At 38.7% G+C, this 121162-nt stretch overlaps 17 protein-coding genes and 2 long non-coding RNA genes across 22 annotated transcripts; 6 read left to right on the top strand and 13 right to left on the bottom strand.

Moving 5' to 3' along the window:
* Positions 1–5562: 5562 nt before the first annotated feature.
* On the top strand, positions 5563–9032 carry LOC116203849 (protein trichome birefringence-like 23). Of its 2 annotated transcripts, none has more exons than XM_031535801.1 (3): positions 5563–6466; positions 6860–7164; positions 8020–9032. In XM_031535801.1, the coding sequence occupies exons 1-3, from the start codon at positions 5986–5988 to the stop codon at positions 8791–8793; spliced, it is 1560 nt and encodes a 519-aa protein (XP_031391661.1). In that variant the 5' UTR covers positions 5563–5985; the 3' UTR covers positions 8794–9032. The 2 variants fall into 2 exon arrangements, with proteins under 2 accessions (XP_031391661.1, XP_031391662.1); XM_031535802.1 differs by having other exon boundaries at positions 5567–6466; positions 6869–7164.
* Positions 9033–9104: 72 nt separating this feature from the next.
* Positions 9105–15598, bottom strand: LOC116203851 (transcription factor CPC). Of its 2 annotated transcripts, XM_031535804.1 has the most exons (5): positions 15023–15598; positions 14297–14384; positions 11448–13537; positions 10847–11286; positions 9105–9478 (listed from the first exon to the last, which is right to left on the bottom strand). In XM_031535804.1, the coding sequence occupies exons 1-3, from the start codon at positions 15075–15077 to the stop codon at positions 13408–13410; spliced, it is 273 nt and encodes a 90-aa protein (XP_031391664.1). In that variant the 5' UTR covers positions 15078–15598; the 3' UTR covers positions 9105–9478; positions 10847–11286; positions 11448–13407. The 2 variants fall into 2 exon arrangements, with proteins under 2 accessions (XP_031391664.1, XP_031391663.1); XM_031535803.1 differs by having other exon boundaries at positions 10847–13537.
* A 5015-nt stretch (positions 15599–20613) lies between these two features.
* Positions 20614–23604, bottom strand: LOC116202384 (histone H3-like centromeric protein HTR12). Its single transcript, XM_031533927.1, has 5 exons — positions 23478–23604; positions 23244–23374; positions 22704–22778; positions 21973–22048; positions 20614–21036 (listed from the first exon to the last, which is right to left on the bottom strand). Exons 1-5 carry the CDS (start codon positions 23530–23532, stop codon positions 20981–20983), a joined length of 393 nt encoding a protein of 130 aa, XP_031389787.1. The 5' UTR covers positions 23533–23604; the 3' UTR covers positions 20614–20980.
* Positions 23605–31042: 7438 nt separating this feature from the next.
* On the top strand, positions 31043–35729 carry LOC116206170. Its single transcript, XR_004156643.1, has 3 exons — positions 31043–31057; positions 33083–33507; positions 35245–35729. It is a non-coding gene; the product is annotated as an uncharacterized LOC116206170 (long non-coding RNA).
* Positions 35730–35962: 233 nt separating this feature from the next.
* LOC116202726 lies at positions 35963–37785 on the bottom strand. Its single transcript, XM_031534335.1, has 5 exons — positions 37640–37785; positions 37507–37574; positions 37327–37415; positions 37039–37152; positions 35963–36363 (listed from the first exon to the last, which is right to left on the bottom strand). Exons 1-5 carry the CDS (start codon positions 37783–37785, stop codon positions 36310–36312), a joined length of 471 nt encoding a protein of 156 aa, XP_031390195.1. The 3' UTR covers positions 35963–36309.
* Positions 37786–38439: 654 nt separating this feature from the next.
* On the bottom strand, positions 38440–42144 carry LOC116203324 (rhodanese-like domain-containing protein 4, chloroplastic). The gene is made up of 8 exons (XM_031535015.1): positions 41197–42144; positions 40208–40310; positions 40028–40114; positions 39840–39914; positions 39626–39700; positions 39343–39423; positions 38999–39235; positions 38440–38861 (listed from the first exon to the last, which is right to left on the bottom strand). Exons 1-8 carry the CDS (start codon positions 41871–41873, stop codon positions 38802–38804), a joined length of 1395 nt encoding a protein of 464 aa, XP_031390875.1. The 5' UTR covers positions 41874–42144; the 3' UTR covers positions 38440–38801.
* Positions 42145–42660: 516 nt separating this feature from the next.
* Positions 42661–47209, bottom strand: LOC116203325 (chitinase domain-containing protein 1). The gene is made up of 8 exons (XM_031535017.1): positions 46026–47209; positions 45842–45915; positions 45263–45343; positions 44981–45065; positions 44665–44762; positions 44456–44543; positions 43688–44042; positions 42661–43365 (listed from the first exon to the last, which is right to left on the bottom strand). The coding sequence occupies exons 1-8, from the start codon at positions 46290–46292 to the stop codon at positions 43112–43114; spliced, it is 1302 nt and encodes a 433-aa protein (XP_031390877.1). The 5' UTR covers positions 46293–47209; the 3' UTR covers positions 42661–43111.
* Positions 47210–55078: 7869 nt separating this feature from the next.
* Positions 55079–58165, top strand: LOC116204494 (protein WHAT'S THIS FACTOR 1 homolog, chloroplastic). Its single transcript, XM_031536611.1, has one exon. It carries the CDS (start codon positions 56225–56227, stop codon positions 57815–57817), a length of 1593 nt encoding a protein of 530 aa, XP_031392471.1. The 5' UTR covers positions 55079–56224; the 3' UTR covers positions 57818–58165.
* Positions 58166–62515: 4350 nt separating this feature from the next.
* LOC116205791 (abscisic acid receptor PYL3) lies at positions 62516–64704 on the bottom strand. The gene is made up of 3 exons (XM_031538451.1): positions 64070–64704; positions 63308–63523; positions 62516–63056 (listed from the first exon to the last, which is right to left on the bottom strand). Exons 1-3 carry the CDS (start codon positions 64196–64198, stop codon positions 62838–62840), a joined length of 564 nt encoding a protein of 187 aa, XP_031394311.1. The 5' UTR covers positions 64199–64704; the 3' UTR covers positions 62516–62837.
* A 5732-nt stretch (positions 64705–70436) lies between these two features.
* On the bottom strand, positions 70437–73239 carry LOC116205445 (zinc finger CCCH domain-containing protein 1). Of its 2 annotated transcripts, XM_031538057.1 has the most exons (4): positions 73051–73239; positions 72653–72797; positions 71662–72488; positions 70437–70981 (listed from the first exon to the last, which is right to left on the bottom strand). In XM_031538057.1, exons 2-4 carry the CDS (start codon positions 72732–72734, stop codon positions 70871–70873), a joined length of 1020 nt encoding a protein of 339 aa, XP_031393917.1. In that variant the 5' UTR covers positions 72735–72797; positions 73051–73239; the 3' UTR covers positions 70437–70870. The 2 variants fall into 2 exon arrangements, with proteins under 2 accessions (XP_031393917.1, XP_031393918.1); XM_031538058.1 differs by lacking the exon at positions 73051–73239 and having other exon boundaries at positions 71662–72559; positions 72653–72792.
* Positions 73240–77503: 4264 nt separating this feature from the next.
* LOC116204071 (DEAD-box ATP-dependent RNA helicase 31-like) lies at positions 77504–84520 on the bottom strand. Its single transcript, XM_031536131.1, has 10 exons — positions 83422–84520; positions 83131–83237; positions 82722–82777; positions 82203–82427; positions 79491–79697; positions 79330–79416; positions 79149–79244; positions 78834–79049; positions 78523–78705; positions 77504–78052 (listed from the first exon to the last, which is right to left on the bottom strand). Exons 1-10 carry the CDS (start codon positions 84354–84356, stop codon positions 77825–77827), a joined length of 2340 nt encoding a protein of 779 aa, XP_031391991.1. The 5' UTR covers positions 84357–84520; the 3' UTR covers positions 77504–77824.
* Positions 84521–87173: 2653 nt separating this feature from the next.
* LOC116202661 (cyclic nucleotide-gated ion channel 1) lies at positions 87174–91542 on the top strand. Its single transcript, XM_031534256.1, has 8 exons — positions 87174–88103; positions 88278–88857; positions 88955–89167; positions 89446–89735; positions 89820–89931; positions 90074–90310; positions 90445–90839; positions 91076–91542. Exons 1-8 carry the CDS (start codon positions 88072–88074, stop codon positions 91380–91382), a joined length of 2166 nt encoding a protein of 721 aa, XP_031390116.1. The 5' UTR covers positions 87174–88071; the 3' UTR covers positions 91383–91542.
* A 612-nt stretch (positions 91543–92154) lies between these two features.
* LOC116205704 (mitochondrial inner membrane protein OXA1-like) lies at positions 92155–96916 on the bottom strand. Its single transcript, XM_031538349.1, has 10 exons — positions 96833–96916; positions 96061–96533; positions 95409–95499; positions 94899–94946; positions 94611–94669; positions 94025–94100; positions 93793–93924; positions 93248–93355; positions 92637–92691; positions 92155–92427 (listed from the first exon to the last, which is right to left on the bottom strand). Exons 2-10 carry the CDS (start codon positions 96516–96518, stop codon positions 92171–92173), a joined length of 1284 nt encoding a protein of 427 aa, XP_031394209.1. The 5' UTR covers positions 96519–96533; positions 96833–96916; the 3' UTR covers positions 92155–92170.
* Positions 96917–97685: 769 nt separating this feature from the next.
* Positions 97686–98676, bottom strand: LOC116205689 (non-specific lipid-transfer protein-like). Its single transcript, XM_031538335.1, has 2 exons — positions 98189–98676; positions 97686–98042 (listed from the first exon to the last, which is right to left on the bottom strand). The coding sequence occupies exons 1-2, from the start codon at positions 98566–98568 to the stop codon at positions 98036–98038; spliced, it is 387 nt and encodes a 128-aa protein (XP_031394195.1). The 5' UTR covers positions 98569–98676; the 3' UTR covers positions 97686–98035.
* A 552-nt stretch (positions 98677–99228) lies between these two features.
* Positions 99229–102018, top strand: LOC116204730 (replication stress response regulator SDE2). The gene is made up of 3 exons (XM_031536981.1): positions 99229–100055; positions 100520–101165; positions 101677–102018. The coding sequence occupies exons 1-3, from the start codon at positions 99403–99405 to the stop codon at positions 101821–101823; spliced, it is 1446 nt and encodes a 481-aa protein (XP_031392841.1). The 5' UTR covers positions 99229–99402; the 3' UTR covers positions 101824–102018.
* A 78-nt stretch (positions 102019–102096) lies between these two features.
* Positions 102097–103789, bottom strand: LOC116202719 (putative RING-H2 finger protein ATL21A). The gene is made up of 3 exons (XM_031534328.1): positions 103760–103789; positions 102879–103668; positions 102097–102727 (listed from the first exon to the last, which is right to left on the bottom strand). Exons 1-3 carry the CDS (start codon positions 103787–103789, stop codon positions 102318–102320), a joined length of 1230 nt encoding a protein of 409 aa, XP_031390188.1. The 3' UTR covers positions 102097–102317.
* Positions 103790–109321: 5532 nt separating this feature from the next.
* Positions 109322–111221, top strand: LOC116204818. Its single transcript, XR_004156408.1, has 2 exons — positions 109322–110580; positions 110755–111221. It is a non-coding gene; the product is annotated as an uncharacterized LOC116204818 (long non-coding RNA).
* On the bottom strand, positions 110838–113131 carry LOC116204817 (cytochrome b561 and DOMON domain-containing protein At3g61750). Its single transcript, XM_031537132.1, has 5 exons — positions 112644–113131; positions 112159–112555; positions 111788–112074; positions 111199–111502; positions 110838–111129 (listed from the first exon to the last, which is right to left on the bottom strand). Exons 1-5 carry the CDS (start codon positions 112872–112874, stop codon positions 111125–111127), a joined length of 1224 nt encoding a protein of 407 aa, XP_031392992.1. The 5' UTR covers positions 112875–113131; the 3' UTR covers positions 110838–111124.
* Positions 113132–114601: 1470 nt separating this feature from the next.
* Positions 114602–120271, bottom strand: LOC116204816 (dynamin-related protein 5A-like). Its single transcript, XM_031537131.1, has 16 exons — positions 119982–120271; positions 119505–119568; positions 119271–119375; positions 119083–119184; positions 118580–118630; positions 118417–118478; positions 118031–118121; positions 117523–117587; positions 116957–117151; positions 116721–116840; positions 116444–116514; positions 116123–116348; positions 115810–115860; positions 115428–115656; positions 115052–115191; positions 114602–114874 (listed from the first exon to the last, which is right to left on the bottom strand). The coding sequence occupies exons 1-16, from the start codon at positions 120108–120110 to the stop codon at positions 114746–114748; spliced, it is 1830 nt and encodes a 609-aa protein (XP_031392991.1). The 5' UTR covers positions 120111–120271; the 3' UTR covers positions 114602–114745.
* Between the last annotated feature and the right edge of the window lie 891 nt (positions 120272–121162).

Genomic DNA, 121162 nt, shown 5'->3' with positions numbered 1-121162 from the left:
TTAGGTAGGGCCCTCAATTGTGGCTTTGTTGTCTGTTTGTGAGTTAAATTGAGTTGAGTTAAAGATTTTTATTTGCCAAACAGACCCTAATATTTCCCATTTTTCAAATTTGGCCCCATATTTGTGCGATCCGACATTTTTTTTTTCCAAACATGCATACATACACACTTACATGTGCTTATATATATATATATATATGTATTATATACAATATACGTTTATGTACTGGAGCATAGCATGGGCTCCACGTATTATTTCCTTCTTTGCTTTGTTTTGACTGGGGGAAGACGAAGAAGAAACAAAGCACTAGAGAGAGAGAGAGACAGGAAACAGAATAGAAGTGAAGAGGTGAGAGCTCAATCGAGAGTTTGGGCTGGATTACGGTAGAGGAGGAAGGAACGAAATCAAGAGGACGATAGGGGAGCGAGAGTACGAAGAACCGAAGGGATGACGGGCTATACCCGAGAGTATAGTGGATGGGAAATTCGAAATCATTCCTATGGTAGAGTTTATATTGCAATTGGTTAATTAATGGGCGTGTTAGGTATGTATTGTTGAGGGGGAGGTAGCAAAGAAACAAAGCAAGAACAGAAGGGGTGGTGGTCGAATATAAAAGCTTAAAGTTGGTTAGGGCTTACTATGGATTTTAGCTCATGCCTATTTTTGGAATAGAAACCGGAGGGAGAGTGGGAGAGCCCTCAACCGGGTCGGGCCCCTCCCCTCTCCCTCTGTTTTTCGATTCAAAAACAAAGGGAGAGGGAAGGGGGCTGCCCGGCTGTAGGTTCCCTCTGCCCCTCGACTCAGCCGCTAAGGTTATTTCCTTCTCCTTTCTCATTCCACAACTTGCTCCTCGACTCGGTTGTAAGTCCGCCGGCGGTGTGCTAAGTGAGAAAAGAGACGAGAATATGGGGTCAAATTTGAAAATTGAGAAATATTAGAGTCTTCTTAATAAAACGAGTGGGATCACAAGTTCAGATGTCATTTTATTAGAGGCTAAAAATCTTTAAGTCACGCTAGCAAGCATTACTTGTCAAGCTATAAAAATTGACGAAAGTGGGGACGGATGATAGATATGGACTAACGTTGGCAAGTTATTGCTAGATTTGAAAAAATTGAGAGTTGATATTATATTTAAAAAATTGAGTAAATTTATGATTTTTGGCGTGATTAAGTCCTTTCCTTTTTTTTTTAAGGATGGATGAGTTATAGTTGGGGGCTCTGACGGATGGAGTGGGATCAGGAGATATGCATGGGCCAGGATCCAAATGAATGAACGATGATCGATTGGGGCTGTCTGCCTGACCTGCCTGCCCTGTGCCCTGCCTTATAAACTAAACAGTAACACTGAGCCAGTTTGTTGTTTGTTGTTTTTATTATTATTATAATAATATACAAACAACAGAACAGAACAGGAAAGAAAAAGACAAAAAAGCATGCTTTCTTACTTGTGCTCGGACTAGGATTAGGATTAGAAGGGAACCCTTCTTCCTGTCCTTCTTCAAGACTTCGGACTCTGTTCACTTCAATCAAACAAAGTTCCATTCCTCGACCCAGACTGAATGAAAATAACGGTGGGGGGTCGGCTTCTTATACTTCAATTATACATACACCATCACTACTAGAAAACAGCACCAGTGCCCCCCTGTCCCAGCCCCAGGCCCCCCAAGTCCTAATAAAGTGAATGGACAAATTCAATTATTAAAAAAAAAAAACAGAGAGAGAAATACCCTAAAAAATTAATTATTTTCATGAAATTTCTCGATCAATTTTTTTTTTTAAAATTTTGATATGAAAAAATCATAACGTTTACCTTCGTTTCCCTAATCTACCAATCCATTAATTGAGCCGTCAAAACTGCTAACGTGGTCGTTAATGGTCTGATGTGGTAAATGATTGCCTACGTGAATGGCATGTCACAAACTTTTTAACCTAAAAAATCACATAGTTTTCTTTTTTCTCCCACCTACCAAAATATTAATAACTTTGAAAAATCACTTAGTTTGTATGTGTTCCCTCGTCTACCAAAATATGACTTCTTTGAATGATTATAACTTTGAATTGGGGATTTATATAGTATGTTGATTTGAATGTATCTAGTAAAAAAATATTGATTTGAATGTTAAAAGAATTTTTAACATAAAAGAAACATTAGAACAGTTATAAGTCTGTCATTTGCAAATCAAAAAAATATGAGTAGACTACCACTGTCGCCATCCACTTATTCATTTGCCACCGTTATTGCCCCTGACATATTTTTGCTACCAATTAGCTCCAAACGTTAGCATTCCGTCTACCATTTATACCCTTCCGTAACGGAACAGTGAGGGAAAAGATAACGCCGTCTATGAATTTTTCATCATGGAAGTTAACGGAAGGGTATAAATGGTAGACGAAATACCAACGTTTGGGGCTAATTGGTGGCAAAAATATGTTGAAGACAAAAACGGTAGCTAATGAATAAGTGGGTGGCGACAGTGGTATTCTACTCAAAGAATATTCACATATGTTATCACAATAAGTAATATAGGAATTTAGACACATTATACTGCAAAAGTAATAACCATTCCAACAGAACTTGTGCACACTAAAATTTATAAAATTTTATCACGGTTATTTAGCACGGTTGAACTTGTTGGATATTAGGATCGATAACTTTAGCGTGGTTCAACTTATTTTGGCATGGTTCTTTTGGCATAGTTCATATAGATATAGATTTTCGGGACCAATTGTCATTAAATTTTGATAATGCAGATATGATGAAAATGCTGAAAATAGAAATTCATCATATTTCCATTATCAAAATTTAACACCTAAACTACAAGCACAAAAAATTGAAAAATCCTAAAATTATAAAATATTTCATGTGCAAGAAAAAAATAAATAGTTGAATAACTCACATCCAAAAATCTAACTGTGAATGTACCTAAAATTGAACTACATACATGATAGAAAATAATAATCGGTCCTCGGTATCTATATCAATATGCTTTTTAAATAAAACTAAAATTCATGTTTTCTAAAAAATTGAAAAATCATAGAAAATAATGACCGGTTTCACAAATCTATATTATTTATTTAAAAATTAAAAAATTAACAAATAAATAAAACTCAAAAAATCGATAAAATAATGAACGGATCCACAAATCTATATATTTGTAAAATTCAAAATTTTATCATTTAGAAAAATCCCAAAAGATCGAGAAAATTCAATTCAGAAACGAAATGCTCTATAACAATCTGGCACAATCAACTTTTCGTCCTTCTTTCATATATATATATATATATATGTACACACCCAAATAGGAACTTAGACATGATAATATACAATTTCAACAGAACTTGTGTACAACAAGTTAACCATACTAAAATTTTATAGATGTTGGTGTAAATAGGCTTTATTGGAATAGTTATTTTGGCATAGTTATTGTCTCTGCAATATAATATATCTAAGTCCCTATATTACTTAATGTAATAACACATATGAATATTCATTTGATTTGAAAATGATAAACTTGTAAATGTTCTAATAGTTCTTCTGCGTCAAAAATTCTTTCAATCAACATACAAATATGTGTCCCTGATTCAAACTTATAATCATTCAAAAAAGTCATATTTTCGTAGAAGTGATTTCTAAAAGAAGTCATATTTTGGTAAATGAGGGACATAAGCAAACTATGTGATTTTTTAAAATTATTGATATTTTGGCGGATGATGAAAAAATTATTGATATTTTGGTGGATGATGAAAAAATTATTGATATTTTGGTGGATGAGGGGAAAAAATAATCTATGTTATTTTTAGGTTAAAAAGTTTGTGGTATGCCATCTACGTAAAAAACCGTCCGTCACATTAGCACCATTAGCTGCCACATCAACAGTTTTGACTACCAAATTAATGGATTGGTAGATCGGGAAAACATAGATAAACATTGTGATTTTTCATGTTAAAATTTTAAAAAATTGGTAAATTAAGGAATTTCATAAAAGTAATTGATTTTTAAGCTATCTCTCCTATTAAAAAAGGTTATCAAATGAATGGACGAATTTAATTCTAAATATATATATATATATTTAAAATATATGGCAATTAAATATTATTATTGATATATAGATATAAAAGATGATTGCATTTAATATATATAAATTATAAACAATTACTTGATTATGATATACTATACAAACACATCCGTACTACGCACGGAAAAAAGAAAAAATAAAGAGAGAGAGAAAATGAGAAGGGGGACTGATGAGAAAAATATAGAGACGGGGGAGGTGGAGAGGAAAGTTGGTGAGTGAAAGTGAAAGTTATTTGATAAAATTACTAAATTATCAAAAATTTAGTGGTTATAACTAATTTGAGAGAATATTTCATGGGCACTCTGAAAAATAAAAAGTAACACCAAAAATGAATTTTTTGACTTTATATAATAATATAGATATATAGTAACTTATGATTATAAATCACATTCCATTTAATAGCAAATATAAAGATAATGGTATTCATATAACTAAACATTTAACATATCATATATATATATATATATATATATTATCTCGTTGTATGTTAATATGTACTTTAAGAGTGACACATTGAGAGGAAGAAATAGGTCAGGTTGGGGCTGGGAAGGATCAACAATTTTTTCAAGGGGAAGACGGGGGTCAAAAAACTTGATTGTAATGTATTTAACTTGTGAATGATACCATATTTATAGGATTTTTAGCTTGTTAGACAGTTGAATCATATTTAAATATTTTTCATATCTTGAGATATCTTTTATAATTATCGAGTAAATTATTATTATTATTATATTTTAAAAAATATAAATAATTAAATAATTAAATATATATCAATAATGTGAGCTGGAAATGAATTATTGAATTTGATCAATAATAATAATAACAATAATAATAATACGTCACTTTTTATTAAAAGAAGAAAAGGAAAGAAAAGAAAAGAAATTAAAAAAAAGAGAGAAATAAATAGCACGTGGCGGAGTAGTGATAAACACTGAGCTCAGCTAAGTTTTCTTCAAATGAAAGAAACGAACCCGATTCCCTAAATTGTAGTATTATTAAAGATAAAATTCTTTCAGTGTGCTCATATAACGATAAAATCATAAAACTCTTTCTAGTCTCTTTTTAAAACAGCAAGTTATACCTCCCCAATGGAGATTTTTCATTATATTTATTTATTTTTCTCTGTTCTCTGTCGCGTTATTTTATTATATTTTAAAATTTTGGACAGACATTAGCGCAGAGGTTTATTACTGCCATGCCATGGCCAAGGGCAACAACTGGCAACTAAATCGATGTAAATATATTTCAACAGACCATTTAATATATATATATTAGACCGAATACATTTAATATGTTAGTTAGTAGTTGAGAGCAGAGAAGAGAGCTGAGCTGAAATTAGTTCTGGAATAATAATAATAATAATAATAAACGGAATTAGACAGATTTCACCATCATATGATCAATGATACATCACGAACAATACACACACATATATATATATATATATATATATCCACATCAAGCAAAGCATGGATCGATGGATGAACCCTTCGGCTTTGAATGGATTATTAATATGATGATAATATAATAAGTTGGCATGTCCTTTCTTGGAAGAAAAACACTCATCAGATCACAAAATCTCTGCTCCGTCTGTGTCTGTCTGTCTGTCTGTCTGTCTCTCCCCCCGCCAAGTGATTACCCCTTTTTTTTGCTTCAGAGCATCACAATTAAGGAGAGGACAGTAGCGAGCCCAGCGAAACTTCTGCTCCACTTCTCTCTCTGCTTCTCTCTCTCTCTATCCTTCTGCTGTGTCTGCGTCTGTCTGTGAGAGCTGAAGTGATCTTCCTTCTTCGTCTCTCGATCTCCCTCCCAGTGGCGGTCCCTCCCTCCCTCCCTCCGATATTTTAATATGGAAAAACGAACAAATTAAGGAAAAAAAAAAGTAAAAAGGAAAACAAAATAATTAAGGATGAAAGGAGGAGGAGGAGGAGGAGGAGGAGGGATGAGGTCGTCGTCTTCTGATCTCGGCCCACTCTGTCTCTGGCCGAAGCTAAACAAACACAACACTCACATCCTCCTGAAATTCGGGGTCTCATTCCTCCTGGTGGGTCTTGCTTTTCGCCTCCTTCTCTCTTCTTCTGATCCCATCACATTTCTTCCTCCCTCCTTTTCCTCATCATCATCCTCATCAGACGCGGTAGTGGCTGTGGCTGTGTCAACAAACCCTCATCCTGTTCCTCCTGTCCTCGAATCAACAACAGCCTCCTCCTCCTTCTCCTCTTACTCTCCTCCTCCTCCCCTGCCCATCATTGATGATCACGATCAAGATCATGCTAATGCTACTGCTGGTGGTGGTGGTGGTGGGAATACTATTTCATCTAATGCCACAACACCGCCTGCAAATGGAACCCAAGCTACTGCTTCTTCGCCTCCTCCTCCTTCTAGCAATGGTAATGGCAGTGGGTATAACTATTATTTTAACTCTCCCGGCACTCGCACTCTCTTCTTCTAATAATTCCATGCCATGCAAAACAAGAACCAGAACCAGAACCAGAAAGAAGGAATTTCTTTTATTTATTTATTTTTTTAAAAAAATTTCTCTCGTTTTATGGAATATTTATGGGACAACCTTATTACCTTCCTCTTGAAGAAGAATATCTATATCATGGAACCGCGCCGCCTAGGAATGGGATAGGGACTTATTAGCGGGTGGAAGAAACTAAAAGGAAGAATTTTCCTTTTTGGGCTTTTGAATTGCATTTTGGATGATTTCTGATCAGTTTGGTTTCCCTGCTTTTTTTTTTCTTTCATTTCATTTCATTCTAACTGATGATTTTAATAAGTTTCCGCAGAACAAGTGGGGGCGGCACCAAAGTGTGATATCTTCAGAGGGGATTGGGTTCCTGATGGATTAGGTCCTGTTTACACGAACAAGAGTTGCCCCGAGATCGAAGCCCACCAGAACTGCATGAGGAACGGTCGCCCGGATTCAGGATACCTTCACTGGAGGTGGAGTCCCCAGGACTGCGAGTTGCCGAGGTTCGATCCCAGGATATTCCTCGATATGATGAGGGATAAGTCATGGGCTTTCATCGGGGATTCCATTTCGCGTAACCACGTCCAGTCATTGCTTTGCATCCTCTATCAGGTTAGTTAGTTAAATTGTCGTCTCAAATTACTCAACTTCTGTGCTGTGCTAGTAGTGCTACATCACACAGCTTCTCTTCTAATTATTCCACTCCACGGCGGCACTAGACTCTCTCTCTCTCTCTCTCTGCCAAGGTAAGGACTTTAAGCTAATAATGTTCTTTACTGAATATGATGTTGTATCGTTCCCAATTTTATTAGTGGCAAGCAGTGACTGTTTTGCGGTTGTGGGACTCGCCTGGGATTATTTCTTTTGCAAAAAATGCTGAAACTTTGCTACCAATTAAGTGAGACCTTAGCAGCTTAATATATATGTATGCTATTTTAACATAACCCCGTGTCCCGGTGACATAGGGTTTCCCCACCATTAGATGCGTAGTGCACTATAGGGCCTAGCTACACGCATCCAACTCGTGGGATGCCGTAATATATAATATCAAATTGTTTGTTGGAGTTTCTTTTTCACGACATGCTCAAGTATATATTATCTCTGTCTGTGGAATTGGACCAGGGAGGACGGACAGCTGCTAAAATCCAACTTTTAGGTTGAGCCCCCCACCCACCCACCCCTTATTATATTTTTGAGGAGGTTACCCTGTCTTTTCACTAGCCAGTTCAAGTTCATCCACCATGCCATTCATGTGATGAGTGAATTTCCACAATTGCCTCTCTTTTTTTTTAATTTAAAAATAATAATTTTTTGCGGAAATCACTATGCACTTAACCAGAAAAAAAAAAAAAAAAAAAAAAAAAAGTCAATTTATGTTGCTCTAGGATTCAGTCTGAGGTTTTTGGATGTTACTTATCGGCCGCTTATGATATTGATCAATCTTTCTCACGTTCTGCATTTCGAAAGGTGGAAGAAGCTGTTGAGGTCTACCACGATGAGGCATACAGATCCAAGAGGTGGCATTTTGCCACTCACAACTTCACTCTCTCGGTCATATGGACTCCCTTCCTCATCGAGGCCGACGTTTTCGAAGATAGCAACGGAGTTTCCTCGTCAGAAATACAGCTCCATCTAGACAAGCTCGATGTGCTATGGATGGAACAATATAAGAGCTTCGACTATGCAGTCATTGCAGGTGGGAAGTGGTTTCTCAAAACTGCCATCTACCATGAGAATGGAACAGTTTTGGGCTGCCATTACTGCCCCGGCAGGAACTTGACTGAACTAGGCTTTGACTATGCATACAGAAAAGCTCTAAGGTTGATATTTAACTTTGTCACCGAATCCCAACACCGAGCAATGGTTATCTTTAGAACCATCACGCCTGATCACTTTGAGAACGGGCAATGGTTCAGCGGTGGGACGTGCAACAGAACGGTCCCATTCAAGGAAGGCGAGATTGAGATGAATGATGTCGATAGAATCATGAGAAACATCGAGTTGGAAGAGTTCGACAGGGGCAGAGGCACAGGGTCCAAGAATGGAGTGGTTCTGAAACTTTTGGATACGACGAGGCTAGCTTTGCTGAGGCCCGATGGGCATCCTGGGCCTTACAGGCAATTTCAACCTTCGGCAAAGGACAAGAACACCCCAGTTCAGAATGATTGTCTGCACTGGTGCTTACCCGGACCCATCGATTCGTGGAATGATTTGATGATGCAAATGTTGGCAGCCGCATGACAAGAGACAGAATGGTCATGGAGATTCAATCCAAGTGATCGGTGGAGTCCCAGTAATCTGACTCTTCGTTTCCTTTTTCCTTTCCCCACTTTTTGGCACGGAGTGGGATGGTTTCCAATCTCAATATCCTCTCATTAAGTGGAAAAAAAAAAATGCTTCCTTCCATCTCCTGCCATTCGAAATCTGTAACGTTGTAATGTAAAGCTTCAATCCAATTGTACAACTCTTACATTCTTCCTCCTACAGATTTCTTTCAGTGAGGTAATCTCAAAAGGACACTTCCTATTCCAATGACTCAAAGCGCTTAAATGCAATGATAAGATAAGAGGATTCACCAATAAAGCTAATTGTTCAGGCAGATGTCACATAATATGTCGGAAAAGAGAAGCTACAACGGCCCACAGTTGCAGTGCGGCTACATTAACCTTGCAATTTCATTCTCAAAAGGAAACCTGTTCCAACCTGTAACATTAGGTGACAAATCTGTATGCACTTAGTAAAATCCAATGAGGATCCATCCTCAAATTATTCCATGCCCCAGCTCAAAACTCGACGTTAGCAGCACATCTCAACAAACAAACAAGGAATCGAGGACTAGATGACAGGAAATCACGAGCTCCCCTTCCCATTACTTGCTTGATGATGGTCCATCATGCTTCTTATGCTCCTTCTTTGGGAATGGACTCTGCATATTTTCGGACAAGGAAGATATGTTAGTCATGATGAATGGTCTAGAATGTCCATTGAACTGCACACAGAGCCAATAGAAGCCAATCCATATGAGCCAGAGGAGAATAAAGGAGAGAGCATAACTCTTCTTTCCATTGCCAGATTTGCAATGAGAACGAGCCAAGCTCAATGTGACGTTGCAATGTGCACCATCTAAAGTATATACATGCCTCCCTTTGGGGATACACGCAACGTATACGCTATGAAATCCCACCCATCAGCCTGAAGGTAACTTGGGCTTTTGTAAATTTGTTTATCACAACATGCGATTCAAGAACAACTTCTTCACTCCAGAAGTCAAAAGGAAACCAGAATAGATCGACCAAAGATCCCAAACATCGGAACACCAATTTCACAGCATGTACATTAATTCATGAAAAATTGAAATCGCAAAAACTCCAAAAAACCAATGAATTAATAATGGTGATTCTTCGCGTAACACCCAAGAAACAAACCCAATGGATCACCGATTTCATTTCACCCTTTGAACAGCAAATGAAGAAAGAGAGCAGGGCTTCTTCGAGTAGCTCAACAGGGGAACCGCCTCACTAGCAGCCCTAATAGGGCTTCAGCACGGAAATTAGTTCGCTTCTTTTGTCCTTTCAGTAGCTAATACAGTAAGGAACCACCGCCCACGTCCATATAATAAGGATTTACAAAGAGCGATGCATTTCCTGAGAACCCTTCTGGAAATATGGATTGTTCTCACCCCATAAAACACAGGATGTGCACTATCTTCGTGGCTAGTCCATGAGGTTGTGGGTTTAAAATCCCCCTCAGACACAAAGAGGCCATCCCCCTCAGACACAAAGAGGCCATTCATCCCAATAAAGAAGAATTATGGACTGCTCTCCTTTCAATTACAATTTTTTATTTTTTATTTTCATTGAAAAAGTATAAGGATCACAGCTGTTAGAAGAAATGCTTAAGCTCATCACACACATAACTCTAGAGGCACCGAGATACAAGAAGAAATGACATGGTTTCCAATCAAGAACCTCGAAGACACCCACCATATTTGACCATATTATATAATGAACCTCAGCTCGAAACCACACAAGGTCAAGACTTTCAACGATTACGGTTCAGAAAATTCGATCTTTTCCATAACTGCAAGCTCAACCTAAACAGATCTAATCTTCAATAAATCGCCATCGGAACATTCCCAGCGCAAATTAAGCCTGCCCAGGAAAAAATGAAAGCTACTAACGACTAAGAGAAGCTGGAAAAAAAAAAGTGGGTCTCAATTGGGGGAAGAACAAGCAAACCAGAGAGGGGGGGGGGGGGGGAGGGGAGAGAGAGAGATGAATCATCAATTGATTACGTTTTCGACAAATACGAAGTTGGCAACGACCACAGCGGCCACAACACCACCCACAATGGCCGTTGGTCCAGTCAGCAAGCTCCACTTCCTGTGTATCATCTTCTCCTCTTCGTCTTCGTTATCGTCTTCTTCCCTTCTGCTCTCCTCTCTCGATCAATGGCGATCCACCTCCTCAGTGCGCTTGCCTTCTTAGTGGAGTGGAGAGGAGAGGAGAGGAGAGGAGGCTTTTACTCCCCCTCCCTCTCCCAAGTCCCAGACCAAACCCAAATTGAATGAGAAGACTTTTCGGGCTCGTATGAGGCCCACTTGGTGCTTCGATGCTCTGAGACTAGCAGTAATGGGCTTTCTCTTTAGTTTGAAAAGCCCGATGGACTCATTCAGCATAATTGTGGGCCCGCCCAATTGCTAAAGGTCTTCATCTTCCCTCAACATACATCGAGCTTAAATAATAATGAACACATTATAACTCGAACAAATATAAGTAAAGAGAAAAAGCATATACTGAGCAGATATATTAAACACTATAAATTATGAGAGAACAATAATAATAATAATAATAATAAACCTAACAAAAGTGTTAATTGAGTGGTAAGCAGCTCACCCCCGTAAGGAGGAGAACACAAGTTCGAACCCCGAGAAGCGCACTTATTGGGAGGGAGAATAACCTTTAATCCTCGATCTCCCGACTGGATTAATCAAATCCCATTGGGCTCTGGATACCAGGGTACACACCGAAAAATAATAATAATAATAATAAAGTGAGAATCATGACGGCGAACAAACACTTTCTAACCCTGCGAGAGTGCGAATAATGTGTGCGTGCGCGCGCGCGTGTGCATCCACATGTATTATATACAGTGATAGAGAGAGATCGATGTCAAACCTTTTTGTAAGCTACAAAAGTAACAGTGCAGCTCACGGAGCTGGAGGAAGAATTAAGATATTGAAGTTGAGGGAGCTTGTCGAACCTTTTGTAAGCTACAAAAGTGGGTGACTGGGATGATGGAACAGGCATATCATTCTGGTTCGATAAGTGGTTTGAAGCTGGGCCCCTGATTGATTTTTGAACAGTAGTTCTCAAATGCTTTCCCTCAATACACAAGAATAAGCCTATGAGCTGTGTTTGTAAAGAAAGACAACGGGTGTGGCCGCAAAGTCCCTATGAGCAAGCTTTGCAGGTCCAAACTTAAGCAGCCATAACAATTAAAATTGCAGCAAAAGACACTATTCTCTGGAATATATAGAAGAAAACATTTTAAGTTAGTTATATATATATATATATAGTCTTCTCGGCCTAGATATATAGTGGTTTGGCAGAAGCTCTGTTTGGTTCCCGGGCCATATCCCTAGCTGGAATGTCTTTTATTTGCTGGTTAGTGCTTTTAAACAGATTGCCAACTATTTATGGATCGATTATTGAAGAACTGGGGATATATACCTTGATGGCGATATCAGCTGCATGCAGCTAATTTTGTCGTGTGTTAAGGAGGAGTCCAGGAACCACCTATATATTTTTTCTCGCGTTCTTTAATTTGCTTGGCAAATTTGGGAGCGAATTATGAAGAATCTCGCAGGAGATTAATTGGGATAAGGAGTTCCATGAGGCTTTGTTATATATATGTTGAAAAGGCATAAGAGATTAGAAATTGTCATCAAGAGACTACCATGGTCTGCATACATTTGTAGCATTTGGAGGGAGAGAAACGTGAGAATTTTTCGAGGAGAGTAGCGATTAGAGCAGACCATGGCAAAGCATATTATAGATGTAGTGCGTGTGAAAGTAGCATCGATCCCTACCCAAAGTGAAGGAGCAGATTTTGCGTTGTTCTTTGATTTAAGTAATTTTTTTTAATCACTAATTTAAGTCATATTTTTTTTTATTTGAGACAATACGAGAAACATCCTTATTTTCTTGGTGAAATGTAAGGTTATGCTAGCATGTGAACTGAGACTAGTTCTCACTTAAATATCGACTTGATTATAATGACGATATGTATTTAATGAATATCGAACCCCTATTGCAAGGCCTATTTTACTGCAATAATGCTTTTTTAATTAGAAGTACTGAAAATTTTAATTAAGATTAGCAGGAGAAATGTTTGCTTTTATATGGAATGAAATATCAATTAGTACAATATTTTGAAAATTCTAGATCATTTACTATCAATTGCAAAAGTATTTTATCATTGTTAGTTATATATTATATTGTTAATATACACAAACTATTGTCATAAATCATAAAAATTGATGAAAGAATTTTTTCGATCCACGACATCGTGCGGCTGTCACAGCGTAGTACGTATAAAACCTACCTAGCTAGCAATACACATTGGAAGACAGAAATTAGGGACTGTAGAGGAGGGTGGAAACCAAAGCACGTATTTGAATGCCATTCCGTGCCACGCCCACCAAAAATGATTTTACTAATTAACTAACAAGTGATCTGGCGCACCACCACTGCCCTATCCATTAATTCATACAAATTTAAAGGGATTTTGTTTTTTTTATTTTTTTTTTATTTTGTATTTTTGGGGGGTGGGGGGAGCAGGATTTTTTTTTTCTCAGGAGTTATGCCTGATCCGACGTAATTCCTTCCGTCGACTAGCGAATGTTTCGCCGTGTCTCATTATCCAAAATCTCTCTATGTCCTCTGCCTTCCGACCAGGAATCCGACCCGCTATAAGCGCCCACCTGTATTTATAGATAGATAGATAGATAGATAGATAGATATGTATAAATATATATTTAGAGCAATTTTTAACAATTAATGGTTTCTGATTTGTTAGTTACCTACGCACCTTTTATGATAGTCTATAAATGTATAATAAGGTAAAAAGCATGCAATCATATATATATATATATATATACACGCCTAAAAAGGAGGGGGGAAAAAATCATGAAGTTATCTTCACTAGAGAAGATGGCCTAATTGCATCATATACGAGAGATTTCTGCCATTGGTGAAAGAATTGCTAGCTAGCTGGCTAACTATATAAAATTCCAAGTTCAATTTGGTGATCATGCATCTTTTTATATTTTCGGTAACTTGGTGATCATCATCTTTCTTTGTACGGGATTACAATCGATCCAGTGCCTAATAGCTTAGTGAAGTGTGCTAATTAATTAATTATTTAATTAGAATGCAAATATAATAGATATATACATATATAAATAGTCTATCTATCTAAGATAAGGAACTGTGATATCTATATGTGATCTCTATTCTGTTGTGATCGATTCATTCGATGTATGCATATATATGTATGTATTTAAAATATATATATATATATATGCACATGCGCGTGGAGTACTGTCTATATATTGTGGATCGAGTGAATGATGATGATTAAAAGTAATGTGTTTTGAGTCTCATTTATAATAATAATAAAAAAAAAGAAGTAATGCAAACAAAGGAGAGAGTGCGTAAATATTAATGGTATACGTACGTACCTGTCTCCGACAAGCTTGTACATCCTGTAAATGAGATCTTCTTCTTGCTCCGACATGTTTATGAGCTCCCACTCAATGCTGCTCACCTCTGCCCAGTTGGATTTCAACAATGCATGGACGCACGCACGCATGCATCATTTATACAGTGGGGACAAATTAATTAGACGTGATCGATCGTGAGTAGCAACCATATCACATATATATAGTCTCTACACATATCCATCTCAGCGGCCAGCTGCTAAGTAGGAAATACTGTATGTAAAAAGAAAGTCAACGTTGAGAGAGATTTGTCCGTTAGTGGACTGACTCTGCTCTATTAACTTAGTTGGGATCTATTAAGCATTCAGATATACACAAAGAGAGGGAAAAAAAAGTTCAACAACCAGAAGCTAGCTACTGGCTGATGACCGGGATCCCCAGTACCACATATAACATATATATATATATATATATATTGTATATATATATATATGTAATGGGCCGTGATTCAACAGGAAATAAAGAAAAGAGAGGGGGAAGAAAAACAATTTTTAGCTATGTGTATGTGTATAGGGGTGGGTGTGGTTGGTCGTTTCAAAGTTTCAAACAGATAAAAGAAATTTCATTCGTGCATGCATTATTATGTAATAGATAGATAGACAGAAAGGGATAAATCTATCAACCACCCGGCCGGCCAGAGGAGAAAACTTAAAAAAGGAAGAGTACTGTACTGAGAGAACAACACACCTTCAGAGCAGCAGCTGCTGGTCTTGGCTTGCTTGCGGCGGCGTCTATCGGCCATAGATAATGTAGAGGTCCAATCCGATTGACGAGGAATGATATTCCTTCGTTATATATATATATATATAACCAAGTAATATGGAAAGACAACAATAACAATAACAGAGAGAGCGAGAGAGAGCAACTAAAAGAGAAGAATAAGCTGGAGGAACTAATATATATATGAAACTAATTAGGTATTAATCAAGGAGATCAACCGTCGTCGTCAGGTAGCCTACTACCCTCTCTCTCTCTCTATATATATATGTGTGTGTGTGTGTGTGTATAGCTTTGGTTAGCTCGGGCTAGAAGTTGACGGAGGGGGGCGACGAGGGGATTTGGTTGCTCACAGTGTGAGTGTCATGAGAAGGAAATATGGTATTGAGGAAGAAGATGAAGAGGAATAATAATAATAATAACTGTGGATTGATCATAAGTTAAGGGTATTAATAGTAAGAGGGAAGGGGAAGACTAAGCAGAGGAGGAGGAGGAGGAGGAGGAGGAGGAGAGGAGGAGGTTCCCGTCCAATTTTTAATGACAATTATATAGAGATATATATATATATATATATATATCTGTTGTTTTTCAACGCGCTCTCTCTCTCTCTTTCTTTGGGTGTGGATAAGGAATGTATTGTATATAATGATGATATCACGTAAGATTATCTTACGAGACACATAAAATATATTATTTTTTATAATAATGTATTATTTTTATCAATAATTTTTTGTTTATATACTAAAATCAAAATAATAAACTCTTATTGATTTATAGTATTGTCAATTGTCACCATTGTTGTTTATACGAGGCTTTCTCGTGTGAGTGTGGTTGGGACGGGAAAGGAAAAGAGCAACTCCAAGAGGGAAAGCAGAGAGAATTTAGTAAAGCAAACCTCACCCCAAAAAAAAAAAAAAAAAAAAACGACAGGTCCAACCAAACAGACCGCCCCCTCTCCTCCATCCATCCATCCATCCCCTCCTAGTTGACTTGTAGTTGTTCCCTCTCTCTCTCTCACATGCGTAGTTCTGCGTCTTTGTTTTGACCTCTTCCTTATTATGATGCACGGGGCAGGGCAGGGTAGAGTCAAACATACCAATAATCTTCAAAATTAGCCATGGTTATTAGGGCAAAAATTAAAATAAACCCCCACCATGTTTATCCGGTGTAATTGCCATATATATGCCATTTTATGCGAATGGATTTTCCATACAGCTTCGTGCATAAATATGTCGATGTCCACTGAAAACGTCTTATAGTTATTGGTCAATTAATTGATTAATTGAAAACATCTAGATATCGTAATCTCATCGAGAAAATATTATTGCAATATTATATTAGAACCCCTCGCAACAACCCCTTAAAAATGCTTAACCTCATAAGAAAATTTATGTACTCTTCTTCAGATTTGAATGAAATTCCTTTCATACACTTTCCCCTTACTCGAAAAAAAAATATTTATGTTCGTCCTTCCAAGATATGTTGTCCTATAAAAAATAAAAATAAAAATAAAAGGGATATGCTCTTTTCCTTAATGCATACATTCATTTCACCATAAAACCGGCTAGCTCCAAACATCACATATTGCATTAATTATTGCTTGATGGAGAACAAATTAAGATTGATTAGTATGCCTAGATATCGAGAAAATCTTAAATGATATTACCTATGTAGTAAAAAAGAACAATTAATAAGATTGTAACTATTAATAATAATTAGGACAATCTCGAGTGATTAATTAACATCCATCCCCTTAATTAATATTCTATTTCTCTATTTGTGCGCGTCATTATGCACTTTCTATTTCGTTCATTAATCCCTAATAAAATATATTTCATTGGTCAAAGTCAAAGGAATTGAAATTTTCATCTTCCCAACTTGCATTCTGCCAACACCTAAAGATTTCCGCCAGGAAAGAAGACTGAAGCTATATCAGCTATAGTTTTCTTCTTCTTCTTTTTTCTTCTTTTTTTTCCTCCTTACTGAAAAAAAAATGAAAAAGGAAAAAAGGAAAACCTTCTTTAACTGAATAAATATATGAGTTTTGCATTATTTTTTTTTCAACAAAAATTCTCGTACTTTCTTTATCCTTAGGCCGGGGATCAGTATCAGTACCATGCATGATGATTTCATCATTTTCTTTCCTTTTTTTTTTAAATGTGATTGTGACAGTTATATTATAATTGTGCGTTGGAGTTCAATCCAAAATTAGCCGTGCATGCCTTGCCTTTTTTTTTTTTTTGGGGGGGGGGGTTTCTTTTATTGTGTGCACAAGCATCATTACTATTAGAAAAGCAAAATATAGTTGAATATGAGTTATGTAACGAACCCCTTGAGATTAAGACGTATAAGACATGTGCCTACCGAAAAAGAGAAAATAAAACGTATAAGGCATGCGAAGGCGGACTAGTTTTTACACTGAAATGAATTTTAATACATACAGAATTCCTGATTTGTCTACATTGAACGGGTAATTAATACTAATATATAGGGGATATATATGTATGTATAAATATTTTGATAATGATAATATTTGTTGTAAATTGATTTATCTAATGATTTTAATGTGATTACTGTATGATTTTGTACGGATGCTAGCTAGCTCGGTGCCGGTTGTGTTTTTGGACTGATTAACATTGGATTAGATCGTTATTTATCAGCTAATGAGAACCCTAATCAGGCATTAATTAATAAGGACAGGATATGATGACAGTCAGAGTCAGAGAGAGAAGCCAGACAGCCAGACGGCCAGCCAGCCAGCCCAAGGGAGAAGGTTTGGTAGGACAAAGAGGTACCGTTCAAAAGGAAAAGGACAACATCATGCCATGTCATGTCTCCTTCTCCCCCACCCCCTACCTCTTCATTCAAATCCTCCTCTTTTTTTTCTTTTTTCTTTTTCCTGTTAGAGTCTCAGCTCCTTAATTTTGCTTGGACACTAAATCCAATTCATTTTCAGTTTTCTTTGGGCAAATCCGACATTCGTTAGCAATTGCACCTACACGGATAGAAGTTGTTCCAATCCATTGGGCATGTATATGTGTGTATATAGAAGATTGATCCAAGTCCTTACTCATGTCATCCCTGTAATCTCTATATATTGGAAATGAAAGGCAGGAGAATTACTTTCAAAGCCCCAAACAGGAGAAAAAATAATAATTTGAAAGGCAGGACTACGTTGGATTGCAGTGTGGTCTGATCTGAAAATTAACAGGGAAATGGGGTAGGTTTTACTTGCTAATTAAGCTAAGCTAACAACAACAACAAACATCATGGGGGCATGAGGGGCATCATGGGCTGGGTTGGATAGTTGCCTCCCAACCAAAAGACAGAGAGAAGAGAGCCGAAGTCTGGTACCTATCTATCTATATCTCTTTCTCCCAGGCAATATTTTGGCAGCTTTCACGGGAAAGATTTAGCAGCAGGAGGCACTTCCGTTTTTGAGACCTGCTCGTGTGAAAAAAGATCAACTTTTTCTATGAATGAGTTCATCTATCTAAGGCATTCTGCCAGCCAGGCTGTAGGCCTCATCACAATTTTAATATATATCGCTTACACCAAGAGATAAATGCAATTTGCCTTTCAAACTAGGAGGTCTTTTCAGGTTCGCCTCCAACCTTAAAATTTCGCACGTCGCCTCCGACCTTAGTGAAAAATAAGCACCTTGCTCACTCTTATTAAATCAGAGACTTTTCTTCTTCCTATACAAATGACCAGCTTCGAGAAAACTTTCTCCTGCGTTAGACCTCAAATTGGGATCTTCTTGATGTCTTTGAAAACCTTTGCTGTGTATTACACATTTGAATCAATAATAAATTCGAAATAATAAGGAATGACATAAAAAAAAAACGAGATAAAAATTTGAATATCGTCACGAGATCAAAAATTTCACTGCGCAATAACTATTAAGTCACTCAACAAAATTGACTGCTATACAGACCTATAGCTTCATTAGGACCTCTAAAGCTAGAGCTTATAAAAGTTAATGCCAAAAATAACATATCGGAGAATCAACATTGCCATTGACCTAGAGGGAGAAAACTCGAAGTTGGATATTGATGGTAATTCTTTGACATTTTACTTCTGGAGGGAGAAAACTCGAAGTTGGATATTGATGGTAATTCTTTGACATTTTACTTCTGGCCTTAAAATTCCTATATGATTAGATTTAATGGACATGTGAAAGCTATAGGTCTTTACATCATTCAATTCCATTAAGCAGTTTAAGAATTATTGCATAGCAAACTTTTTCAATTTGTGACATAAAAATCTAACTTCAAACTTCCTATTGATTCTGAATTGCAGTGCTTGGCACAAGGTTTCCAAAGACACCAAGAACACCTCAATCGAAGGTCTAATAATATTCACGAATTTAGTGGATAGAAGGGGCGGGCGGGCGGGTGGGCGGGCGGGCGGGGGCGGGCGGGCGGGCGGCGGGCGGGGGGGGGGGGGGGGGGGGGGGGGGGGGGGGGGGGGGGGGGGGGGGGGGGGGTGGGGGGGGGGGGGGGGGGGTGGGGGGGGGGAGGGGAGTCTCGGTTCCTGTTGAAGGGATTTCGGGCATATTTTTCATTTATATCGAGGAGCATTGTGCAAAAATTTTTGAAGGTTGGAGGACAAATCTAAAAACGTCCCACAGTTCGAGGGATAAAACTGCTTATATCTCATATATATATATATATACATGGATACTGTCTTTATTATCATTCTCTTTGGCTAGGTCTATGCAGGCTGCAGGCCACAGTTGTAAATCATTAGATTCGAGATAACGTACATATTTGTTAGGGTTTTCTAATTAAGAAGCTAAGCAAGAGTGCAATGGCTTGCCGGGTAAGACCGAGCTCAATGACAAAAAAAAAAAAAAAAAAAGCACATGCAATCGATCTGATTCTGGTATAAGCGATGAACTAGAGGATATTACAGTAACCTTGGCTGAGCACATGCTCTAAGATCTTATAATCTGCGGAAAAAAAATGTGCAAACGGGGGACCGTACATACGTGTCAAGGGAACTGTTGGAAAAGATCACACATCATTGTGATCTTACTGAGCCAACCATAAATAGGCCCAAACAACAGGGCAGCAATTTGCAACATTAATATTGGAGAAAACTATCAAAATAATCATTGAAAGATTTCAAAACTAACAAATTACTACATGAAAGATATTTTTAAACAAAATAATCATTGAAAGATCAAAATCCATAACATTTTGGTACTTCCATCAAAATTCTGTTAATACCGTTACGGAAAAATGACATGAATGCTTATGTGGCATCTAGTAACCAAACGGCGCCGATTGACAGTGCACATTAGCACGTACGACGTCGTTTATGACCTGAAATTAAAAAAAAAAAAAAAAAAAAAAAACCTGGACAAAACGATGCCATCTTGTTACCTCTCCCTCCCCTAACCGAACGGCTTCGTTGCTACCTATCCCCTCCCTCCCGCCGTTTGCAATCAAAATTAAGTCAACCCGACAAACCTCCATAGGTATATAATAAGTTTGTTCTTTTTTATACATGTTAATTATGATCTCTCGCTCGCGACTGGTATATGTGGAGAATCATAAGTCTGCAACAGATGTTGTTAAGACTGAGAAAAATCGTAAGTGACAATAGCTTCAGTTAAATCGACGAGTTCTGGGTTGTCTACAAGAGCAATACCTCCGTCATCTTCGCAACTCTACCAATAACTAATCATCAATATTCTGATCTCTACAGTAGGCCTCTAGAATACAGCCATGTCACATCTACCCTACTCTTTTTTGGCGTGGTTTATCACCACACCAAGCTTGCCGAGAACAGTAATAATGATCGAAAGACTCGCCTTGCTTGAGGGCAGAGATGTTTCACTCCTCGCAGAAACTACGTTGCTACTTCCATCTCTTATGCTCACCGGTATGAAATATTTCCGTCAAGTTTCCCGCGCCTCAGTCACCAAAGCTGCCCCTTTCCTCCAAGCCGACGAGCCAATTCAAAATCCTTTTTCACTGAAACAAATGGGCATTGCAAACGACAGAAGACGTTAATTTAACAGAGTTCTAGTTCCGAAGGCCAAGCTGTCAAGAACATGTCTTAACTGTTGCACTGAAACTGGGTTATATGTAAGATTCAGAATCTGTGTGCTGCCATTCAAAAAGTTGAAGAAGAAGAATGGCAGCACACAGATTCTGAATCTTACATATAACCCAGTTTCAGTGGAACAGTTACACATGAAATGCAGTGTTCTGTTTTTGGCGTGATTTCTGCACCATAACTTTATGATACAATCCAAACTAGAGGAGGAAAAGTAACTCAGATTTCAAAACTACAACTACCTATGAGAAAATGAAAACCTGATCTCATCTTGCAAAGAACATTGAAATATCAATTCTTTGCTGACGGGCATACATGCAATGGATTGTTGATTTTGCAAGTTAGGATTTGAGACGAGGGATCACCTCTTAGTCCCATTGCGCGGTCATGAAAAAGGTTTGGGCTAGTAACGGTGAAAATTTTGGTATCTTTAAGGGAGTTAGGAACTTTGAACTATGATTTTTTAAGATGTTCTTTCCAACTGATGGGGGATGAAGGCTTCGACTGTTGTGAAATTTGCCTGGTTTCATTTGGATAACAAATGCAATGAGCTTTGCAGAATTGTTTCAAGTTGAGAGATGACAAATTTTGATTTTCTACAGCTTTCTAGTTGTTGTATGAGTTTTGCGACTTTGTTTGGCAGATTCAAATTCTGGGATGTTAGATATGTGTGGGTTGGGTCTTTTTTGCGGTCCTGCTCGAGTTTGGCCTTTTCTCGGCCTTCATGGATATCGCATATGTTCAAGAGATGCACAAAAACCAGTCAAATTTCTTTGCCAAATAGAAGGAATCTCTTCCAGCCCAACGCATATGACAATAAAACAACTTCAGCACATTGAAGAAAAACTCACTGAGAGTGACACGCTTTGCATGAATTGCACATAACATTGCATCTTCCATCAGCTGAACCAAAAAATCCTCTGCTGCCTACAAGAGAGATAATCACCATTAATCATGTATCACATTCATGGAACAGAACAGCGTAAGACATTTAATTCTGCCGTTTCAACCTAACAAGAGAAGAGGAAGAAAAAGAAGTTGAGAAGCAAAGGCTTCACATGTTTACTCAATTAAAACTCCAGATGCAACAAATAAACTCCATGCTGTAAATTATCCCAATGGTGCATCAGAACAAATTTTTAAGGAGTCAAAGATAAATAATGTCCTCTATTTGCATGTTCCTCTAAATGCAGTTTCCTTTGGATGTAGTTTTTGTGGAACCTTTTAAGTGTCCCTTCACAATGGAAAATTACTAAGTCTACCAGAAACCTTCAGCAAAGGTATGTGCACGTGATCTGAAAGCTGCAACTGGCACAGGAGCACTGGATCACCAGAAGTAACGCTGCCCGCCGTGCCAGAAGACAGACAGGATCCATTTCACATGAAATTGATCTCATCACAGCAGACCTCATATTCTCAGGCTCACCATAATACAATAATAGCAGGCCACATTCTAATTAAATACTTAAAAAACTTAGTCAGAAGATCATAAGTCAAAACGGAGGTGCCACAGGTAAATCATAGGCAACTATGTGCTGTCATAAACAATCACTCTACCCTGAAACAACACAAGTGGAAGTACCTCCTGTATTGCCATTAAAGCTTCGGGTGTCCAACGACCAATAGACGGGGCTAGAGCATAGCTTATCTCTCTTACCTACAATGGAAAGAGAGTTATAGAGCAGTTCAAACAGATATATGCATCAGATACATGCAAGAAATTTAAAAAGCTACTAGTTCCATCCATCTAGACAGGTATACCTTTTACTATACACATACGTTCTGGTATATGAGGGCAGTAGTCTATAGAACCCCTCGAGTATGAATCATGACATACAATTCTATAGACCTTTTTCTCTTTTTCCCCATTTCGAACAGATAATAAAGCTATTGATTGAACTGTAGCAACAATGCAACACCCAAAAATGCACAAAAGAGCTGGTCTCAACGACTAGTCAGGGAGACAACGATATCCACAAGGACCTGAATGTCCCACATATGCATTCAGCTATACAAAAATTTACATTCCAATTCATCATATTTCTTACTTATTTTCTGGTCATTTGTTTTAATATACGAGTGCAGTAGTCTATCAACCCCTTGGGTATGAATTAAGACTCACAAGTCTGATGAAAGGAGCGCCAGGAATGAGAAATCCAACAGACTTCTGGAAATGTCGAATCTCCCGCAGTGCGACTGCTCCAGGTTTGAAGCGTCGTTTCTTCTTCTGTCCCGGCGTTTGTGCTCGTGGAGCTGAGGGATTAGAAGAAAATAGCAAATCTGTAGATGTTGAATCCAATAATTGAAATGAAGCGTGCTAACATAACAGCAGTGATGACAAGGCGAGTAAACTAACATCGTGGAGCAGTGCCTTTCTTCTGGCGGCCACCAGATGTACTAGGTGCCTGCATTTTATAGGAAATGAGCCGAAAATCAAGGGTAGATGAAAAAACAAACGCAAATACCTCAACTGTTCCCCGCCCCCCCCCCCCCCCCCCCCCCCCCCCCCCCCCCCCCCCCCCCCCCCCCCTCTACTCCCATTCTAAAGAAACAAAACAGATCCACTCTAATTAAAGCATATGAACAAGAAGCTTCGTGCGAAGAGTCGGGCTGGCTGAAACACATGCATTGACTCTCTAATTGGAGATCCAAATCAGAGGAGACCGCGAGATCCCAAATTCTGTTCTACTTCTAGTTGTATAAAAAAAATAAAAAAAAATAAAAAAAAAAAGCAAAGCAACTAACGATCGAGCAGCAGCAAGAAGAGCACGAACTGGCTCGTAGCTAGGCGAGCACGGTCGCTGGCTGCAGCAGCAACTGCATGATGGCGATGCAATCATCACTGCATATGCGAGTGCAAACCTCCCATAAGATAAAGAATAATTAGGGTTTGGGAGACAGAGGAAGGGATAAAAAGAACACAGTTAAAATCCGGAGAAGAGTAGGACTGAAGGAAATATTGGAGATAGATTTATTTATCTGACCAGGTCGCCTGCCTCTCGTGGACTTGATAGCTTGATGTTTCACTCTCGCCATCGACAAAGTAGAGCTTCAGCGCCGGCGAGCATCCGCCGACTCCCCCCCCATGGCCAGAAATCGGAAACTATCTGACCTCACAGAAAAAGAAAAGAAGTCGGGGGGGAGAGAGGAGAGGGCCTACTAGCAGTAATCAGTATCAGTAAGACAGACAGTTCTTCTTCGCTAAGAGAGCAAAGGAAGGAAATCCCAAACCGCAATCCTCACTTGGAAGTTGAAGAAGAAGAAGAAGATAAGAAATAAAATTTGATTTTCCTTTTTCTTCTTTTTTTTCCCGCTCGCAATCTCAAAATGAAATAAAAAGAATTTACTTCGACAACTGAACTGCCTCTGTCCCTCCCGCCCGTAGCTCCTTATAATATATATGCCCATAAAGCTATTAACTAGCACATCCAGAAACTTTTTTTTTTTTTTTAAAGTTATATCGATCGCATAGATTAAGTTCTCTTATGTTATACGGGGTGAGAAAATATTCACACGACAACATAAAACTCAGTAACATGACTGTGTAAAATTCAATTATCAAACGACATATGTGAATGTAGATAGAGAAATTTTACAAATTATAATTGTATTTTTTATTAGTACTTTCTCGCAGTGTTATTAGAACTGAACCGACTAGTGAACCAGAGGGAGTATGGGTTCACGAGTTTATAAGTCCAACCGGGAGTTCGATGAGTCGGATCTCACATTTAATTAAAACAAAATAAATATTAATATTATTAAGAAAATTATGATAATTCAAATATAAGTATAATGATTTCAAAGAAATATAAGGGTGGTGTAAGTAAATATCTATATTTAATATTTCTTACTCCAAAATAAATATTGAATTTTAAGAAATACTTAAAAGTAGAGTTAAAAGAATAAGAAAGTAGTGGTAGCTTGGTTGGTAGCATGCTAGTACGGAAAGCACGAAGTCATGAGTTCAAATCCTTACACAACCTAACAATTCCTATACTAAATAGGAAACCCCATAAAATCTATAGAATCGACCGGTTCAAATCTGCAATTTGGGTTTTTAGGGAGATCGAACCGGACATAGTGTCGGTTCTCGATCCGACCGATCGGACCAGCAGATCTGGTCTGGTTCTGATAATTGGGCTTTCTCGTACTATAGTTATTATGTAATTTATGGATTGTCGTCTCAAGGCTGCGATTATTGGACATGACTTTCTAAATAAGTTTTTAGATAGACAAAATTAAAGGAAATTATGTATAATGTGTTTGGATTCAAATTTAATTAATAATAATATTGTTTACTTAGTAAGTTAATTAATATCTTACACGTATTAAAAAATTGGAAATGGTAACTTGGTGTAGCTACTATGATCATGATTGTTTATTGTTGTAAAAAAAAACGAATTTATGATTAAAAATCAATTAATTCAGAAAATTGAAATTAAATTTAAAGTAAAGGATATCATACAATAAGAAAAAGAAGACATAATAATTTTATGATATCTATCTCTCTTGTAACTGGAGAGTTGGCTACCTCTCAAAAATCATAGCAAAACATTAAAAAAATAATATAATATAATATCTCTCACTAGCCATGTTTATCTTTGCTTAAATATCTCTTTACATATATGAAATTGTTCATATAATGCATGAATAATTCATAAATTTTTCCTTTAAAAATATTTTTATTTTGAAATAATTAAATATTTTGTATTAGTATCTCAAATTAAATATATGTGTTATTTTAAATGGTTTTTAATGATATATTTTATTTAATTTTAGCAGTAATTTTTGTTTGAAAGAATTCATTTATCATATTTAAAAAAAATTAATATGCTTACTAAGTAATCTATATATTCTACTTATCTTGTAAATTATCACATTCATAATTAATTGTGTATATATTGAACTATATAATTATATCTATATGAATGTAGTAGTATTGTTTTTGATAGAATTCATTTATCACGCTGAAAATTATCAATGTAAAATGTGCTTATATTAAATAATTATGTAGATACTTATAATTTGGTAAAACTTACATATTATAATTAATTGTATACATATTGAAATAGATATAATTTGTTTATTTGAATTAAATATATAAATATTTACATCAATTTAATATTTAATCTTAAATATATACATTTCTGACCCTATATAATATTCATATTTACTTTTCTAGCTCTATTTATTGCATGTGATACAACTTTACAAATATATATGTAATTTATTGGTATTCAGTATACAATAGTGTAATTCTACCAATTCAAATGATAGATTCGATTAAAATAAATTTTCATTTAATTCAATTTATACATTCATATTCATATAAAATTTGGTATTCATTGTAAAACACTAGAATTCTACCAATTCAATGATAAATTTGATTAAAATAATTATTTACATTTACACATTCGTATAAAAGTTAGAATTCACTGTACATCCCTACAATTCTTACATTAAAATAATTTTTTTCTGCTTAATTAAGTTCATATAGATGTATTTTTTTACACAAATTTCAATGTACAAGCATTGAATTCTACCAATTTGAATGTTAAATTTGATTAAAATAATTTTTTCTATTTAAATTTTTTGATTTAAATATTTTTTTAGTTGAATTTAATTAAGTTTATATATATATATATATGCATATATATGTAACACGTGGCAACGCGTGGTTGGTCAAACCCACGTGGGAACTTGCACATAGGGCAATGCTCGGTGACACGTGGTGGAAGCTGGAGAGGCCGATGGTTACATGTGATCGGTATCTAGTCAATTGTTCCAATCAAATTATTTTTTGAAATAATTTTTTTCCATTTAATCTTACATATAGATTCGATAAGTAGTTTTTTATTCAATTAAAGCAATTGTTTAGCGCATTATACAACACTGCAATTCTACCAAATTCGATTAAATAATTTTTATTGAAATAATTTTTTTCGTTTAATCTTTTATGAATTTCAGCGCAATTCTACCAATTCGATTAAATTAATTCTCTATATTCTACTTATTCTATAAAATTGTCACATTCATAATTAATTGTGTATATATTGAATATATAATTATATTTATATGAACGTAGTAGTAATTTTTGTTTAATAATATTTATTTATCACACTCAAATTATTAATGTAAAATAAGCTTATATTAAATAATTATGTAGATATTTATAATTCTACTTGTTGGTAAAATTTACATATTATAATTTATTGCATACATATTCAAACAGATATAATTTTGTTTATATGAATTATTATATAAATATTTACATCAATTTAATCTTAAATCTTAGACATTTACATTTGTGACCCGATATAATCTTCACATTTACTTTTAACCATATTTATTGCATGTGATACAATTATACATATATATATATATATATAATATATAATTTAATATTCAATATACAAATAGTGTAATTCTACAAATTCAAATGTTAAATTCGATTAAAATATTTTTTTCATTTGATTAAGTTTACACATACATAATCATATAAAAATTGTTATTCATTGTACAACACTGATATTCTACCAATTCAAATGTTAAATTTGACTAAAAATATTATTTATGTATACACATTCGTATAAAAGTTAACATTCATTGTACAGCACTACAAATTAAAATATACCTTTCCGCTTAATTAAGTATATTAATGTAATTTTTAACACAAATTTCAATATATAGGCATGGAATTTCACCAACTTGATTGTTGAAATAACTTTTTTCTGTTCAAATTGTTTCGATTACAATAATTATTTCTTTTGATTTAATTAAGTTTATATATACATATGTCTGTAATACATGGCAACACGTGGTTAGTCAAACTCACATGGGAACTTGCACATAGAGCGATGCCTGACGACAAATGGTGGAAGTTGGAAAGCCAACGACTACATGTGATAAAACCTGATCAACTATTCCAACTAAAACTTTTTTTTGAAATAATTTTTCCTATTTAATCTTATATATAAATTCGATAAATAGTTTTTTATTCTATTAAAACAATTGTTTTAAAGCGGACGCAACAATTCTACCAAATCAAATGTTAAATTCGATTAAAATAATTTTTTATTAAAATAATTTTTTTTGTTCAATCTTATATGAATTTCAATGTACAACGCAATTATACCAATTCAATTAAATTATTATTTTTTGTTTAACTGAGTTTGTATTTTTTGCCATGAGTAATTTTCGTATTAAAATTTAATCAATTGTTTTGGCTAGGGGTGATCGGTTCCAAGTATCATGTATTTTTCACGATACTCGGACCCTACCCTGTAAGGGACAGGTTCTAAGATTTTGGAACCGGATTCTACCTTGTTGAATCATGGAATCGGAACCTACCCGGAACTTGTATTACACCACAGGTTCCTGGTCCCCTTTTGGAACATGTAAATTTTTTTCTCTAACTAAATAAAATCGAAAATATCACATACATAATCAGTAATCACGCCAAATAGAATATTAACAAAGATTTAGATTAATCCACAACAAAAAAAAAATCTCATCAATCCATCGACAAAATTAAAAATCCATAATACGATATCACACAACAAAGTACCTATGTTCTAATTCATTAGAAGAAACAATAACTTTACTCTTTCATTTTTTTTAATAAATAACCGGTTCCGGGTACCTTGTAAGCAGAAACCGGAACCGAAACCAATTTTCACCGGTTCCTGATTTTAATACCCGGAACCTATCTTATTTTCAATACGAGCTACCAAGACTCTACCCTAACGGGTAGATTCCGACCGGTTCCGGGTATACCCGGTACCCATGCACACCCCCAGTTTTGGCCATGTAATTCTACCAATTAGAATGTTAAATTCGATTAAAAGAATATTTTTCATTTAATTAAATATATTTGCATTACAATTAAAATAATTTTCATTTATTTCAATAAAAGCAATTACATATATATTTGTTCTAAAATTAAAGCAACTATTTTGGTGCTTCAATTATACCAATTCGAAAGTTAAATTTGATTGAAATTATTTTTTTCCTATTTGATCTTATATAACTTTGCCACGTGTATTTTTTTGTATTAGAATTATTACAATTCTACCAATTCGAAAGTTAAATTCGATTGAAATTATTTTTATTAAAATAATATTCTTCCGTTAATCTTATATATATATTCGATTAAATAATTTTTAATCTTGTAATTGAGGTAGCACTTGAACACATGGTAACACGCGATTGGTGCTACCCATATGGGAACTTGTCCTCGTGGTGACACATGGCGGAAGCTGGAGAGACCTAATGTTACACGTGTTGGGAATTGGTGTATGCCCTAGAGGCAATCTATAATCAGTTCTGTAATATGATATCTATTTCATTATATTATGAGGCATATCTGTTATTGTGTAGATTGTGCTAAATATGATTTTACACAATAATGTCCTTGGAATAGTAGGTTCAATAGGCATCAAGTGTGACTTGATTGTGAGATCCTATAATTAATGAACATTATTCCTAAATGTCAATAGTCAAAGTATTATCGTTAATTAGGACAACGATAAACGGATAAAAGCTTATGAGTGTGAGTGTTGATTGATGACCAAATCTCATAGGTCATGGATATGGAGATATCAGATATCAAAACACCACATGTATACATTAGAGAGTAATGTGTATTGGACTGACCCCGCCATGAGATTGCTATGCTATGGGTGTTACGTGACTGTCATTAGCATATCTCAAAATGACTATAGTGTAATGGTCCTTTGACTTGATTGAGGTCACCATGGATTCCTACGTGTAATGTAATGTCGTATATTTTGATACTGTCAAACGCCACCGTAACAGGCTGGTTATAAAGATAGTTATTGGGTATGCCACAAAGCATGGAAAAGAATGTGAGTGACCAAGATAAGATTTGTCCCTCCTACGAAACGGGAGCGATATCTCACGGCCACTTGGTGGTTAAGTCTAAAAGTGCATGCATACCCAAATGAGTCGATATAATGATATCGAGCTCATTTGTTCTGATAGACTTACCCGGTAAACCAAGAAAGAGAGATATTGAGCCATACAAGAATGTCATCGACCATGCCTTGGGCTCAATAGAGATATAGAGGACAAAGGGATTATATTACACGGTAACGTAAGTCACAAGGTTCGTTGAGAAATTGACTTTCCGATTACTTGAGTAACAGCGATGCATTGCTAGATGCCGCTCACTGTTTGTGATATTGAAATAGAGATTTCGATATTACTATCAACGTAATTGGGAACCTACAGGGTCACACACTACGACTAAATCGACGGGATATTTTGAAACAATAAAATCGTCTAATAGAGATTAGATGATTTATGGTGCAACCGATTAATCGGATATTTAATGAGATTAAATTTGTCGATTAATTGTATTCGATTTATTAGATTAATGGACATCATTGATACACGATACAATGTGTATGTATGTAAAATATATAGAGATATATAGATCGGTGGAGTTTACGTTTTCGTCACCGCTCTTTCTCTTATAAAAAGGGGGGCAATGAATGACAGACTATATATATATATACATACACAATTGGGATCCTTATTTCACTTTGTCCCACACCGGTCAGGGACATGAAATTCGTCCCCCCCAAGCTCTATATATATAGATATATATAGCTCAAAGGATATAAGATATATGTGACAGTGTGTGGATATATATATATGTGATATATATATGCATGCATAAGCATATACGTATATACATGTGTGTATGCTTTATATTAATATAAATAATTTGAATTGAATTGTTCAATTCAAATTAGGTCCATTAGTTTGAAAATTTCGGGTGTCGCATCGGTGTTTCTTTCGAGTGTTGGCCGCTAGCACCGCTGATCTCGAAGACTCGTCGACAAAGTCGGTGTGGATACCGGTAGAGGCGTCACGCGTGGGACGCTCGGTCGACAATTTTAAATATTCCAGGTACGCTTTTATTTACTCTTATTCTTCTAGTAGGTCTTGGAATTAGTTTCACGGGTAGGAAATTTTGAATTTCTGTTCCTTTTACGCTTCCGTTAGCCCCGTGGAACTAGCAACACGTGGCGCAACTTGATTAACTATTTTGTGCATTTTATATTGTATATTATATTAGTCATGAAGCCCGTGCGATACACGGGATAGTTCCACTAATTTGAAAAAAAATAATTAAAAATTAAAACGAAAAATTGCTATAATTAAAAGCGAAACAAAAATAATAAAATTAATAAACAACTTTCGTGTTTAGTGGTAGAAGAATTTACTTTTCTGAGAGCTTGTGTATAGGGATAGCTATACATTTCAAAAGATGAAACGCACATTACCAATCTTGAAAAAGAATATGAAAAAAACAAAAAATTAGAGAAAAATAAATTAATGAAAAATTTCGATAAAAATGAGAGAAAAATAGATAGTTTTGAGAGTTCACATTTAATTGTAGACGTATTCTTTGAGAGCTAAATAGGCTCATATTTATGTGTATGATAATTCATATTTATAATTATCATACAAAACATAGATAAAATATAATCCGATTTATTTTTTTTCGTGAACAAATCTGATATATTTTTTGAAAAGAAACTATATATTATATATATCTATAAATATTATCTAATTATTTTTAAAATAGATATATGCAAAAATATATAATTCATATATAAATTTTCTTACTATATATACTAAAAGTTGTCCACATAACCATATATTAACATATTTGATATTATGTATGAATATATACTAATATACACACTTATTTTAATGTTAATATTTATTTTTAAAAAATTGAGATTATTAAATAATATCTATATATATAATAAAATCTTCTCATTATTTCAAATACATCATGTTATATAGATTATAAAATTTCAAGAAATTGGATTTTATTATGAGATATCTTTAAAAAATAATTTCATTAAAAATAATTCCGAAAATAAAAATTCAAAAAATCTTGAAAATTCCATATATCTATATAAAATATTGTCTAATTTATTTTTAACAACAGATATCTATAAAACAATACAATTCATATATATACTTTTTCTCATTATATATATTGAAAGTTGTCCAAATAACCATATATAATATCTATATTATGTGTGAATATATAATTATATATACTTATTTTAATTTTAATATTTATGTGATGAAATATTATTTTTTGTTTTGAAAAATTCAAGATTATTAAATAATATGTAGATTATAAAAATTTTAAAAATTTTAAAAACGTATTTTATGATGAGATATCTTTTAAAAAATATTTCTTTATTAAAAATAATTCTGAAAACGAAAATATTTAAAAAATCTAGAGAATTCCATATAGAAAACTCATATTACTTTCAATGGAGACCAACGTATTATCCAAAAGATTTTATGGTATTTTTGATTTTATTAAATGGAATATTATTTCAGAATATTTTGTTACTAATTTTATATTGAGTATAATTTAAAATTTAAAGGAACTCAAAAAATAAAGAAAATTTCATTCAGAAACGAAGCGTTTTAAGGCCATATAGAATAAAATATTAACTTTCATATTAAAAAATTAAGATTATTAAATAATATATCAATTATAAAAATTAAAGAAATCAAGAAATCATATTTTATGATGAGATATATTTTTTATTAAAAATAATTCCAAAAATTTAAAATAATTTTTAAAAAAACTAGAAAGTCCGTTTAGAAAATTCATATTGCCTTCAATTGGAGATCACCGTACTGTCCAAAAGATTTTTTGGTATTTTTTATTTTTTAAATAGAATATAATTTCAAAAGATTTGTATGTGTATGTCAATATAAATATAGATATAGATAATTATTATACATTATATATTGATTTTGTTTTCACAGTTTAAACTCGACTCTGTACGTACACGTGCTACCAAGCTTTACATCAATTTACCGCCATTTCATTTCCACCATCATATTGTATATAGTCGTCTCATATACATATATATTAATATATATGAGATTTAGGTAGGAAAAGGTGGGTGGAGTGGACTCTGCCTGTGTTACTTAGGGCATGTTTGGTTCACCGGATTAGGTCGGGCACGGATTAACTAATCCGTATGGAATATAATTTCGGGCGTTTGGTTCAACGGATTGCGGATTGGCTATTCCGAGTCGGGAGCCATATCCGGTTTACACACGGAATACGGGAGCCGCCCATCAGGGTCCGGATTAGCTTATCCGGATGCGGAAATGGAGGCGAATTGACAAAAATACCCTCATCGTCTTTCGTTAATTACAATGTATGCCATCCTATAAAAGCCTCACTTTCAGCGATCGGACATTTCCCCCTGGAAGAAAATTGTAAACCCTAGCAGAGCGTGACGACATCCCGATTCGAACCTCCCCTGAGAAGCTCCAGCCGAACCTCCCCGATTCGTGCCATAGCCCAGGTCTCTCTCTCTCTCTCTCTCTCTCTCTCTCTCTGTGTCTCTATACCCAATCTCTGTTTGTTTGCTTTTGGGTATGTCCCGGTGGAGAACTCGCAGTGTGTGTGTGTGTGTGGGTGGTGTTCTGTTGAACGCTATTGATTTTGCCGTGAATCGATGTAACCTATTAAGCTGCTGATTTTGCCGACCAGCTCCCAAGCCATGATTGTTCTTCTGCTGCCCGTATTGTTTGATGTCTACCTGGTATCTCTTGTGCTTGCTTGTCCTGATAATCGATACTTCAGTTCAGGGACAAGATTTAATTTTTGCTGGAATTGTTCGTTGAGATGTTCTTCAGTGTTTCGAGTTAGGAAAAATTTTTTGCCCTGCATGTCTAACCAATGAAATAAGTTTTTTGCAATTAACAGACCAAAGGGGGGCAGTTGAAGCTGATGAGCAAGACCTGCATTAAAAATGACAGTAAACGGCAAAAGATTACATGTGTACAGGGTACTTGCATTAGAGATTTAGGATGAATAACTGTGTTGTATAGGTTGGTCCAAAGAAAAAAAAAATTGTGTTGTATAGGGCGAGATCATAAATTTACTAAAAGTTAGAGCGACTTGTGATCTTTGTGGCTTTTTTCATTTGAATTGTTTGGACATGTGGTCAGCCGTATGGATTGTGGAATGTTCCTAATATTCAATCTTGATGTTGATATTCAGAATAACTGTAGATTACGCATGAAATTTGGCTTCATAGCAACCTTTATAATCAGTACAAGAATGTCATTGCATTCTCTAATTTGTCTTAGCTCTCTGTTCTTCTCTGTATGATAATATATATATATATATATATAGGAACCCAAAAAGTAGCGTAGCATGGGAGGGAAATAATGCAAACACCAGACACAGAAGCAAACGAGAGAATTAAATACGAAATTAATAGGAGGATGTGTTTACTGCTGCAACTGCAATGGAAATTTGCATAGTTATAGGGAAATGAGGAACTTGTAGACATGTCCTTGTGTACTGTCCTTGTCAATTTTACATTCCAAGCTTCTTAGTAGTGACAATGCAGTATGTTGCAGCCAATCTAATGGATTTCCTGGATGTCCAAATTGATTAGGAACCTCTTCAATATTGCTCACTCATTATGCCAGGGAATTATGTATTCGTGATGAAAACAATCTCCTCACTTGACTGAATAGACAAAAAAATATTGTAGATAAATGAAATGCTAAAAACTGAATGATTTGCCCCATTGACCTTTTACTCATACTCTGGAATTTGACTAGTAATTCATTTTAATGTATGGTACTTTGTACTGAATACACGTTTGTGTAATCAATCTAATGGATTTCCTGGGTGGCGAAGTGATTAGGTACCTTTTCAATATTGCTCACTCAGTATACGATGGAGTTGTGTGTCTGATGATGAAAAGAATCTCCTCACTTGACTGACTAGATTAGAAAAATATTGTAGATAAATGAAAAATCTGTGCTAAGAACTGAATGATTTGCCTAATTGACCTGCTCCTGCTCATGAATTTGATGATCGAATCACACTTACATTCCCAATCTTTTGTGTACTGTCCTTGTCAATTTTATTTTTCATTTAACAATTCAAATATGTGTTTTGTCGTGTTCTCTCTTCACGCATGCTTCTGAATGCTTATACTTCTGCATGCATGAGAGAGATTTGTGCGATACGATGTTTCGGATAAATTGACAAAGAGTCTTCTTTGCTGGTTATTGCCTAGGATTTTGGCTAATCGGCAATCAGCTCAGAGGTCGAGGGTGAGAAAGTTGCAGTATATATCGGAGCTCGAACAAAGCGTGACGACATTTCAGGTGGTACCGAGCCAGAATATCGCTTGGAAATGGTGCAGGATTTCCTTACGAATCAAGCACCGCCATCTATGTAGACGACGAGCTCGTCGGGAGTGGCGAGTATCGGCCCAAGAAGGAGATTGCGATCAAGTTTCCCTGAAATTGTGTAGTCCGGTGGTCTTCTAAATTCTCCTAGACGCATGTCAGGATTTTGGTTTTTGGGGTTGAATACTGCAGCTGCATTTGTGTTGGCCCGTTTATTACTATGCTTGAATGTTTTCTAAATTTTTGCGAATCTTTACATGGTGTTGGGGCTGGTAGTTGATTTTGCGTTTTAGAACGTAGTACGCCTCTTTGAACCAAATCCGCACATTTCCGATGCTTTTCATCTATACATTCGATTTCCTTGAGCAGTCCTTCCTGCTTACTCGGTTCTGGTGGAATTGTCAGCGTGCATTGCATGCTCAAACAGGAACTGTCCTCGCTACGATGCAGTCTGACCGAGAATTGAATCCGGCCAGAATGATATGATAATATGTTAAACTGACACGACCCAACCATTCATTTCATGTTTTTCACGATGAGGGCCACACCGACAATTGCAGTCGGTTACACGATTCAGTACTGAAGAAAGAGTGACAAAGCAGATGACAAAGCAACTCGAATTTAGAAGAATAATCAGCTCAAAGGTTTCATTTAACGTCGGTGCAACGGAATGCAAACTATTTGATCTATCCGGATGCAAACTTATACAAACATATATTGGGAACACTGGCCAAAAATGCACGCGAGATTTACACAGCTTCACCAAACATGAATATTAGCTAAGCAAGAAAGGAAAAAAAATGCATATGATTCATGAAAGGAACAGGTTTGTGATGGAGCAAGCCGTATTGTCGAGTAATCGAAACTGCTTTCTTGTTGGAGATCTAAGCCCAAGTATCTTTAAAAGGTTACTTCTTTCTGCCCAAATTTGGAGTTGATCTCCTTATCGATCAGCTGCTCAACAGTCGAGTCCACCACCATTCCTTCGAGGATCGCTCGGGAGCCTGCAACAGGATATAACAGTCTTAGCTTGCGGAGCTGGGATTGGGCCAATAAATACTAAACGACACGGGAGATCCGTCTTTCTTAATGCCTAACAAGAAATACAAACAAACAACGCATGGTGGCAACCTAACCTAGGGACGGTTATGACTATGGCAGGTATTATCAATGGAACTCGACTAGCTTGTGTTTTCTATGACCCATGAATCATGAAAAAACAAGCAGGGGATATAATTTGCCAGGACTGCTAGCACCGGCAGAGAATTTCATGTCCAGGGAATGGTATAACCTTTTTCTCCGTATTGTCAACATAATCGATCTTTCGATAATCCATGAATCAAGAAGCGACCCAAAAGATGGAAAATCATAACAAGCTGGAAAGAGATCAGTGAGTTCTTGATCAAGACCGAGTGCTTTGCTCTCAACCAAGATAGGAAAGCTGATGCCACAAACTAAACTGATCCATCATTTTCAAGAATTCAGAGCCCCATAAAAAAACAGATAGCAGAGTTACTAGACATTGCAAATTGAACCCAAGCAGAATGCTAGTGTGTACTATATGAACTCGGAATTCAATAGTACAAAATAACTCGGAATTCCACAAGCTTGATTCTTCAGCAAACACAACAACTCGTTTGTTCCTTAACGTTAATGCCTAGTATGCTCACATAAATTACCTGTTTGACATGAGAATGAACCATCCTGTGAGCACACGCCTCCCTCAACTTCTCGATGGAGCTGTAATTTCCTTCGCTGCATTCTTCGTGCAAGATCATTAATTTCTCCGCTACCTACAACCATTGATTATGGGATACAAATTACAGAGAGGAATTGTTATGAGTTTGAAGAAAGCCCTTCACTTTATCATTTACCAGTGGAATTCAAAGTTTCACGATCTCAAGCATCTCCTTTTCTACAAATTTCGATAAGAGACAATTCAAATATTAAACTATCTCAGCCAGTACCTCTCCAATGCTGCCGTCGTCGGCTTCAGTATTGAGCGACAGCAGGCCTTGATCCAACTTTTCATCCAAATCCTCAATGTAAAGCGGCTCCGCAGCATATCAAAATTAATTCAACGGATTGAGTCGAAATTGAGCTTCTGATTTCAAATCCATACGAGGACCGGAGGAACAGAGAGTTACCTTTCGAATGGGTGAACCAGACGAAGACATCATCGCAGAGCTTATTCGCTATGTCTCGGGAGTTGCGGCTGCCCACACTCGTTCTCGACGGCCATCTGGAGGGCGGACCACCTGGAGAGAGCCATGTTTATGCCTTCCCTGAGCATCAGCAACGCTTCCGAAGACAAAGCCTTTGGCAGCTCCATCAGGTATAGTCGGTCCGCCGTCTGCTGTTCTCTGCTGGTGTTTGTTCTCTGCACGAGTCTTCCCGGAACTGACGGTCTCTGCTCCCCCCAGCATGGCGGAAGGGCTCGACCGGAGCATGGGGAAGAGCCCCCGAGGTGAAATGAGCGATAGGGTTTCTCGACGGAGGGGAGAAAAATTGTATTTATAGGAAGGGCATTTTTGTCTTTTTATCCTATTTCTGTTCTTTCTATTCCTTATTCAACCCAACCAAACATCAGAATTATAATTTTATTCCCTGTCTATTCCCTCCAACCAAACACAAAAATTTCATCAGAATTTTCATTCTATTCCCAGTTTATTCTAATCCCAATCTATTCTATTCTCTGTCTATTCTAATCCTGCGAACCAAACGTGCCCTTAGGAAAAGTAACAGTACGTATGCGGACACCGCACGGGTGAATGAAGCCATGAAATTAAGATGAGTCCCCAATCTTCTTAGCATCACACATTAAGAGTGTGTTTGGATTCGCAACAATTTTCAACTCAACTCAACTTATCTTCAATTCAACATCACAATCATTACTTTTTTTTATTTTTTAAATATTTTTAACCATTCAATTCAATTTTTAATATTAAATTCTCTCAACTATTCATTACTTTTTCACAATTCAACAACACAATCATTACTTAATCATTATTTTCTCTCAATTATTTATTATTTTTTCACACTTTTTCTCATAATTCAACAATACAATCATTACAAACCAATTAAAATCAAAACTCAACTCAACTCAACTCAACTCTCAATCCAAACACACTGTAAAAATTCGAGCACAACTTGCAGAGAGAACGCCTACATACATATATATATATATATATATATATATATATATAATACGAGCCATATCCAACCATTACAAAATGAGATGAGATGAAAAATAGTGTACTAGACAGACGGATTGCAAACAAACGGACCGGTCTTAACTCAATTGCGACTACATGAACTTCCTGGCAAAGTGGTGACTCTCAGCTTAAGGTGCCGTAAGTGCAACTATGGCGAAGAATCAGACACAATGTCGAAGGACTCCATCCGATAGTTGAGAAATTCTCTCCCTAAAGACTCCAGTCCTTCAAAATGCACCTCTAGGCTGTGATGGAGTGGGAGATGCTGGAGGCTTCAAGTCCGGATACTGCAATAAGATAACCCAAAAATTAAAGCAAATGCGTCAGAAACAAACAGCATTTAGCCTGTTCATGCCATAAACTAATTCGTCGGAACGAAACGTGACAGCTGAGAGAGGCCAATGATAGACAGACAGAGAATTACATATGGGTAAGGGGAGAGAGGTCTCGAAAATCCTGGGAATGACTCTGCTTTAACCTCAGGCTTGGGTACTGAGTTTATGTCAACAGCAGGCTCAGGAGGTACTTCGGCTTTTGGCTCAGGAGTGGCTTCTGCCTTCTGTGCGGTGTTCTCAGTGGAGACAGGCTCTGCACTCGTTCCCGTGGCTGCAGGAAGAGCCTTGCTTGTAACTGTCGAAGGAAGAAGAGCCTTCCCAATTTGCTGAAATAATGTCACAGCCATATAATATAGAAGAAAATTAGCACCAACAGGGAGACTAGACTTCCAGTAAAAAAAAAAAAACCACTTTTGGCTCTAAATTTCAGTACCTTTATTTCATCCACCAGCTCTTCCGGAGCAACCTTAGTGTTCAAGAACTCATCGACTTGCTGCAGCGTCGCCTTTCGGTCCTATACCAGATAATGGCAACAATAGAGAATACAATCTCAAAAAACAATTTTCATTTCAAAGCTATGGATCTATTCTCTGATGCAACTTTATTCTTTGTCGTATATAAGAAGTAATCTCCCTACGACTTGAGTACAAGAATGCCTTGTGTGGCACAGACAGATTGTCAGTTAGCCGACTAAGTTCAGAGTGGTTAAGACTTGCCTCGGCAAATAGGAGCTTCTTGCTAAAAAATTGAACCAGCGCAGCTGAACCTAAAAGTTGGAGGATTGTTTCTACCTAGAAACACAAGCAAGCATTAGAATCAAGAAAAGATCATTTTCATAGCATAAAAGAAACTTCGCTGTACATATGTACATAGGCATAAACATAGACAAAATTAGAAGCAGTGAAAGAATGCAGGAGAGGACAGCCATACCTCGGAGAAAGCCAACAGACCTAATCCCGTAGCTGCTGCAATCCCAAGGGCAACTGGCAAGCCTTCAGTTCCATCCTGCATGTCAGTTTTCATGTAAAATCTACGAAAAGATGATTATATACTAATAGGATCAATCACTTTGATGTGCACAAACATATATTATGTAAACAAGAAGAAGAGATACTAACTCCAACTACGCCACCAATAGCCTCGGTCAGATTGCTAAAATCAAGAGATAATGCTTTCTTAGGGGGAATCCATGGAAGGCCACTATTCTGTGAAGAGGAAACCCATGTTAAATGCTGAACAAACAGCCAAATATAGATTAGTTAACAGAAAGAGTGAAAAATGAAATCATAGTTACGGACCATCCATCCGCGTGGCCCCTCTGCTCCATCTTTTATGGCATAAGCAGCTTTGAATCCATTCACGGTGACCAGCTCTGCTACAAGTTCGGAGTTCCCATCAAATCTGATTTTAAGCAAGAGGAAAATGTGATTAGGTCTGTCTTGGATCTTTTATCTATTAACAATTCTCAGAAGTAGACTTCAGCTGGTGTCATCCTATACATAAGAGATGTCAAAAACACTTGTATTTTTTGTAAAATGAAAAGCAGCTCTACGGTACGAGAGAGACCGACGAACAATTTCATAGAGTTCGAGTATACATCACTTTGGAGGTTCCCATATAATAAGCCAAACTGAGATGAAAAGGAACACTTAGATCAATTGCTGTCCATAATCTTCAATCGCGATTGACCAGTGCAGATCTATCTATTGGTAGTTGGTTCCTTCATGATGCTGCCATTCCTGAGAACGGGTGATGTTTTTGAGTGGGCAGACAATACTTTGTGGATATAATGTCTCAGTTATTTGTACAGGATTCACTACCACACTGGTACTAGTCCTTTTGACTGGCAATCCCATGTAAGAATGAAGTTAAACATTTGTCTATTGGCAATTTGGCGAGTAGCACCGAACATTGGGATAAAATTCTCATTTAAATTCACATGCTATCCTATATTGTATGTCTGCCAAAACTTTCTCAATTCTATCTACTAATATTCACAAACTCAACTCTTTCCTGTCTCAGCAATTTTTTACTAGGGACGAGAAAGGCTTTAGCGTAATAATATTATAATTGTTGCTGGATGTATATCAATGCAATATAAGGACCAAAGTTGAGATTTCCCCCATTTCCAACTCAAACTTCATATCTTGACAAACTCTTTCCAAACAGAGTGTGGAAATAATATAATATGATGATTAAAAAAAAAAAACAAAAAATGAAGAGGAAAAGGAAAAGGGCGGTGCAGATATAATGAGTAAATATTTGTGATCTGCAGCAGCTTACTTACTTGTCTAGGATGAACAATGTGGTATTCTCTGGCTCTTTGAATTTCAAGGAAAGTTTCTTCAAGAAACCGGGCTTGTCCCCCCCCCGGTAGACGACTGGAACCGGTTTCTTTCCCAATCCTCTGATGTCAGGACTACCGACTTGCCTGAACTCCACCGGGGGTCTGATGTCAAGCAGCTGAGCGTTCAAATCATCCCCGAGTTTCGCATAAGCGCTCTTTGCAGACTCGGTGCCCCAAGGCTTTGGCTTCTGCAGGACTCGAGACAGGACCAACGGGAGTAGCAAAACTGCAGCACCGCCGGCTATCAGCAGAGGGTTCTCAGTCACGAAGGCGACGACACTATCGAGAGCACCACTAGCGTCCAGCTCCAAGGACCCTTCCGGTGCAGGAGAGGTCACAGCCTGTTGCAGAGCTTCTTCGTACGTCAGAGCCTGGGCGAAAGAAGGGGGGCCGAGTAGAGAGGAGAGGAGGAGGAGGAGACCCCCATGGAAGCTTCTATTGATATTTAGACACGCTGTTGAGGCCGAAGGAATGGCAGCAAAAGAGGCAGTGTTCTGGAGTTTGAGGGGGGAATTCGGGGGAAGAAGAGAAAGTGAAACGAGGGACTTTCTGGGGTCTCGTTTCCCGTCAGAGAGAACGGAGATTGGGGTCAGCCCAGCAGCATTGAGGGCCTCCATATATAGGATAGGTACCGCTGTTGGCTCTCAGAGTCAGAGGACTGGTGCCCAGCGAGCCTCCACCACCATTAATTAAAAAAACTGGCGGGTGGCTTCTTCAGTGCAAAGATCTTTGTTTCTGTGCTCTTCTCTCTCAAAGACAGGGGAAAATTAAAGGAACTCGGAATGAAAGAGACGATGGAGGACACAAAAGATCTCGGCTGATCCGATTTCCAGGTTTCCCTACGCTGCAGGTCCAGCCAGAGCCGGTGGGTGCAGATGGCCCCATTGTTTCCTTCTTTTCCACTGGAGTGGAGAGGAGAAGAAGGTGACGTGGCAGGGACAATAGAAATGTGGTCCAATCCGAGCAGGACATGTGGAAAAATAAGGATGAGAGGCCGGTGACGCCTCAAGATGATGAGCCCAGCAGAATTTGTGGCTGAGAAAGAATGGGAATGGCGGGTGCCTTCCTTTCCGAGGAATTACGAGAAGTTTACACACAATCACGAGCAACCCCTCCAGAAAGAGGAGAGAGAGAGAAATTTTTTTAAAAAAAAAAAAAAAAAAAAAATTGTATAGGAATTCTTCTATTATATTTTACATGGGCTGGCTCTGGCAGTGTAGTACGGAAGAATATCCTACTTCTACTCAACTGAAGATGAGCACAATTGGGCGAATAGGCAGTAGAACGTCCGCAAGACCATACATCAGATCAGACTCATTTTTGTTATATATCGGAAATTCTAAGGTCAAGCCTTATGTGCTATTTATGTACATGCTTATATATTATTTGTGCTTACTTATTACATAATATACATGTATGAGGAAGATTTTATAATAATAACTGGGAAAAAAAAAAATTTGTTCCCGAAACAAAACTTCAGCTCAACTAGCCTTATGGCGAAGGTGATATATTTCACCGAGAAATATTTACTCTTGATCAGTCGTCCATATGCAGCTCAGACTCAGAGCTCCTAATTTATCTTAGCTCAGCTCCTCCTCAGCCAGATAAAACGGGGCACTTCTCTCTAAAGCCTGACTACACCAACATTTCTTCTCCCAAGTAATAACACGATCAATAGCTCTTTCCCGTCACCCCCATGCAAGCCAAAATAAATGCCCACAAAACTTCTAGAGCTCGAATACTTGATACGTTATACTGCAGACTGAGTATATGGAAAAAAAAAAAAAAAAAAAAGGAAAAGATGCAAGTACAGGACACACACGGTCAGGAGAGAAACCTTGCTCGCTTTGCATGTCTACAAAATATCAAAAAAGTACTCCAATCCTTGCCCTATCTCCCATATTGAGATGCCAGTTCCCCAGTTACGAGCTTCCTCTAGCCGCGTGAAAATAGACATCAGTGAAGGATAGAAGACTGCGCGGTTGGCTTCGTCATCGTCGGAGTACAGGAAGAAGTGCTCTGCACTGTTCTTTTCCCACTGCAACGAAGGTCTGTGCTTCTCCAGCAAAGATAGATAATCTGCTCCAGTAATAGCCCCGCCACCTAGACCTGTTTTAGGACATTCCAGACACCAACCACACTTGAGAGACTACGTCACACACAAAATGGCATGCTGAAGATAAATTAGCCTGCCTGAGTTGAATTAAGAGTAAAGAATAACAGCATTGGTCTGTCTGATGGCAGAGTCTAGTCTACAGAGTAGTCTAGCTTTTACTCTATTCAGAACCTTTTCTTTAAAAAGTTTCTTTGTCATGAAATTGATTGGCTCCGACTCCTGAGGCAGTCCATACTTCTCAGATGAACTCCTAACACAAAGCTGCGGAAGATTACTCAAGGAGTAGTTTGACATGACACATGTCTTGAATCATACCTCCAGATAGGATGAAATCATTCCCATAGAAGTTGATCCCAAGAAATATTTTACGGGCAAGTCTTGGAGAAGCACTCTGCGTCATACCGAGGAGCAGCTTAAGGACATACCGGATCCAATTCAAAGGTGCATTTGGCCCAGGACTATGAGGGCCAGAGAAGTCATAAGTCATCATGGAGAAACCATCCACAACGTCGCTCAAACTCTGAAGATCTCCAGGACCAAAATCATGCACTTCTAGCTTCTCTGATCGCGGGGGTCCTATAACGTAGATCAGCTGAAGATGCTGCTCAGTATTCTTCTCTGAGTTCACAGAATGAAGTTCACGTCCAAGATCTCGAATAAACTGCAGTGCCTAGGCTCCACATCAAGACACAGCTTCTGTAAGTTAATGCATAAAAGAGCTGGAACTTGAAATTTACAATCTCTGTAGGATAGAAAAGCGCTCGTAGATACTACAAGATTTTCAGAAATCCTTAAAAAAGAAGTCAACGACATTAATTTTGAATTGGGAAAAAAATAAGAAGAACTCTAGAAGGTTGGAGTTAGACTGATAGACAGATGAACAAGACCCACAATTTGCAATACGAAAATAAGATCAACTTTGATGAAAACCGAAAGAACAAACCAAAAGAACTGAAAATGAGCATTCCCGCCGTTGACTCCAAGTTAAAGGAATATGGGAATCACCTGGATGAAAAGAAAATAAAACAAAGTCTGTTTATGATCTTAGCAAAAGGGGACGACATGTCTGCATGTAATACCCACCAAAGCTCGTAGATTTGGATCATGCAAGACACCATAAGCCATCCACCTGGACCAAGACTCCAGCACCACACCATCATAACCCATTTCCCTAAGAAGGAACATTGCAAAGAGAACTAAGTAATCACTGAAGAAGTTCTGTTCACAAAAGTTAACAGAAGAGAAAAGTACTCTGAGGATTGCATCAAGTAAAATCCCTAAGGGACACTCACTTGCACTCTGTCACTATAAGCTTAATAGCTTCGGACCTTTGCTTCTTTTTTCCCAGAAACTCCTTTGGAGCTGCCTCTAAAACAACTCTGGGTAAAATCTGATACCATACCATCAGGACCAAACCATAATGTAAAGTTCAAGCAAGGAAACTGCTAACCAGGACGAATTCCCCTCAAGCCAATTGCTGCAAGTAACAGCTCACATCCCCCAAACTAGCGACAATCTTTTTTTTTTTTTTTGTGCAATCATTGTAAAACAGTTCAGAGTTTCACTTCACAAGATTTAGGAACAATGATAATCTTTTCTTTGCGATACCTGGCTATCTCCTTTCATTCTAAGCTCCGAGATCCATCCTATGTCTGCATTATGTCTCCCTTCCAGAACTAAGGTTCCATCTCGGCTGAAGATGATGCATGAATCAGAAAATTAGTGAAGGCAAAAATTTAAGAGGATACATTCTCAAACTCTCTGACAAAGTCTCAGCTCGGCAAGTACAAGCACAACGTGACATCTTCTATGTACAAATTCCTTGATTTAGCATAGTACACCCAGCCTAGCCTACGCAAATCAGTCACTAACAGCTTGAAAGGAGTTTACCTCTTAACTTCATACCAAACGGGTGAAATGTGCGTGAGCCTGGAACTGAACCTCTTTGCAAGTTCGTAGCCTTTTGAATTCCTGCACAACCCAACACAGGCAAGACTTACATCAATTCACAAAGCTCTTCATTAATTGAAAACGGGAAGGGGCAGTGATTATCATGATTCCATCAAGTTACACAGCAAAATATTGTGAGATATCCAAAATAAGAGCCAAATGGTCGTGCAATGCAAAATGAACTAGTATAGAGGATTAAAGATCTAGTTTAATGTCAAGTAAGCTGGATTGAGAGTAAGCAACCAAAAGAGAAAAAATATCGAGGGATGAGAATTTCCATTTCGCGCCGATTTCCAAACACACGCTCGCAAGCACGGGGGACAAACTGATACAGCTTGGTGGCGGATTAAATTAGGGAGCTCCATAGTCCAAGACGTTTGGGGTAGTATAAGTGATCAAGGAGTGGTAACTCATATCACGGGAGGAAACTTTGCCCAGAGTTCAATCACTATTAATGGTTGCCTCCGCGATTTACAGAGCTAACAAGAAAGCTGGAGACTACTAGGTAACGAAACACACCAGGGGGTGACATAGGCCAGCACAGGATTCACAAAATTCCGGTGAGAGGCATTCTCCGGGGCCTTGATATGCTCCTGAAGAATTTCTTCGCAAAATTAAAGAATCGGAACCCTTATCATCAGAGATATGAACACAACGAATTATATATCACAAGAAGCACAAGTACCGGTCGGTCCGCACTTACAGCTAGAATCTCTTGGTAGTTGACGTCGGTCTTGACGAGTCGATTTGGGGATACATACGAGTCCACGCGGTCCCTCTGTCGAGGGTATATCATGCGGTACGCGAAAATAGAAACACCGGGCAGTGCAATGAAGAACACGGTGAAGATGATCATGAGCTTGCGATCTGAGGGTGAGCCGTTGAGCTGGTCTTGTCGAGTCGACACTTCAGGTCGGACTCGCCGGTGATCGGCGCTCGGCCCGGATGAGCGATCTCTTCTCCTCGCCATTGTGATTCGAGATCTCTTCCCTTCTCCCTTCCCTCCGGTCAGCTAAGCAGGCCCTGCCTGTTTGGTTACAAAGTTGATTTTACTTACCTCTATTTCATCCCCCGTTCAATTTTATCAGAACCGGGTAAGATATGAGTTTATAGGTTTATGAATTTAATCGAGTTCTATCCGTATATTTAATTATAAAATAAATTAATATTTATTATTTAAAAAATAATTATATAAAATATAAGAAAATAATTATCACTTATTAGAATAAAAATATTAGCCTGCCAAAATTTTTTTTCACCGACAGTCCATCCACTCGTCTCACTTCACCCGTCATGGCGTCAAAGGGGATAACATCAACCCCAACCCTCTGCTTCTTCCTCATCTAACCCTTCCTCTCTAGATTCAATATTTTTTGCGCCACCTACTGTTTAACCATCCTTCTCTACGCAAATTCTTCTTCTTTTTTCAAAAGAAATCATCAAATTTCCCAGCCTCCTTTGCAATCTCCACCATGTTCTTCTTCTTCCTCTTCTTCATCTCCCCACTGACCTCTTCTTCTCCCATAGCTCCTCATCAACAGCCCCAAATCTTGTTCTTCGGTCAAGTGCAACGATGGCATCATCAACTACTTCGACTTCCATTACTGCATCTTCCGTCAGAACTCCCTCCTCTGCATTCATGAGCTGTAGCGTTGTTGAAGCTCTTTCATGTTCTTGATTTCGAGGTTGTTGGGTTTATGTTTGTCGCCTTGTCTAAATCAATGGAAGAAAAGGACAAAAATCTTTAGGGTTTTCTTAAGAGGGTGTGAAGGGTTTGGTTACGAATTACTGCAAAATCTTGGGAGCTGAGAGGGACAGGTTTGGTAGTCTTTGATATTCTTGAGATATTTGGATGCTTGTTGATAGTAGTTGGTTGATTATCATGGAACATTTACCCGCGGAGGTTATGAAGAGTGAAGATGAAGAAGACTAGGTTTCAATCGATTTTAATTTTGACTCAATTGTGCTCATTTTCAATTCAATTTTGCGATTTTATGGTCGTTTTCATTTCAGATCAGGATGGCTTCGGTTCGAATTTCATTTAAATTTCTGAACCTATACAATCGGCCGGTGCGAATGGGTTTTATGGCTTCATTGGCTTTTTAGTGCATTTTGAATTTTTTAGCTAACTGGACCGGACATATGTCCAGTTTCTGATCCGACCGATCGAACCGGCCGGTTCAGTCCGATTCCGATAATGATGCCTCAATTTAATAACTCCATTGTTACTTTTTTATCTTCCTTTCTAATACTTTCTCCCATATATTATTACATTAAATTTTCTTAATTATTTAACTTTTTTTTATTTCAACGTTTTTTTCTCAATTCAATAACACAATCATTATTTTTTTTATCTTTCTTTTTCACTTATTTCACATATTTTTACCAACTATTTTTATTTTCTTCTTATCAAATCTGATTAAATTAAATTAAATTAAACTTAATTTATCACCAAACATTATATTTCGAGTTTAAATTAATTCATCCCTTTATAATTTAACTCAGCATTTGGTATTTTCTCTAATTTTAGGCTTTTAACTTTTTTTTTTTTTTAGAAAGACTAAAGATTGAACTCTACTTCAAATCTCACACCTTCAATTTTTCACCCAAATCTGACGACACTTTTTATGAGGCTCACATCAATACATTGAATATAGTAAATCGTTTCTTCTAGCCCAACTTTTGGGATTTTTTTCAATTTTAACTTATCTTTTAAGGTTGCGTTCGATTTGTTAGTGTGATTTTAAAATCATGATTTTGATTTTGATTTTGATTTTGATTGTGGAAAAAGATAAATGAGATGGTATTATAAATTTGACTTGGGAAATATGTGTTTTTGTTGTTTAGTGGGTAGAGTTAAAATTAAAATCGCGATTCTAAAATCACACCTACATTTCAAACGGGCCCTAAAAGTTTTTCAGGAGAACTCCATGTTTTGATTTCATTCAAATTCTCGCCCTTAGTTCGCCGCCCAAAATTGATTGAAAATCTAATATGACACAACTTGTATGATTCACTTTAATATATCAGAAATATGTATACATCTATTTAATTAAATAAATATAAAAAATAAAAATACAAACCCACCCACCCATACTTAGGGTGAGTGCTTTGCATCTAGATGAGATCACTAGGAAACTCAATCTCGATTGGATTCGAGAAGTAGTGGCCTTGTCGATGGCCATCACCCCCTAGATGAGGTTGCTGGTGAATTAGACTTCACCGGTAACCTCATTCTAGGGGGTAGTAACCATTGGTGAGGCCACCACACCACCTTCAAGTTTGATCAAGATTTTTTGGATTAATCAGTGATCTCATCAATGGTGCCACCCCAACAAAGCACCAAGCCTCAACAACGGTAGGGGCGCATGGGTTTTTTTTTTATTTCTAAATTTGTAATTTGGCATATTTTTATCAAACATATGTGCATAATATATCAACGTGAGCCCTACAAGTTATGCCATATCAAATTTTCATTTTTCGTCAATATTAGATGGAAAATTGACAGTGTGCTAGTTTTGAAACAAAAAATACGACATTAGACTTAGCTTTTTCATAAAATTTTAAAGATGAACTAAAATTGACAAAAATTCCCAAACATTGGGTTAGATAGAGTAATTTACCCAAAAAATTCAGTTAAAAAATTACAATTTCTGAAATATTTTAAGCAACAAAGTCCCATTTTCATAAGCTGAAACTATGAAGAATGGGGAAATTACAAAAAAAAAATCAAAATTTTGCATTTGTGTCGATTTTTACATGACTTGTTTTTTGTATGAGAATTCACCAATTATCAAGATATTAATTCTAACATGGCATCATTTTTCTAATAATTTAAAAATTTCGCTAACGTAACTGCCATGTAGCTCGTGATGACTGACTAAGAGGATCCCAAAGATTTTTTCAATAAAAGATATTCTAAAAATTTGGAAAAAAAAACAAAAAGAGTGAGGAAAATTCCTAATCTTTAGAAAAGAAGAGGAAGGGAGGCTAGTGATTACAGCCTTGCCATAAGCCACCACCTTCCACATTGGGTCTTGTTAGCAGCCCTATAGGGGCAGCGATGGTTTTGGTCGTCAGCGGCCCCAATTGGGAGGATAATGGCCATTGTGAGGACCCTACCGCCAATTCTCTCCTCCTACTATTTAGTTTATTTTATAATTCAAGTAGTAGAAACATCATTGACAGTCACTTATCCCTAATTGGGGTCGTCGGTGACCATTGAGGTCACCGGTGACTCCAATTAGGGAGGGGGTGGCCTGATTGTTGATAAAGCCTCCATCATTGGCCATCTTCTCCTTTTCCCTTTCACCACAAATATATACACAAACATACACAAATCAATTCTTCTACCATTAAAACCCGACTAGGGTTTTTTTGTTTTGTTTTTAATTTTAAAAACTTTTGGGGTTGCCTCAATTAGCAAGCGCGAGTCACGTAACATTAGCAAATCTGTTAAAATTAATGTGAAAGAATGATGTCATGCTAAATAGACTAAATTAATAATTCGGTCCCTGAAAGATTTCTCTATACAACATTGTCCCTGAAAGATTTTCTTTGTATAATTTAGTCTCGTTGTTTGAAACGTTAGAACAAATTGATCCTTCCTTTCGTGTGTTTTGAGCATGTCCCTAATGGAAAAAGGATGACATGGCCCGTTAGCTGCTCATGTGGCACGTTAAATGCCATGCTGGCCATAAAATAGTCAAATAGCGTTGTTTTTAACTCTATTTACAATCTTTCAATAAAGAGAAAACTAGCAAAATAGTTATTGAAAGATTTTAAAACTAACAAATTACTACCTGAAAGAATTTTTCGAACAAATCGAACATTCAAAGATCAGAATCCATAACGTTTTGCTACCACTGTCAAAATTCCGTTAGTGCTGTTACGGAAAAATGACATGGACAATTATGTGGCATCTAGTGGACAAACGGCTCTGATTGACGGGGCACTTACTCTGGAGCGACATCGTTTGTTCTCATTCAAAAAACTACCGTTTATTATACAAAAAAAAAATGTTACCTTCCCAAAACGACGTTGTCCTCGCTCCACTCCCCTCCCCCAACCGAACGACGACGTCGTTCCTCTCCCCCGCCCCCACCGAATGACATCGTCATCATCATCCCTTCCCTCCCCCATTTGCAATCAAAATTAGGGCAAGAAATCAAAATTAGGGATTTCCCTCCTCTGTTCTTCACAACTGCAGGTTGGAGAGGCTCTAACAGGGCACTGTCATTTACTCACTTGTACTGAAATCGACAAGAGCAAATGACGGTCTGGTTTGTCTACTTTGAGGTTAGTCGACCTTCACTCGATTTGGCTTGATTAGAGCTCGCTTTCTGGTTGCTCAGTGTCTCTGTCCATCGGGTCATCTTTGCGGAGAGAGGCTTTGGTGATTTTGACCAGTTGGTGTTGGTCGACACCATGTTTGAGCAGTGACAAACATGGTGTCGACCAACACTAACTGGCAAGTGAGTAAACGACTGTGCCCTATCAGAGCCTCTCCAACTCGTAATCGTGAAGAATAGAGACAGGAAATCCCTAATTTTGATTTCTTGCCCTAATTTTGATTGCAGATGGGGGAGGGAAGGGATCATGGTGACGACGTTGTTCGATGGGGGCGGGGGAAAGGAAAGGAACGACGTCGTCGTTCGGTTGGGGGAGGGGAGTGGGGAGAGGACTGCATCGTTTTGGACAGGTAACCTTTTTCTCTTTTTTTTTCTTATTTATTTTTTATTTATTTATTTATATTTTTTTATAAACGGTCATTTTTTGAATGAGAACAAACGACGTCGCTCATAAGCAAGTGCCACGTTAATCGGAGTCATTTGTCCACTAGCTGCCACATAATCGTCTATGTCATTTTTCCGTAACGGCACTAATGGAATTTTGACGGTGATAACAAAACGTTATGGATTCTGATCTTTGAATGATCGTTTTGTCCAAAAAATTCTTTAAGGTAGTAATTTGTTAGTTTTAAAATCTTTCAATGACCATTTTGCTAGTTTTCTCTTCAAAAAAATTAAGAAAACTTTTTTTTTGGTGGAATTGGGGCGCGGGGCCCAACCAGCCCCTTATCTCCTCTCTCCTTGCTCTGGACAACCAGAAGAGAAAGATCAGGGCCTCTTTCCTGTCGACCTTGCCCAAAGGTAGGTCACCTGGAAGGGGCCCTCCATTCGGTTCACAGTAGAGAAAGATGGGATGGGGGGCAAATCGGAGGGCCCTCTCGGCGACCTCTCCCTCACCGTCGGAGCCATCTGGGGGCTCCGGTGACCTTGCCCAGGGGTAAGTCGCTCGGGAGTGCCCTAATCTACCCCCCATCCCCTCTCTACTGCCATAGAAAAAAAAAGATTTTTTTTATTTTATAAATTTGAAAAGAAATTTATTAAAGAAGACGGTAGGGAAAGGGATGAGGATCTTAGGTGGTCGAGCTTGTGGTGTTGGAGTCGTGGTCGAGTTCGGAGGTGATGCTGGCGGGGGCGTGGTGATGGTAGGTTGTCGTATGGGGATCTGCCGTAACAAGGCAAGAAGTTGAGTCTAGTCCATGTGCTTTGGCGCTTGGCCAACGAACAGACCTTGTCCTCAGTCTTCTCCCTCGCCGCCGCCATTAACGACTTGCCCCTCGCATAGAGACACCTACAGTAGTCCCCCCCCTCTCTCTCTAGAACTGGCCTCGCTTGCTCACTCCCTCTCCCCATCTCTCTTTAACATAGTCCTCCCTCTCTCTCTCTACAATGATGCTTTCTCTCTCCAAAAGTCAGTTTTCCATCGAAGTCCCAATTCAAAAAAAGAGTCTTTTTAAAATTTTGAAAATATTGTAATTAAGGTTAAAAATAACGTCGTTTTGGTCTTTTATGGCTAGCATGGCACTTAACATGCTTCATGAGCAGATAACAGGCCACATCATCTTTTTTCATTAGGGGCCTGTTCAAAACATGAATGGAAGGATCGATTTGTTCTAATGTTTCAAATGGCGGGACTAAATTGTACAGAGAAAATTTCTCAGGACAAACTTGTAGAGAGAAATCTTTCAAGGACCAAATTGTTAATTTAGTTATGCTAAAATTAATTTATTATTGGATAAGTTCCCATAGAAAAAATTCGTGCTAAACTTGTTATAAAATGCCAGTTTTAACTCTTTTATAATTGGGTAAATTATACTAGTGGTCCAAAAAGTTTTAATAATGCATCGTGTTGGTTTAAAAAGTTTTTTTTTTGCTACTTGATGGTACAAAATTCAAAAGTGTAACATGATAGTACAAACCGTCATCTCGCCATTGAAACCATCAAACGACACTGGCGTGGTCGAAACAGTAACCCATATCTCTCTCTCTCTCTCTTTCCCCTCTTCTTCTTCTTCTTCTTCTTCTTCTTCTTCTTCTTCTTCTTCTTCTCGTCCTGCTCCTCCCGCTCCTCCCTTCCCTCGCTCTATTCTCGAAGAAGAAGAAGAAGAAGAAGAAGAAGAAAGAGGAGAGAGAGAGATAGAGATGTTACTGTTTCGGCCACGTCAGAAAAGGACTTGACACGTTTGCGCCACGTCAGCATCGCTTGACGGTGTCAGTTGCGATTTGACGGTTTGTACTATCATGTTACACTTTTGAAACATTTTGTATCATCAAATAGCAAAAAAAAAACATTTTGGACCAACTTGATACATTAGTAAAACGTTTTGGTCCACCAATGTAATTAACCATTATTCGCGTTTAATTCATTGAAAGTTTATGCAATATAAGTTTACAGCTTTAATTTTTACACAAAAGAATCTATGGTTGTGTTTGGTTTTATAGTAGGATTTTAAAATCAGATTTTGATTTTGATTTTGAGTGGTATAAATGGGGCCCACCATTTGACTTTGTATGAGTTATGTTGTTTTGTTGTGGGAAAAAGTGATATAAATGGGACCCACTCTTTGACTTTGTATGAGTTATTTTATTTTGTAATGGGTAGAATTAAGTTAGAATTGTGATTCTAAAATAGAATCGCGAAACCAAACAGGCCATATATCTTTGACAGTAACACAAATGAAAAAGTAGTTTTATTAATCTTAACATATCGTATGTGTTTGGACAACGAAAAAATGGCAGAATATGGGATTAGGACAAGAATGGAACTAAAATCTCATGGATAATAGATATCCTATCCTAATATAATATTGTTTCGGAACTTTTCTAGGATCGTGTTGGGTGTTGGGAATATCGTACGACAATTGATAAGAGAAAATGTCTTATATATTGGAACTTATTTTAAGAGGTTCTAGGTTTTTGGTAATTTTCTAGTTCTTTTTAAGAAATTCTCGAAATAAAAGTGGAACTTATTTTGAAGAAGAGAAAAGTAGTCCGAGGACACTGCGAAAGAGTGGACGGTGCCTGCCCAAAGCCGACGGCCCCCAGCCTGGAGAGGTCTCTAGCGACACTTGGTGATCTTCACGTGGATTGCAAGTGATGTCATTATAAGATTACTTGAGCGGTAATGTAGCAATGTCAAATGGGGCAATCTATCTGTATATCGCCACCTTAAATACATGTTTTCATGCAAAACAAATTTTACTATACTTTGCAATTGCAATATGGTAATACCTTCGTACAGCAGCGTAGGATCTTTGAAATCTAATTTCAACTGTCCATTTTCTTAAGTTTTAATTAATTAGAGGCAGTTTACTCGTGTTACGTGCAAACATTATAACAGGAAAAGACCAAAAAAATCAAATAGGCACATGAACGACTTACATTAGTAGGACTACAAAATAATTGCAAAGAGAAAAAAAAAATTCCAACCTAAAGTTACTTGGCCGACGACGACATTATAAAATGCAGATAAGAAAAGATAATATAGGGAGAATAGACGGGGAAGTTAGAGAGTTAGGAGAAAGTTTCGTGGATAATCTTTATTAAGGAACTATCGCCGTAGTCTATACTTAATCTATATTATTTATCTAGGAGTGAGTTGTGTTTTGTAACTGTCACCCATGAAAATATTGAAAATAAATGTGATGAAATTACTCAATCGGCTGTTTAAAAAAGTAATCACCCAATTAGAAAACAACTGATTTTTGAATATTTTAGTCATTGTAGAAAAAAATTTCTCTCATATTTTCTATAATTTTCTTCTACTTCCCACAATTCTCTCATTCCATGTCTCTTTCACGTTAAAATTTTTGTCTCTCTCGTCTCTCTCATGACTTAAAACACCTGCAAAAATCACATTTATTTATTTATCCTAATTTTTTGTATTATTTGCAATGAATTAGTATATAAAAGTTTGTGTGTAGCGCGAATAGGGAAAAAATTTATGCAAACATCTCGCTTAGGTGTATATGATTTTCCATATGGAATTACTTTTGATTGTGTGAGTCATACGCTAGTTCTAATTTAATTGTTTTTATTGATTGAACTATATGCAGTATTGGTAATTTTAGGAAGTTAAAATGAGACGAATGGTGTTTCTTGATTTTATAATAGTGAAGATGATGAGGAAAAAAATCAAAATTTTTCTTACGTATTGAGATAGATAATATAAGACTAAATTAACAAATTGGTCCTTCCATCTAAGTGTTAAACAGGTTCCTGACAAAAAATGCTAACATGACCCATTATCCGCTAGTTTGGCACGTTAAATGCCGTGATGGTAATAACGAATACAAAAACGATGTCGTTTTAAAATTTGTTAATATCTTTTAAAAATAATTAAAAAGTAAAAAATAAAAAGAAAAGGGGAAGGAAACCCTACGATTTGGAAAGGGTAAGGAGAAGAAAAGGAGGGGAAGAAGAGACAAGAAGAAGAAGGGAGGAAGGGGCTGAGCTCAAGGGACAGGAAGATCTGTGGGTGATGCTGTCGTCGGAGGGTCAGGGAGAGAGTAGGCAACAAGAGAGTCGGGGATAGCTGGTGGGGGTCGATCTGTGGGTGAGGCCATTGTCGGAGCTCCGGCTAGTTTGAAGTGGAGGGGATCGAGCTGAGCCCGTTGTGGGAACTAAGAAAGAGCTGATCCTCGAGGTTGTGCCGACTGTGAGAGAAAAACAGAGACGAGCAGCGTGGGAGGCAGATCGCTAGCTCCGCTTCCCTTTCCCCTTCATCTTCCCTAAATTCTTCTCAATTTTTTTTAAGAACTTTTTTTTTTTGGGAGTGGCAAATCAATGTCCCTTCTCGGAGCGATCTAGGGGCTCTGGCGAACTTGGCCAAGGGGGGAGCGGGAGGGAGAGGTCGCCGGGAGGGGGGGCACACGACGGCCCCACTCCCCTCCCTCCCTCGCCCGGAGCGGTCTAGGGGCTCTGGTGACCTCGCCCCTCCCAGTGGTTTTTGGTTGGGGTGGGGGAGAAATGACGTTGTTTTGCATCTTTTATGGTCAGGATGGCAATTAACGTGCCACAATTAACAGGCCTCGCCATCTTTTTTCATCAGGGACTTACTTAAAACATGAACGGAAAGACCAATTTGTGCTAACGTTTTAAACGGCGGGACTAAATTATGCAGAGAAAATCTTTTAGGGATGAAGTTGTAGAGAGAGAAATCTTTCGGGGCCTAAATTGTTAATTTAGTCGATAATATATTGATTGATAGATATTTAATTTAAAAATATTAAGGAGAAAAATCTTGAGGAAAAGGGTTTTGAGCTCAGAGTCTCAGCTCCTAACTAGACCCCTCGAAACTTGAATCTCTGGCGCTGCCTCGGCGGTCCTGCCCCTTCCCGTCTCCGCTTTTCCTTTATCTGGCCCCTTCACCGCACCCTTTTGGATTGGGACTCTGAGCTGCAGCCTGAAGCTAAGAAGGAGGTCGGGTCAGGTCAGGTCAGGTCAGTCGTCTTCCTCACCAACACCTACTGTAACTATCATCTCTCACATACTTCAGTTCTTCCGTTGATGACTCTCTCCTTTCCGCTTGCTACTACTGTTCTCCCGTCATAATATGGAGCAAAGCCTGTTGCTTTGCTTGCCCAAAGCCTCTGCCTCGTCCCCCTTGGCTCCTCTCCCCACCTCTGTTGCACCCAAATCTCACTTCCTCGAAAACTCGAGCCTCTCCGTTAAAACCCACATCTTTTGCACCGACAAGACGCCATTTCTAGGGAACGGTTTGGTTTCCTACCCTCAGAAGTATCTGAACTTCACTCATCAAAAGAAGTCCCATGTTTCTTCTTATCCGATTAGAGCGGCGGTGAAGAGAAGGAAGGAGCTCCCTTTCGACAACGTAATCCAAAGAGACAAGAAGTTGAAGCTGGTCCTCACGATCAGAAAGATCCTAGTCGGTCAGCCTGACCGCACAATGTCTCTTCGCGAATTGGGTCGGTACCGGAGAGCCCTGGGCTTGACCAAGAAAAGGAGGGTGATTGCTTTACTGAAGAAATTCCCGGCTGTCTTTGAAATCATTGAGGAAGGGGTTTTCTCGCTCAAATTCAGGTTGACCCCCGAAGCTGAGAGGCTTTACTTGGAGGAGCTCAAGGCTAGGAATGAAATGGAGGATATTTTAGTCGTGAAGCTGAGGAAACTCCTGATGATGTCCTTGGAGAAAAGGATTTTGTTGGAGAAGATTGCTCATTTAAGGACAGATCTCGGGCTTCCTTTCGAATTCCGGGACACTATATGCCACCGGTACCCTCAGTACTTTAGGGTTGTGGCTACTGCTCGAGGCCCTGCCTTGGAACTCACGCACTGGGATCCCGAGCTCGCGGTCTCAGCTGCTGAACTTGCCGAAGAGCATAACAGGGCTAGGGAGCTGGAGGAGCAGAGTCTGATAATTGATCGACCTCTTAAGTTCAATCGGGTGAAGCTGCCCAAGGGTCTGAACTTGTCTAGGAGTGAGATGAGGAAGATTAGTAAGTTCAGGGACATACCTTACTTATCTCCCTATTCAGATTTTTCTGCATTGAGATCAGGCACTCCGGAGAAAGAAAAGCATGCCTGTGGGGTTGTTCATGAGATTCTGAGCCTTACTGTTGAGAAAAGAACTCTCGTGGATCACCTCACTCACTTTAGGGAGGAATTTCGGTTTTCTCAGCAAGTGAGAGGTATGCTGATAAGGCATCCTGATATGTTCTATGTATCTCTGAAAGGGGACAGGGACTCGGTTTTTCTGAGGGAAGCGTATCGCGATTCTCAACTGGTCGAGAAGGACAGGCTACTCGTCATCAAGGAGAAGCACCGGGCTCTCGTTTCCATTCCTCGATATCCTAAGAGGGGTGCTCCCAGGAGAGATGCTGATGAGGCTGAAGGAATCACCGAGCGAGATGATGGAAGTGGTCTGGAGGAGGATGGCGAGGGATGGTCAGATATTGAAGGCCTTGTGAGCGACAGTGGATTTGATGATAGCGATGATGGAGATGAAGATTATGATGATGATTGGAGCGACGAAGATGATGAGATACCTCCGGATTTTGGTGAAGATTCTAGAAGCTTGGAGATTGGGTTAAGTGGGCAAACTAATCAGAGAGATGGCCTGATAAAGGAAGGAGAAGAAGTTCGTGTTCCTGTTTTTCCCGATGGTCGGCCTAGAGAGCGCTGGTAGAATGCGTATACGGAACTTGATCTGAAGGTCACAGACAAATGATCTTCTTTTTATGCTCAACGACTAAGTGACCTGTATTTGCTGCTTTGCAGTCTTTTTGGGACGACTGTTGTAGGCTTGAATTTATACCCCTCGTCTTCTGACCGACTCTTTGTAAGGAGACCACTACCAAGTACAAGTTTTCATATATTTGATGATCCATGCCACACATCTTGAAAATATTTGTTTCTCAAGGGAGTACTGGCATATGAGAATTCCGATGAAAAGATCGAGCATTGTGATCTATTCTGAGTATGTACTGTTTTGAAAATTTTTGGTTATGCACATGGAAGGGTTGATTCTTGGTGATGGTTCTGGAGCATGAATGATGATTCCTTGCAGTTAACCATGAACACGACTCGTTAAAATTTCTACCTTCTCTTCCATTCATTGCTGTTTCGGCTTGTTTACTTATCGTTAAATGGGAAGAAATGAAGTCTGTTCAATTCTATGTTAGAGATATTAAAGGATTGTTTATCTGGTGAGTAGCTACTGTCTTCCATGTGCTTTCTGTTGCCATCTAGCTGACTTTCCTGATGTAAGCTTCCGCATGTCATGTATACTTTCTTCTAGAATCTTTTGAGAGAGAGACTGCCGGATACCGGCAAGAACAACAGAGACATGCTGGCCCAAAGCAAAGATTTGCCATTGTTATGTTGAATGGAACCCTTGCATGTCAACCTTCTTTTACTTTTATGAAAATATAGAGTAAAGTTCCGAAAGTTATTATCAGTGGATAATGCTAAAATATCTAGTCACCTAAGTTTCAAAGGTCCCTCTGAAAATTCTTATTTATATGAATGTGTCAAATATTAAATTTCCGGACATCATATACACTTGTTCTTCCCCCACATTAACAAGCGCATAAGGTGGCTATTTATTATGATGTGCCAAGATAGTGATCCTGAATTCTTAAACTCATGAAATAACAGCAGCAACAAACCTAAGATGCTTCAGTCTTCTGAGAGGAATTTGTTGAGCAAGCTGGGAGAGTTCTCTATTTGGAGCTCAATCAATCTGGGTTCTGCATAGAATTCCTACTAGACATGTACTACTCAAGAATGGTGTGCTTGCTCCTTTGCCCATGCTTTAAAGAGGACCATGTGTTTGAATTACAGACCTTATTTTTCATATGCATGATGCATCTATTGTATTTGAGTTCTTGGAATTTATGGTCAGCCCTATTGCTTTGAACAGAACAGGCTTGTTTGTTCTGTACTTGTGGCTTATGAATTTCTTGTCTCCGTGAAGACATCTCCTCCATATCCTTCCTCATTTAGATGAGCTCAGGAGCCTTTATTTAGTGGGTTTTCCTTTCTGTCCAATCCTTCAGTTTAGTGTGGAATGAGGGGTATAACAAAGTAGTAATGCCTTTTATGCAATGCCTTACCCCATTTCATGCACAGTCATCATGCATTAGAACAACAAAGTGGGAAAAGACAATTTTCTATGACCGCAAGATTTTGAAAGAGCTATGCAATAGTTGTTTATTCTCATATTTCCTTTTTCCTTTCCTAGTCACTCCTCATCATGTTTTGAGTTGGCTGTTTCGCAGAAGGGAGGGGTGAGAATGAGATGTGGCAAATTGTGCAGTTCAAGGACATAATATTCTGTTGAACAGTTCCAAGACACTTGGCTATGCCCATTGGGCAGGGCGGTGACATTCTTTTTTTCCTTACAATAAGAGAATAGAGCTGAGACGCGGCAAAGATTAGTAGCACTTGACTCTTCATTCGCAGGCATAGACCATGCAGTTCCAAGACGCAGAGCTGAGTGTTATAGACTATGCAGGCATAAGATTCTGCAAAATTTACTTCATGGGAATTTTCTTTTCTGTGTGTTGACCTTCCTTGAGGTTCTCCACTGAAAGCTTTAGGCAAGTTGATCAATGCTGAAAATTGATATGAAGGGAATTTTAGAATATGAACTAGATTGGCATGGATAGAGAGATTAGACCAATGTCAAAAGCTTGCAACTTGGGATTTGTTCCAGGTGGATTTGGAGATTAGGAATTCTTTTCTATCTTCGGAGGGTGGACTTAGATGGATATGGTATGGTTGAGATGCCCATTAGATGCTTTATCCTCTCTGGAGTTGGATTGACTTGTTAGTAGTTGTGGCATTTAAAGTCTAATCCTGACGCCCATTTGGGTAGAGAGGGTAGGGATCTGATTATGCCCAATCATCTTTAATGCCTCAGATGTGGAGCGTCCGAGCCCGCGCCCCCCCCCCCCCCCCCCCCCCCCCCCCCCCCCCCAAAAAAAAAAAACACACACACATACACACACAAATATATACATAAAGGCATCTCCTTTTGCCAAGAACACCTGCTCATAGCACGTGAACTAGACCTACTTAGACGATATGACGTTGACATGGGTCTTGACTTATACGATCACGACCCATCAAACAAGCACTCGTGCCCTCATACGGAGAAACTTCCTCTCCCTACTAAGACAAAAGATATAGATTCTTATTTGGATGCTATATAAAGGAAGTCGTCCTCCGTGCAAATTATGCTCAAGTTTCCTCAGTGCATGAGCATGCTATGGGGATTGGTTGTTCACTCCCCCTCAAGGGCTTCCAACTTGTAAGACCAAAGTGTTCAAACCAATAGAGTTTGAGAGACAGATGGCAGCGGGTTGGGAGTGCTTGAGGGGGTATGAACAACCAATGGATCACTCCTTGATGTACTCGAGAAAATAATTGTTTGCTTGAGTAGGTCGTGCTGACAAACAAGTCCAGTATGACATCAATCTCTGCATGCTACTCGAGTCGTATGCTATTCTTCTTCTTTTTTTTTTTTTAAGTTTTTCTGCAGACTGCTATTCCGACAATGATAATTGGCCTCCACCAGGATCTTAAAGAGTTCCAGCAAGTTACTGCATGATGCCGTTCTTTTATTGAAAGTTTGGGGTCTCGGTGTACAGGACCATATCATTCCTGATCTACATCTGACATTGAGCCATCTTTGGGCAGATGGAACCATGATTTCAATTATCTAACCTTATGAGGTTTGCCTGATGGCTATGGATCGAGAGCTGATGAGACTGTTGCCTTGATAGTTGTGTGTATTAGGAGCTGCAGCAGCAGCTCATACGATCTTCTTGTTTTGATCCTTGTTCCCCCATCTGAACTATAGCGTAGCTCATGCAGATTGTATGCGGTATCGACTGAAAGAAAAAAAGTACTGTTGTCAAAATGGCAGCATGAGCAACCCAGAAGCTCGAGAGTGCTGTGACAAGAATGTTTAGTTGCCATAGGGGCAATTTGTCAGAAGAACTAAGATGGTAATGTTTGCAAGAGTTGGAATGAACGGGACATATTGGTTCACTGCTACTGCAATTTTCTAGCTTTCTTCTGCAGAATGGAGCATTTTACGTTACTAAATGGAAGGATGGAGAGAGAGAGAGAGAGAGAGAGAGAGAGAGAGAGAGAGGGAGGGAGGGAGTCGGTTCAACATCGAAGATCAAACAGTCTGCCAGTAAACAGAGAATACTCCAAATGACTGCATCAACCCCATGACACGATCATAAGTCAAAGCCTCTGGCTAGCAGTAACTGTATATAAATATATATATATATATATATATATAGAGAGAGAGAGAGAGAGAGAGAGAGAGAGTGAAAAGGTTCTTTTGTTCTGTCTCTATCCCTCTATGTATTGGTCAAATGAAACTGGCTGTCTGACAGAACGAATATGAAAGTCATAACCAGTCTCTAGCAGAGCAGGTTGCAAAGTCATCATCAGAAATGATATCCCGTGAATTGTACTATAAAGGTGAGGACTATATGATAATATGGGACCGATGATCCCTATGTGACCATCGAGCATGAACAAGGTTTGTTGCCTTCGTGTTTTACTCCGTAATAATGACCAATAAGTGTAAGATAGAAAGTAACTCCAGTTAGTGGTGTTGGACAATATGTGTCCACGAAAATCTGAATCCAACAGCCTATCGAAAAAAAAAAAGAAGAAAGAAAGAAAAAAAAAAAAATGAATCCAACAGAGTTCAGTTGGATTGGACCCTGCAAATCTGCTGCATACAGTACCTTTATGGCGACAAAATCTCCTAATTTCAAACAGTTCCAAGAGCTGCCCACTTCACTTGGCAATGGCACACACTCTTGTCTGCATTACGTGTTCTTTTACTCCTCAACGCAAGGATGCTGAACAACTACATATAGCCCACAGCAGATCTTAATAAAGTAGCTTAGTTCGTGATGCAGCGGTAATTAATGTCCCCTTTTCTTTACCAAAAGCTAGCAACCAAAGCAACACAACAAATGCTGCAAAATGCCACAAACAATCAAAGATGGCCACACAGAAAAAAATCCGTTACCTAATAACCTAGAGGTCTCGAGTTCGATTCTTGTAGAAGGAACGACCCATGCCTCTCTATAAGGTCTTTTATTTCCTTGTACTAGACTCGTGGGCTTCTCTTGTATTCAAGGAAGAAAAAAAAAAAAAACAGATGGCTACACAATAATACTACTGGTAGTAGAAGAAGCTATAGCAGATTCCACAGAGAAGAGACCCAACTTCCATATATTCTTAACATTCTGTTATTTACAGATAACATCATCATTCACTCAGCAAACAAAACCCAGCCGTCAGTCTATTTTTTAAAGTGAAAGCTGGACCTTATGAATACGATGGCTTGGCTTGGCTCAACAAAGGGAATTTGCTTTGCTTGCTTATTTGGAAAAGAAAAATAATAATTAAAAGAAAAACTTAATTTACACTAAGCAAAGGTTAGGAAACTCAAGAGAGTTCTCAGAAGAATAAAAGAAGGTACATACATACAACTAACTCATCCACAGTGCAGTAGTTGCACACTCTGAGTGGCATGATAATCGAAACTTGCTGCTACTGGACCTTAACTCTCTATGACTTTTTACATCCCTATATGCGTCGCGTTGGGGCCGGGCTACTATCCCTAATAAGGCACCATACCTGGACACAAGACATCCACGGCCCACTTAGAACTGATGCCTGGGCTCAGTCTGATCAAGCACGGCCATCCTCTCTGACACCTCAGCCAATGATTTGAGGTTGCATCTAATCAAGGCTCTCACAAAGTAGCAGGTCTCATCTTTGGTGTTTCCTTCGGGCACGTCCACCACAAACGACTCGATCACAAGAGTCCCCGGTCTACCATCAATGAACTCAGGATGGACCGTCATGATTGAAGAATAGTTCTGCCAAAGTCCAAGGGGAAGAATTCAAACTTTTAATGGAATGAATTATCAGGCTCAAAAGCGGGCAATGAATTCTTAAAAAAAAAAGTAGCGAAACAAGATTTTTAACTACAGAATCATTCGCATGGACTTGGGAGCTTAATTGCTTATTAAACATGAGCGAGCCCCACAGAAGAGTCGAATAGAAAAAAATCAGCTCGATCAGAGGAGGGGGGGGAGAGGTGGTCTGGTCTGGTCTGGTCTGGTCTTACCCTGAGCCTGTGATCACCGCCGACGATCTTGATGCCGAGAATGTGTTCCTCGTCATTGAGAAGCTCCAACCTCTCGGTGCTAGTTGTGGCAGGAAGCCCAGACTTGACATTAACTTCTCTGACACTCCCAATTCCTAGGTCCCCTTTGACAACACACCGGCTGACAAACGGCTTGTACTTTTGGGGCTGATCAAATCGCCTCACGAGAGACCACACCTGAGAGACAGACAGACAGACAGACAGCATGATGATCGAAACATCATCATCCTCCACCTCCTCACCTCGTCAACCCTTCAATCAATTATCATATCATAACATAATAACAGAGGATTAAAAAGACAAGGTGCCAGTGCTAACTGAACTGCTAAGAAAGAAGACAAACAGACGGAAAGCTTTTTTTTTTTTTTTTTTCCAATCGCAATCCAGTCCAGGTTGATGATTTCATTTCAAGGGGCTTTTGAATCTAATGCAGGCACAGGCAGTTCCCATCCCATTCCATTGCAGCATAATAACATATAATATAAAGTAGTTATGCTGCTGCTAGTACTTGCTCTTTGCATGTGATCTTCCGACCAAGGAAAAATGAAATTGCATTGCATGCCTAAAAATAGAAAAACCAGAGAATGGAAAAAGGAGCTCAATTAATGAATCATCCGAACAAGGAAAGCACTAACAACAGGGAAGAAAGGAGAAGAGCCGGGATGGGATGGTCCTGAATTCAGATCAAGTAAAGAAGTCAGGTCAGGAGGGAAGGGGACTTACGAGGTGAACGGGAGCTCGGATGTGCTTGCAGAGGGAGGAGGAGCACTGGTTCTCCCCAGGGTGGTGTCTGTGGTGCCTCTCAATGTACTGAGCCTCCATTGGCCCGATCACATCGCCGTCGTCATTCATTATGGCTCTCGCAGCCAGTCGCAGAGGAACAACGACGAGGAGGATGAGGAGGAGTTCGGGGGACTGAATTGAAGTGATTCCCGGGGGGGGGGGGGGGGGGGGGGGGGGGGGGGGGGGTGTTTGTGTGTGTAGGATGACAGGGGAAGGAGAGAGAGAGAGAGAGAGAGAGATGGGAAAGCAAGGGGAGAGAAGGTGGGGTGTTGTTTTGGACGCTTTCGAGGCTTCTTCTTGTTGGTAATGGTAATGGTAATGGCATCTCTGTAGCTGCAACTGAGCTTTAATTAACAGCAGTGGCAGTGGATCATCACCGTCTCGATCATCATCATCTCAGTTGCTCCAATCCATCATCTTATTCCTATTCCTATGTCACGTTATTGTACGGTGCGGTTGGTTGGTGTTGCTATTGGATGAGCCACCTCCACCGACATAGCAAAAGTATTATTAATTGCACCTATTTAACTTAAAAGACCTTCTTCTTCTTCTTCATCTTCATCTTCTTCTTCTTCTTCTTCTTTTACATGCCATCCATCCATCCATCCGATCAAAAAGGGCAGCCGGAAATGAATGAATGGATGGATGAACAAGAAAGAAACTGCTCCGCGGGTCCCATCCCGTAACGAATGAAAATGTTTATCTTGTGAATTACTTTTTCTGATCATTTCTTTTAAATAAATAAATGCTCTATCTTTTATTATTATTATTATTATTATTATTATTTTTGTCTTTTCCTTCCGCTCACCGGCAAATGAGGCGATAAAGATGACCTGACCATCTTCCCTTTGATTTCATTTCGGGTTTCGATCAATTGGGTGGGGGAGAAGTCAAAGATAATGTTTATAATTAATTTTTAAGTATATATATATATATATATATATATATGGATCGGTCTCCTCTCCATTTGCTTGCAGAATTTGCGTTCATCGTAAACATATACATAAAACACAAAATCATCTTAGGAAAACATACAAATATTCATACGATATAATGTAATGTGATTCATCCAAAAAAAAAATACGATATAATGTGATTACTAGACGAAAAAAAAAAAAAACCGGCGCATACATTTCACAACACCCATATTGGACCGCTAACTTAAGCTTCCCTTAATTACCTCCTCATATAAATATTAGTATGTGTATGATTGTCAGGGGGATAAAATAAATTTATCGATTTCTTTTCTTTTGTAAAATAAAATATGGATTGTCGCCTGTCGCTAATTGACAATTATTATTGATCAAATAGAGTTACAGAGTTAGAGATTGCAACAAAATGAATAAATATGGGCCATCCTTTTACCAATGAGGATAAGATACTTCTTTTTTTTCTTTTTTAATTAAAAAATCGTCTCATTTAAAATACAAAATTTTCACCAGAGTCCAACAACCATGCCCTGAGGAGGAGGGCGACCAGTGGAGGAGCCTCTGCCCGATCTGCCCCCTTCCCAACTCCCTCCCTGGTTTTAACCGGAGAAGTAGAGAGGGAATCGGGGAGGGCGGGGCGTAGGAGGGGTCGATGGCATTTTTGGATCCCTTCGCCTGGATTTTCTCATTAAAAAAATGATGTTCAAGTCAATTAAAAAATAATATTTTTAAAATCATTAGATCCAAATCAATAGTCACGTCACATTTTTGTTTGAGGTGTTGACGAAAGTACGTAATTGGTAGACGAAATGAAAATATTTGGACAAATTGATAATAAAAATATACAAACGCCCAAAGTGACCATAAAAGGGTGACAAAGGTAGTGGATTTTTTAATTATTTATTTACGTAGGAAGAGGACCAATTGTTTCTTTTTTTTAAAAAAATATTTTCCTTCTTTTTTTTTGTCTTTATTCACAACCCCACCTCATTTTGTAATATAATGATAATCTTTGTTATAAATCGGAAAGTGGGTTGCTTTGTACTTAAAGACGAAGGCAAAGTTTGTTGAAGTCAGCAGTGGTGGGGCTGATGTTAGGATGACCATGACCACCTATGCCCAACCCAAGTTGATGCATGCATGCCTACATACTATATTTTTAAGGTCCTTTTTTTTTGCGATAATTCATGAGTTTTCTCAAAACTTCTGACTACACCTTACAGATAATTTTTCCCCTCCACACACCCACAAAAAAAAAAAAAGTGGTCTTTGGCGACTCCGATTGGAGGGGTGAGGGCGTAGCTGGCGGCAGCTAACAGCCCTCCAATCGATGTTGTCGGAGACTATATTTGGACGGTGGTGGTCACCAGCTGGGCCACCACCTCCCCTCCTCCTCTCTAGTGGGCATGACGGCCCTATAACTTTGTGTCCTTTTTATTATTTCAAAAATAATTTTTGTTTTTAAAAAGGATGAAACCTAATTATTTTCTTTAATAGTTAATGAAAGAACCGAATCTTACATAATGGAAGAAGGTTGAGGAAAAGATATCGCTTCAAAAAAAGGTTAAAATAAAAATGATAAAAATGCTACAAACTGAGGATACAAAGTGACTTTTTCTCTGTTGAAATTATCGACATGTCATCATATGTATCTATTTTGAGGATAAGAGCCAGCATAATTCATATAAAGTCTCGAGAAAAATATTACATTGGACAAAGGCATGGCTTATCTATCTATATATTAAATCAATAAGAGTCATTCTATCCAAAAAAAAAATTAATAAGAGTCATTAATACATGGTTAAACTAATAAAATTACTCACTCAGTCTCTCATTTTTCTACTCTTTCTTTCCCTTCTATTCTCTCCTTATTCTTTTGGATGTAACTTTTTCTCCTTCTCAAATAAATAAATACATTAATATCTTTTTTTGATCCACAAGCGTTGCTCTGATTACCCGAGTCATCCGAACTGGGCCACAACTAGATTTCCTAAATATAACACTCCCCAGTCCAACTAGATACCCAAACCGAAAGAAAACTAAGTCGTGGAGCCTAATTAAAACCCAACAATGCTCAGCTCGCAGCTAGGCTCGCAGGCCCAACAGGACAAACGGTTGCCCAACCGGTACAAGCTGCTTAAAACGGATAGAACAATGAGTTTTTTTTTTTTTTTTTGATCCCAGGTATTTGGAAGTCCAATTGGACCCCGACTAATCCAATCAAGCGGAGCCAGTCCATTAAGGGGTAAAATTCTCTCATAATAAATTTTATGCATTCACAAAGAATAGAACCCGTGATCTTATTTAAACAAAACAAGCTGCGAATCGCTTGAATCAATCTATGTTGGCAAAGAACAATGAGTTTACAACCAAACTCTAAGGCAGGATACAAAGCGTATTTAATTAAGGGATCTCCTAACTTTCAAGCAGCCTCTGGTGTTTTCCATTGCTTAGCTTCTGCAAATTCTTGAACCCCATTAGCCTGCTTCGATCAACACTCCTGACCCAAGGCATGACTCCACCCTTTGAGGGACATAGCCAGAGTAGATTTTCTCATTTCGAGCTCTCCAAACACTGTATATGTGGGCATGCCAAGCTATTTCGGCAATAATCACTTTACATTATTTGCCCCTAAATTTCCTTATAGCCCAATCAAGCTCAAACTGCTAATCACCCACATCCATATTGATCCCATTTAGCAAAGAGTAGTCTTCCAAATCTGTCTGGTGAAGGAACAACAGAAAAATATGTGATTTCTACTTTCCTCTTCCACATCACACAGGGGACATGCGTTATTATTAACTCTGGGCCTCCACTTTACTACCCTGTCCCTGGTCGACAGCCTATTATTTATGGCTAACCATGATACAAAGCAGTGTCGAGGGACACTAGGCTGAAACCAGACAACATTTGCCCAGCTAACTCTGCTTTCCTTGTGCCTTGAGTTATCCCAAGCACCAGAGTTAGTGAATTTACTATTAGTCCCTTCCCTCTATGCAATCTTATCAGCTTTATCCTTATCAAGAAGAATGTTTGCCACCTCTTCTTAGATAATTCTCATTATAGTGATTTGAGAATCTATCCACTCCACAGTTACCATCTTTGATCACTGTATATGAATAATTTATATATTATTTATATATAATGATAATTTTACCATTTTCATTATATAGTAATTAATATTATAAATTTATTAGAAAGTAGCATATGATCAATAACTGTTATAGATGAAACCTCGAGAATGATCAATTTGATGATGGACTTTAAACGCGAAGTCAGAGAAGATGAACTTGGGAGATTGTCAGTGAAAAGCACGAATACAAACTTAGATGATGGGCTTTGAGGCGTGGGTGACCAGCGGCGGGTTCATCTACGGGCTGCAAGGCTGCAAGTTAGAGTCCAACATGTCGGCGACATGTTGGTGCCATCAAACTGGTCGAATTTCTTGAACTCTTGATTCATCTACTCTACAAGTTCAGGTCCAAAATGTAGGCGACATTCAGGACAATGAGAGGAAGCACCAATTGAAGTTATTGCGTCGGTTGAGTTTCACGAACTCTTGATTCATCACTTTGAACGCGGTGGTAGCCTCCATTGCCATATCGATAATAGTTCCCTTTGATTGTTAGCGATGAAACCTCAAGATTATCAGCTCGAATACATGGGGAAACCGAGTTCAGAGTAAGAGAAGACAAGCTTTGGAGATGGTCAATGAAAAATAGGAGCACAAACTTCGATAATGGACTTCGAGGTGCGAATGATGCTTTTCAAAGAAAACTATACGTTTGCACACGAAGTCACTAAAAGGTTAAGACATAGGTTCTCTCAAGATACAATGACGCCTTATGATTTTGTCAATTAACAAATTCAAAGAGCTCCCTTATTTTCTCACACAATATTTTAGAATAATTTGGACATGAATTTTGGCACAAAAATCTCTATTCTTTTCGGTTTAATAGGCACCCACGAAAACTTTCTTACTTATTTTTCTTTGTATTGGACTCGTCTTTTCCCATTGAAACCAGTCCCACGAAAGAGCATTTTCAGTTTTTGAACATTTATGGATGTTTCTAAAGGAATAATGGAACTCTCGCTCTCAGATTGTGATATGAAACTCTTTGGTTCGAATTGTTCATAGTTATACTTTGAACTATTCTTTCGAATGCGATATTCAACTAAGTTTACAATCTGAAATCTTGGTTTTTTCCATATATACATGATCCACACCAAATAATCCACCAAAATACAAGTCTAATGAATTTGCAATCACTCTTAGCTTTTTCTTGGATTGGATCTGCTCTTGGATTCCTACGATTGAAAATACCCTTGCTCATGATCTAAGCCATTTCGGCGTAAGGTCAAATTTTCAATCGCTTTGTACTTTTGAAAGGTATCCGAATCTCAGTACTCTTGTAATCGGTACTAACTTTTAATTTCAACATATACTTTATTCAGCGAAAAAAAAAGAAAAAATGCGGATTTTAAGTATTGCCGCAATAAACAAATGAAATAATTTTTGTTAATAATTCCGCATGTCGTACCGGTTGATCTCTTTATATAAAACACATGTAGCAAAGGCAAAGTGCTACTGCTGCCAAAATAATAAGCATAAGTGTAGTGGGTAATGTATGTTCTGGATCATACATATATATTTATATATATTTTGGAATATGTATGATCGGTAGTGGCTTTTTCTACCAAGTTATGTGGCCTTGCTAGCTCCTTTTTACTTAGGACATATGAGTTTTTTTCTTTTCTTTGCCTAATTAATTCTTAAAACACGATTAGTTAAATAGCTAGCTTAGTCGATGGTATAACTCCGGTTACTTCTTTATATCATGCATGCCTTGAGAAAGTTGGTTAGAAACTAATTAATGATACAGCTGGCCATGCATGCATTTGCATTACATTGCATGGTCACACTTACTTACTAATTTCATGATTACCTGTACAACAAGGAAAGTAGGTTATTAATTCGTTACGATTAATTTAAAAACAATAGTCAATTCATGTCTCCCATTAGCTAGCCATATTTATCGTGTTTTCTCTCTCTCTCTCTCTAAATTAAGCTAGCATGTTTAATTCCAAACAGTCATTAATTTTATTGTGTTGTCCATTAATTTTTTGTATTGCTTTCAAGCATGCAACAAGCTTACTTATGGCAACCCCCATTGGTCAAGTCTCATTCCATATCCGCGCCTTTACCTTGGAAGCATCTTCTGTCCTGTCACTTTTGGCCAGCGGGGAACACGAGCTCATGTGTTGCCTTACGGGCGCAGACACAAACATTACCCATACATGCATGGCTGAATGAAGTAGAGCATCTCTGTCGCTCAAATTGAAGTCCTCAACTCAAATGGGTTGAGGTTGGATGGATAGATAGAATTAGTCATCCATTCACATTAATTGTATAGCAATTCCCATGCCATCTGGAGAGGATTCCTATCCTATCCCTCCCATTGATTTGATTTCACTTTCAATCAAGCAAAAGCCATAACTGCTCGATTGAGCTGATCCCCAGTTCTTTCACGTTGCATCAGAAAGCTGAGTACATAAAAACTGGAAACTACAAAAATTTGCTACAAGAGAGGAGAGGACACTGGATTCTACACTACACATAATCGCGAGCAAATAGGCTAATCAACTGTGGATGAAGCATATCTGGCTCCCATGCTCCATGGTTGCCCAAGTATTGGCTGACAAAACTCACCAGCAACTCGCACCTGTGGCCCCCTAAAAGATATCATGACATATTCGACATGACTTGCACCTAGCAAAAGACACTAAAACCAACTGAGCTACTGGAATTCATTTATTTGCCCTTGCTCCCGGTCGCCAACCTCTTACGTATCTCGTGAGCAGCATTGAAGATCCCATGGGTGGGGGTGTTGCAGACAAAGCATTTCTTGTTCTTTGCATGATGCTGCAAGATCAAAGGAAGAGAGGAAAAAACAGGTCAGAATCACATGGCAGTCGAGTGCGTCATGAGCAAATCTAAGGATCTGTGAACTTGTAAAATAGTGTGGATAAAACCTCATGCGAAAGAAATAAACATATCCCTAGCACAATATATGCAAAAGAAGGCTGCGGCATCTTCCTCAAACTTCTGAATTTTTTTTTTCCCCAACGGATAAATGATCCACATCAAAAGAGTACAAATCTACTGCTATCTCTTCCAAGTACCTCAAGATGTATAAGAATTTATCCGGCCAAACCAAACCAAACTCAACCGATAGCATTTAATATCTCCCCAAAAGTCAATGTTACTTGCTACTGCTAGCCCAGGTAATGAGTACTTAAAGAAGGCACTATAGAATTTGGAAGTCCTACGAAATCCCCAGCTTCTCCTCTCCAATATAGACTTCTCCACCATTATCATCCCAAGCAAGCTGATCATGTATACAGTCTATTACCCCCACCAATCTTCAATCGGTAACACTACAATGCAACATAACAGGAAAGGGAAGATAATATTCCATGCAAATCTATACCACAACAGACACAGTTTACTACGTTTGAAGCATACGTTGAGGCCATGCAAGACAAATATTTATTGAAAGGAAAAAAAAAACAAGGTGAGAAATTAAAGGCGGAGTTAGTTACCTTTAAAGCACAATGCTCACAAAAATAATGCTTGCATTTTGTCACCACTGGATCGACAAATGGCTGCCTGCAGATAAAACATGCAAAAGGCAGTGCATCTTCATCCTCATCATCGTCCTCATCCTCCTCATCTTGATCATCCACTCCCATAGCAAGCTTTCTCTTCCTCGCCTTCTCAGCCTCTTCCCAATCCTTTTCCAATTGCCACCCTGACTTGTAATCTCCCCTATCGTGCATAAACTTGCAAGCATCTCCATACCCACAATATCCAGTCTCTTTGTAGTCTTTGCATATATCAGGCTGGTAATCAAATCTAGCAGACACTCTAATATGAGCAGAAGCCCTGAGGGGCCCATGCGCCCCACCCGCCTTCTCACTAGAAACAGTCTGCTCTCTTCTGAAACCTGCCTTGTAATCAGTGTACCCATGGATCCCTTTATACAGCTTTTCATCGCTAGCGCTCTTGCCTTTCCCACTAATTGCATCGTTCGATTGCTTGAGGACTCTTTCTCGGATTGCTCGAGCATCTCTAGTAAACTCCGTCTCAGTTTCCAGTGTTGCTGTGGCTCTGCTGTCATTCTCCACTTGAATTTCCCTCGAGGAATCAAAGTGGAACACGGGTGCTTGGGATTGACCCTTAGACTCAGACTCATGGGCTGACTGCTTGGAGGATCCCGTCGAGAAATACAACTTATTATCCATCTTTTGAGGTTTCTTCTGAACATGCAAAAGAGAACCATCGGCTTCGGAGTCTTCATCCTCGTCTTCCACGACAGTCCGTTTCCTCATATTTTTATTTTTCAAGGGTTTCCTGAAGAAATTACAAACTGAAAAAGGAAAGCGCAAAAGAAGACGGGTTGAGGCAAGATCTTGAATCCATCCATCCATCCATCCATAGCTAAAAAGAGAGAGAGCAAGCAGTCGATAACAGAAACATTTTGGAAGAGACGGAGATGTGCGACGGTCGAGTCAGTTGGCTTTCTCAGCTTACCTGGGTCAGATTGTTGCATCTCACTGGACTGTTCAGCCTTTCCTCCGGTGTCAGCCGGCTGAGCTTTATCAGAATCCGCCATTCATACAAAAAGGAATCCACAAGCCAAAACAGTCCGTTAATGTCCACAGATAACTGGGTTCCCCTGCAAAATCAACTGCCTGTTCAGTCAAAAGAACATACATATGTATATATATGAGCCGAACCGAACAGATGCAAATATTCAAAGAACACCCCCACCAAAACTAACAATTGAAACATTTTTCTCCAGTTCGGATTGGACCGTCATCACCACCAGAAAAAATTAATTGCAAATCAACCGTATCACGCCCTAATCCGTAGGGCCAGAAACGTGCAGAAAATATACAAAACCCTAAAAGATGAAAGAAAACCTTTACCTCTATAGCTGCGGTTGGGCAATTAACAGAGCGGCTGCAGAAGCGGGAAGAACGAAGAAGCTGCAGCAGCCAGCAGTGGCAGGTAGTCAGAGGCCGTCGAGAATGAGGGAAGAGAGGGAGGGACAGGACAGGAGGATGGATAGAGAAGAAAGGTGCGCACCGCTCCGCTCCGCTGTTTTCCTGGGCAGGGCAGAGGGCAGCTTTTTGTTTGTGGAGACGAAATTGGGCCATATGGGCCCTCAAAAGAGGGGGACAACAATTGTGTTAGGCCCATTAATTAATTAAATATTTCACGTGGGCTTTCAAAGTCGGTCCTTTTTCTTTTTTTCTCCCAACTTTTCCCCTCCTCTTATCTTTATGACATTTTCCAGGAAACGGGAAATGCAACACAAATCTATAAATAAAAAAAAAAAGAGGTCAAAAGAAAATAAATAAATATATAGAAAAGAATCAAGATTCCTTAAAAAATATTTATTTTGAGTTTCGAGCTCAACCTTTCTTCATCTATCTCTCTTCTTCTTCTTTTAATTTATAGGAAATAGACGATTTGATCCCTGACTTTCGACGTTTACGTCGATTTAGTCCCTGACTTATTTTTTTGTATCAATGTGGTCCTTCACTTTCCGAAATTGCATCAATTAAGCACATCATATAGGTCCCGCAAATCAATATATTCTTCTTCTTTTTTTTGCCCTCTTTCCGCCCAAAAGAAATTTTTTTAAAAAAAAAAGAAAGAGAAAGAAGAACAGTGGGGAGGTCTGGTGGGGGGACCTCGAATGGGCCCCCTGGCGAGCTAACCCCCCCTCTCTCTCTCTCTCTCTCTCGAAAAAGGAGGGAATAGAAAGGCGAGCGCCGATCGGGGCTACCCATTAAAAAGAAGAAGAAGCAGAATTAGAAAACGGGGGAGCTCGGTTTTCTTTCCTTCTTTTCTTTTTTCAATCTTGGGTGGAAAAAGGAAAAAAAAAAAAGAAAATGAATGAAGAATTACTTGATGTAACGTTGGACCAAAATGATGTAACAATAATCCACCTAAATGACGTAATAAAGACCAATTGATGCAAATTGGCAAACTAAATGACCAAATTGATGTAAAAAATAAGTAAGGGACTAAATTGACGTAACCGTCGAAAGTCAAGTATCAAATAACCTATTTACTCTTTAATTTAATATTAGGCCTTCAACGACCGCGTTGCGCCGGCAATTTGATAACTTATTTTCAATCAATTTTTGGTAACTTAATTTAAGCGAGTACATTTGATTTCGTACTTGCACTATATGAGTGGAATAGAATAGTCAAACAAATGAGTTATAAATCTTGTGCACTGATAAATTATGAATCGAATAGTTATGCTTTATTTGTCATTTAAAAAGTGGTGCATGTATTTGTAGGAAATCGTTCCAGGTGAAAATGATTTCTCATTTTCGAGGTTTATGGCCCTTAAAAGGCTTGACTCTATTAGAAAATATTTTCGATCAAACTGTAATGTAAGCAAAAGCGCAAGGCAAAGCCGGAGAAAGCAAATAATTCAATATGTTTGGTGAATGAATAGTTACAATTTTATATATAAATGAATAATTTGAGTATTAATTCAATATGTTTGAAGAATGATTAGTTATATAAGTTGAGTTTTTATATTACGATTAATTTATTATTTCTGGGAAAGATAATTAATTAATTAGTTGTTGGGCAAGATAATTAATTTATAATAAGTACGTCCCACTAATTTATTAGATATTGATGAATAAATGATTTATTATTTTTGGGAAAGATAATTTATTTATTATAAATATCTCACACTGATGATGTGGCACGTCCTTGTAAAGAGTGGTTTATTATTGTATAAAAGATATTTAAAAAAGAAATCACATTGTCTTCTAGAGTTTCCAATTAAAATTTAAAGGCTCTTACATAACTGCACATATTCAAGAAAATTATAGTTAGCCCAATAAAGGGAAAAAGAAGTCTCGAGTGCGACTCTACAAAGAGGAGAGGATATTTATGGTACTTTTGTCAATAAGTCGAAGAATCTCCGGATGACTTCCTTAGCTCGACTACATACTAATTACGGGGCTTATTTAAAAAAACCTAAAGAAAGAGGAAAAGAAACAGGCCCGATATTTTATCGGAGATCGGGATCGAAATGTATAAGCGGGAAATAGAGCTTTCGTGCCTTGGGAATTAATTTCCATCTAACTCTGCAGAAACAGTACTAAGGCAACCAGGACTCCACTGGTCCTTGCGCTCTTGCATTTGAGCTCATGGTCATGCAAAACAGATCGAAGATTAGGAAGGCAAAATGAATATTCAATCATCTCATCATACCACTTCTTTCAATGAGAAGACTTGCTCGTCAATATTGGTGACTTCCTCCTCATCGTCGGTAATTGTCAGTTCATAGTCCTTCCTGAACCAATCGTCTGCTTTAATCCCGTCCATAGATATTCTTGCCCTATCCCATGTTATGGCTTCACTACAACTCCCGGTAGAGCGTATATATAGGAGGATTTGACACGAAGGAATGAATCTATTCTTTTGACCATTTTTGCGTAAACTGAATCAGACGTTTCGATGCTTGAGAGAAATAAATTCATCCTTGATTATATACATACGGATTTGATATGGGGAAGGCAGATAGAAAGAAACGGAACGCGAAGAGCTTTTAGGAGGAAGAAAGAAACATTTTCAAGGAAGAAAGGAGAGGGAAAGGGCAACGTGTGGCCTGGGGAAAGGGAAACTTACGCGTATCAGAGGAAAATGGATTTTTTTTTTAAATTTTAAATTATATTAAAACAGACGTGTTATCACAAGCTAAGCTAAGGGTTTTCAAGATTTGAGTAGGATCTGAGAGTTTCTACATGTAACTCAATGAAATGAAGGCTACCTCTCGGCTTTTATATATTATAGGAAAAAGTACAAAAACTCACATTGTAGTTTGAGTTTAAGACAAATTGAATTATATAATTTTTCCAGGGGGCAAATAACACAATGTGATTCACTTCGTGAGATATAATGGAGTTCACCGTTAATTTTTCGTCACTTTTGGTAGTCAAACTTTTTTTGTCATTATTACCCTCAAACTTTTAACTTTTTTTTAATTTGGTCCTAAAATTCAAAAAAAAAAGTATAAGGGGTTGGGGCCTTCGATCGAGTACCCCGACCCCACCACCAAGATTGCATACACTCACGGAGGATGCCAGAAATCATAGAGGTAGAGTCGGGACCGCAGATTAACGGTCTCGTCCCAAAATTGATCGAGATTTCGAACTCGAAATCCCAATCGGCTAGAGGGCTAAGCCACCCATTGGCTAACCCGAGCCCACCCTCGAGGTTTCCGGGGTCTTCTGTAGGTGTCGACAACCTCGGTGGTGGGGTCAGGCTCGCCAACCGGGGCTCAAGCCCCTTCTCCCATATTTCTCGAATTTTAGGACCAAATTGTAAAAAAAGTTAAAAGTTTGAGGGTCATAATTAAAAAAAAGTTTTAAGGACCAAAAGTGATAAAAAATTAACGACGAAGTCCGTTATGTCTAACGAATTGAACTACATGATGTTATTTATCTCTAAAAAAATTACAGAGTGAAATTTGTTTTAAACTCAAATCATAATGATGATTTTGACTTTTTATACTTTCCCCATATTATATATATGGATCTGACTGTATTTGCTCCATGTCGTTGAGCTTTTGTACGTTTTTATTTATTAGGCATTAATTGCGGGTAAATGATAAAACCTTTTAATACTTTTGTATAAAAATTAAAAATCATAACAATCAAATACATTTTTTTAAAATGTAATGACGTTATACAAATCATCATTTTTGGGTTAACAACAGCAATAACTGCTGATATAGTCCCTCCCTAGCTGCTGACATGTTAAACATTATTTATGTCTTGGGCGACATTAAATTAAAAATAATTATTGCCTATAAAAAATAAAACAAAATAAAAATGAAATGATATCAAAATAATATATTTTAAATATATTAATAAATAATAAAGATTATGTATATATACACTTATACATTAGTCATACTCAAGCATTTAATACATAATAAATGTATTAGTTTTAGTTTATTATGTGTAATTTATATGTGCGAGTGTGCGAGTTAATTATAGATTCATTATCCAAAAAGAGTTAATGGATTGTCAGACCAAAATTTGATTTTTTGGTGATGAATCTCTCTCTCTTTCTCCCAAACTGGGTAAAATTACCACAAAAAATCTAGTTTCTTTCTCATGCTTATATCATAGGGGAAAATATAACTTTATTTTAGTACCTATACATATTCCTTTCTTTTTTTTTTTTTTTGGGTATCGAGAGGAACTTGCCTCTCTTCAACGTTATATTACTATTGTAGTAATTTCAACGTCCGCCTGTCTGATAATAATAAGGCAAGAGCAACCAAAGCACACGCTCCTTCGATGTGACTGCGACCAATTTGTCATCAAAAATATATTCAATAGAGAAAGCAAAAGGGATCCATTTAAGTGGTAAATTAATGATATTTTTTCCCCTTTACTGGCACATGTACTATCCATTATATGACAGCAAAAGCGAAAATAACTTGCTTTACCTCTCAAATTACCGGACCAGATTCATTCCGAAGAGATAATAATAAATAACCCAAAAAAGAAGAAGAAGAAGAAGAAGAAGGGAGTACTGTAGGACGTAAATTGCCGAACCTGCGCCCCATCCCCGCCATTACCTATAGGCGACAATCAAATCAAATCAATGAGCAAACGATTCATGGATCCATCCATTTTTGGTTCGTCGAATCTATTTGGACCGCAGGCCCGGAACATTGCGAAGGCCCATCTTGCCGAGGATGAGTTTCGGGATTGCTGGAGGGGTGTCAAGGCCCATGCAGCGGCTGAACTCATTAGCCAGCTCAACGAGCCTGTACTTGTCTTTCCCTATTTTCTTGTTCGAGTTGTAATACCCGAGCCATGCCTGATACGCTGCTTCTTTGCTCTTCATTTCCACATGGGACAGTGCCCTTTCAACCTGTGCTCCCCATGACATTAAAAAATTATTAAGTTATGGTCACTTCAATAAGAAGTTATTTATCACCAGTATGATTTTGTAATCAAATTTTTAAAATTTTAATTCTAACCGTAACTCTACTTATTACGCAACAAAAATCAATAATTCAATTATTTTTTTTTTTTTTTTTCTTCAATTTTTTTAACCATTCAATTCAATTCAATTTTTAATACTAAATTCTCCCAACTATTATAACTTTTTCCACGATTCAACAACACATTCATTATTTTATCTCAACTATTCATTACTTTTTTACACTTTTTCTTATAATTCAACAACACAATCATTACAATTCAATTAAAATCAAAACTCAACTCTACGTAATTCTAAAACCAAACGCACCAAGATCTTTGACAAGAACAATCAAACAAACAAACAAACAAACAAACAAGAAGCAATACGAGAGGATTGTAGTAGGTGCATAAGCTGACCTTCTTCTTCGTGTCGGGATCCACTGAAGGCACTGGGGCCTTTGTTATTGGCAAATCCTTCACGGTCGACAAAAAGAATTCCTCCCAAGGAGCAAGCAGCAAAATACCTTGCCCTTCTTTTCCCTTACGCCCTGTTCTTCCCAGTCTATGAATGTACTGTTCTCTATCTGCTGGCAATCCCATCTACACTTGTAAAAGAAAGTAGTCCCATCAAAATTCACCCTACGAGTTACGCCCCCGCGTATTTCTTAGTATGAATGACAACATTGACCTTAATCTGCACTGGCAGAATTCTATAATAAAAGACCTACCTGTATGACAAGGGTTACATCTGGATAATCAACTCCACGCGCAGACACATCAGAAGTCACAAGGATGAGGCCCTTTGACTTCCGGAATTCATCTGAGACCCTAGTCCTATAGCTCTGCGACTTTCTTGAATGGATCTGCCTAACGTTCAAGCTCAGCTCCTCAAGAACATCAGCAACAAGAGCGGTCACCATGGCAGTTGTGCAAAACACGAGAACCTGCTCTGACAGATAGCTGGCTGTTACTGATGTGTTGCACACGATAACTAGGTGCTACAAAATATGTAAAACTTCTTAATGAAATCCAGTACACAATACCTTGAAGTGGACATCATCTGCAATATGATCCTTCAAGATAGTATAGAGCATGGAAAATTGCTTGTCTAGTGGAGCCACTAAATGCATTTGTCTGACCTAAAAGATGCCAAGAATAAAAAACTTAGCAGCCATTCAATTTCTAAAAATGAAATACACAATAGTAAATCCTGAAAGATCTTACCTGAGAGTGTGTCTCCTCGGTTCCCTCTTCAACCGTATTAATGAATTCATGATCTCGTTTCAAAGCAATGTGACAGATTTGACGAACCTAGAAAACAAGCACCCTTTAGAATATCCTTAAATTATCTGAGCCATGATAGAGTTAAACAAAAAGAAGAAAACCTCTTCTGCAACTGTTGCAGAGAAGAGAAGCGTCTGCCTTTGCTTTGGAACAGCAGCAATTATCTTTTCAATATCCTTTCGAAATCCCATGTCTAGCAGATGATCTGCCTCATCAAGCACGAGAACTTTCACGCCCATCAGCCTGGTCGCGAATCCTGCAGTATTCTCGATATGATCTCTAAGCCTCCCAGGTGTAGCTACAAGAATCTAAGGAGGAAAAGATAAGGGAATAGTAAAATATTGGCAAAGGAATGAAAAACCCGTGCCTCTATGCTTCATAATTATAATTTATGAAGTGGACCCGATAAGTTAGCTGATGTTTGCCCGCAACAACCGATAAACATAATTATTTTGTCATAGCCAAAAACCAAGAGCCTATTTTCATGATAGGCACTGATAATCTTTTATCTATTACATATATAAAAGAATGAAGCTCAAAAAAATGTTTCTCCACATTTCATAATTCCCGTTTTACCCTTACATATTTCATAATTTCCATTCTACTCTTTTATAATTTATTTATACATTTTTTAGAATTTACCATTCGTCGTATATAGACATAGCCATTAATTTTAATGGTGTCCTTTGATAAGCAATATGAAGCAGTGTCTCACTATCTATATGCATGTCCCTCTAACTCTATGGATTAGAGCCCTTTACAAATATATTGGTTATATTTATATTCCAAAAAATTCTATCTAACTATATTCGGACAAAAGAAAGTAAAAAAAAAAAAAGATTTCCACCCATATATATATTTCATAGTTCTCATTCTACCCTTTTATAATTTATTTATAATCTTTTTAGAATTTAACAATCACTGTATAAGACAAAACCATTGATTTAAATGGTGTCTTTCGATGAGCACTATGAAGGAGTGTCTCACTATCTATCACGCCCTTTCTCATCTCATTAATATATGCATGTCCCTCTAACTCTACGGATTACAGCCCTTTACAAATCTATTAGTTATATTTATATTCCACAAAATTTCTAACTAACTATATCCGGACAGAAAAAGTAAAAAAAAAAAAAAAAAAAATCTCCACCCGTATATGAAAGAAACAGAAATTCGATTATTTGTACTTTAGGAGAATTTTTTTTTTTTTAAACTTGAACCCGCGGTCGAATTCTCACAACCCCATTCCTTATTTATACTCTCATTCATCTCGACCTTCCTAGAAGTCATCCACATTCAAGAAAAACAATATAATAAATAAACAATATCATATATATACAGATATGTAGAGGCAACCCACGCTATGCACGCAAATCGCACATAAAAAATTAAAATTAAATAAGTACCAAACGATTATATTTTTTCCGTGTCTTTCTCATTATATATTTACAATAGTCAACAACAGTAGGGAAGAAGAGAGTTTAGATGCAAGGAGACGTTGTAAAGAGGAAAGAAGAGAGAGTGTAGAGAAAAATTAGAGGAAGATACAGTGGGTAGTTATTTTTATGAGATTAACCATTTGAGCCTCAATTTCATGGTTATTAATAATCGAATTATATGTAATATGGGAAATTTGGGAAAATAAATGTTAGACCAAAGGGGACTTCTCCATTTATAATAGTAGATAAAACAGCCGCAACTCTTTGGTCGAATCACAACCGTTTGCCCTAAAAGTTATGCATGATATTTACCCAAAAACATGCATAATATAATATACCTATAATCTATAACCTATATAAAGGAGGAAAGCTCATCTAATTATTTCTTCTTCTTCTTCTTCTTTTGTTGTTAGGTAATTGTTTCTCAATTTTCACTTTTTTAAAATACACTTGGAAGTTACAGGATGTCACTTTTAATTGCCATTTCCCCAAAGGTCATATACAGTTCTCCGAGGCTCTTCAAGTTGACGCCCCTCGACTCTTTGGACACCCACCACACGCTTCATTGGATTGGACAATCCCTCACCGCCCAATCAAAAAACCACAAATCAACTCTATGAGCACTCGCTGCCCCACGCTTCTTTGGATTGGATTGCTCCAAGCCATACTTTCTGCGCCCTCTCTCAGAGCAAATGAAAGCATGATTAGTTGATGTTGAGTCCTGCTCTGGATATTTCCTTTTTCTTTAATAATATATATATATATATTTATATATGATCAATTCCAGTCGATTGTAATGCTGGAACAATAGCAGCCCAGTACATTTGCTCCGGCATTACTTTCCAGTTCGGTTAGGATAAGGCAATATCTATTGTTTTCAGCTTTCCTTGATGAAGCAGGATGAAGCCTTGTCCAGAAACTCGCATACTTAGAATCATTTTCATTGCTTTGCTCTGTTATCTTGGCATTTTTCCTCAAAAGGGATGGCCATAAATTTGGTTCAGCTTGGTTTTTCATCGGGTCTTCTGAAATGGATCCTAATCATGCTTGCATATTGGACAGGCATAGTTGACCTTATTTCCTGTCTAATACTGTTGTTGGTGTCAGCTTGCCCGATGTTTCTTAGATTAATGTTGCTTTAGTTTCACATTTTTGTTGTCCCTTTACCCAGTTTCTGAGTTTCTTATATATATATATATATTTATTTATTTTATAACTTTATATTTCTATGCTCCGGCATTATCTTTCATTTTGGTTTGGACGAGGCAATACCTATTATTTTTATAGCTTGTTCTTAAAATCCTTTTTTTGTAGTAATAGAAAAGGCAATTAACTGTAAGTTGGTTATCGAATTGGAGCTATGAAGAAACCCACCTGGCAAGGATTTGCTTGCATGCGCTTTTGTTCTAATGCAAGTCGTGTGCCTCCAATCACGACCTGAACACCTATAGAAGGATGATACTTCAAAAGGGTATTAGCTTCAGAAGCAGCTTGACTTGCAAGCTCCCGAGTCGGACAAATCACCAGCACGAGAATTGGAGGTTGCTTTTGGTCACGCTCAGGAGCACATGATTTTAGGACAACTTCAATTGATGGAAGCTGCAAACAAACTTGAGTAAATAAATAGCAAGCTGATGTGCATTTTGTTTTTCCTCTTCTTTTTCTGTATGCCAAGCTCAAGTTGAGTATGGAAGCAAAAAACCTATTTAGGGATAGCAAGAATTTGATATGACTCTTTCCAATTCCAGTAAACCTAAGCCCCATCTTGCATGTGTTCTATTCTTGAGAACTTTCAATGGATGGGAAAGAAAATCTAAATTGCATTAAAAAGCACAAAGCAGCAGATTCCAATACGGTGCAATGTCCTACCAGGCTAGTGGTTAAGAATCTTACCAGGAATGCAACAGTTTTCCCAGTGCCGGTCTTGGCCTTGGCTAGAACGTCCTTACCTGGCAGAAATTAATTCAAACTTTAAACTCTCACGATCCACAAAAGAAAAAGGCAAAATGAAAAAGTGATACAGCACTGTCGATGCAGAATTGTCTAAACGCAACAAAAGATAAAGACAGAGCAAAATCTTCGGGTAAAATGTAAATTCTAATGGCATTTTCTGCATGAAACGCGAGACTCATGCATCGGGATAGTTGACGATTGGCATTGGGAAGTAGCGTTTACAATCCACTTACATGGAAACCAAGCAAAAGACCAAAAAAAAAACCAGGGGGGCAGGGCTCTATAAAGAGAACAATCAGCATTATGTGAGAATGACGCGGTCTTAAAAAGTGGAAAAGAAAGAAAGGACCTTTGAGGATGAAAGGAAGCGTGGCCTCTTGTACCACAGTCATCTTCTCATATCCAGCATCCCTGATTCCCTTCAGTGATGGGGGAGAGACTGCGCATTGATCAAACCTGCAGGTGTCCATAACATAAAAAAAGTGCACTAAGTTCAGCATCAGACATTCACTGCCACCATTCTATGATTTGTTTACTTATTTATCAAGCAAAGGCGTAATCAGGAAATGAAGAAAAGAAGCCGCTCCCACAGCCATATATAATTAATTCAATAGCACAGCATCGCCAGTATTTTAACTACCTAGTCTCACTTAAGTAGGAATTGGATGCAGATTTTTCTGGGGAAGCTACACGAACACTCTCCCCACTTGGAGCCCCAAACAGCGAATTTGTACCTCTCTTGACATATTCATCATCATCCCCATCATCACTTTCATCAACTTCGGTTTCCTCCTCCTCCTCCTCCTCCTCCTCGCTTATCAGATCAGTCAAGCTCCTCCTCTCCTCCTCTGCCTTCACCATCCCTCCATTTCTTCGCTGTGGCTTTGAACCCCTCTGGTCGTCCAGTACTCTCCCACTGCCTTTCCTCCTCATAGGAGACGTCATACTTCCCCTCACTGACCTATCCCCTAACCTCCTACGAGTCCGGGGAGAAAATTCCTCATCGTCCTCTTTTGATTCGAATCGCCCGGTGGCCCTGGATGAATCCCTCCCATTACCATACGATTTCCCTCCAGAGGACCTCGGAGTCCTCTGCCGAATCGACTCACCAAACTCTTCAGAATCGCTTTCCCTCCTCCTCCTCTTCGTTTCGTTCCTCCCGCTCCTTCCTCTTCCTCCCCTGAACCCCCTCTCGCGGTCCGAATCATCGTCTTCGCTGGTCAATTTCCCACGCAACGAGTCGGTCCTCAAATCGCTCACCCAATCGCTGAGCTCAGCCTCATCCTCGATAAGACTCTTAGGCCTGGCCTTAACCGCGCCTACCTCACGACCACTGCGCCTGCCGTCGGATCTGGAAAAGTACCGGTCTCGGTGCGGTTGAGCTGAGAGCATTCGGAAACCGGGTGGAGAGTCGCGGCCCAGGAGCAGGAGGCCGTGGTACTTGAGCTTAAAAGGGAAAATCCGGTATAAAAGGGGGATGGCCCGGGAAGAGTGGGAGGAGGGACCGAGCTTCATGGAGGCGGTCGGAAGGGAGGGGTGAAGGAGGCGGAGATGGGTTAGAAGCTTAGCGGGCATAGCAAAGGGTGAGCTGGGCGAGTGATCTTGATTGAAAATGAGGGAACCACAACACCACCAGGCAGCAGCAAAGGGTTCAGCAGAGTGGGAATTCCGCCATTTTTTGCCGCAAGCGGGGTGCAGGGTTTAAGTTAACGAGGGTTTTAAGTTCTGCTTTATAGATAAGAGGGTAGACGGAAGAAAGATACATACACACATATACATATACATATATTTATTAGGGAATTCTAGGTTTGACGGTAGTAATACCATACGCTCGGCTCGGTGCAAAAGCAAAGGATATTTTAGTTGTTGGGCAGGGCTTTTAGTTTAGGATAGGAGCATAATAATAATAAGATCTGGTCTGGTCTGGTCTGGTCTGGTCAGGGCCCATTACCAATTCTCCCTTTCTTTTCCTTTCTGCCGCAAGCAAATAAAAAAAAAAAAGAGGCCCAGTTTGCTTCCCATCCCATTCCATTTAGAAATGAAAGTTCGCAACCGCCAAAACCAAAATCCCAACAGCCAACACCAACCCTGGCACTGGCAGCATTAGCAAGCTGGCCACCGAAAAATATTCAATGAGCTATGAGGTAGGGCTTCCACTTCCTCCCCGATTACTGCCACTTTCTCCCCATCTTCGAGGCTCTTCACCTCCCTTCTCTGCCTCCGCAATGTCCCCGAGAACACCATCTACGCCTGTGGCAGCCTCCGAACCCAGACCCCCTACACAGCACGTCACCCTTTGCCCACCTTCGCCAGAAAGCACCACAGGGTCAATCCCATCACCACTGTCATTGCCTACAATTACCCCTCCGCCATTCACCTCGACATGGCGGGCATCCATGTCTGCCTCGTCCGCGACTCTACCTCCATGCATGGTCGTCCACGACCATGAAACCAACCCCCCTCACCCTCGACGGTAGGAGAAAAGTCCAATGAAAATTGAGTGACTCTTTATTATTTATTTATTTATTTATTTTCATTCATCAGATATGTCGTTTGAGTGTCAGTCTATGAAGACATGCATGCACGTGCACCGTCGTATTTTCTATGCTTGAACTGTGTAGAGAGCATGTAATTTCGAGATCAATGATCATACAAAATTAACAAAACATAAATCTCCTTTCCGTCCGTAAAATAATACGACTAAACCTTGAATTTTCCCTTTTTCTTTTTTTCTTCCTGTGGGGAAGGGGGCTAACGCCCTTACAAATAAAATACGAAATCAATTTCATTGTATTGCTAACTAACTAATAATGATATAAAATATGATACATATATATTGGTCCATAGAATTAGAATAAAACAGAAGACTTCAGTTTGTGTATTATTATTATTATTATTATTATTATTAGTAGTAGAAGTAGGTAGAAAAGTCGGACTTTGTTGACTTGTCAAGTCAACGCCACAGTCTTTCTACCCCAGCAACCGTCAGCGGTTGGCTGGCGCGAGTTGCAGCCTCCGTCCCCCAAAAATAATAAGATTATATATCGAGACTAGTAATCCAGTCTTGTTGTTGTACATGCATGTGAAAAAACACAAAATCTGATCGGATCTCACGCCTTTAAGATGACAAATAATCATTGTATTTGTCTTTCTTCGAAGCAATTATTTCACTCATTTTCTTTTGTTATTTGTCCAATAAATAAACCGTTTGATTTGCGCTCTTATAATATTTAACTGAACATTTTTCTCTTATATCCACTTTTATAATAAATTATAATGGATTTACTTTACTCTTTTGGTATTTGAAAAGAGGAGAAAACATTTGATGATTTGATGAGTTACATCATTAACTTCTATCTTCTTGTCTGCACCAACTAACTTCTTTCTATTTTATCATTTGATGATTTGACGAGTTAGTGAAACTGAAGAAAAATATCTTGATTTCTTTCACTTCAGACTTTGCAGCATGGTGTCCATCATAAGCCAAGCTAGTTGTTAATAATAATCATCATCATCATCATCGTCATCATTATTAAATTTTTATTATTATTAACTGAAAAAAAAAATCAAGGGACCGGGTCCTTCTTTTCTTTTTCCTTTTTTAAAAAGAAAACTCAAAAAGGACGGACCAATGGGCCGTTAGTTATACATTAGAATAGAACTCTTTGGAGGGGGAAAAAAAAGGAAACATCTTGGTCTAAACATTTTTTTTCTCGAATATCTTGGTCTTAATTGGAGACCGGAAAAAGAAAAAGAAGGTTATTTCTATTAATTTATTTTTGATGCAGTGTAAAAGAACAAAATGAACAGATTGATGAGAAATTCTAAAATAACATTGAGTGATATGTATACATCGGATACTTTCGATTTATATGTTTAATAATTTAGCGTTTTATGTTTCTCATCATCGCATAATAGAAATACTAAATTAAAATATTAAATGCTTAGACTAAAGTATTGAAGTAAATGCTCTTCATGGTTGAACTGAAATATATGTTTAAATTAAAGTACTAAAATATTTAAATCGAAAGTATCAAATGTGTTTGGTTGCTATTTAAATCGAAGGAGCCAGGTTGGTTGGTTTGTTTGTTTGCAGGAAAAGACAGGACAGGACAAATACAAGGCTGACTCTGACATAGATAGCTGTTGTTATTTGGTAGTTCTGTTGGTAGTTTTATTGGATAAATGGCACTTGATATAAATCTTTTTGTTTAACGAAAGTCTCTATCATTTATTTAAAAAAAAAAAAACTGACTCTGACTCTTCTGAGTCGTCTCCTCGCCTCCGATATACTCTCTCTCTCTCGCCCTTTGCTTGCTTGCGCTGGGTGGGATAGTCCCGGGACAGGAGTACTCTTCTTCTTCTTCTTCTTGTAGTTGTCCCGTCTATTTCTCCTCCCCCCCACCCTCTTCTCTCTCTAAAAACCCTTTTTCCCTCTTCCGCTTCTTCTACGAAGTTGTCGTGGTCGTCTGTCTGTCTTCTTCTTCTTCCACATATAAAAGTAACAGTCAGCAAACCATTAAGCTGTGATCGAGAAACAAAACCATACCATACAATAGCATCTCATCTCATCGAATGCCATGCACTAATTACTTGGAAGAAACAAGTATCACTGACTGTCTCCATCCTCTTAACTGGATCCATCGACTAGTAATCTTCCTCTCCCCTTACTTCACTTTGCTTTTGCTTGCTGTAACTTAATTGGTCGGTCGATGAGAAAGAAAGTAAGGAAACTGGAAAGAAGAGCAGAACAGCAGACGTGCAGAAACACAACACATCAAAGCAAGCAAGCAAGCAAGCAATTCTTTTTCTCCTGGGCTAAGCTAGCTCGCTAATTGAGCAAAAGCTCAAGCTGTGAGAGAGAGAGAGCGAGAGAGATATTGGAGTTTGTCAGGTTAGATTAGAAATCTTCTTTTAATACGTACACACATACACAGGCATATACATGCGTACATCCATCCATCCATCCATCCATCCATCCTAAGTAAGTCAATGTCAAGGTCAATGTCATACAAGTTAAAAGACTTTTCAAAGTCTACTTTTGGTTCCCTCTCCTTCATCAGAAGATTCATGCAATGCATGCTTTACTGCGTCAAGATAAACTAAAGAGCCTCACTCTGTTTAGATTTTTCTCCATCTTGTACTTGTAAATCAATCAACATCCTTTATACATTACATTACATACCCCTCCATACATACATATCTTTTCTTTTTTTTTAATCTCCATAGCATAGCAGAAACCGCTACCAACCTCAATCTGGACAACGTGAAACCAAACCTTTCGGCAAGGATGATGAACTTCAACCACAACAAATTTGTAAGGTCAGTGAATTGCTATGCTATTTTTTTTTAAAAAAAAATTTCTTATATGCAACTAGCTAGCTAGCTACAGCTGATCTGCACTCTGCAGCTTATCTCTCTTGTGCAGCTAGCTGATCCTTCTCTCTCTTTCTGCTCATTCTTGATTCGATTACTTACCTGTCCTCAATATCACAGGTTTCGAGAATGGAATTCGGATAAATCATGGAGTCCCGAGCAGTCATATATTCTTAATAGCGATGATGGACTTCTGCGAGGAAAAATCGGACCGGCTTTGAGTGCCCTATGGGGAGGAACTCGAAGAGTGTTTGGTAGAGGTTCTGAAAGGATCAAGAACCTGAGGAGACCACGTAGGCCCTCCTCTTTGCTCTATCCAACAGTGAGATTTTTCAGCAGCGAGAGGCGAATTCTCCACCCCCAAGGGCCGTTCCTCCAAACCTGCAGCAAGGTCTTCCTAGTATCTTGCTGGATAGCTCTAGCTATAGACCCCTTGTTCTTCTACATCCCCGTGATTGATGGTCACAACAACTGCCTCGATCTGGACAAGACTTTGGAGACCACTGCTTGCATTCTTCGGACTTCCATTGATCTGTTCTACATATTTCACATGTTCCTTCAGTTCCGTACCGGGTTCATCGCCCCTTCTTCTCGGGTATTCGGGAGAGGAGAGTTAGTTGATGATCCTTTGGCCATAGCCCGGAGATATCTCTCCTCTTATTTCATCGTTGATGTCCTTGCAATTCTTCCACTACCCCAGGTATTTAAATCGACACCGTTTTCCTCACGTACGAAGAAGAAATTTTCTCATACAATTGTCTTTCTTCCCTCAATATGATTCCCTGATGTACTCACAGACTGTGGTGTTGCTGGTGATCCCCTTACTTGATGGACCGGTTCCATTGATCACGAAGGAAACGCTTAAGTTCATCATCTACTCTCAATACGTGCCAAGGATTATTCGGATGTATCCCCTGTGCAAACAAGTCACGAGAACTTCAGGAATGCTCTTTGAAACTGCAGGGGCTGGGGCCGCCTTTAATCTTTTCCTCTATATGCTTTTTGGTCACGTGAGTGCCTTATCAGATCGAATCAACAAGATGCTGATTAAAGTGTAAACTATTGAAAACATCCGTTAAACTGCTTTCGTAGACATTCATCATGATTAATTCCCAAGTTACGATTCTAGAGATGGAATAGACAAGAAAAGGAACAAATGATCAAACATTTTCTTCCGTCTCGACCTGCGTTGTTTAATCATCATCCCAATCTTATCGTGCAGTATTGATCAGGATATCCAGTACAGAAAGATAACCCAATACTGTTCCCATGAATGTGATCTAATTAGGTGGCCGGTGCATTCTGGTACTTGTTCTCAATTGAGCGAAAAGACACGTGCTGGCGCGAAGATTGTCGTAGACACAACTGCAACCTTGCATCCTTGTACTGTGGCTCGAACCAAGTGGCGAATGATTTTCTGATTACTTCTTGTCCGTTAATCCAGCCTGATGATATTACAAACTCAACCGTGTTCAACTTCGGGATCTTCATTGATGCTCTTCAGTCTGATGTAGTGGAAAAGAAGGACTTCCCCAGGAAGTTCTTCTACTGCTTCTGGTGGGGCCTTCGGAACCTTAGGTACGTAAATTTTCACCTTGCTAATTATACTCACTTAGTATGGAGTAGCAATAACATATGACAGGAGAATTGTTTCTTGCGCAGTTCTCTGGGCCAAAACCTGAAAACAAGCACATACGTCTGGGAAATAGTATTCGCTGTCGGGATATCAATCTTTGGCTTGGTCTTGTTCGCACTGCTTATCGGCAATATGCAGGTAATGATCCTCTGTTTTTTTTTTTTTTTTTTTTTTTTTTTTTGCCGATTGGAATTTCACTTGTCGATGATGATTCGAAGGAGGTTTCATTGTTCTAGAGGCTCGAGTTCCTTAAAAATGTTGTTTCTGTTGCTTTTGACAGAAATATCTACAGTCCACGACTGTTAGAATAGAAGAGATGAGAGTGAAGAGGAGAGATGCAGGGCGATGGATGTCTCATCGGATGCTTCCAGATGGATTAAGGAAGAGAATCAGGCGTTACGAACAGTATAAGTGGCAAGAGACGAGAGGTGTTGAGGAAGAAAGTCTGATTCACAACCTCCCAAAAGATCTTCGAAGAGATATAAAGCGTCATCTTTGCCTAGATCTACTAATGCAAGTGAGTAGAGTACTATCTCTGCACTTTTTTTTTTTTTTTTTTTTTAAATTAATTTTTTTTTACATGTTCTTATACATGGAGAGTTTAATAAATGCCTCGGTCAGTTAATTATTGAATTTGGTTTTGTTTTTAAGGTGCCTCTGTTTGAAAAGATGGACGACCAACTGTTGGACGCCCTATGTGATCGGCTCAAGCCCGTACTATATACGGAAAAGAGCTCTGTCATTCGCGAGGGTGATCCAGTTGATGAAATGTTGTTTATAATTCGAGGGAACTCCTTGACCATGACCACGAATGGCGGGAGAACGGGATTTTTCAACTCCTATAATCTCAAGGCAGGGGATTTCTGTGGGGAGGAGCTGCTCACTTGGGCGTTGGATCCGAGTTCATCCTCGAATCTCCCGTCCTCAACTCGAACAGTCGAGACCATAACAGAAGTCGAAGCTTTTGCTCTCACTGCTGAGGACTTGAAGTTTGTAGCTTCTCAATTCCGCCGCCTTCACAGCAAGCAGCTCCAGCACACCCTCAGGCAAGCCTTTACATTTATACGATTCTATCTTATGGATGGGCATGTCATTTTTGCACCGGAAGATGGACCCTATTGCATAACAACAATTCTCGATGGCCATTTTTACTCTACATCACTTTTCAATTCGTACATTCAGAATCTGCAAAACTCCGTCCCCCCCCCCAGTTGGAATTGATATGCGGATTGAAACTTTCTTTACCTTTTGTTTTTTCTTTTTTTTTTTGAGTCCCTTTCAGGTTCTATTCACAACAATGGAGGACATGGGCAGCCTGCTTCATTCAAGCGGCTTGGAGGCGGCATTGCAAGAGGAAGCAAGAAAAGGTTCTCCAGGAAGCAGAGGACTGGTTACAAGATGCATTGTTCAAGGAGGGCAGTAACTCGCCAAGCCTCGGCGCTGCAATCTATGCTTCGAGATTTGCAGCAAACGCACTGCACGCCATCAGGAATGGAAGCTCTCAAAGCGGAAGAATGCCGCAAAGACTGTCTCCTCTGCTACCTCAGAAACCCGCAGAGCCCAATTTTGCTGCCGATGGTGGCTACTGAGGCCTTTTATTCAGGCCAGGGAAAATGGATTCCCAAGTTTTTCTTTGGATGTGAAAAATAAGTCCATGTAGATTTCCAAAAGGTTCACAAGTTATGTACACAATAAACAGCCACTTGTCTTCGCACGCGTTCAGTATACTATAAGAATGTTATTTATTTACAGTAAGTTTCTCAAGGCTGGTTGATTACTGTAAGATAAATGTTACTCGTTTACAGTAAGTATCTCAAGGCCCGAGAACCTGCAGCCGGACGCGTATGATATGATCATGAAAGTGGATGTGGCAAAATCTTTACCTTGGCGAGGCATGGTAAATGACAATGAGATGAAAGCATGAACAAATTTTTGCTGAATATGAAAGCTTAAACTAATATTGCCATCTTTTATTACATTTGGCCGGATGCACAGAGCAATGCCATGGTCAACTGTAGGAAGCACTTTTAGTTTGATATATTATATGACCAGAAAACCAAATTTTTATGTTTTGCATTTGTAGAATGAATTCTCACACACAATTGTCTCGTTACGAAAGCTCGGCTGCAGGGCCAAATAAACATCGCCGACAAATTTGTGAAAATCAAGAGCACAAAACGCTAGCAGCAAGAGCAGCTCCCATATTTAAGCGGAAAAGCTAAACTACGGCCGCAGAGTTAACCCCAGAGACCCACCCGAGCCCTCATAGTACAAAACTGGAAATGGATCCCCCCCCCCCCCCCCCCCAAAACCCCCCCCCCCCCCCCCCCCCCCCCCCCCCCCCCCCCCCCCCCCCCCCCACCACCATTTAAAGTCCTCATCTCAAACTTTTCCTGTTCTTCTTTCTTGCCTTAACCTGTTTCTCCAAACTTCTTATTCTCTGTCTGAGAACAGAAGCAGCTGATATTTTTCTGACAAACTTTGACGATTCAGCGCTTATTGAGGGCTTTACTTCAGATGCTTCATCCCGTATAGATGCTGCGAACAAAGAGATTTCTCCATGGGCTGCAGGAGAAGCTGGAACTGTAACATCAGGAATGTTCAGTATCTTCTTAATTGCTGGTCTTTTGATTACTGCAATAGAAAGTGAAACCAATGCAATGAAAAATAAGAAAGCATACGTTCTTCACTTAGAAGAGTAGAAAAAAGTAGACTACTCAAAAAAAAAAAAAGTGGGAAAATCTTTTATTACGAAAAAAAATTGAAAAAGAAAAGAAAAGAGTAGGAAAAATCCGTCTGTACAGCGACTGGGGTTGTTGCTTCTTGAGATGAATATAACTGACCTAATCCATAAGCAAGTGAGAATACGTTCGAGGTGAGCCAATAACCAAATATTGCCTGCAGGTAAGACAGAAAGCGGAATTACCGTACTAAATACAACTACACTCCCCAGGACATGAGATGGTAAAAGTGCGCCCATCAAACTCTAGGTCGATAAATAGAAAGCATTATTTAACATGACTTCAAAATGAAGGCGAACTAGAGATATTTCTTGCACATATAGAATAAATAATACCCCATGCATTCTGAAGATTCAGGACAGTCTATGAACATAATTGGCAAGCTAAGCTATAGACTTCATACTGCTATACATTCAGCCTAAAAGATTTAAGAGGCATAAACCAAAAGACCACATTTTCATCCAAAAGATCATTCACCGACGGGAGAGAAACACATATCTGCAAATCTTTCACTTCAGAATCTTGACAGAATTGGTGAAAACGCATACATACATAGAATCTATCGGAAACATTTGCACAGTGCATAATATTCGCACATATGTGAGGCACAATAAAATTTACTAGCCAGGACCAACCTTTTAACTTAAAAACCGAACAAAAGTATTTGCCAAGACAACACGGTCAATGGAAACAACCAGTTAAGTATCAAGTACCTTGGGGAAACTCATCATAACAGGGAGTGCAAGAACAGCAAAGATCCTGGAAAATCTTTTCATGGTTCCAGCAATCGGATTTCCCTCCATCCCCTCTTGCATATTGCACTGATGAAAAAGAAAATTTTTTATTGCTGGATATTATAAATAGACTAAGCAAAGCTGGACCAAAAAAAAAAAACACTTAAACAAATATACTGAAAAAAGGCCAACTTAGGTTCAACTCCTCGTGCCCTTGTTTAACACGTCTTAGGTTGGCCACCTATGTGGGCTCTACTGGGTTATATAACTGATGCCATCCATGGGCAGTGGGGTGTTCATATGCCCCAGTAGCTCCTTAGGACCCTAGTCAAAAACAAGAAAGTACACTATCTAAAATATTAAATTCTATTGTGAGTTCAAAATGCTAAAATTTTAATTATAATAGATTTATTAGTAGGCCAATGACTTTGCCCGCCAAAAATTATAAGTTGTCCAGAAGGTCGTTATCTTACACAATATTAAAACCTAATTGATGGAATAAAGTCAGTAGCATGATCAATTACCTCCACAGTAATCCAGAAAGTAAGGGAGGTCAGAATGGGTAGGATATAAAAGCTATCTGGAGTTGTCAGATCAATGAACCAGAGAGTTCCACCAGTTTGGAAAGAAGGAACTTTTTCGGCCATGTTGTTGATCTACATATATCAAGTCAGTGAAAAAGGTTTTGCATCAGTTCGTAAAAATATCAATGGATGGAGAGGAACATTTCTAACGTAAGAAATTTATGCTTCTTACAGCCAAAAAAAAGCTGATGAAGATGGGACTTTGAATAAACAGTCCTTTCAATGGAGTAAGTGGAGACACACCAAAGCTGCAGGCACACAAATAACATAAAATAACTGGAGCACAAGTTCTTTGTCACAATCATAACAAGAAAGAAGATTGATACATGGTGCAGAATTAACTGACACACTGAGAACAGACCCACATCTCCAACAAGGACGATTGCATGCATAGCTACAAGAATAATGCCCATCAACAACTTCCTATCTATCTCAGTAAGCTCCTTACTGCGTTATACCCTACACAAGGCATTCCCTAAGCACTACTTGAGAAAATCCATAAGGAAAAAGGTTCCGATTCCTTTTAATGAGCAAAAAATTGTCTCGGTCATCTCTCAGTCGATAAATTCCTGAAAAAACTCTAACTACAAAAATCTTCAATCCAGTTATTCAACTATAGGTTCAAGCATCCAAGCTAAGGACACATATTATCAGAATGCTTCCACGGATACGGTCCTCACAAAACACCAAGACTTGCACAAACGAAGTTGAATTGACTGTTGCAGGTTGTCCGCGAGATATAGTCCAAGTTTGCTTACTCTTTGAACAATGCCATAACCCTTTGCTTGTGTTTGGCCACAGCATCAGGATCCATTGCCTACTAAATGCAAATAGGAATCATCCTCAGCACTTCTAAAATATTTTAGAAAGAAAAAATAATGAGGAAATTTCATCAATGCGGTGGATTCAATCAAATCAGACAAAAAGTCGGTATGGGGTTTTTAGTAATAGTGGAGCATATCTCCAGTAACAAGAAGCAAACGCTCACTGATAACTCAAATTTTACTTGAAAGGTGAAGGATTGAAATTGACAAACAAGAATATACCGATTCTTTAAATTTCTGATTTAGTTCCTCCAAGTGGGGCCTCATCATCTGCATAACACCAATAACACTTAATTATATACATAGCTCTATTTTTCTTTATCGTTAAATATATAGCTACTTCTGCTTCACAGAATAATCCAAAATAAAAATTCATTCCCCAAAGTAGCACCTTCAGTGGACGTTGTCAGCTCACAAGAGCAAAAAAAGTAAAACAGCCAAGTTAACAACACCCAAGAATCCAAGATTCCATCTTGCACCTACTAACAGAAAGTTCAGTGCCTATGCTATGGTACATGTGATGAAATTCCTGTAGTTTCCTTACCCAATTGTTGGAATTCCATTTTCTGGAACTTGGATGCCTATTATCGATTTAAATCAGAGGACAGAGTATCCAGGATTCTCAATTTAGACTTGTATACTTATGAACAGTGAGAAAAGGAAAAGATGGATCAAGAATACCGTATTGCATAGATATCATAATGCATAAATTGACTGAAGCAAAATGCTTACACTAAGTTTTGAAGTGGACTTGAGTTGATTTATAAGAAGTGGGACTGTCGCCCCTCGAATAAGTATAGTTGTCATGGCTATTGATGCCCACCTGATCGGGGGAGGGAGGGAGGGGGAGAGAGAGAGAGAGAGGCAAAGGGAAAAAAGCTTATTACAAGTAATCAAAAACTTAATTGAGAACTACAAATTTTATAGATTATCTAACCATCATCTGTTAATACTAGTACATATCCACAAATAATTATAAAAAAAAAAAGAAAAAAAAAGTACTATCCACAAACGAGGTGATGCAGATATTCAAGAGAATAGCCCTAACCATCCTTGTTGATGTGGAGCATATCAATAGAAGGAAAAGTTCAAGGTTCCCAGGATGTTGTCAATTCATATCTAATACTAAAACCAACACCTTCTATTGTTATAGCCTCCTGGTGTCAATAATAGATAATCTTTTAAGATTCCATCAGGTTGTTATCGAGTCAATGAAGTATTCAAAGTTTCGGAAATTAAGACTCGCAACTAGTTTTATAATCGAAATCATATATCCTACAAGATTACTTTGGAAAATGAATCCAGATTCAAAGACATAGGACTGATAGCTACAGCAATAACTTAATTTTACAGAAGAGAGAGAACAAGAAGAGATGGTAGTTACCAATTCAAGCCAGTAAAGGAATGCACACCATCAATCAGGTGCTGCAGGGCAGCAACAGGGTAAGCTGAATCAGCAGCAGCAACTGCCACTTCACTCATGGCAGGAACTTGAGAAGCCACATCTGCAGTCCTCTCAGTGATAACCTCCGCAAGAATGCCATCATCAGAGCTTTCTCCGCTTGCACTAGACATAGACCTACAGAAGGAGGAGCCCAGCCCCAGAAAAGAAGCAGATAGGAGAAGGGATCTGTCCCTAAACTGCGGACCCGTCCTCCTGCTCGTGCTATAGGAAGCGCATCGCGTCAACAAGTTGGTGACAATGGATCGAGATGGACCTAAACATGGTGAAGAGCGGACACTATCGTCGTCACGATTATGGTGATGTATGTGGCAGCAAGAAGGGTGGACCCGCCTAGCAGTGAGGATTCCTCTGGTGGATACACAGCGCCCGAAAGCCATCAATGAAAAAGGTGACTGCAACCACAAGCAAAGAGCAAGCTTCAGGTGATAGATACGGGCATGGACAAGATAGCAGCGGGTCTTGTTGCTCAATTTTTCAGCTGTACACCGTTGCCGTTCATTCCTTGCTAGCCTCAAAAGCCAAAAATTTTATCTTTGCACACACAAAACCGGGGGAAAATGAAAAGAAAAGAAAGAAAGTCTTCCACTTTCGACTTTCGGATTTTTGTTATCTTGAGCTGGGCAGACAGCAGAGCAGGGAGACGCACAAACTCAGCCGAGCTGATAGAAGAGATAATACATAGACACATTACATGATGCAGCCGTAAACGGTACGTGAGATGAGAACCAACAAGTTCTCGACCGACGAGGAGGGAAAAAAAAAAAGTGTATATATTCACTACCTCAATAATTTCTCGACCGACGAGTAGGAAATCTCCGCCGCGAAGAAGATCAGATCACTACAGCGGCGGCGGCTCCATCACCATCAGCAGCCTCTGTCGTCAGTTCTGCTTTTCCGCTCGCTCACAGTCACACCCAACCAGACCAAGCAAAAGACTAGAGAGATGATTGAGTGGGCCGGGCTGATCAGGGCCTGCTTTGATTCCGCCTGTAATCAAATGATCTGGGCCGGGCCTACCCTAAGTTGGACCTTAAGGAATGTAAGCGCAACAATTTTACTTCCTCCTAGTCCTTACCTCCTTGGGCCTTGCCGATCCAATGTGTTTTTCTCCCTAAAAATTTGGTTAAGCCAGCGATCGAATCTGGTTGATTTCTTAATTCTTCCAGGTCCAGCTAGTCATTGCCACATAATAAAAGGCTTTAATTTGGAGCTTCAAATTGCGGATGATTTTTCTGAGCTCAAATCTATAAAATTACGTACCCAAATATTCATCATGGGATAATTTAAGTCATATGCATTTATAAATATCATGTATGATAACGTTGATGCGTGCAAGCAGGACTTGCTTCTAGCTTGTTTTATCAATCTGAAAATGTGCAGCATACATAAATTAATATTTGCGTCAATTCTTTGCTGACTGCTGGGGGAGGTTATAGAGCTAATATTTGTTAAAGCAGTAATATGAGATGGAGAGGCTCATGTCATGAATCTACAATCATGCCCTTCATAAAATAAAATTATATATAGAGAGAGGGGCCGGCAACTTCTCATCTAATCACCAATTTTTTTATTTTATTTGAACATAGTTTGTTCGTGTGAGCATCGATCGATCGAGATCGATCAGATACTGCAGGTGGCTGCCTGCATATTGTAGACAGCCAACACACGGGACACGTACATGTACTCATATATCATTATCAGTTAAATACTAATGTGGACGATACGTATGCACACATATGTCTGCTTTATTAATTGATCTCGATGGATTTATTCATTAATCACTGCACGCAGCTTAATTTTTATACTAATATAGTGCCATACGAAGCTGGGATTCTTTCTTCGTTGTCGTCTACCTTGGATGGATGGATTAATATATATAAGCCCGTGTCTCTCATCAGACCCTGCATGCAAAAATTAGAATGCACATATATACTCGTGATTAATACTGATATAAATAATCAGCTATATATATACAAGTGCACGTGCCCGTGCTCATGAACTTAAGAAAGCAAAGATCACGATGTCGAGAGATTATTATAATACATACTTAGTACAATCGGTTTTGCTGTCAAGAGGAGGGAATTTGATGGAGACGCTGCATTTCTTGGGCAGGAGAGGGATGCGCGAGGGATCGTAGCGGTCCCCGACGGCAGGCAAGACTTTCTTGATGCAGTGGCATATGGCCTGTCGGTCGGAGTCGGTCTCGGCGATGTTGCTCAAGTCCTTCACACCGGAACAGCAAGCCCCTGTGGGGGCTGAGCTGCCTCCCTTCTTGACGAACCCAACACAAGGCATTAGCTCCTGTATGATTTCGTTGCAAGCAGGCGCAGAGAGTTCAAGTTCAGGGGCAGCTTCTATTGCGGGTGCGAGCTGCAGGAGGATTAGTATGATCAGGGATCCAAGCCCAACAAAGCGAGCGAGGAACATGGTTATTAATCGAATTTCTGATATCGATCTAGCCAGCTAGTAATTTAATTACAGTGACGATGATATACTGAATATGGCGGTGAAGATTAGAGGATCGATCAATGGATGCTTGTTGGTTTTGGAGTTTGTGTGAGATACTTCTTATATATATAATTCATTATCCCATGTAGTTTGTATTTGGTGTTGCTGCTATTACTAGTTAGTACTTCCAATGCAAATTTCATGAATAGCCCCCGACCAAACCCAACCCAACCCAACCCAACCCAACCCAACCCAACCCAATGATTGACTATTTCTATACGCATCGTTCACTTGCACACACACGCACATCGTTTGTTCTAGTGCTGGTGCACGCAAATGCAAACGCATGTCAATGTCACGACTCATGATCGAATCGGATGGGCCTGTGGCCCAAAAAATTTCTCATGGGCCTCTGTTTCTAGCTGATTGGGATAAATAAATGGGATTATTTATTTGTTTATTTATTTTTAGAAAAAGACACTGTCGGTCGGCGAGGTGATGCCAATGACATCGGGCCGAAATATATATTGTTATCTGTAATTTATTTATTAATTATAGTAATCCACTTCCAGTGGGCCGGTGTCTGAACTGAAAGCAGCCCAGCCTTAGATAGAAAATTGACCGATTGATTGAAATTAGGGCACACTGTTGCGAGAAAAAAAAGGCCAATTTCTGTCAGGATTGCCTGCCCCCAATGATCCAATCTCCTTCTCCTCAGCTCCTCCTCTGCTGCCCTTTTTATCCGATCTGATTCCTCCCTCCATCCCTCCCTCTGTGTCCGAAGCAGCAGTTGCTGTTGCAGAGGGACAACCTATGGAGCTCGAAATCGACAATCACGTCAGGCCATTCCACGTTTTCGTCCGGCTTCTTAGCGGCGATACCAAGACCCTTCTCTTCGACTCCCCGCTCGTCCCCGCCCTCGCTGTCAAGCAACGGATTTCTGATATCGCCAAGCTCCCCGTCTCCCAGCAGCGTCTCATCTGCGCCGGCCGCCAGCTCGATGACGCCGCTCTCATCCCTTCCCCCGACTCCACCGTGCACCTCTTGCTCCGCCTCCGCGGTGGCAAGGGCGGTTTCGGTTCGCTCCTTCGCGGGGCGGCCACCAAGGCTGGCCAGAAGAAGACGAACAACTTCGATGCTTGCCGAGACATGAGCGGGCGACGGCTGAGACATGTTAACGCTGAGAAGAAGCTCGAGGAGTGGAGGGCTGAGGAGGAGGAGAGGAGGTTGGAGAAGATCGCTCAGGATTTCATCAAGAAGGCCGCAAAAAAGGGAAAGAAGGGAGTTGGCGAAGGGGAGGCGCTGAGGTACGTGGAGAAGTACCGGGAGGAATCCGCCAAATGTGTTGCGCAGGTTGAATTGTCGGTCAGGGAAGCAATGGGTTCTTCCTCTGCCACCTTTAGAAAGAGCCTCAAGCGTAAACCTGGAGAGGATGCTGGTATCGATGGGAAGAAGTTGAAAATTTGGTAATAATAAGGCTGTCTGCCTGATTCATTATTATTCACTCACTGTTTCTGTCAAAATTCTTTGGCTTACCTGGTCATATATGTATTATTGTGTTGAGTAGTTGGGGGATGTGCATATTCCTTCTTACTTGGATGCCTTGGGATGTGGTCGGTGTTTGTGTTTGATGGCTTCAGATAGATGGATGGATATATATAGATAGATAGATATGACTTTGAACAATCCCTTTCCACCTTTAAATATATATATATATTGCGAATGAATGAGGCAGTGAGTATATGAGAATCAGATAGCTGATGCTTTTGTATTCGAGTGATAAGACACCCAAGGGTTACGAGCAATCTTTTAAATGCCTTATGACAGGGATAATTCTAAAGGTTTTCCTTCTTTTTGGCTTATTCGACTTTGAGATCATTACGTTTCAGACTGTGAATGCATGTTAATCTTGATTTGTTTGATATTTCAGGATGGGAAAGAGAAAACTGGCTGATAGTGACAGTGATGATATGGATGAAGACAGCAGCGATGATGATGATGAGGAGGAGGCGGAGGAGAATGAGAAGTCTGTTATCTTAGATAATACAAACAGTTCAGATTCTGCAAAGGATGGAGAAGAGAGTTCTGACTCATTGTCCGGTGGGAGACAAGAGGGTATATCAACTGCTGCCTCCTCAGAGAGTGGTTCCGGGGAAGAGAGGGAGACTATTTTCCAGGAAAGCTCAGTATCTGCCGGATGCTCTCCCAAGGAATCTTCATTGCATCAGCAGAATGGCACGGTTGAGCCTGTTTACCATGGGGGCAAGGAGGATCGTGCTTCTACGTTTCCATCTTCAGATGAAGCAGCTGCCTCAGAGGATGATGCGAATCTGGCTGAAAAAGAGGAGTCTAATAAATTTAAACATGGGAACGATGAGGTTGCAATAATTCAAGAAGCAGCGGATCTTTTAAATTCCGGGGAGAGAACTGATAGAGCAGTAGGCGTCCCCCATGATGTCACTGGTGTCTTAGGAATTCAAGTTGCAGCGATGGACGAAACTATGTCCCTGAAAGCTGATAAAGGAGAGGACGAGCCACTGAATTTCGATGAGTATAGTTCAGCCGCGGAATTGGAGGTAATATTATGTTGAAAACACATTGTGAATTCGCAAGACTGATATGCTATCTTTGCTTCTGTTCTCGCAGTTGCTTGTGGTTCCAATTGCATTATTGGGTATTTGTGCTAAACTTTTTATATGCAAGGAGAGCCGTAACTGTGGCTGAAAATTTTTATTTTGATACATAGGATTAGGAACTTTCATTTTGAATAGCATCAGGGTGGTTGGGATTGGTGTCAGTATGCTTAAGGAAGGCACCGGAGAAGATTCAATGGTCTGGCAATATTTGATGTTGTCCCATGAAGCATGACACGCCCTTCCCTCCCCCTTGATTATCTTGGTGATTGTTTTGTTTCTCTTTGTGCAGATTTATGAGCAACGACATCTTCTTTCTATTGCTTTGGATTTTTTTATCCTCTCTCTCTCTCTTTTAGCTTGAAAATAACAGTTTTATTAATCTGTGGAACATTTCGACTGCAAGAAAGTAATTATAATGCTAATAATAAATTCCTCTTCCTATTTTCTGCAGGTTCTTGGCCTGGAAAGGTTGAAAATGGAGTTGCAACTTAGAGGCCTGAAGTGCGGCGGAACGTTGCAGGAGCGAGCTTCTAGGCTGTTCCTCTTCAAGTCTACTCCTCTGGACAAGGTCCCGAAAAAGCTTCTTGCCAAGAAATGATGTAGTTTGTTTAAGTGTATGTCTAGAAGAAACTTGTAATATTCTGATAGTGTCGTGTGCTGCGTATCTGATTCTACAGCCTGTGCTCCTCATTACTGGGGAAGGCAGTGACTCGCAGTTTTCTTCTTTCGGAAATGCTCGAGACAGTTGGGAAGTTGCTAATGCTTGATGCTCACTGTGGGCCTTTTGTGCACACTGCTGCAATTCTAATGTTTTGAATTACAAGAGTAAGGACGACTTCTTGTTCTATAGCAAGAATATAGAACAGACCAGTAAAATTTAATTAAGTCTTATATATATGGGGAAAAAAAAAAAACAGAGCTGAATCTAAGAGGGGCGCAGCTCAAACCGACACAGAGCTGGCACATGATACATTGAGTGAAGTCGAAGTAAGCTACTACATGCACATATATATAAGGCAAACTGAGGCAAAACAAAACTAAATTAACATGCTAGATGATGGGGGAAACACGGACTACGAATAAGAGGCTGCATCAAGCGTTTGGACAAGGACAGTTTCTGCAAATCGGACATTTTTGGTTCATTCGGAGCCAGGGGTCTATGCAATCTGCGTGGAAACAGTGATTGCACTCTGGTATACACCTGAGGACCTCTTTAGGGAGATACTCTGATAAGCATATGGGGCAAACAACATCATTGGGTCCCACTATGCGCCGACTCTCTCCGAGTTCCAGTTTTGCAAAAGTCTGAATCGTCTTCTCCGACAGACCAACCGCCACAACTGTTGGTTGCAGGATTGTCTGCTCTGAACTGCGCGATTCATCGCCTCCCCTGCTTACCCTGTTTCTGCAGCATCTGTGGCATGCAATTCCAATCCCGCAAATGAGTACCGGTAGAGTAATTGACAAGCTAACTATCCTGGCAATCTCCCTCCCCCCGTTGCCTGAAATTCAAAAGTCAATGAAAGCGTAGGGGATTTATTATTCAAGGGCTTTGATTCTGTCTGAAAGCAATGATCTCTATTATGAGATCCAAAGCATCCTCGTGTTTAAAGTGGAAATTCGATCGAGCTGGCGTGCCAGAAGAAAGGGTACCTGCTTTCTGATCGAAGCAACTGATTTCTTGACGGGTGTGGTTCTTAAAACGACACGTTCCCCCGTTCTTTTCACAGGATCTACAGTTAGGTCTATCCCAGGACAGCTGAAGATTATTGTTATTGAAGTCAACCGAATACCCATCCTCTTCTTTCATTGGCCGAGGAACTGGAACCGGGATAGTTGCGATAGTCGCACAAGAAAAGTAGGAGATCATATTAAATGCCCAAAAACTATCAGAAATGGCCAGAACAGTGTTTGTTCCATTGCTAAGGCAATCAATGACTCCAAAGCTGCGAAAGCCTGGGTTCCTTGGACAGCTCAGGAACGTGAAGTTCAAGCGATAAGCACCCAAATATGGGGACTCAGAAAGATCCAACCTCAGAAGCCGTTCCGGGAGGCAATTTTCTGGGTCGTACAGATTTATCTGCTGTTTAATGTAATTTATGTTCCTCACATAAAACTCCCCTGAATTAGGAAGTTTTACAACTGGCTTTCTTGGGAGGCTGCTGCTGCAACTTAAACTAAAACCAGGATAGCCACAGTGTTGGCTTCGACTGCCTTCCAAATGGAAGGGGAATCGAATACGGATTGCACTGCTGCTACAGGTTGCAGCTGAGCAGTTCTGTGCTGCAATGATGCTCGGGGAGAAGAAGAGGAGGAAAAGGTAGATGGCTAAGTCGCATGTGATTGTAAAAGAAACAGTGTTGGTGGATAGGAAGGAATGAGAAGAAGTATATGTCGACTTCAACAAAAAACATGAAGTACTACAGCAAAAACTTCGCAGGCGCTATGAATGTGTTTACCTTAAACCTGCATGAGAGCGATCTTAAGTTCTAAAGTATACCCTACAAGGCAGCTCAGGGACATGAAATTAAAACAATGAGTCGCCAAAGATGGGCCTTAGCCATAAGCCGATGTGGAAGGTTCATACTTGGAGGAGAGGGTTGTCTCTGCTGCTTTGCTTGGCCAATATACCAACACAAAGAACTCAGCCCCGGATGATCTGAGAACTGTCTTTCCTGGGTTACTGCTGCTTAAATTTAAAACCGGTATGCGGAAACAAGTTGACTTTGATTGCCTTCTAGTTGAGAAAGGAACTGAAGAGGAACTGAGCTACTGCTATACAGGTAAAAAGCTGAACAGTTTTGGAAATGTAGAGAAGAAAGAAGTAGCCGCCAAGTCAATCGTGATCGATTTTGAAGGTGAGGAACAGTTATGGGATGGTGGAAGGCACATACATTATAAGAAGTCCATACTAAGGCCTCGACACGAGTAGATTGATAAGATGGAAGACAAACAATCTTTGTATTAAGACAAATTGTAGCTTTCAATGGATTTGCCTGGCAACCAACTTTGTACACCAGCAGAAGGAATTGAATTGTTCCTAACATCAGGAAATTATTAAAAGAGTAGATCCAGTTCCTACACTGATGTTCGGTTAATTAATTTTCGAGTCAGAATTCTTCTTAGCTGTTAAAAAAATGCTGAAAAGGACTGCTAAAAAGGTTATAAAAATGTTATAATGTTGATCATATATATAGATATATATCATATGCAGAAAATTGTTCTTATTAAAATTAATTAAAATTATAAAGGAAGATAAGTCGTTTCTTTCTGATGTAACATCACATAATACAACGACAACCCACCTGCTTTTCAGTACCAACTCATTTTATAAGTAAATATTGACTTTTGAAGGTTGTCTATAAGGCCAATTTTTTATTTTTATTTTTGCTTAATAAAGGTTAAGTTGAGTTATTAATCCGTTGTGATTGTCTCAAGGGAATTTAACCGCTACGAAATGTTTCTTTCGCCATAACTCGTTGAGACTTTAACCCAATCTGGTTACCGCAGCCTCACCAACACATTAGTAGATTAAGTCCAAAGCCCACTAGATCAAACATTATGGGCTGGTCACCATCATCCCATAATACACCCACATAATTGCAAGCTCTACATCCTCATTGATGTTCGAACTCATGATGTTTAAGTGAAACGCTTGAAACTTAACCATTAGATCACTGTGCTGGTGGTTCTATAAGGTCAAATTAGCCATGATAAAATGAATAATGATCACATCGAGCTCTGTTCATTTGAATTCAATCACATCCATGCATTCTGCGTATATCTGAGCCTCGCGAACATTACAACTATAATTACTATGAGAGAAAGAGAAACTAGTTAGCACGCGGAGTTTCGGCGAACCGGACATGAACAGTTCCACCGGAGCCACCTGACAATATGCCATTGTGCAAGAAAACAATGGTAACATTCCGGTATATGTACTTTTTAAGGATCTGCTTGGGGAGGAGGTACTCTGACAAGCAGGCTGGGCAAACTAATTAATACTGCTTCTGGTGCCTTTCATGCATGGACTTTCTACAAGTTCCAAGTTTCGAGAATGATCATCTTCCTTTCAGACGACAGACATAGACCTATGGGAATACGGCTGCCTGATGCTGCCCGCCCAGAATCACTCTTTGCTGCGATCAAGCTGATAAAGTTATATAACGTCGCCTCTAATCTATGGAATGGCGGAGGCGCATGGAAAGAATCCAGTGAAGGCAATAGGGACCCCCATGGTGGAGACCCTGCGCTGCGCCTATACATTATTTCCTGATTCCGCGCGTATATCAGTGTGCGTTGGCGGAATACATGATAAAGCTAGCTATCTTGGCAACAAAAACCCCTATGGCCTGAATATCGTAGTCTTCTATTATATATTGTGTGGCATGAATGAGGAGCTTGTTTAGATGATATTAGGGCCCGGTTTGGGAATGTTGAGAAGTGCTGAAACATAATTACTGAAAAATAATTACTGATTCTCAAAAGCCGCTGAGTATTTGGCATGTTATTTTTTATATCTGTTGAAACTGATAACAGTATATAATAGAGGTTTGGAGAACTGTTTTTTCTGGATGCCGAAAAAGTTAAAACGACTGAGTTCTTTAATAAGAAAAATATTCATTATTTGTCGATTTACCGAGAAATTCATTATCGATAAAAATGATAATTCAATTAATATATAAATGATAAAGTTATAAATTGAAATAAGCCAATCAAGTAACATAGAGCTGCTGAATAAACTATTTGACCTAATAAAAATAAGCTCTCACACATTTGAATAATTATAAATAAAGTTAATTTTTCATCAAGCTACCAGTAATAACAATACGAATATTAGCCATTTCATATAATTGATTAGAAAAAGCTAATATGATTGCTTCTTATGTGTTTGGTATGTTGGTTTTCAGAAGTTGCTAGTGCGTTTGATATGTTAATCTGTAAATTTGTCAAAATTGAGGAATGATACATAGAGCGTTCGGAAACGTACCATTACGATTACTAGCACGAAATTGGAATGACTTATTGTACATTAGTAAGAATATGATTTTTTAACTCGTAACTAACTAACAAAAATATATAAAGATAAGATAATTGTTATATCACATTTCTACCAGAAAATTATATTCCAATAGAGAAAAATGAAGAATTTTATATTTTTAATAAAAAATTATGACATTATTAAAAAGTATTGCATTTTGTTCCATGGATTAAGAATATAAAAGGTTAGGTGATTGCATAGAAATGACAATTAGGGGAGGAGACGAGGGTTAGTCATGAAATAAAGAATAATAATGGGAATAATTAAGGAAAATAAGTAAAAGCATGTCCAGGTAATCAATCCGTTTGGAAAAGCAATATTTATAAGCAGGGCAATTCCTGATCCTCCGATTCACGGCCACAACCGCAAAAATTCATAGACTGGCGGTGGAAAGCGTGATGCCAAACATTATTTTTTTTTTTCCAAACGGAGTTTGATAAGTGCTTTTATTAAAGGTATCGCACTCCCAAATGTAGCCTAATCTGCAGGAGCTAGCTAGCTAAAAAGATACTACTGGGGCATGGTGGTTTGAGATATTTGATATTGATTGTGTTTCATATTTAGTATTATTGTATAATAAAAGGAAAACATACATTTGGCCTAAAAATGTACAAAAAGAAAGAAAAGGAGAAGGACCCACCAGGGTTGATTATAATTAAATTAAATAAAATTGAATGAGTTGTAGCTGTAGGTATGATTTTAGTTAGTTATTGCGTGTTCAGCGGCAAATGAGAGCAACCGGGTCTGGTTGGTAGGGGTTTGCAGATGATCATCCCATCTGTACGGGTTAAATAGAACGTAACACAGCCTGAAACGTATACTGAATGGGGGAGGGCTGGGGGATGGATGAATGTTGATACATCTCCACCTTAATCTTCCTATTTAATTAATTAGAGTTTGATAGTTATGACATTCTTTATACGTATATTGCTCGTGCTCTAAACGCAGATAATTAGGATTATGTGCCTTTTTTTTTGTGTGTCATTGCTGAGGCAGCAATGGATGTCTCCACAAATGTCCAGTCTCGGGAACGGCTACATCTATATATATATATATATATATATGAAAGCAAAATATGAGGTTAACTCGGCCATATAATTTTAGAATACTCCGTTTCTGAATGAAATTTCTCAATTTTTTGAGTTTTAAAATTTAAAATAATTTTTTATTATAAAATTAGCAGCAAAATTTGGTGAAATTATTTTTTCATTACAATATTCCATTTTAAAATGATCGAAAATACCATCAAATCTTTTGGATCAATTGAAGGCAATATGAATTCTTTAAACATAATTTTCTTAGTTTTTATTTTTATTTTTTATGTTCAGAATTATTTTTAATAAAAAATTTATTGGTTCTTTTCGTTTTTAAAACTTGAAATTATTTAAGAATTTTTATTTTCGTAATTATATTTAATAAAAAATAATTTCTTATTTTTTGATTTTTTTTAAATCTAAATTATTTTTTATTATAAAATTAGCAACAAAATCTTCCAAAATTATTTTTAGTTATAATATTCCATTTAGAAATCGAAAATACCATAATTTTTTTGATACTACAATAATCTCCAATTGAAGGCAATATGAAACTTTTAAATGAAATATTTCTAGATTTTTTATTTTTTATTTTAGGAATTATTTTTAACAATTTTTTTAAAGAAATCTCATCATACAATCCGATTTCTTGATTTCTTCAATTTTTAGAATCTACATAATAGAGTGTATTTGAAATAAATGAGAAGATTTAATAATTTTGAATTCCTAAAACAAAAATTAATATTTCATACATAAATAATAACATCAAAACAAGTATATATCATTATATATTCATACATAATAAAAAATATATTAATATATGGTTATGTGAATAACTTTTAATATATATATAGTAAGGAAAAGTATGTATGAATTATATATTAGTATAGAAATCTATTTTCAAAAAATAGATTATATAATATTCTATAGATACATATAAATTATATTTTCTTTTCAAAAAATAAATCATATTTGTTCATTAAAAAAAGGAAGACAAATCAGATTATATTTTATCTTGATTCTGCATGATAGTAATAAATATGAATTATCATACATATAAACATTGGCCTATTCAACTTTCAAAGAATAAGTCTATAACTAGAGCGAGCTCTCAAAATATATGTCTATCCCTAGATGCAAATGAGTTGATTAGATTATTTTTTTATTTTATTTTTCTATCTTTTTTGCATTTTTTCATCATATTGTTTTTCAAGATTGGTGATATGACCACTACCCCTATACATAAGCTATCAAAAAGTAAGATGATCTACCACTAAAGTTGAAGTTATTTGTTTATTTTATTCTTTTTGTTTTACTTTTGATTCTAGAAGGAATTTATTTTTACTTTTTTTCTCATATTATTTTCAAGATTGATGACTTGAATTTCGTTTCTTGAAAGGTATTGCTACCCCTATAAGTAAGTTCTCAGAAAGTAAGATCATCTACTACTAAATTTGATGCAGTCACCGTAGCTAAATAATCCAAGGTTGGAGGTCGGAAGGGATGGGAACTGCCGGAGAGGGAGGGCGGGGTTGGGGGCACCGGCTAATGGCCCTAACCCCTTGAGATCTGGTTGATTGGCGACCTCGGAGGTGGGGTTGGTGTTGCCGTCCGACGCCCCCAACCCCAACCTCTCTCTCCGGTTGTTCCTTAGCTGAAACTTTCTTCTTCTTTTTTTTTTTTTTTAAATTTAATAATTTTGAAAAGTACTTGTTAATTAAAAAAAATCTAAAATAAAAAATTAAATTCTACGTGAGCACTGTTAACAGAAAATGCGTCAGTAGGAGTAAAGTGGAAGGTCGAGATTAAGAATGGCAAAAAAAAGAAAACAAAAAGTTTGGAATTAAAGTGGCAAAAGTGGTAAATGTTACGGAACAAAAGTGTTCCCCCCCCCCCCCACCAAAAAAGGAACAAAAGAAAATGATATCCATCCGGTGATAATGGGCCTGTAGGCCCATGGACTGTACTAACCGTTGTTAAGCAAAGTCATTTGCGCCGGAAACCAAAAATAATTCCTCCTTCGCCTCCCCCGCCACCGCCAGGCTTAGTCCAGTCCAATCCCCACGTGCGGCCCAAGTTCTTTCGCTCTTGAAGTGTAAGAGAGCAACTTCATCTTCAACCTTCTGTTCTGTTCTGTTCCGCTACAAACAACACGAAGAGTCACTGAGGAGAGAAGAGAGGAGGGTGAGGGGTTTTTGCAATTGAGGGGGGGGGGTGTGTGTGTGTGTGTGTGTGTTGTCATCCTGGTCCTAGATAGATATAGAAACCCTAGTTTTCATTTTTCTTGTTTTATTTCCCTCCTCTCGGGCCTTTTGCTTTTTTTGGCTGATTATTATATTACTTATAATCCTTGCAAAAATGGATTGATTCTTCTCCACTTCTCTTCTATGTGTATACGCTCTTTTTCACAGACGTATGTATATATGTATGTTTGCAGTGAAAGAGTTTTGTCATTTCTTCTGTAGTCGGCATCGAAAATCTTGCAACTTTATTGATGGAAGGAAAGCTAACAAGTAACAACTATTCATTGTTGTCGTGCCATTTCAACAGGCTTAATGCTAAAGCCTATGCGATGTGATGTGATTGCTTCGAGTGTGGAATAAGTGCCCTGCCAATTCAAATGAAGTATTTTCCCTTTAAAAGCAGTTGATATGTTTACAAAGTTCCCAAGTCAAGTCATTCTCTTGTTTGCTGCAATTTTTTGGTGTAATGTAAGCACATCTAGATTGATATGGGATATGATGTTTGGGAAGTAAAAGGTCTGAGCAGGATCATTGGTTTCAGCATGCCGTTATGTCAGAGGACTAAAACTCGAAGAGGGCCCTCGTCGTTGTTTAAGTTATTGCAATTGTGACATTCGCAACCTCTTCTACAATGATCTGGCTATCGGTTAAAGCACGTCTTTAGCTCTATGGCTGTGGGTTGAAAATGAAAAGGCGTGGGTTGCATTCTAGTATTGAATGCTAGCCTAGACTTCTCCCTACATTGCACCCTTCTGACACTGGTGCTGTGCCTCCTGCTTTGATCAGAACCTTGACATACATACTGATCCCTTTTTTGACTTGAGTCGAAGAATCCTCAACAGCGAATCTTATTATTTGCTTACATTTTATTCTCTGGTGTTTGATATTGAGTCGCTGTTCTCGTTATGATTTTTTACTTCACTTGGTGTTCACTCTGTGATGGATGCATCGTCCAAAATAGTTTTTGCGTTCTTCCATGAAAAATGTAGGAAATCCACATCTCCTCTTTTCCGAGCCACGCTTGATAGGCATTACTGGTACGTTATCCTACAACCTGAAGCTTGGTAATAGTATCCCGATTCTGGCTAATTATACCGTCTTTGTTCAGTGTAACTTATGGTTTCTACCTAGTGGTGTTGTCCCAGTTTGTATGTTAGAGGAGGTGTTAAACCGAGCTTGATAGACATTGCCGTTGCACCATTCTTTTTCAGGAATAGAAACAACCTACGCTCAAATACTCCAGGTATGAAGCACAGAGCTGGTGAGTATGTACTCTTGCTGCACATGAAGGATATTTTCCGAGAAGAAATATGATAATCTGGCAAAAATCTTACTTACACATTGTGAAAATTGATATGCTATTAGTGCCCTAATGTTCGCCTATGTCTCAAGCTTTTTGAAATGCTCCAGTCTGGGTAAACAAGAACCTGCTACTGATTTTCTTTTCCTTTTCCATTACAAAATGCACATACTCTCACATGCATAATCTCTTTGAAGGAGGTTGAGGGTTCAGGACAAGGCTTGAAACCCAACATGCACCATCCCAGCATCGCCATAAGCAAAGTTCAACATCCCTCACGTTCAACCTGTTTAACTTGCAACTAGTTAGTATCAGTTATTTTTTCCAAGATATTAATTTAATGTCGAAGACAAACCTTTGATAAAAGTACTTGGCGGAGCCTGATCAACAGGATTCATCTGGAAGGCTGATGATAAATCGGCCTTGCCGGAACTCCTCATCCATAGTAATGCTTCAAGAACAGTTACACTGGCCATTATTGTGCCAACAAGAAAGCCATAGCCTATCTTCCATTGACTACCTGCTCCTCCTACTTGGATACCCAACACTATATTTACAGCTCCAAAGAAGAGGGCAAGTCTTCCAAACCAGTTGTGGTACCAATTCCAGTACTTGCGAATTTTGGAATCCTTGTTAGGCCGTAGAAAGAAGGCTAATACCTGAGAAGTTGAGTAATGGATCAGTTCAAATGTTTCCATGTGTTTGATACTCGTCTGAAGTAATTGCTTTTTGACAGTAAATATAATCAAGTGCTTCTTTCTAAGACCCGATCAAACTAGTGAGGTTTCTGCTTTCCACACGGAAACTACTTTTCCGAAGGTCATAAAATCAGATCACCTGAAATACTGCAACTTGATATTACATCTTTTCATTTAGTGGTTGTATTCACTGCCAAATTTTCCCAAGGAGTGGTACTTGTGTGGCATTATTAGGATAGAGCAAACCTGAAGAATAGTGAGCACGAGGATGAAAATTCCAATTCCTCTGTGTGCTGCAATGTCGGGATGAAATTCATTGTAAAGCTGAACTCCGAGCACTGCAGCTCCAAGTCCAATTATGAATCCCACAAGTTGAATGACTGTGTGTAGATAATACCAAAGGGGATCTTTATGCCTGAAGTATCTAGCAACTATTGCCCCCGTGGGAAGAATCAGGCCCCATGCTAGCATGCCCAATATTCCATGGCTTTTCTTTCTTGAGCTCATGCCTTTTGCAGCAAAAGACATGGAACCTGCAAAAAATTTTCTTTTGTCAATCTCCAATAATATCTGAGAAGACCAAAAGAGGAGCAGGCTTAGGATGGGAATTGACGAACCTGCATTGAAGTTGATGATTATTGTTGTTTTATCATCGTGATGGGTTAACCTATGGTGTTTCGGGTATGTAAACCCGAAGGCCAAAATAATTGGTTGCCTAAGAAGGGGTTTGGTGAGCTTCAGCTGAAATGCCAAGTAAATTGAAGCCCCGTGGAGAGCAAGTGCAGCAGGAACGCCACTAAGTGGCAGTTCTCCCTTCCCAGGCATGACTTGTGATGGTACAGTTCCTTGCAAGTAGTACTGCATCACCTTGGCTTGACCTTTCTTATTGAACCATCCTACCATTGCACTGGAGCCCACCATGAATCCGTCCCTGGAGAATCCGATCCCGACCCACCCAGTGGTGTATTCCGCAGATAACACAATAGTGAGTAAGTCATCCTTACTCTGGTAGTACTGCGCACAAGAAAGTCGAGAAATCAGCAAAAAGATCCTGGATTACAATAAGGGGAGCGATTGGTCTATCATAGATGATAAATCTTACCCGCAAAATAAAGTTGTTCCAGACGGACATGCAAGATGGGTAGGACATGTTCTGGTAGGGTGGAGGGAGAAAGCTTGTGAGATCGGTCTTGCAAGCTTCCAGGTCTCCTGGGTATGTCCCTGCATTCTCGTCTGTCGCTGCAAGTATCTGGCGTTCCAGAGCAAGGATTAGGAGGCAAATACTGACGATGAGTCTCGAAGCTGAGACTGGCTTGGATCCTGGATCTCCCATTGAAGCAGCAGGGACAGTATTGTATGACCTTTGAATTGACAGAGCGCGATTAGAGGCTAAGTGCAGGAGGGCAGCTGCAGGATTAAGGAGCAAGAATGGCTCCTGTGAATGTGAAGGGAGTTTTTTTGTGGGGGTTGAAGGGTGTTAATCTCTTGTACATGAAGGGTCTTCTAGCGTTGGGTGAGGGAGGTTGGGGTGGAGGTCGGTCGGTCGGTTGGTTAGTATTATGCTTCCCGCCAAATCTTTGCATAGTTGCATTGTCCTAATTCCCTTATAACTCGCAGGCAAGTCATTTCAATAAATTGTTATCATCACTATACATTATGGTTGATTTTATGATAATTAGCAGAGAGTATCATTAAATCTACACTGACGGAGGTTGAGGTTAGTAGTTATTTGCTTTACAGCTTAACAAATGGATTTGCTTGAATCAAAGTAGAGCTAGGGAGAAAACAAAGAAATGGGTGTGGGGTAATAATTTCTCATTGATCCGAACCAACCCGTAGGCTCGGCTCCCAGTTTTAATAAGAAAATTTCTGATGGAAGCATACAGGTATTTTATAATGTATCTTACAATGGGTGTTATGTTCCATAACCATGTATGTATGTATGTATGTATGTATGTATAATCGGTGATTTGACAGTAGGTGTTCTGTTCGGAGTAGGATTTTAGTTCTACTCCATTCCATCGCGTTTGGACAAAATAAGTAATATTAAATGAAAAAATTTATTATTAAAAAAATAATTATAATAATTATTATGAAAAAAAATGTGAAAATTTATTATTAAATGAAAGAAAAAGATAATAAAATAATAATTAATTTGTTGAATCGAGAGAAGGATGGAGCGGAGGGGAATTTAAGTCCAAAATCAAACTCTGCATCGATATTATAGGGTATTATTACATATTTCAGATGAGCGAGTTACTGAGTCTCTGTGAGAGTGAGTGAGAGAGAGAGAGAGAGAGAGAGAGGAAGGGGGTTAATAATGCCACTGATGATGTGGACTTATCTTGCAATGCACGTTGACATCATAGTCTCAACTTCATGATCTGAAACCTCCACCAAATTTTCTCAACACAAGCACCAATAAAAGATGTAAAGACATTTTTACACATTCTCGGATCTAGTGGATATGATCGAACGTATATATTCTCATCGGATTACTATATCTTGAGGGTCGATTATTAGTAAGTAAGTAGATGATTTCAAGGACTCAGCTTAAACTTTAGTGCTTGATATACATATGTAGTAGTTCAAATGTGACCGACATGAATAAAATACGAATATACTATATCATATATACGACTAGAAACTCCGGCATTACCCCCGGAACTCGATGCTAGAAAGAGTTGCACAACTTTGATATATATATATATATATATATATATATATATAGAAAAGAACGAATGTAAAAATTAGTAGGCTGGTGATATGTAAAACATAATGGATCAAAAGAGAGAGATCCCTTGGAGCAGCAAAATGGCCACATGTCCACCCTGCCCTGCACTACATTCCAGTTAGTTTTTTTATTCAACTCAATTCAAATACATTTTTCCTCATATTCAATATTACAATCATTATTGTTTTATTTTTTTCTTCATTTAATAATAATTTTCCGTTGATACTTTTTTCTAATCATTTTTATAATCAATTTTTTTATAATAAAATTTTCATCTTCTTTCGCATCTATATATACGTACATATATATATTCTCAGCCATACATATATTTATTAACACTTGCGATCATTATATAAAATCAAATTGAGTTAGATCATGATTCAAGTCGAAAACCAAACACAAGCATTAATGCTTTGCTCGACTATCACTGTCCCTATGCCTGCATAATTTTATCCCATCCATCCCACCTTTTACTTTGCCCAAGCAACCGCCTCGATTTCTGCTTGTGCACTTCTGTACAGCTCCAACCTCTTTGCAAGGGACGTTCGGCGCTGCATAATTGTGGGATCTTCATCAAGCAACGAGGACAATTGTTTTGTCTGCGATGCAAAAACGATGGCAAATGTGTCATCATTCATCCAGTTCACAGATTATTTCCTCCTGCTGACCTCCTATATATTGTCTCCAATGTACATAATGAAATATCTTTCATTCACATTCACTCTTTTAAGTGACGAGGAAGAAATAAAGAAGGAAGTTGATATGCGCGTGCTCACCTCTTTCTTACCCAGCTCTGCAAAGAAATAGTCCAATAAGCTGCGTTTGGCTTCACGGACTTGACAATAAACAATGGACTTGGGTATGGCATTGCGCAGGCTTGCACAAACCATGTTGATATAGGCGAGCACGGTAGTCCCTGTTCAGCTCAAAGTGATTAATTTAACTAGAGGAATCAACACGGAACTAAAACCTTCTGCAGGGCATGCACTCAAATATGAATCGAAAACAGAACAGATCCCCTTTATACTTTATAGAGTGCATAGTAATGTGTGTGTATCACTGATTCACGTTAGTTCTCATACCCCACCAGGCCCAGGGGCCAGGGCTAGCCTCTAATGTGAATGTGATTGATAGTTAGCTCAAGCTACTCACCAACACGCCGGAGGTAAGCATCATTGTATCTATCGAAAATGGAATGGGAAGGATTTCCACCCTTCTCAATGTCTTGGGGAAGCTTCCTGAAGAACTCAACAGTTAGGTAACCGCACTCCATGTCCACTAGCTGTAGCGTTGCTCTCTTGCTCTCTTCTTTCATCCTGTCCAATGATTCACAAGCTGCATTGGCAACTTCTGCTCTCAGGGTGGGATACTGCTTTAGTTCCTACACCAAACGGAAAGAAAAGGGACGGAGAAAGAATTGTGATATATAATATAGGTTTGTTTGTCCTCCAGTTACTTTCTCACCCTTTTGGCACCTCTCTTGCATAATTTAATTAATTAAATATAAATGAGTTGCATGGCCGGGGTCTCTTACCACTGTCTCGCTGATAGACTTATGGACCAATTCCTTTAATATTGCATGAACCTGGATGATACATGAAGCAAGAGATTACGATGACCATGTCAGAAGCTTTTCGGCACATCGGCACCAGAAAACACAACAGAAATTAACAAAGCAAAACCTATATCCAAAAAACAGGCGAAACTTTTACATGTTCTAAATCTCCAATATCCTCACTAAACCCTCCCTCTTCCCCTCATTCCCAAACAAAAAGAAGAAGAAGAAGAAGAAAAGAGAGACAAAAAGCATCAGCAGTGACACAGAAAGTGGAAACTTATAAACCTACCGCATCGACAGCAGCCTCGGCAGGACCTTTGATAGTACCTAATGAAGATTCAATAAGGCGTCTGTATCCTTGCTCTGGAGCTATAAGATGTGGTTGATAACCATCAGCTTCAGTTATAAGCTTCCGCACATTATCCATTGAAAGATTCTTGTCGAATTGCAGTCTCTTTAGTGCAGCGGGAAGTTGGTTATCAAAGACGCCATATATTTTATCACCTCCCGAGCGGCTACAGGCATATGTTTGAAACATCAAATGACTCGTGAGACGAGCAAAACTAGGTGGATAACAGCAAACGGAGAAATCCACCACTATGGTACTTACGTCCCATCAAGATGTTCTCTGAATATTTGGTCAAAACCACGGCTGATTTCCATTATCATGTAGAGCTTTCCCTATCAAACAAACAGTGCTCATCATTATTAGATGCCAATTATGTGCAACCAAGATCTTCTGTGTAACAGCACTACTGATAGATCTTCATGAAACAGTAGTGCATGATCGTAGAAAACAATTAAATGACGCGAAATTAAAGAAAGGGAGAAAACATTTCAAGGACATGTATAAAAAGCAAAGTGGATGATTAAATTAGAGTGCTAACTCCGGTATCAGTGGCAACAGGCTTCCCGAGACGGCTCAATTCCGTCTCTAATTCAATGATGGTCTTGTTGATAAGAGATTGAAGGCCTGGAATCCTTGACTTGATGACAGTTTCCAAATGCTGGGAAATCAACCATGAAGATGTCAAGCTAATATATATTTCATGAACCAAGAGGCGTGACACAAAGAAACCATCATAAAACCCACACGAATTAATTAGTCATATATCTTACACACCTTAGAAAGAACCTTCCCTAGATACTCAGATCCCATCCTGCTAGCGAGATGTCGATACTCCGGGCTACTAGAAAAATATTCTCTCTCTCTTTTCCGAGCAGCAATCATGTCAACGCTTTTGTTAATATCAGCTTGAGATCGATTGACAACGCCAATCCAAGGATATTGGAGCTTATATGCTCTTCCCTCCAGGATCTAGAACGAGGCACAATACACAATATAATAGGCAACAGGCATCCAAATTTATTACTGAGTCTGATTCTGTCCAATGAGTTGACCAATCTAAATATCCTATAGGTCACTTCGCGACATGGATTTGAGGAACTCATGCTTCAATCTTTCCATACATAAGTAACTTTTCTGAATATCCTAGCAGTGTAAAACAAGGGCCATATTTATCTCCGCTCACAAACTAAACAACCGTCTTGTTGTTTGACCTGGAAGCATTGTAATATAATGTGATTTCTTTAAAAAAAATTAAAATAAAACAATACAATGTACGTCCACCGAGAAGGACCCAATAATATTGATTAGACAAAAAAAAAAGATTAATGAATGGAACTTACATCAACTGCATCAGTGCCCTTGTCCATAAGATCAATCTTTGTCAAAACTCCAAATGTCCTCTCACCTAGAAGTCAATGCTGAAAAATAGATTAGATTTCAAATTTCTACAAGTTACACGCTTTTGAGGAGAAATATGTATTAGGAACTGAGGTACTTAATACAAAGATCAAACAACGAGGGATTGGCTTAAAGGGTAGATGGCCTCATCCATCTAAAGAAGCACAAACATCTCAAGGTTCCAGCTCCTTGAGCTTAAAAAAGAAAGGACGGAGAATTTTGAGCAGATTACTATGGTAGATGCAAGTTTAAGCTTTTGTAATGCAGATAAACAAGACAGAGTGCATATATATATGATCAGACATTTCTTAGATACTGTCTTCGATTATTTAAAGTAACACGTTCCCAGTTTCAGATCATCTTTCCAGTTGGTAGGTAAAAGGACTAGCTGCACTGAAGTGTTGTGGGTCAAGTACCAAAAATCATTTATCAACAGTTAAAGACCTTTACCTTTAGGATCTACTTCTCGGGAGATCTTAATTGCATCGGAGGTAGCAAGATCTTGATTGGCAGGAGATATAGCCAGAATAATGCAGTTGGGCTGAATAGACAAAATAAAATAAAATTGTTATCCAACAAAAGGTCAGCCCAGCTTCTAGATTAACTTCCAAGCCATACAGGTAGTATGAAAACACTAGGAGTGAAAGGCACTTTTTTCTGGAGATATCTTCCCATATGAGAGATGAATAGTTGTAAGGACTGGAACTCATTTTAGGTTCAAATATGGACATTTTTCAATGATTCACACAATCCACGAGCCCTAAATTTACTTGTTCTTCTTCAAGCCACACAGTAGATATCAGAAAATATTGTTCTGGGGACTGATAAGCCTTTACCTTTTCAATATAGGCTCGAACCATATTCTCGATATCTTGGACAATGCTCTCCTGTTGACCCTCTTCAATGAAACAGACGGAACATGTCTATCATTATGTCCAAGTAAAATCTATGGACAACCTATGGCACACCAAATTGACAGGCAAAGAAAGTATGACCCACCAACTGCTACTTTTGTGAGCCCAGGAAGGTCGACCAAGGTCAGGTTCACCACTGCAAAAGTTAGACATCTAAAAGTTAGCACAGTGAGCCATAGTGGCAATGATGCTCAACCACCAAAGACAGAAAAGAGAGAGAGAGAGAGAGAGAGAGAGTTAGCATGACTAAAGTTTCATCCCAGACATGAAATTCAGATGAGTAGCAACCTCCAAGAGCACGCTTTGCACAGAAACAACTTAAAACACAGATATATCCTAAGAGATTAGGAAAATGAAAATGAAAAAAGAAAAAAAAAAGAAAAGAAAGAAAAAGAAAACAATTGCAAGCATAATCACATGCATAGAGGTATCTTTTTATCTTCTCAGGAAATGCTCGCATGGCACATATATAGATACATAGGAAAAAGTGAAACAATTTGGATCTCAGAGACCATGCCCCTGGTGTATAAATAGATAACCCAAATAAATTACATATAAGATAGCCAAATATAAATATTTTTTTCTCACCATTAGGGGAGAAAATGCTGAGATGAATCGGAACACTTGAAATTTGTTTGGATCGGCCGGTCTCTCGATCAGTCTCATCAGAGATTTCTTGTCTGACAGCAGCTTCACAAACAAAAGATATGTATAAGAAAAGAGAATTTCTTAACCAGAAGATCAAGGGGATGAGGATGGTAGACACAGCCATATACCAAAATCAGTGAACCTCTTCCTGGGAAGGTGCATGAACTCAGCATATTCTCTTCCTTCATCGATTCTGTGGAGCTGCAATACGAGAGGGCGCCGAGTCACGATCCCTGCACAATAAATACTATCCGCATCATAACCAGAATATGTCTAATTAGGTAACACTACTCCAAATTCAAATCCTGGTTTGCTGTTCAATATAATGCCACACCGCCGGCATCAACAGCCTGAAAGATTACCTGACCCACGAGGCAAGAAATCCTTTCCAACAATACTTTCCAGAACTGAAGACTTCCCAGAGCTCTACACATTGATCGTTCATTAGAAAAGGATAATTTGAGCAACGGTTTTTGAACAAAAGATTAAGCTGGTTAAAAATGCCATTCCATTTTCCATGCATTGGATCGCATATGCCAAGCAACCTCTGGTATTATATTTAATAAATAAGCAGAGTGTGTGCAAATTCAGAGATGTGATTCTCCTGAGGCCAGAAAGAATATGAACAGTCGGAAGTAATAAAGCCGTGATCATGCAGTTTTGAGAGATCGGGTGGGTCCGGCACCACGAGGTAGAATTAACGAATAAGCATTTTCCGTTGAAATGGCAACTCAATCAGTCTTCCCTCATAGATAAAGAGACTGATAAAACATACAGCTCGCAACATATGATCGATCATATCAGCCAATGAGGGGATGAATGCATGAATGAGAGATCACCTGTCCACCAACGACAGCGATGGCGGGCAAGGAATCCCAGAGGGTGGGGAGAGCGCTCTCTTCTCCATGGTCGCCGAGGGCAGTACAAGCTCTCTGCAGCTTGTTCACCAATGTTATCAAATTCTCCATATGTTTATGTATGAATTGGATTGGATGAATAGAAATAATGGATCGGAACGTAGAAGGAAGAAAGAAAGAAAGGAAGAAAGAAAGAAGCTGCAGCTGATGATCTGCGCAAACCGCTGGGCGCGGAGATGGAACCTTTGCGAGCAGCGCGTTGGCCCAAACCTTTCAGCAGGAGGTGGAGGAGGAGGTGGCGGTGGAGGGGGAGGTGGAGAAGACGACGACGCGGTCAGTCTTTCTCACCAGATTACATCATCATCGTATATATTATATTATATTATTTTCTGAACTGAAAAGCGGCAAACCTTTTCCCTCCACGTGTCGTATCGTGTGTCCTCCCAGCTTCCCTCCTCTCGATTGTCTTGTCTTCTCTTTGACCGTCACGCATTACATTGATCTAAAGTAATATATGTTTATACATATATACATATATATATATATATATATATATTCGGGAGGAGCTGAAAACTCAGCCGATATATTTATACGCTAACAATGAGCAAGGATGGAGGTGGGAATTGTTTTCAGCATTGCTGCCGCACGAGGCAACTCTCCACATTGCTGCTACTGCGATACCTTCACCTGAAAGGGGTCCTGATAGAGCAATTTGGAGGCTAGCATCTAGCAGGGTCTTCTCCGTCAAGTCGGCCTACGAATTTCTCACAAGAACGCAGGTAGAAGCGGAGGATGTTCTATGGAGGCTTATTTGGAAATGGCGTGGTCCACATCGCATAATTAAGAAGCTTCCTCTGGCTGGTGGGACATGGTAAACTACTTATGAACGTCAAAGTCGAGGCTTCGGTAACTCTCGATTTTGTGGGTTGTGCGCCTCAGGTGAAGCATCTATCTTGCATGCATTACGAGGATGTAGTAGAATCAATTATACAGGGAAGCAGATTGTTCCAACTAAATAAGTATCAACTATTCTTTTCGGATACTAGAGAGGATTGGATGGTTAGGAGTCTTTCTTGCTCTCGGCCGGGTCCTGTTGGCACCTACTGGGCTCTCATTTTTGGAGTAAGTTGTTGGCTTTCTTGGAAGTGGAGGAATAAGGAGCT

This window comes from Punica granatum, chromosome 4 (assembly GCF_007655135.1).
Source record: "Punica granatum isolate Tunisia-2019 chromosome 4, ASM765513v2, whole genome shotgun sequence".
Classification (NCBI taxonomy): Eukaryota; Viridiplantae; Streptophyta; class Magnoliopsida; order Myrtales; family Lythraceae; genus Punica; species Punica granatum.
The sequence above is the reverse complement of the archived record's forward strand: the minus strand, read 5'-3'. Positions and strand labels throughout refer to the sequence as shown.

What these genes read in the sequence shown, in the direction of transcription:
- LOC116203849 (XM_031535801.1), top strand. Translation starts at nt 5,986, where the DNA reads ATGAAAGGAGGAGGAGGAGGAGGAGGAGGAGGGATGAGGTCGTCGTCT. An exon ending in TCCTCCTCCTTCTAGCAATG is followed by an intron (nt 6,467 to 6,859) that starts GTAATGGCAGTG and finishes GATTTTAATAAG; the next exon opens with TTTCCGCAGAACAAGTGGGG. An exon ending in TGCTTTGCATCCTCTATCAG is followed by an intron (nt 7,165 to 8,019) that starts GTTAGTTAGTTA and finishes GCATTTCGAAAG; the next exon opens with GTGGAAGAAGCTGTTGAGGT.
- LOC116203851 (XM_031535803.1), bottom strand. Translation starts at nt 15,077, where the DNA reads ATGGCCGATAGACGCCGCCGCAAGCAAGCCAAGACCAGCAGCTGCTGC. An exon ending in CAGCAGCTGCTGCTCTGAAG is followed by an intron (nt 14,385 to 15,022) that starts GTGTGTTGTTCT and finishes CCAACTGGGCAG; the next exon opens with AGGTGAGCAGCATTGAGTGG. An exon ending in TACAAGCTTGTCGGAGACAG is followed by an intron (nt 13,538 to 14,296) that starts GTACGTACGTAT and finishes CTATAAATACAG; the next exon opens with GTGGGCGCTTATAGCGGGTC.
- LOC116202384 (XM_031533927.1), bottom strand. Translation starts at nt 23,532, where the DNA reads ATGCAGGCACCTAGTACATCTGGTGGCCGCCAGAAGAAAGGCACTGCT. An exon ending in GAAAGGCACTGCTCCACGAT is followed by an intron (nt 23,375 to 23,477) that starts GTTAGTTTACTC and finishes CTAATCCCTCAG; the next exon opens with CTCCACGAGCACAAACGCCG. An exon ending in CTTTAATGGCAATACAGGAG is followed by an intron (nt 22,049 to 22,703) that starts GTACTTCCACTT and finishes TCTCTCTTGTAG; the next exon opens with GCAGCAGAGGATTTTTTGGT.
- LOC116202726 (XM_031534335.1), bottom strand. Translation starts at nt 37,785, where the DNA reads ATGCTGGGGGGAGCAGAGACCGTCAGTTCCGGGAAGACTCGTGCAGAG. An exon ending in CTGGTTCACCCATTCGAAAG is followed by an intron (nt 37,416 to 37,506) that starts GTAACTCTCTGT and finishes GATATGCTGCGG; the next exon opens with AGCCGCTTTACATTGAGGAT. An exon ending in TTCATTCTCATGTCAAACAG is followed by an intron (nt 36,364 to 37,038) that starts GTAATTTATGTG and finishes ATCCTGTTGCAG; the next exon opens with GCTCCCGAGCGATCCTCGAA.
- LOC116203324 (XM_031535015.1), bottom strand. Translation starts at nt 41,873, where the DNA reads ATGGAGGCCCTCAATGCTGCTGGGCTGACCCCAATCTCCGTTCTCTCT. An exon ending in ACATTGTTCATCCTAGACAA is followed by an intron (nt 40,311 to 41,196) that starts GTAAGTAAGCTG and finishes GCTTAAAATCAG; the next exon opens with ATTTGATGGGAACTCCGAAC. An exon ending in CTATTGGTGGCGTAGTTGGA is followed by an intron (nt 39,915 to 40,027) that starts GTTAGTATCTCT and finishes ACTGACATGCAG; the next exon opens with GATGGAACTGAAGGCTTGCC.
- LOC116203325 (XM_031535017.1), bottom strand. Translation starts at nt 46,292, where the DNA reads ATGGCGAGGAGAAGAGATCGCTCATCCGGGCCGAGCGCCGATCACCGG. An exon ending in ACTACCAAGAGATTCTAGCT is followed by an intron (nt 45,916 to 46,025) that starts GTAAGTGCGGAC and finishes GAAATTCTTCAG; the next exon opens with GAGCATATCAAGGCCCCGGA. An exon ending in CTTATAGTGACAGAGTGCAA is followed by an intron (nt 44,544 to 44,664) that starts GTGAGTGTCCCT and finishes GTTCCTTCTTAG; the next exon opens with GGAAATGGGTTATGATGGTG.
- LOC116204494 (XM_031536611.1), top strand. Translation starts at nt 56,225, where the DNA reads ATGGAGCAAAGCCTGTTGCTTTGCTTGCCCAAAGCCTCTGCCTCGTCC.
- LOC116205791 (XM_031538451.1), bottom strand. Translation starts at nt 64,198, where the DNA reads ATGAATGACGACGGCGATGTGATCGGGCCAATGGAGGCTCAGTACATT. An exon ending in TCCGAGCTCCCGTTCACCTC is followed by an intron (nt 63,524 to 64,069) that starts GTAAGTCCCCTT and finishes TCTGTCTCTCAG; the next exon opens with GTGTGGTCTCTCGTGAGGCG. An exon ending in GCGGTGATCACAGGCTCAGG is followed by an intron (nt 63,057 to 63,307) that starts GTAAGACCAGAC and finishes GGACTTTGGCAG; the next exon opens with AACTATTCTTCAATCATGAC.
- LOC116205445 (XM_031538057.1), bottom strand. Translation starts at nt 72,734, where the DNA reads ATGGCGGATTCTGATAAAGCTCAGCCGGCTGACACCGGAGGAAAGGCT. An exon ending in GATGCAACAATCTGACCCAG is followed by an intron (nt 72,489 to 72,652) that starts GTAAGCTGAGAA and finishes TTCCTTTTTCAG; the next exon opens with TTTGTAATTTCTTCAGGAAA. An exon ending in GTGAGCATTGTGCTTTAAAG is followed by an intron (nt 70,982 to 71,661) that starts GTAACTAACTCC and finishes TTGATCTTGCAG; the next exon opens with CATCATGCAAAGAACAAGAA.
- LOC116204071 (XM_031536131.1), bottom strand. Translation starts at nt 84,356, where the DNA reads ATGCCCGCTAAGCTTCTAACCCATCTCCGCCTCCTTCACCCCTCCCTT. An exon ending in CTGCAACAGTTGCAGAAGAG is followed by an intron (nt 79,417 to 79,490) that starts GTTTTCTTCTTT and finishes CTTGTTTTCTAG; the next exon opens with GTTCGTCAAATCTGTCACAT. An exon ending in CCGAGGAGACACACTCTCAG is followed by an intron (nt 79,245 to 79,329) that starts GTAAGATCTTTC and finishes GGCATCTTTTAG; the next exon opens with GTCAGACAAATGCATTTAGT.
- LOC116202661 (XM_031534256.1), top strand. Translation starts at nt 88,072, where the DNA reads ATGATGAACTTCAACCACAACAAATTTGTAAG. An exon ending in CAATTCTTCCACTACCCCAG is followed by an intron (nt 88,858 to 88,954) that starts GTATTTAAATCG and finishes ATGTACTCACAG; the next exon opens with ACTGTGGTGTTGCTGGTGAT. An exon ending in GCCTAGATCTACTAATGCAA is followed by an intron (nt 90,311 to 90,444) that starts GTGAGTAGAGTA and finishes TTTGTTTTTAAG; the next exon opens with GTGCCTCTGTTTGAAAAGAT.
- LOC116205704 (XM_031538349.1), bottom strand. Translation starts at nt 96,518, where the DNA reads ATGGCTTTCGGGCGCTGTGTATCCACCAGAGGAATCCTCACTGCTAGG. An exon ending in GTTATGGCATTGTTCAAAGA is followed by an intron (nt 94,101 to 94,610) that starts GTAAGCAAACTT and finishes GTGTGCCTGCAG; the next exon opens with CTTTGGTGTGTCTCCACTTA. An exon ending in TTATGATGAGTTTCCCCAAG is followed by an intron (nt 92,692 to 93,247) that starts GTACTTGATACT and finishes TCTTACCTGCAG; the next exon opens with GCAATATTTGGTTATTGGCT.
- LOC116205689 (XM_031538335.1), bottom strand. Translation starts at nt 98,568, where the DNA reads ATGTTCCTCGCTCGCTTTGTTGGGCTTGGATCCCTGATCATACTAATC.
- LOC116204730 (XM_031536981.1), top strand. Translation starts at nt 99,403, where the DNA reads ATGGAGCTCGAAATCGACAATCACGTCAGGCCATTCCACGTTTTCGTC. An exon ending in GGGAAGAAGTTGAAAATTTG is followed by an intron (nt 100,056 to 100,519) that starts GTAATAATAAGG and finishes TTGATATTTCAG; the next exon opens with GATGGGAAAGAGAAAACTGG. An exon ending in GTTCAGCCGCGGAATTGGAG is followed by an intron (nt 101,166 to 101,676) that starts GTAATATTATGT and finishes TATTTTCTGCAG; the next exon opens with GTTCTTGGCCTGGAAAGGTT.
- LOC116202719 (XM_031534328.1), bottom strand. Translation starts at nt 103,789, where the DNA reads ATGGCTAAGGCCCATCTTTGGCGACTCATT. An exon ending in CCCATCTTTGGCGACTCATT is followed by an intron (nt 103,669 to 103,759) that starts GTTTTAATTTCA and finishes ACACATTCATAG; the next exon opens with CGCCTGCGAAGTTTTTGCTG. An exon ending in TTGCTTCGATCAGAAAGCAG is followed by an intron (nt 102,728 to 102,878) that starts GTACCCTTTCTT and finishes TTTGAATTTCAG; the next exon opens with GCAACGGGGGGAGGGAGATT.
- LOC116204817 (XM_031537132.1), bottom strand. Translation starts at nt 112,874, where the DNA reads ATGGGAGATCCAGGATCCAAGCCAGTCTCAGCTTCGAGACTCATCGTC. An exon ending in GGAACAACTTTATTTTGCGG is followed by an intron (nt 112,556 to 112,643) that starts GTAAGATTTATC and finishes TCTTGTGCGCAG; the next exon opens with TACTACCAGAGTAAGGATGA. An exon ending in AATCATCAACTTCAATGCAG is followed by an intron (nt 112,075 to 112,158) that starts GTTCGTCAATTC and finishes AATTTTTTGCAG; the next exon opens with GTTCCATGTCTTTTGCTGCA.
- LOC116204816 (XM_031537131.1), bottom strand. Translation starts at nt 120,110, where the DNA reads ATGGAGAATTTGATAACATTGGTGAACAAGCTGCAGAGAGCTTGTACT. An exon ending in TTCGAGCCTATATTGAAAAG is followed by an intron (nt 118,122 to 118,416) that starts GTAAAGGCTTAT and finishes TTGTCTATTCAG; the next exon opens with CCCAACTGCATTATTCTGGC. An exon ending in AGGGCACTGATGCAGTTGAT is followed by an intron (nt 117,152 to 117,522) that starts GTAAGTTCCATT and finishes GCCTCGTTCTAG; the next exon opens with ATCCTGGAGGGAAGAGCATA.